The sequence below is a fragment of the Barbus barbus genome (genome assembly GCF_936440315.1).
Source record: "Barbus barbus genome assembly, chromosome: 5".
Lineage (NCBI taxonomy): Eukaryota > Metazoa > Chordata > Actinopteri > Cypriniformes > Cyprinidae > Barbus > Barbus barbus.
In genome coordinates, this window is record NC_136733.1 from 10,403,693 (window position 1) to 10,547,871 (window position 144,179).

A 144,179-nucleotide genomic window follows, 5' to 3' on the forward strand; every position below is an offset into this window, starting at 1 on the left:
ATGTCTTGAATTTAATGCGAGCAGCTATTGGTAGCCAGTGCAAATTGATGAACAGAGGTGTGGCGTGCGTTCTTTTCAGCTCATTAAAGATTAATCTTGCAGCAGCATTTTGGATTAATTGTAGAGGTTTGATGGAATTGGCTGGAAGACCTGCCAAGAGAGCATTGCAATAGTCAAGGCTGGACAGAACAAGAGCCTGAACAAGGAGTTGTGGTGCATGTTCCGAGAGATAGGGCCTGATCTTCTTAATATGTTACCATGGACCACAAAACCAGTCATAAGTGTCAATTTTTTTCCAAATTTAGATTTATACATCACCTGAAAGCTCAATATATAAGCTTTCCATTGATGTATGGTTTGTTATGATAGGACAATATATGGCCGAGATACAACTATTTGAAAATCTGGAATCTGAGGGTGCAAAAAATTTAAAATATTGAGAAAATTGCCTTTAAAGATGTCCAAATTAAGTTCTTAGCAATGCATATTACTAATCAAAAATTAAGTTTTGATATATTTACAGTAGGCAATGTACAAAATATCTTCATGGAACATGATCTTTACTTATTGTCCTAATGATTTTTGGAATAAAATAAAAATCTATTGCTACAAATATACCCCAGCGACTTAAGACTGGTTTCGTGGTCCAGGGTCACATATTGTATACTGCAAATCTGCAGGACCAGGCAGTTTTAGCAATGTTGTCTGAGAATTTCAGATTATCATCAATCACAACTCCAAGGTTTCTGGCTGTTTTTGAAGGAGTTATGGTTGATGAGCCTAACTGGAAGGTGAAATTGGGATGAAGTGATGGGTTAGCTGAAACTACAAGCAGTTCTGTCTTAGCTAGATTGAGTTGAAGGTGATGGTCCTTCATCCAGCAATAAATTCTGTTAGACATGCTGAGATGCTAACAGCTATAGTCGGATCATCAGGATGGAATGAGAGGTAGAGTTGAGTGCCATCAGCATAGCAGTGATATGAAAAGCCATGTTTCTGAATGACAGAACCTAGTGATGCCATATAGACAGAAAAGAGAAGTGGTCCAAGAACTGAGCCCTGAGGCACCCCAGTAAGCTAGATGTTGCGACTTGAATACCTCACCTCTCCAAGTTACCTTGAAGGACCTATCTGAGAGGTAAGACTCAAACCACTGGAGTGCGGTTCCTGAGATGCCCTTTCTCAATAGGGAGGATCTGGTGGTTGACCGTATCATAAGCAGCAGACACATCCAGCAAGATAAGAAATAAATACTTGGAAGCTGCTCTTGCAAGTCTTTGGGCTTCAACAACTGAGAGCAAGGCAGTTTCGGTCGAATGTCCACTTCTGAAGCCAGATTGGTTACTGTCCAGGAGATTGCTCTGTGTGAGAAAGTCAGAGACTTGGTTGAACACAACTCATTCAAGTGTTTTTGCAATGAAAGGTAGAAGGGATACCGGTCTAGAGTTCCCTAAAAGAGTTGGGTTAAGAGTGGGTTTTTTAAGAAGTGGTTATACAAGCCTGTTTAAATGCTGAGGGAAAAAAATCCAGTGTGAAGGGATGTGTTAACGATTTGAGTGAGTGTAGGTACAACTGCAGGAGAAATGGCTTGAAGGAGATGAGATGGAATAGGATCAAGCGGACACGTAGTAGGATGACTGGAAAGGATGAGTTTAGAGACTTCTGCCTCAGAGAGTGGAGAGAAGGATATGAACGAGTGTATGTTTGCTGATAAGATGTGTTTGATAGATTGTGGTGTGGAAAATTATGCAGTGAGGTTTGTAATTTTATTAATGAAGAATGTGGCAAAGTCGTCAGCTGTTAGAGTTGATGAAGGAGGGGGAGGAGGAGAACAAAGGAGGGAGGAAAATCTTTTAAAGAGCATGAGAGAGTTAGGCGAATCGTTAATTTTGTCATGATAGTATGTCCTTTTAGCAGTGGAGACATTAGCAGAGAAGTCAGAGAGGAGTGATCGATATAAATTAAGGTCAGTAGGATTTTGTGATTTGCGCCATACTCTTTCTGCAGCCCTGAGTTTAGAACGATACGTCGAAAAGTGACATGTGGAGGCGTATGTGATGTGTCAGGAATCATGTTGAGGTTAAGAGTGAGGAGGAAGTGATCTGAGGTGTGCAGTTGAGTAACCAGCACATAATCAGTGGAGCAGTGTCGTGTGTAAATAAGGTCCAGTTGGTTGCCTGATTTGTGAGTAGCCGTAGTTAACACTCTTTTGAGATCAAAAGAGGCAAGTAGAGTGTGGAAGTCTGCAGCCTGAGGTTTATCTAGGTGGATGTTGAAGTCTTCAAGTATAACTAAGGGAGTACCATCCTCAGGAAAGGTTGAGAGCAACAAATCGAATTCTTCCACAAAGATACCTAGTGGTCCTGGAGGATGATAAACAACTACAAAATGGATTTTTAGAGGGTAGGTAATAGTAACCAAATGTGATTCAAAGGAGCTGTTGATAATCAAAGATGGTAAAGGAGTAAATTTCCAATTATTAGGGATGAGCAGACCAGTACCTCCACCTCTTTCCAGTCAAACGGGGGGTGTGGGAAAAGGAGAAATTATTGGAGAGTGCTGCAGGTGTAGTATTGTCCTCTGGTTTGATCCAGGTCTCTGTCAGGGCCATGAGGTTTAGCCTTTAATGACTAGTAATGGAAGTAATGAAATCAGCTTTGGTGACAGCAAACTGACAATTCCAAAGACCAATAGAAAATAAAGTAATGTATTAGCAGACATAGGCAAAGTGCGCAGATTGTTAGGTTTGCGCTGTCTACAGTGTGTGATGTGTGGTTTGCAAGTGGTAGTGATAGTATTGATCTGAAAACACATAGTAAGAATTGGTTATAAAAACTAAAACAGAAGTGAAACATGTACCGTATTGACCTGAATATAAGACGACCCCTACTTTTTCCTTTTTCCTCCTTTTGAAAACCAAATCTTGTTTTGTTTTTTTCTCTGTAAAGCACATTTTTTCTTACTTATTTTCATATTGCATATTTTTCCTATTTTAATTTTCTTTTTGAAAGTATGGTAAATACTGGTAAAATGTGCCATCAATGACATTTAAAAATATACACTCTTTGATATACCATAAAAATAACAGGTAGTCCATCTTAATTATATAACATTAAGGCCGTCCATCTCATAGTAGCCTACCAAAATGTCATTAACAGTAGAAGTGAAAACTTATTGTAGTCTTCAAATCTGGGTACTGTCTTATGTTTTAAAATCACTTACAGAGGAAGTTTGTTCCCATCAGGCTAACATGACAGTCACGACTCATGCCGCTGTAAGCATTTTCTTTTTATTTTGTTTTCACTCGCGATCTTTACAATGCACGTTACATTATATATTTCATGGCATACTCGTTTTAATGCGTTTTTGGCGTCACCTCTTGTGGGTGTATTATTGACATGTCAAAGTCTAGACCCTGAATATAAGATGGCTGTGTTTTTCCAGATGTATTTCCGAGAAAAAAACATTGTCTTATATTCGGGTCAATACGGTATTATGAAAGAGGATAAATAAAAAGCGATACTTATATCCCTTGCCGGTGTCCCTGCGCGGTGGAGTCGATGGTCTTTACACTCTTCGGTCTTCACACGACGGCTACCACGACTGCTGCCGCGGTATAATAACCTTTTTCTATATCCGTCTAACAAATCACTATTTGAATTCAGCTGGACACACTTTCCTGTTTATCACAACAAATGGCCAAGCAAGCACAGACACTGACAAGATACGCTATACAGTACGAGACCAAACGCAATTTCAATGATGTGATGTAAATCCATAAAATTCTGTTTTAGACATGCCATGTGGTATCTGTTTTGAGGGTTAGCATCTTGAGCCAAAGCACAAAATGGTGGAAAATGTAAACTCTGTTATTGTCAACTCTGTTAGTGGTTTAAAAAGTTTAATTACAACAGAGTTGACAATGAGTACAGAGTCAAATGTTCCCAATCACATTTAAGTATTTTGCATTATTATTATGTTTATTTTGGATTCTAAGTCATTTTACTGTAAATTATACATTTGTTTTATATCATTACAGGCTAAAGAAACTGAATCACAGGTAAATTAAAGTCTCAGCAGCAGAAAGGCCAGGGCAACAGAGGGCACAGGGACATGCTGACCCTGTAAGGAAGGTAGAAAATAGACAGAGATAGATGGCACAAAAGGAAAAAAAACACCAACTGCTCAAAATACTAGCCATTTTTGTTTAAAGTATACTATACAGTTTAAAAATACTAATGTAAACATATGTCTTCAAAGTAAATCTAAAATTCTTGCAAACTGCTATTCTTTGAATCAAGAGCTCTGTCTTTTATTATGTCTATAAAAAACTTGCATTGTGCACATTTAAATACTAAATAAAGACATATGGGCAGAAATTGCCAGTAACTGATTTGCATGCCCAGGGTGAGGGAGCAGCTATGTCGTTTTATTTTCCAGATCTTCAGACACATGAAGTTAATTTTCAATTTAATTCACATGTATTTTATAAAATTAAATAGTTGTTAAATTTAAAATGGTTTCAGTTTCAGAATCTGGCAGAAAATGTTTCTGTTTTTGGTCTACAGGGGGTCAACACTGTTTTCTGATGTCAACTCTGTTACCATCAATGTCAACTCTGTTTGTTTAAAGTTTTGCTTTAAAAATGATGTTTAAATACGTTTTCTTTAAAAAATTATGTTTAAAAAATGTGTTTATTGTTAACAAATTGATCAGAAGCTAATTAGCCTAACTACTACTACTACTACATGAAATTTCAAAGAATTTCATTAATTTTTAAAGCTATGTTTAGAGAAAATGCACACCATGTTGGCAACTTTTCAGTGTGTTGATATTTTTACTCTAAAACAAAAGTCTATATATGTTTTAGGTTTAAAGTTGAATTTGTAACATTTGGACCAATCAGACACAAATATTTGTTATATTTAACAAATAATCTCTTATGACCCCTCACCTAACCAAAAGGCCAACTATGAGGATCTGTGGACCCTTCCCCCCGAAATGCATCTAACACCTAAGAAGGCAGAACAGGTCTCTGGTTCCATGGCAGCCCATCTGATAACACTGGTTTTATTGCTCAAAGGAATGCGGGAACTCACTTCTTTGCCTCTTAGGTAAGACACATTACACCATAAAAATGGACTCTTCTCTACTTAATTTATAGAAAACCCTTCTTTGAATGAACACACATATCTTTAGGTCATTGTGTATATTATTACTGTTCTTGTATGTGTTTTTGTGTATTGTACACTGTTTTCTGCATGCTTATGATAGATCACTAGTTAATATCACTTTAGCTGCATCATGTTTAGTCTCTATCAATTCGTCTTCGGATGATCTAATTGAGAGTGAATATTACATGTCGATACCTATGCAACATATTAGTGTTTATTATTATAGACACTAATATAGACACTAATTGATAGTTATTATTAATGTACAAACTTTAGAAGTTTGTGCATTAACCCAGGCGAATTACCTATGCAAATTACCATGTTCAGAGACAAAGGGTCATAAAACTTTCCCTCCAAAAATCCAGGACTCCATTGGGTATTTGACACCCCAGAGGTGGGACCTCTTGAGCAGATAAAGCTCCCACTTCAGAGATGCCCGGCAGTCTGCGGTTTTGTTAGATCCTAAGAGGATGTGAGCTAGAACTTTTTCTGACCCTCTAAGTTTTTGTGCCAGCCCTTTGCGGCCTTGTCTTTCCATTCAACCAAGCTCCTTGGACCTCAGCATGATCTCTTTCTTAGCTCTTTTCCATTCAAAACTTGGCAGAACATTTCTACCTGAGAACATTTTTGGAATTCATCACTCTTCAACCCGGAAGAACGTGATCGGGAGTCCAAAACTTTGAAACCATTAAGACTTTCATCGGAGACTGCATTCCGGACACTCGACCCGACCAAAGGCAGTGCAAGTATAACATTTAACTAAACGAAACAGAGGTTTAGTATAAGTTATAGACCCCGTTATAAACGGTGCTGATGGTTTTACTCAGGTGGTTAAATGACTTTCTCCATAACTGCTGTGACGAGTCGGCTGCCTCCCCCCTTATTATCATCACCACCCCCTCCCCCATTCGCCGCCCTTCACCAGGCTCCCGACAGGAGTGGGTGTGTGAGAGAGGAGGGGCGCTGAAACAGCTAGGGCTGGCGGCGTGTGATGAGGCGCACCTGATGTGAATAGAGCCTCATCACCGCCACCGTTTAAATGCCGAGCACGCCTGTCCTCGGGAGACCGGTCTCTTCCCCGTGCATGCACGCTGGTGTCCTCGTGGGTCCAGGAAGGGCACATCGAGTAGGAGGACTGCCGCACCCGTTAGACGGCTGACGGGCCAGGATGCCGGGCCGTCGAGTCCCCCAGAAGCTCCGGGGGCCTAGGAGTAGGATGAAGCCGCTGGAGGAAGCCACCGCCACTCGCTCCCGGACCCGAGAGGGGAGCGCGTGCGGCCACCGGACTCCGCCCATTCCCTGGACCCTTCCCTCCTGAACACTGCCCTCCTTCACAAGCCCCACAGCACGACGAGGACACCAGATCCCCCTGTTTATTTTGGGAAACTTTTTCCCCTTGGACACTATTTTTGTTGATTTATTGTTTAATAAAAACCTCTCCGAGGCCTGACGCCACGCCCACTGTGTCTGTCATTTGCTCCTCCCGCCACACTGCATTCTCTGGTTTTCCTGATGGCTTCATCCATCAACTATCATTTAGGCTTTCCCATGTATGAGTGATTGTATGTATGTTTGTTTGTTTGTTAGACTAGTTTGCGTTATTGTTTAGTTAATAAAAGTTGTGTGCACAAATTACATGAGTTTCTGGGTTTGCCTTGCAAATTAATGTCCCTTTACGATTTTGACCCTCGCTAATATGCTCTAATGCATTAATAGGAAAGTATTTTCTGTGGCCAAGGAAATACCTTTTCTTAGAGTTGATACGAACTTACACTGAATGTTCGCTGGACGGACAGATCAGTTGATGGCAATTTAATTCTGCGACAGTTATTACTGTCAGCCGATATAAATAATTGTAAATTAATCATAATTAATCGTAATTATTTATATACAATTCCCTTTTGAGCTTATAAATTGTTACAAATTAATGGATTAAGAGACAGATGTTCTAGGGAGGACAGGATTTGAAGTTGTGTTACATTTGTTAACTGTATATGTTTGACTCAATTTGTCTACAACAGAGTTAACAGATTTGTCTGTTAGTGCATTGATTTTCAGTGTAAATATTTAAAATCTTACAAGTTTAAGATCAGCAAATATAGAAAATATTAAATTTAAAGTGTTTTATGAAAATAAAAAGTTTAACAAAAAAACATATGTATATATAGAAAATATCATATCACCATTTTTCTTTTTCTTTTTTTATATCACGATTCACGATTTTATCACGATTCTTTGTCATAATGGTTTTTCTATTTTCCAAATTGTTTGAGCATTACAGCCAAACTAATTCCCCTATTATAAAGCCTTTTAAGGTAATAAAATATAAAAAAGGATGGTGGATATTTGGGCCAAAGTGGGTGAAAATAAAAATCTTTGTCATTATTTTTTCTTTATTATTAAAAAATGAGAGCAAAGATATACATTACAAATACCCAAAATATATAAATAAAATAAACAGTGTTTTATTTTCAGGCTTGCTACAATAGGTGTATTTAGCAGGAGCATTCAAGAAATTGAATAAGCAAATATAAAAATAAAACACTATTTAGGTTGATTCCTATTAAAGCAACTGTATTAAAGTTTTTCAGTCAAGAGTAGTGAGTGATTTTTCTCTTTGTGTTTTGGTGTTTTATTAACATTAAAGGAATAATTCACCCAAAAATAAAAAAAGTGTTATTTTTATACAACCATTATTTACTCACTCAAAAGTTTCATTCTTCTGCTGAACATACACGCTATTTTGAAGAATGTGGAAAACCAAACAGTTGCTGGTCCACAGTGACTTATCAAAGTCAATGTGGACCAGCAACTGTTTGGTAACCCAGATTCTCCAAATTATCTTTTTTTGTGTTCAGCTCAAGACAGAAATGAATACAGGTTTGGGACAACATGTGAGTAAATAATGACAGAAATAAAATTTTAGGGTGAACTATCCCTTTAATTACAGTCGGCAGCATGTTTAGTACTGTCCCTTTAAGACCTGCACCCATCAAATATACAGGCACGCATCCGTTTCTCTTAGCTGTTTACTTTCATTTTAGACATAATCAACTGAGTCTATACATAAACCTTGTTTTGACAGTATTAGCACAAAAGATAACTTAGTTCAGTTATCAGGCACTGTTTCACGGGCTTTTTCGTGTGCGCGCTTTGGGTCTATGTGCTCAGAAAAAAGCGCACGTCTGACCACCGCGTGAATGAAACGTTGTGAATGAAAGGCTTTAAAGCAGATGCAAATAATGTACTTTTTTGATTGTGAATAAGTACAGTGTCGCGTGAAAGTAACTCTACCGCTGAGTTAAAACTGATGTATGTCGCATTGTACAGTACATTGATGTGGCGGGCAGCGCCTGAACATCTGCGGATACTATCGTAACCTCGGTTCCCTGAGAGACGGGAACGAGACATGGCGTAAACGCCTTGGGGACTCCCTTCCTTCCTAACCTACCTGAAATCATATTGCACAACGCCAGTGAAGTTGCAACTCTCACTGGCTAATGCCTGCCAAGACAGCTAATAGGGGCGGGGCCCCGCCGCTATATAATGCGCTGTTTTGGTGGCATAAACTCAGAATCTTCCAACTGAACGAACAGCACAGCAGACCTGAGCAGCGAACACGGCGGCCTACGCCATGTATCGTTCCCGTCTCTCAGCGAATCGAGGTTATGATAGTAACCAGAGACGATCCCTCTCGAGAGCGCTCTCTCGACATAGCGTAAATGCCTTGGGGACTGTATAGAACAACGCCGTGGAAGCAGCGAAGTAAAAAGGCTCAGCCTCGGCAGAGCTCACATAAACAGTTCTTAGCAAAACACTAAAAATAATCCCCAACCAATCATATACGCCCCTGCAACATGTCTCGAGAGGATTGGATATAGGTTCCCGCTTAGGGATCCAATCAGGTTACTCAGAATCCATGTCCGATGGCAAGCCTCTTAATGAGAGAGCGATATAGCGCCGCCGCCTTACAAAGGCTAAAGCATTATAGTTAAAACAAAAGCATACATACAAGCATGTAATGTAACAGTTTAACCAACATGTGAACGGCAATGCCGGGCACAATACTTATAACAATATACACACTTAGAGAGCGGCCACATCCGGGGTGCCACAGTCTTAACATGATGATGGCTCCACCCCTGATCCTCTATACAACCTAGTCGAAACCACCATCACAGTCAAACGGTTAGTGGTTGCAGGTAGAACCATGGGTCGTACTCACCGACAAGACCTGTGAGGCTAATGACCACACGTCCAAATTGTAAAATCTGGCGAAGGTATTCTGCGAAGTCCATCCAGCCTCCATACAAATATCTTTGATCAAATTGCGCTTAGTCCACGCCCACGAGGAGGCAACCGCCCTCGTCGAATGGGCTCTGACACCAATAGGACATTCCATTCCCTGGCTCGAATATGCCAAAGCAATAGCTTCAACCACCCAATGTGATAGCCGTTATTTGGAGACAGGCTGCCCCTTAGTGCTGCCTCCAAAGCATACAAATAGCTGCTCGGATTGCCGAAACTGAGCCGTGCGGTCAATGGAAACTCACAAAGCCCGCACCGGGCACAACATCTGATTAGGAGCGGCATCCGATGAAGCCGCCGACTCTGGAGTGAAAGCAGAAAGCGCCACCACTTGCGCTCTGAACGGGGTCGAGAGCGATTTAGGCACGTAGCCCAATCTCTGCTTGAGTGTGACATTACAATCACGCAGTCCAAACTGCATGCAGTCCGCATTCACCAAGAGTGCTTGCAAATCCCCCACGTGCTTGACCGAAGCAAGGGCGAGCAGCAGCGCGGTTTTAAGCCACAGCTCCCTCAAGCCGACAGTCTGAAGTGGCTCGAAGGGTGGGAAGGCTAGCGCCTCCAGCACCAGAGTCAAATCCCAGGATGGAACTGTAGGAGGGCGAGAGGGTCTCAGTCTTCTCGCACCTCTGGCATCTGATAAAAATCTGATAACTAGATTGTGTTTTCCCACTGAGAGCCTGTCGATAGCGCTGTGAAATGCTGATATAGCTGCAACATAAACCTTAAGCGTGGAGGGCATACTGCCGTCGTCTATTCGTTGTTGCAAAAAATCCAGAATGTCAGACACGGGGCAGTTTTCCAGGTCTCGACAAATCGATTCACACCATCTCTCAAACACTGCCCATTTGCAGGCGTACAGGCGTCTTGTAGAAGGGGCTCGTGCCTCCGTAATCGTGCCCACCACGCGGCGAGACAACGAGCCCTGGTTTATCGGTTCCCGCACACCATCCACATGTGAAGTTTCAACCATTCGGGATTGGGGTGCCATACCGAGCCGTCCGCCTGAGACAGTAGATCCCGCCTCAGTGGGACTGGCCACGGGGGAGCCGTTAGTATTTCCAGCAGATCGGGAAACCAAGGTCTATTTGGCCAGTACAGAGCGATTAATAACACTGACGCTCTCTCCTCTCTGATTTTGTGCAGCACTTGTGACTAGAGCCCTGCACGGGCTTCAAATTTAGGCCCTAACCCGACCCTGGCCCGAGACGCTCCGGCCCTAGCCCGGCCCGTGTCCGACAGCTTACCAGAATTACCGGCCTGAGTCCGACCCGAGCCCGTCTTTTTTCCCCCTTCTCCCAAAACAGCTTATACTACTGTTTAGGCTATTAAAATGGTTCAATTTTGTATGTAATGACAAAATGATTATATTTCGTTTCGTTTTTTTATGAAGTTAATTTAGAGAAACGTTTGGAGCATTTTTGTTAGTTAAATGGTAATGAGTCCTAAGTTTTTGTTTTTTAAAGTAACGACCAAGTGGCCAGCGGCAGACTGTGAGCTGATCATAGCATGTTTGATCAATTTAGTCTTCTCAAATCATCAGGACTTGCCTAAAATAAAATCTATTGATATTCTAAAACAGTTCAAGCTAATAACAATGTTTAAACATTAAACCTGCGCTATAATAATAATGTGCGCTAGCCATATCCAAGTTTGTGCTGAGAGTGAAAGCTAAAGCGCGCTCTGCAGGACATGTAGGCACCATAGCAAACACATTTTTTTTAGAGGAAACAACTTAAAATATCCTAGAACATTATTTTATTTATTTTTTTTGATAAAGGTAAGAGTAATACATCATTCGGAACTGTAAAGGCTCTACTTTTATTTGTGTGCACTCACAATACCAATTAAAGGTAGTTATTTTATAATACAAAGAAAACAAACATGATGCGCTTTCTGCCTTCTTGTCTTGAAAAGCAGCGCTTCACAAAAATGAACCGAAGCTGAGCGAATACATGCCTCACAGACATGATAAATATATCTATAGAAAGCTTTAAATGATCACTTAACGAAAAAAACCCGAAAACAAACTCTTTTATTATAATCTTAATCATAATCAATAAAGATGCATTTCTCTCTAAAGGCACGTCTAATGAGGAGACGTGAGTGAAGATCAGCAATTTCATCCTTGCAACACAGACTCAGAAAACAATAGTTTATTATTCAATAATTCAAATATCTCTTTATTATTTCCCGTGGACACATTCATGGTTGTGTTTGCTGGGGCTTTGCAGCAAGCTTTAGCCTATTGCGTGCATTTGAACGCAGAACTCTGCAGCTGTGCTGAAGACACTTGCGCATCTACTGCTGCTGCGGGACACGAAACACCATCGAGCTGCTCTCAGTCGCGGCAGCACGGTCTTCTGTTGTTTCCTGCAGCGCGACAATTTTTTTCATCATGGATGTCTAAAATGTAAAAATAAGAAGAGACCTAAAACAGACCCGAGGCCCGGCCCGTGTCTGAATTCTAACATGAAAATTGGCCCGAAGCCCGGCCCTATGGGCGTAAAAAAGTTGGGGCCCGTCGGGCCCGGGCCGAAATGCAGGGCTCTACTTGTGACAAAATCTTCAGCGGGGGGGAACGCATGCAGACAGGCATTCGGCCACGGCATTGTGAGTGCGTCCCCGCCTAGGGGAGAGCATGACAGAGAGAAGAACAGAGGGCAATGAGTGTTCTCCTCCGTCGCGAACAAATCCACCTCCGCTTTTCCGAACCGTTCCCATATCATCCTCACTGTCCTGAGGTTCAGTTTCCATTCTCCGTGAGGAATCCCGTCCCTTGATAGCATATCCGAGCTGCTGTTCAGTCAGCTCGGAACATGCGCTGCTTGAATGGAGAGCAGATGGTGATCGGCCCACAGCAAAAGGCATGCTGCCTGTTTGTAAAGGGCTCCCGAGTGTATGATACAATACCACCAACATGTTGTCCGTGCGAATCAACACGTGATGCCCCCAGACTTGCATAATGAAACTCAGAAGAGCTAAGAATACCACCCACAACTCGAGGCGATTTATGTGCCACGTTCTCTCCGACTCCGTCCAGTAGTTTGAGGCCAGTACGCCGTCGCAATGAGCTCCCCAGCCTGTCGTCGACGCGTCCATCGTGACCACTTTCCGCCGCGTGACCAAACCCATCTGGACGGCGTACTGGTACAGGTCAGGGTTCCGCCATGGTTTCAGCGTGTTCAAGCACCAGCGAGTGACCACAACGCGGGCACGGCCTGTTTTCCACGCCCTCCTCGGCACCTGTGCTTTCAGCCATATCTAGAGGGGACGCATATACAGCAGCCCGAGGTGACAAACCGTTGCGGCCGCCGCCATCCGCCCCAAGAGCCTCTGATATTCCTTCAGCGCCACAGGACGGTCCAATCTGAATGCATTCAGAGCAGACATTAAATCTCGTATGCGCTCCTGACTCAGACACGCTCTCAACGAGATCGAGTCCAACTGTACCCCCAGATACATGATTGACTGTCTGGGGCGTAACACGCTTTGTTTGTTCACACAGAGGCCTAGGCTCTCTAGGTGAAGTAATAGAGCATGTTTGTGGCTGTTGAGCACATCCTCCTGGGCCAACACCAGCCAATCTTCCAAATAATTTAATATCCGTATTCCGCTCACTCTCAGAGGGGAAAGCGCCACATCCACACATTTCGTAAAAGTACGTGGCACCAGTGCTAGCCCGAATGGCATCACCGTGAATTGCTACGCCGTGCCTTCGAACGCAAATCTCAGAAAGCGCCTGTGACAAGGGCCGATCTGGATATGAAAATACGCGTCCTTCAGGTCCACCGAGATAAAACAATCTACGGGGCCGAATCTGCGTTTCAGCGTTGTCATCTTGAAAGCGTGTTTGTATAATGCACGGTTGATGGGTCTCAGGTCTAGAATTGGACGGAGACCACCATCTTTCTTTGGAACGACAAAGTATCAGCTGTAAAACCCGCTCTCTCTCTTGCTCGGCGGGACCACTTCTATTGCGCGTTTCGCGAGGAGATTGATGATTTCTTGCCTCAGCACCGGCTCGTTGTGTGCTGTAACTGTCGACATGACCACGCCTTTGAACCAGGGTGGTCTGCGCCGAAACGGAAGTGAGTCCAGTCCGGCTCTATTAACATTTTCATGGCCGAGTGTGAAGCCGCTATTGCTGGAGGAGGAGAAAAAGGCTCTTTTTGTGAGGGTGTCACAGACTTTATAGCATTCTGAACATACACAACACAAACATTCTCATAGTCTAAAGGGACTTTGTGAGAACATCTCGGGCGTTTTGCGGTGGGCCCGCCGCTCTGTTTAGTTTAGTTTAGTTTAGTTTGCACAAGGGTAAATAGATACAATAAAAACACAATAAACAAACAAACAAAAAATATATAATACAATCTATATACTGTGCAGGGAGAGGCAGAACACCCAAAGGGCTCATTTAGAGCCTCCACCTAAACAATGAAAAACAAATAAACTCATCAAACTAAATGAAAAGCTAGATTACAATAACAAATATTTAGATACAAATGAATTCCAACATATGTCGAAAAAAAAGAGAAAAAAGAAATAATATACTCAAAATAAACCATCTATGGTACATAAAATACAAGATAAATTATTACAAAGCAGCATTGAAATGATCTTTTATTCTTCTTTTATAACATTTTAAAGAGGATTTTTTTTTTTGCTAGATGAGATAAATCATTCCATAATTTAACACCCCTAAATCTTATCAAGTATTGACCTCTACAAGTGAGAACTTTAGGAAAATGAACATTTGAAAGTTGATGAGTTAAATAACAATGAACCTGTGAATTTACTTTAAAATGCAATTTTAAATAATTTTAAATTGCTCTGGAATGTAACCCTCACTTGAATATATCTTGTACATAAAAACACATATTTTAAAAATATTAATATCATAAACGGTAAGAACCTGAAGTTTATTAAATAAAGAAGCAGATGAAGTATATTTGTTTGATCGGGTTGCAATCCTAACAAAATGCTTCTGAAAACAAAAAATTCTTCAAAGAGTAGTAGGAAAAGTACTCGCCCAAACAATATTACAATATGAAAGATACGGATAAATTAAACTATAATAAAGCATAAGAAGACACTCTGTAGTAACAAGATGTCTAACCCTCCTAATTATACCAGTAGATTTATGTATTTTTCTGCTCACGTAATCAGCTTGTTCTTTCCAACTCAAAGTCTCATCAACAAATACTCCCAAGAATTTGGTAGTTGACACTTGAGGCACCTCAATAGACTCCATAATAATTTTTGATAAATCCTTTTTATATTTTTTTACCACTAAAAAGTATAAAACTTGATTTTATTATATTTAACGATAATTTGTTTAAATTAAAACAATTTGCATAAGCAAGTAGACCATTATTTGCATTCTAAATCAATGAATTAAAATTTGAGTGAGAGAGAACTAAGGTTGTAGACCTTAGAGTAGACTTGCTTTGCTAGAATAGCAACCCTTATAACAAACAAACTGTCTTCTATTAAAAATATAATTCATCAACCATTTATATGTAAAATCATGAAAACCATATTTATACAATTTATCCAATAAAATGTAATGATTAACTGTATCAAAAGCTTTTGACAAGTCTAAAAAAATACTACAAGCAAATTCTTGATTTTCCAGTGCAAGGGTAACCTTGTCAATCAGGTGAAGCAAAGCCATATAAGTAGAGTGTTTTTTTCGGAATCCATATTGATGCTTATAAAGAATAGAATTTGAGTCTAAGTGAGAAATAATCCGTTTATATACTATTTTTTGAGAAACATGGCAAAATAGATATAGGTCTATAGTTGTTAAAACATTGCGGATCATCTGCTTTAAACAGAGGAATAATTTTAGCTATTTTTAAATCCTCTGGTACAATGCGTTTTCAAAGAAAGAGGAAAAAATGTTAAGTGTCTGCAATATTGAACATTTCATCTGTTTGACAAGAAATACAGAAATATTATCATGACCAGCTGAAGATAATTTTAATTCATCAATAATTTCACTTATTTCCTGAATTTCCGGTGGCTTAAAAATAGAGATAATAGGAAAGTTTCCTGATATATAATCCAGGGATACACCATTACCAATAGGGATATTATTAGCTAATTTATGACCAACATTAACAAAAAAACATAAAATTTTTGAGCTATGTCAAATGGATCAATTTTCGCCATCCACAAAGTCTGAAGGTAAATCCGAATTGGTCTTTTTTCTTTGCAGCAACTGATTTATTACTTTCCATGTGGATTTAATATAATTTGAACATTTCTTAAATTTTTCACCAAAGTATTGCTTTTTTGCTGATCTAATAGAATGGTTATATTTATTTCTATAAGATTTATAAACACCATAGGTGAGAGGAGTGGGATTTAAAATATATTTTCTATAGAGTTTGTTCTTTGTCGTCAACATTTTCTGTAAACTAACAGTAAACCAAGACTTATTAAGGTCCTGTCTGAATTTTGTCGCAGAACTACTGACTGGAAAACATTTATTAAAACTAATGGAACCAATAACAGTCATGAATTGTTGATATGCTCAGCATCATATTCCTTATACAGATCATCCCAAGAGGTACTATAAATCAAACCCTTAAATTTTGAAATATTTAACTTACTCATAATTCTCTTTTACTGAATTTCTTTTGATAGTTTAACCCTGTTAACCCTAATTTCAGAATAGTGAAATATAGGAAAATGATCAGACAAGTCTGAACATAAAACACCAGATTTAATTCCTTGACTTTGGAATTTGTTAAAATGAATTTGTTAAAATGTTATCAATTAAATTTGTTGAATTTTCTTTAACTCTTGTAGGTTTATGAATAAGAGGAAAATAACTAGAATAAATAATATTTAGGAAATCTGCAGTAGGGGTATCAAATTTCTTTTTTAGGAGATTTGTTAAAATCACCCAACATATAACAATATTTATGCTCATTGTTTATCAAATCAAGTAAGTTGGCAAAAGTATCATTAAAATCTTAATATTGGATTCAGGTGCTCAGTAATGTTCCACATTAATTGTATCTGAATTTAAGGCAAGATCATCCCTAATTTTAAATGTATAATCTTCATGAATAAACAAAGATACTCCACCTCCCAACCAATCTTTCTAACATAATGAACATAGTTATATTTAGATAATTTTAATATTTCTCTAGAGTTTTCATTTAACCATGTTTCCGATCAGCCTGTGATGAGGATGGGCAGGTGTTCCTCGCTTGTTTCCAGGGCGACGCTGATGACACTTCGGGACGCTCGTCACAATATAAAGAAATATACAATAGATGTGATTAACTAATCAAAATACAATAAATAGCTAATAATAAATCTATTTAACCAAACTCTGAACACTTGCCTTCCTTTGTTTTGGTGGATTTTGGATAGGTGGAGGAACAATAAGTTTGTCGTATTTCAGATATGCAATGTCACCTCTTTCTCAGGCTTGCTTCATTGCTGGAAGCAATTCTCTCCTTCTTTGCCGGATGGTTTCAGGGAAGTCCTCATTAATAAAAATGCCAGAGCCCTTTAAGGCTCGATCCCCCCCAAAAAAAAGAATGCGCAGATAGTTTATTGCTGAGGAGATCACTCATTGATTAACTCATTGATCACCATATTATCTGTATGAAACTGTGTCAAACGCTATCAAGCAGTTCTAGCCATTATTATTGCACAAATCTTAACAACCGCAGACCTCACTAATGTGCTGTTCCAGCAAACATGTGATTGTGTCTGCCGAAGATTTTTTCTGTTATTCATATAAATTCGTTATTCGTTTTGAAGCCATTATCTGTGCCTTTCCGAATAAGGTATTCGGCTTCGGGCACATCCCCTACCAAAGAGTATAGAAGACCAAGAGGCGAAACTCTGATGCTTTTTGGGTAACAGCCGCTAGGTGGCGCTTCGGTAGCGTGGCTGCCATTTTGGGATGAAAATTCCAACTGTACATTACAGATATACAGAAATAGACAGAATAACAACGAAAGAGAAGTCAAAGTGGAATAAAAGAATGTTGGGCAATCCACTGCTATCAGTGTGACAGGAAAAAACCCTGACAGGTAATTACTCACAAAAGTGTATATTGTGTTTTGAAGTGGGACGTAGCGCTGTCTTATGCTAACTTTAACGTTAACTGTTTTTAGTCTAGTGGTAAACTTAAATCCTTTTAGGAACTGCAGGTCTTATAGCCATAGAAACCATAATAATGATTTATATGGATATGACACTATAGTTATAATGAGCATATGCAACTTCACACGTTTACAATTACTTACTATATTATTATTTACTATTACTCCAGTTGGTCTGAAATATATATATAGTTTACTGTCAAGATGGTATTCCTGTTATATATTTATTGTCCAACATTCCTAATTTTTCTGCCATTAATTTATTTCACATGTTGGTATTGATTCAGTGTTTATAATGTTAAAATATTTTCAGCCGAAACTGACAAACTGAAGTGGGAGCAAAAGGTTTTGTAAAAAAAGGGAAGACTTTCAAATAAAGTCTGTAAAATAAACTGTTAAAAGTATTTGATGATCACTATTCTAGTGATTGTACATTATTGTTGTCATCGTTCAGGCTGTATTTCAGCTTTAATGTACGATTTTTTAAACAAAGCAGCTGATATTTGCCATAGCGACAGCTAGAATCTAGTGGACTACTGAGTGGCTTTCACCCCAAAATGGCAGAAGCGCTGGGCTGCTGCTTGGCGCCGCTGTTGCAATGGAACGTTCTACAGAGCTTCGCCTCTTGGTCTTCTATACTCTTTGAGGACACATCGTGAATTGGGACGGTCTTCGCCGCGCCGCCATGACGCAATCGGTCTACAAATGAGGCCTTTGTAGGATGCGGTCTTTCAATTGGAACAGCCTTCGTCACGTCGCCGTGAAGCAATTGGCCTTCAAATGGGTCCTTCGAAGGCTATGTAGCCTATGAATTGGGACGCAGCTGTAGTTTTCAAATAAGTCTGAAGGACCTGATTAGTTGGATCAGGTGTGTTTAATTAGGGTTGAAGCTAAACTCTGCAGGGCTCCAGCCCTCTAGGAATTGAGTTTGACATCCCTGGTGTAGAGTCAAGGGCACACACAAATAGAGCAAATTCGGAATAAATAAAACACAGAGAAATTATTTAAACACAAAAACGAGGATTTGCAGCGTTTCTCAATTTGCATGTGTTGTGAGGATTTGCAGCGTTTCTCATTTGCAGCGCATGTGTTGTCAAAATGATGAAGATGTTTTCTTGATTTGCTGGTGTTTTGTCTATTTGCATGTGTTTTCTGAAGTTGCAGCGTGTTGAGCTCTCACGGCCACTGTAGTTTAGTGGGTACAGAATCTAATAAACATGTTGTTGGTTTAGATGCAGGGATAAGACTATTTAGCTCTTCCTTCCTTTAGTTGTCAAACACTGCAATTTTTCTTTGGGGATGATATCTGAAGCTGAATTATGAGACGCTGCAGATACTACATTTATTATTGTACCTACTTCTGATGTTATCTATTTTACCAGTGAATAAATTAATTGCTGCTCATTACTACTAAACTGTGAGGGAATATTTAGTTTTGGTGAAGTCTGATTATTTGTTAATCTAGCCACTGTGCTAAATAAAAACCTTGGATTATTTTGGTTAATTTTAGGGCTGGTCCGAATACCATTTTTTGAGCTTCGAATCTTCGGTAGTAATCAACACCGAATATTCGAAGCTTCAGAGGGAGGGGTTGAACATATTCTTCTCTCTAATAAAGGCAGGAATCTCTGTGTGTCCGTTTGCATTTTTATTATGTCGAGAACCGTTCATCCAATCGACTTCACGTGTGGCGGGTGTGTTGCTGCGGACCCAAGGGAGTGGAGTGTTGCATTTTGGTGCAATATGAACACGCGACATGTTCAGAATTTATACATTTTTAATAAACTACAGAACGCGAGCCGGAACCGGCGCGCCTCACGCGGACAAGGCTTATATGATCCGAGAACGGACACTGCACTAGTAGTGATACAAAACACACAGGTCTGTTAAGAGCAATACTTTTAATAAGGTAGCCTAACATTTTTCTAACAAACAAATCACTCCCAAATCAGAAATTAGCAGCACAGTACTGACACTATAAAGGGTAGGCTATTTAAATATATATATGAAAAATAAATGAACGAAGTTCAACGAACTGTAATAAATAAAGAACATGGTAGCATACTTTCAATAACAGCATCACACATTATAATTAACGAACAGTTTAAATAAAATTGAATGAATTCCCTTATATAGAATAAAACAAACTGTAATAGAGTGGGGGAACTATGACGTCACTTTGTAGGCGGATAGGCTGTTAGCATGAAAATGGTTCCTCGACAAAAAGTCAATAGAGAATGTGAATCTATGTCAGGCCGTGTTGAATTCCGCCATGTTTTAGGTCACGCTAAGGAGCGCACAGTGTAAACACACGCAAATCACCACAGAAAAAAGCAGACCGTTTACTATTAATATTTTTTGAAAAACATCTTACATACTCTTAGAATAAAACGGACTAATATCTAAATCTCTTTAAATATATATATATTTTTTAAATTGCTCTGTGGTTTGTCTGAGAGGCTGCAAATGTTCATTATTCAGTGTCCTTCGCTACCGTGGTACTGATATAGGCTAACCGCTAAAACACTGGTTAGAGTAGCAAAAAAAACTAATTTTTTTTAAAGGGGAGAATACATAGCTAGATCTTAAACAGTGGATCATTTAGCATTGTTATATATCACAATTTCCCACTAAATCTGCTCAGTGTAAAGAATTAAGCCATTATAGAGGTAACAGAACTTACTGTAAGTTGCTTTGAAACGATATGTATTGTGGACGCTATGCAAATAAATAATGAACCAAGTTGAAGATTCCTTACTATTAGAGATGCCGAACAATGATGCAAGCGATCAAATAAATGAATGAATGAAACTTCCTTACAAACAAGTGGCCGGGGATCAAAGAGCTGCCACAGATAATATTTCCATATATTATTTTCTTTTATTTGTAGTGTGAGGGCTTACAGTTTAATGCAAATCAATGTATATATTAAATCTACAGAGATCAATTATTAAGCCATATTTGAGTTGTTACCGAGTTTCAGTTTAACTTTCATCCGAGTTCCATAGTGAATGTAGACATATTATAGGCTATTATTTTATGTTTATGTGATTCAAATTAAGATCGCGTTGGAATGATTTAAGCTTACTGTATCAACATAGCGTTAATCAAAAGCAGAGGTATTTCATGCAGACATCGATAAGGGCTATGGCATCTATTAATGTCTGCAGGAAATACCTCTGCTTTGTCAGCTTTCTAAGGCTGAAAAAAGCAAGTTTTTCACACCAGCCGTGCAAAGGGCTATGGCAAATGATGTAAAGTGAGCCTTAACCACTCCAACGCGATCTTACGTAGAATAATAGAAACATTAAATAATATCAACGTCTATATTCACTATATTATCCAGTCTCCGCGGCAGCTCCCGTGACCTAAATTCACAGAATGCATTGCCGCTGTGACAACACATTCCAGACTTTATAGGATTTTTCCATAGGGTTTTGGATTATCGTAAAAAAATAAGCTCTGTGTTCAATAATAGTTCATGAAACTTACACGTTTTGTCCATCAAGAAAATCTTCACAAAACAATTTTGACGAATTTTGAAGCCTAAATAAAAGCGCCAGAACTGAAAAGCTAAACTTAGGCTATAAACAAACTACAGCACCATGGTCGCTCACCTTCAACATCACCAACAACTTTCTCAAACTTATTTTTAACATGTTCAGTGAAACGTATTTACTCTGTATATGAATTTTAATCCACGCTATATGAACCTTTTTTATATAAACTGGAATAAATACAAAACTAGAGCCAAACTAAAACTGAAATGAGACAGTAATAAATAGTATAGTGAATAAATTAAATAATCTTAACTAAAGGACACTTAAAACCACATTTCTGTACATTTCGAAATAAGGTGCATTAAAAGTCAATAAATCCTTGATTAATATGAATATTTTAATTAAAAACATATCCCCGCGTATTTAATTTTTAAATAACAGCAGAGTACGCAAGATTTTGGATATGGTAAGATTAAACTTGTTTTAGAGAACAAAGTACCACATTTCAGCTCTCATTTTGTTAGGGTGGGTATACACAAAATGTTATTTTATCCTTGCTTCTAGGAAATCCTCAATATGCTTTCTAACAGCTTCATGTGGCCATAAACATTTAATTTTAATGTGGCTTTAAGCACTATATATGCATCATTAAAGTTTCACTTTCACCAAGTAAAGCCGGTAAATGTGGTATTTACATGTAATAATCGTGATATGAGTTTACCTTATGATACCAACCCAGAGTCTCCGCATCACTAAGCGATAAAACTTCCATCATATCTTCCATCCGAAGACTTGTATAGGATTTCGGGGCAAAGCAAAAAAAAAAAAACATTGTCGAACAACAATATAAAATGTGGGAAACTATTCGCTGTTTATTCTAAAATGATTTGTATTACAAATTATACTACAATTGGAAAATACTATAAATTGATAAACTGTTCGGTGTGATGACGTTTAATGTGTCCAACAGCGCCTGTAGTCCCATTTAACAACTGTCTTTTTTAAGAAACATTACAGCTTAAAAAAAATCATGAGTGTGGTGTAACTGGTGTGTTTTATGTCGTAGAATAAAACATGAAAGTATCTTGAGCTTGTGTGAACCACAGACCTTATTTAAGGGATTTAACCAAAATCCCGTTCAAAAAGCCCATTGACTCTGGGACGATGGATCCAGAAGTGCTAAAATGCTAAATCGCTTCTGGGTTTTCGCCTACAAAGTGACATCATAGTTCCACCACTCATAGGCTAAATAGAACAAGGTAACATTAGGCTGGCTAGACAGCTCACATTTCTAAATTAATGGCGATGAACTCCACTATGGCATCGGTTATCGCTCTCTTTTCTCCGTTATTCGCAAGTTTTTTCCAAGCAAATTAAGTGCACGTTTTTATCATGTGTAAAATTACTGATTAACATGGCGGATAAAAGCAGCTAGTTTTTTTACACCAACAATATAGGCTACTATAATAGGCATACTACTTACAGAACTTGATGTGCTGTTGTGTTAACTTAGGCCAGTTTCAAATCGCATATTTGGCACACTGCCTTTGTCTTGTCCTCACTCAATTTAAAGTGCTCCTACACAGCTGAGGTCTTCAGCATTTTTGTCTTCTCTTCCAGACGAACTGAATCATGACACTCATGACTTTCACTCATGGGCGATTCATATTCAAGCACGAGTTTCGCGGGGGTTGCCAGGTGATCGAGAGAAGAAAAAAAAGAATATTCGAATCTCAAAATTTAAAATCGAATGCTAACCCACCGAACGAATATTCGAATAATCTAACATTCTGGTCCAGCCCTAATGAGATTGCAGAGATGCTAAGGCTGGCAGCTTTTAGAGCCTATCTATAGCTCGGCATACTGTTTATTCATGCAATTCTAAAAACCTACAACACAAACAACAGTCTTCAATAATCCACAGAAAAGGGTAACACAGGGCAGGCAGGAACACACACACGTAGCACAACTCATAGACGTTTAACACCGGACCAAGGAATCAAAGAACAGACAACACTTTAAATCAGGGGTAAGGCACGTCGGTCCTGGAGTGCCGATGTCCTGCAGAGTTTAGCTGCAGAGTTTAGCTCCAACCCTGAAAAAAACCTCACCTGCCTGTAGCACTAGTAATTCTGAAGACCTTGATTAGCTTGTTCAGGGGTGTTTGATTAGGGTTGGAGCTAAACTCTACAGGACAGCGGCACTCCAGGACCGACATTGCCTACCCCTGCTTTAAATACTAAACTAAACGAGGGAAATAGACGAGACACACCTGAATCAAATTAACACAATCAAACAAGGGAGAAACTGAGGCTACGTCCACATGAAGACGGGTTTCTCCGTATCCGATCTTTTTTTTGCCTCAAATTCCGTAAACACGGAGTCGTCTCAGGAAATATCTGCATCCACACGGAATCACTGAAACCGACTGAAAACGATGTAGTACACATGCCAGACCAATATGTGGCGCTGTAATTCTGCCACAGAGATACACAAAAAAACAGAGAAGAAGACTTGGACCATGTGCGTAAACCTTGCTCGCTGAATATAAACTAACACACAAAGCAGAAGATTTTGCTTTAATAAAACTAATGAGCTCAGTAGGTTCTGCAGCACGAACACAGGCACGTAGTCTGACATTGTTGTTGTTGTTGTTGTCGCTGTTATGTGACGTAGCGGTGTCTGATTAGGGGTGAGACGTGGGCTGATGACGTCATCGTTTCAGAAAATATACGGATTCGCCGTCCACACGAAAACATGAAACCGGCGTTTTCAAATTTATCCACCCTGGGACCCGGTTTCAAAAATGATCGGTTTCACTCTTCGAAAACGCCGTTTTCGTGTGTACGAAACGCCTATACGGTAAAAAATGTATGCGTATACAGAGAAACCCGTCTTCGTGTGGACGGGGCCTGAGTCACGGGGAGCACATGGGAAGAAAAACAACAAAACAGAAACACCAGTCTGACAAGAAGTTTTCCTACATTTGCACCCAAGATTACGCTTTTGTAATAATAAATACATATGAAATCCTTCAAACAGAGTACAAAGATGTTAAGCTCTTTATTTTGTTAAACTGTTTTTTCCTCTTAATCCAAATATATCTATATACATTCATTTTATAAGGAATAAATTATTTATGAAAGTAGAAATATAGCATATACTTATTTCTTTTGCATAGTAATATAATCACATTAACATAATAGCATAAACGTTTTATCATCAAATATATATCTGGCACACAATTTTATTTTATATCTAATATTTGTTGTTGTTGTTGTTATTGATAATAATAATTCTCAAAAAGTAATGTACAGACAGTTGTAAGGTCTGTGTTGGGTCTGTGTCATGTTCTTGTTTTCATGTCTTTTATTTTGTAACTTGGTTCATGCTGTTTGTGTCATACTTCCCTTGCCCTCTTGTATTAATGCTATTGGTTCTCTTTTTCATTGTGTCATGTTCTGGGGCATGTTCAAGCTCACACCGGTGCCCAATGTTTTGCTACAGTTTCTGGGTTGAACGACATGTTTCCTGGAACGGTGTGCAACGGGGTTTGAGATACATTTTCTCTTGTTTGGTGGGTGTGTCAAAAAAGTCAGCCCAATCAGCAGCAACGTATAAACCACAAAGTATTAGAGACAACTCGTACAATGGGTCCAAGTGAAGTCGTGTACAAATGTGTCTGCTGCAGCTCAGTATATGCAACAATTGAAGATATTAGAAGACATGTTTGTCGTAAGAGTTTTACAGTAACATCATATCAACATGATGATGATGAATTTGTAAGTAGATGTAATTAACATCAAAATAAATTCACAAGAGCAAGTATATTGTTTGCACGTGTTTATTTACATTAAAGGCAACATAACTGAAATAATAAGAGCACAAGTATAGATCTAACTTCTTTAAGTCTGTCTAAATATCATGCAGTAATTGCAATGTCTTCTGGTCCATTTCCTTTCCTTAGGAAGGTGTGCTAGACACTGATTAATGTAACATAAAAATACTATACATATTTATATATTTTGCTATTGTATTGAGGAGTGACACTGTCATAAATTTTCTATGCTCCTCTGATTATATAATGGTAAATATTACAATATCATAGCACAACAACAGTGATCAGCAATAATGATAAGCCTAACACTCACAATAAAAATAATAATGTCATATAGATCATAACACTGTCTCGGAGGTAAGAAGTGGATTATCATTGACCTGAAATGTTTGTCTTTTCATCCTGAAATGCGAGGCAAATGTTGGATCACAATAATTAGTTACCACAGTTTCCACAAATCCCTTCACTCGACTGGAATGTTCTCTTTTATTCTGGACGGCAAGGGCAGTGACTGTAACATTGAGCATTTTGCAGTATTAAACGTATTTATACTGATTTCATCAGGCTCCGAAAATTCTTCAAAAAGAACACAAAGAATGGCCTTCTCAGCTGCCATAGTTGTAATACTTGCATCATCAGAATAGGGTGTTCAACGCATCACCATTTCTGTGTAATAAGCACTTTGCACCGTTTGTTTCGGGGCTGAAAGCAGCCCAGATTAGTACTCTTAATCATGTGTCCTGTCTCTCATTGGTTGGTTCTTGTCATGTGACCTGTATTGTTTGCTATAAGTAGCCAGCATGTTGCCATTGTCTCTTGTCGTGTATTGATGTTGTAACCCGCTGTCGGTGAGTCTAGTCTGTTCATGCCAAGCCTGTTCTAATTCAAGTCTGTTCAAGTCAAGTCGTCTGTTTGGAATATGTTTGGATTTTGGATTTTACGTTTGTAAATAAACTGCACATGGGTTCATTACTAAACTCGCCGTTCAGTGGACTCCGTTCGTTACAGAATACACGACCACAAAATGAACCCAGGAGTTGCCCTCCTTGGACTACGGCAGGGGAATCGCATTGAGCATTATGTGGAGGATTTCTGTTCTTTGTGCCACTTAGTGGACTTCAATGACGTGGCCCTCAAAGACATTTTCTGTTTTGGCCACACAAAAGAAATATTTGTTAATGCCACGTCACACGCCTCACTGGACTCTGGCTAAATATACTAAGCTTGTTCGAGATGAACTATACTAGCCTGCCATCGGCTGGCGAGAGTAGCCGCTTGCAGACGGGGCGGAATTAAAAGTGGAGACGTCAAGTCAGACACTTTCTGCTCCCGGTAGTGACGCTCTCACGGTGTTTCCATACTCTTATCACAGATCAAGTGAATTAAATGCAATATTTGTCAAATACAAAATGTTTTTATGAGTAACGGAAACACTTTTTTTATATATTGCTTAATTCAGCACCATCTGTTCATGAATAAAGTTAAACAAACATATACTATTTAAATATCAATAAAGTGGGGATATATATGCTTTTATCAGTGCTATTGATAAAAATGACTCAAGATAACAGTGTGACTACACTAAAAAAGCTTTACTGTTATAAAAACACAGATTTGTGAGCATTATTGGAATTAGAATAAACACCTCGGGCTTGTCATCACAGAATCTAACCAATGAGTATAAAGTGTGTCGTCATCAAGGCTTTCTCAGACAATTTTGAGCAACTGCAGCGCCCGACCTCGGCAGCTGGTCTCGTTTTGCTCTCGCGGTACTTTGATGGCACATGCGATCGTAAGGCGGCTGCAGCACCGTTCAGAGTCGGACAAATGTTCTAACCAGAATGTATTGCTTTTGTCAGGCAGCAGCCGATCTTTGCGGCGCCACATGAAGTCGAACAAGCCTACTGACTTTGCGCTTCGGTTAAGTGGTTCCTCGTTTACTGTGGGGATTGCGGATGAGGAACCCTGCACTCCTACAGTACCCACCACACCAGAGCATTTTCACGTCCCGACCGTCATGTCAGGAGTTGTTCACGTCATGCCTGTTACTCCAGAACCAGCTCACATCATGTCTACTACGCCAGAGCCTGCTAACGTCATGTCTGCCATGCCAAGGCCTGCTAACGTCATGTCTGCTACAACAGAGCCTGCTAACGTCATGCCTGCTACTCCAGGACCTGCTCACATCATGCCAGTTAAGTCAAAGTTTACTCATGTCATGTCATGTCTACCAAATCACAGCCTGATCACATCATGTCTGCCAATCCAGAGTCTGCTAACGTCATGTGTGCTACCTCACAGCCTGCTCACGTCATGCCTGCCAAGCAAGAGTCTGCTCACGTCATGCCTGCCAATTCAAGTCTGTTCATGTCAAGTCTGTTCATGCCATGTCAAGTCTGTTCATGTCAAGTTAAGTTAAGTCAAGTCAAGTCAAGTCTCGTATTATGTTTGTATTTTGGATCACGTTTGTAAATAAATTGCACTTGGGTTCTTAAACTCACCTTTAGTGGACTCCTCATTACAGAATACACGACCACGGAGGCCGTTCATGAACTCACTGTCGGCTTTGTCATGGCCATGGAGGCTGTTCATGAACTGACAGACTGTCCTGTCATGGCCAAGGAGGCCATTCAAGAACTCTCTGCTTGCTTTTTGAGGGGGGGGGTATGTAAGGTCTGTGTTGGGTCTGTGTCATGTTCTTGTTTTCATGTCTTTTATTTTGTAACTTGGTTCATGCTGTTTGTGTCATGCTTCCCTTGTCCTCATGTATTCATAGTATTGGTTCTCTTGTTCATCGTGTCATGTTCTGATTAGTAATCTTAGTCATGTCTCCTGTCTCTCATTGGTTGGTTCTTGTCATGTGACCTGTATTGTTTGCTATAAGTAGCCATCATATTGCCATTTTCTCTTGTCGTGTATTCATGTTGTAACCCGCTGTCGGTGAGTCTAGTCTGTTCATGCTATGCCAAGTCTGTTCAAGTCAAGTCGTCTGTTTTGAGTTTCTTCTCAACAGGTAAACTAAATTGTTATTGAAAGAAGCCTACTTTTACCTTTTGAGACATGGCTTCAATTTTATAGACCTATAAGGGTTGTGTTTGTGATGCATAAAAGGGGAATTTGCAAATGTTGTTTGAAAATATGAGCTTTTCTGTCATGGAAACTAGCATGTATCAACCTTATTAAACCATTTTATAATGGATGGATGGATGATTCAGCAGCAGGCGCCATATTCTGACAAGATGTGGGAATTCATTCAGCACAGCCTTAACATTGGTATTCTCTACCCATTGAGGTTACATTTGTTGTAGACTTCAGTGTTTCATATTCATTAAGTAGACTGTGGCAGCCCGCCACAGTTTAATAATAAACCGAAAATATATCTAAACTTCTCATTCAAACATCAAGGTCTTTAAAGTTGTTTTGGGCCATTGCTTTGGCAAAGTATCTGTCAAATGAATTAAAACCGAAAACACAATATGGCTTAAGCCTTGTTTATACTTCCTGTCTCTGCATCACAAGCCTCTTCTGACTGCGTGCGCACCTCCACAAACAGACGAGGCATTTATACTTGTTGCATTTGCCATTGTACTAATTTGAGTACCATCCCAGAAAGCCCGACCCAGTTTTCTAGTCTCTCTAGAAATATGTTATGATCGACAGTGTCAAACGCAGCACTACGATCTAGTAGTACCAGCACTGATATTTAGCCAGAATCAGAATTATAGCAAATATAATTTATTATCTTAATGAGCGCTGTCTCTGTGCTGTGATGCGCTCGGAAACCAGATTGAAAATTGTCCAGATATCCATTTGAGTTTACGTAGTTGTTCAGCTGATTTAAACTACCTTTTCAATAATCTTACTTATGAAAGGAAGATTTGATATTGGTCTATAGTTGCTCAATATGGTGTTATCAAGATTGCGCTTTTTCAGAAGGGGCTTAACAACTGCAGTTTTCAGGGAGTTTGGAAAAGTCCCAGAAAGAAGTGAGGCGTTCACCACTTCTAAAAGATCAGCTTCTAAACAGTTAAGCACACTGTAATGATTTCTAATGAACACACTTGTCTTGACAGAGCAACAGAATCACTTTATTCTCGCTGAAAGTGGTCAACACACCCCCAGAACCCAACATGTGCCATTAACCCCGCAATCATGTTTTCTTAAAGGAATACACCCATTACAAAATTTTCAACATCATTAAACAAAACAAAACAACTTATTTCCAAATTTTTTCACTGCTTACTCCAACCACATGGAATAACATTGTTTCTAATCTCTATTAAACATATATGACTAGCATATTTTCCTTATTTCTCCTCTTTTTTTTTTCTTTACAAATCTAATCTGTCCACTGGTTTGCTTATTCTGCCAGATCATCAACAGTCCTGTTTGTGTCTTTGGGGGCTGAGGCAAAGTCGTCCCACTGTTCGATGTAGACTCAGGCTGCTGTTCATAGGATTGTTCCTTTTTGACCAGAGTTTGAGTTCCTCCAGCTGAGGCAGGGATGATCTGCAAGTGACGACGGTTGCGCCACAGAGTTGCCCCTTGATGTGTCTCAATAGCGAAAGATCGAGGAGTTGTACCCTTGCCTGTGACCACAGCAGCTGTTCCCCAGGTCTTTTGATGGTCTAACTTAGTGAGCACGGCATCACCAGACCTCAGCAATGGTAAGGGTCTAGCTCCGTGGTGAGTGGTGACGATTAAAGTAGAACGCTTGCTTTTGCTTTTCCATGGAATCTTTTCTCCTTACATCTTTTAGATGTGGCCACTGAGGCTGAAGATTTGTCTCAAGCATTGGAAGTGTCGTTTTAATTTTTCTGCCCATTAGTAGTTCAGCCGGGCTTACACCTGTAGGGATACAAGGTGTTGCCCTGTAGCTCATCAGAGCCAGAAGAGGATCTTTCTGTTGCAAAATTTTCTTTGCAATCTGCACCCCTTTCTCTGCATGTCCATTTCCTTGAGCGTGGTGTGGACTAGATGTGATGTGCAGAAAGTCAAATTCTTTTGCAAATTCTTGGAACTCCGCACTCACAAACTGCCAACCATTGTCTGAAACTATTTCGTCGGGCAACCAAATCTGGCAAATAGTGCTTTCAGTTTTAACACTACTTCTGAGGTGGTGGTTGCTGGCATGTGAAGAATCTCAAGAAATCGAGAGAAATAGTCTGACACAAGATAAGTGTGCTTGTTATTCTCACACAGATCAATAGCTAGCCTTTTCCAAGGGCTGTCTGGAAGGGGTGTTGAGATGAGAGGCTCCTTTTGCTGTGTCTGTTTCATCTCTAGGCATATCCGACAGAACTGAACCTTTTGTTTGATTTCAGATGAAATGTCCGGCCACCACACAGATGTACTGGCCCACTCCCTACACTTTGTCAGACCTTGATGCCCATCATGTATTCTGTTTAGAATATCAGCTCTCAACACTTCTGGAATCAACATACAGCTTCCTCTTGTCAGTATTCCGTTGTGCTCAGACAACTCATTCTTGAAAGGGAAAAACTGTCGAACCGCCACTGGAATGTTCTACATAATTCGGCCATCCTGACTGGATATACTTCAGTACAATTTGCAAGTTGTTTTCAGCCATTGTAGCAGCCCTAATGGCTTCAAGTTTTGGAGGGCTTGCAGGCCTTCAGTTACAGCAGCAATGTAAGGTCATACAAAAGGTCATACAGTGGTTTGCCTTCTGTCGACAGATTTGGAATTTACTTGCCCAGGTAATTAAACATTCCAAGTACAGGTTTTAGCTCACGGACCACTCTGACCTTCTCAGGATCGGGTCTCACACCTGATTTGTCAATCAAGTGACCAAAAAAGTGAAGTTGTTGTTGTCTCAGCAGACACTTTTCACGGTTTAACTTTAACCCAGCAGACTCAATTCTCTCCAATACCTTGGTAAGCCGTTGGTCATGCTGTTCCATGGTGTCATCATACATCAGTGTAAACGTAATACAAGTAATATTAATATGTAAGTTAAAGAAATAGTTTAATTTAGCGCAAAGGGAATCATTTACAATTTTATAAGGATTTGAACAGAATCAGTGTTACGGCGATTCACTGAACCAGCCGTATAACAAACTCTGCACTGGATATTAAAATCCAAAATATAGTGAAAACACTATTAAACAGCATTGTAACTAGATCGGCAGATTAAGACATTAACTTGTGAGCAGAAAACACAAGATACTTCTCTTTCAATATAAATCAGATTTTATTTATATAAACCTACGACATAAACTAATCTAACACATGAACACAAGCATTCACACGTTGCAGAAAGAGAGAAAGTGAGGAAAGGATGAGTTTAAGATAATGAAAATGTGAAATCCCAAGTTTACAGCAATATGTTCAATTGCATAGACCTGAACAACCATCAATCACTTATTTAACCCTCGCTTTGAGTTTCTCAATGAGGCTAAAATTTATATTAACTGCACCTGATTCAGTTAGAATCTGGAGGTACTTGCTTGCTTTGCCTGTGTTACGGGCTTTCCTTTGTGTCGTCCTTGCAGACAGCGGGGTTCCCCGAAGTATCTGATTGGTTGAGAGTTCAGTAGTCTTTGAAGTGAGGTCTTGGGCGTTGGCTGAGGATGCGGAGTTGGTCTGGTCGAAGTTTGAAGCGAGTGCAGTTGGAGCTGGACTTTGTAGCCAACTTACATTAGAACACGAAACTCCAAGGAAAGAAAATAAACTAAAGTAAAAGAATAAAAATAAAAGGATGTAACGAGACTAGGTTGTTTTTCTTTCCATCGTGGTAGTATAACAAGACTATGATACATTTGACAAAGAATTGATTGGAAGAAACATTTAAAGCATGAATTTTCAAACTCATACATATCAAACATGCATTTGAATCCTTCAGCTATTCAATAATGATTAAAAAGACATACATGTTATTTGATTAAAACATGATATGTGGGTTACATAAAAATGTCCTTTTAGGATGATTTTATGGGCATATGAACAAGAAAGTCTTTGTATAGTTCTATGGTGAATGAAGGCATGTTCTGTAGAGAAAGGAATTCAAGTCTGTTTTGTCTTGAATGGGGGAAGACCCGCCCAAGAGTAGCTCGTGATTTCCTATCACAGGTTTAAATGTGACGGCCATCTATTTGAACATCAGTCTTGATTCCTTGCCCCAAACCTGACAGTCTCTTTCCTGAATTGGAAATATCAATAAGTGTTCTTTTGTCTCAATGTTGCAAACTGTTTTGTGAAAGAGGCTTGCTGGTTAGATTGCTTGCTTCAAACTAGATTTATGACGTCCTGTTTCCTTAAGGCCTCTCTGCATTCCAGCTCCTCAGGTTTCAATGTCCTGATGCATCTTAAAATTGTCTGATTCAGTCTCTGATATCCTACACCAGTATATCATCCATATACACGGATACTCCTTCAAGCCCCAGAAGAGTTTCTGCCATCTTTCGCAGAAATATTACTGCGGCACTTGAAATGCCAAAAGGAAGACGTTTAAAGGAGTACCTTCCGAATGGTGTTATGAATGTGGTCAATTTGCTGCTTTCTGGGTGTAATGGTGTCTGCCAAAAACCCGAGGCAGCATCCAAAGATGAGAAGACTGTTGCACCACTTAGCTTTGCAATGATCTCCTCTGCGGATGGCAGAACATATCTTTCCCTTTTTACAGCTTCATTCAATTTTTTCAAATCCACACAGATTCGTACCTTTCCATTCGGTTTTGGTACTGGCACCATGGGTGCGCACAAGTCTGTAGGGTCTGTCACTGGCTCTATGACCCCGTTTCCTTCCATGTGCCGCAACTTCTCTTTAACTTTTTGTATGAGAGGCAATGGAACTCTGTGTGCTGTGTGTACCACATATGGCTGAGCATTTTCCTTAAGCTGGATTTTTACAGGTTCTGTTTTAAGGGTTCCATGCTCTCCAAATGCATTGTGAACTTCCTCAATATGTTTCACAAGTCCCATTGAGGATGCAGTGGATCGACTTAGCAAATTGTTCACATTTTGACATACACAGGGAATGTGTACACACTTCCTTTTATATGTGGTACTGACTTGAAATTTCCCCACGCACTCTAGTTGACCTCCCAGGACTGCACAGTGTAACATTTGTCTGCTCCAGCATTCTCCTGGGATTAAGTGTGCTGAACGTTTCTTCACACATGATGTTTGCATCTGCGCCAGTGTGAATTTTAAATTTAACTGGTGTTTTTCCAATGGAAATTTGCACAGACCACTGCTCATCATTTCTTTGTGAATTTGTAACAGCACCCAGGAAATATTGTGTTTGTGCAACAGTCTCTGTCACTTCTCTGACTGATTTGCTGTGACACATTCTTTCCCAGTGACCCACTTTTTTTTACATTTATTGCATGTTGATTTTATTGCTGGGCATTTTTCCTGTTGTCTGTTTGATTTTTACCACATCTTTCACATTTTGGTTCTCCTTGCTTTTTGTCGTTTTTACATTTAGGTTTCCATTTCTGTTTTCCTCTGTCTGCTGCTCTTCCTTGAGCTATCTCTACTGCAGCGCACGCCTCCCCCTGCTGGTGAACGTGAAGCGCTACCTCTACACACGACAGTTCTTTATCAAGTATGCTCACTACTATCCGATCCCGGATGTGTTCATCTCTGTGTTCACCAAAGTCACAGTGTTCCGATAAATCGTAGAGAGTTCTAATAAAGGTTTCAGCCTTTTCACCAGGGCACTGTACTCTTTGATAGAAGCAGGCTCGCTAGTGAATCACGTTTCGTTTAGGGAAGAAGTACTCATATTTTCTTAACACAACGTCGAATTTATTCTTGTCACCCTCCTATTAAAGGTGAATGATTTAAATGTGTTCGGCTTCATTTCCCATGGCATAGATCAATGAACTGACCTGGACTTCCCCATCTTCCTTATCCAATTTGGTAGCACTCCAAAAGCGCTGAAAACGTTGTTTCCAGTCAGCCCATTCATTTGGACGATCAAATGGAAAACACTCTGGGGGGTTGAATTCTGCCATCCTTCCGAGGCTGTGTGCTCGTCAAGCATTTCTGACACCATGTAATGATTTCTAATGAACACACTTGTCTTGACAGAGCAACAGAATCACTTTATTCTCGCTGAAAGTGGTGAACACACTCCCAGAACCCAACATGTGCCATTAACCCCGTAACCACTACGTAATCACGTTTTCTTAAAGGAATACACCCATTACACACACTTTTGAAAAAAGATGTGGGAAGTGTGTCAAGATTTAAAGTGCTGTACTATTTCTTCCAAAATTTTGCTATCAATTGCCTCAAAAACAGACATAGTTACTTATTTTTGAAATTGCGGTCGAATCTGTGTGACCTCTGCATAACTGGAAGATGTGCCAATCACCTTTCTGATATTATTGATCTTCTCAGAAAAGGAAGCAAACTCGTTGCATTTGCTGTCGGAAAGCATTTCAGTAGCAAAAAGAGTGTGAGTGTTGTTTAAGTTACTGTTTATAAGGTTTGAGAAGAAGGTCTGTCTAGCAGTGGCTAGTTCCACATTGAAAGCATGAAGGCTGTTTTTATAGATGCTATAGTGAATTTCTAGTTTCGTCTTCTGCCACATCTGCTCAGCTTTTCTACATTGACTTTTCATAGTCTGAACTGTATGGAGCTTATAGTATGACAAAACTATTTGAATTTGAATTGTGTAAATTTGAATTATTGACAGGTGTCATTTAACAAAACTGAATATAATGTGGCATTTAACATTAGTTCTGAATTTGAATTTTTTTCAACTTGAATAATTAACATTTGAAATTAAACAACTGAATTTTTTTATGGCAGTTTTTTTTTAATAGACATGTATTTTCAAACAGTGGATTTTTTTGTTCTGAATTCTTTGAATGCAAATATCCAGCTTCAAGTTTTCAAGATGAAGAAATTCGGAATATCAAATTCAATATTTAAAATTCAAAGCTCAGAAATTCAGATCATAAAGAAAGTAGGTCAGAGGTCATCCACAGGGAAGAGTAGATGATCTCTGAAAAGTCGAACGAAGCATTTACTGCGACCGGGAGGGGATATGTTCGGTTCACTTTGGCTAGTTTTGTCCTGGCCACAACATATTAACTCGTGGGAGTGTGATAATATGTTGGGGCCACCATATATATATATATATATATATATATATATATATATATATATATATATACACACACTCACCTAAAGGATTATTAGGAACACCATACTAATACTGTGTTTGACCCCCTTTCGCCTTCAGAACTGCCTTAATTCTACGTGGCATTGATTCAACAAGGTGCTGAAAGCATTCTTTAGAAATGTTGGCCCATATTGATAGGATAGCATCTTGCAGTTGATGGAGATTTGTGGGATGCACATCCAGGGCACGAAGCTCCCGTTCCACCACATCCCAAAGATGCTCTATTGGGTTGAGATCTGGTGACTGTGGGGGCCATTTTAGTACAGTGAACTCATTGTCATGTTCAAGAAACCAATTTGAAATGATTCGAGCTTTGTGACATGGTGCATTATCCTGCTGGAAGTAGCCATCAGAGGATGGGTACATGGTGGTCATAAAGGGATGGACATGGTCAGAAACAATGCTCAGGTAGGCCGTGGCATTTAAACGATGCCCATTTGGCACTAAGGGGCCTAAAGTGTGCCAAGAAAACATCCCCCACACCATTACACCACCACCGCCAGCCTGCACAGTGGTAACAAGGCATGATGGATCCATGTTCTCATTCTGTTTACGCCAAATTCTGACTCTACCATCTGAATGTCTCAACAGAAATCGAGACTCATCAGACCAGGCAACATTTTTCCAGTCTTCAACCGTCCAATTTTGGTGAGCTTGTGCGAATTGTAGCCTCTTTTTCCTATTTGTAGTGGAGATGAGTGGTACCCGGTGGGGTCTTCTGCTGTTGTAGCCCATCCGCCTCAAGGTTGTGCGTGTTGTGGCTTCACAAATGCTTTGCTGCATACCTCGGTTGTAACGAGTGGTTATTTCAGTCAAAGTTGCTCTTCTATCAGCTTGAATCAGTCGGCCCATTCTCCTCTGACCTCTAGCATCAACAAGGCATTTTCGCCCACAGGACTGCCGCATACTGGATGTTTTTCCCTTTTTCACACCATTCTTTGTAAACCCTAGAAATGGTTGTGCGTGAAAATCCCAGTAACTGAGCAGATTGTGAAATACTCAGACCGGCCAGTCTGGCACCAACAACCATGCCACGCTCAAAATTGCTTCAATCACCTTTCTTTCCCATTCTGACATTCAGTTTGGAGTTCAGGAGATTGTCTTGACCAGGACCACACCCCTAAATGCATTGAAGCAACTGCCATGTGATTGGTTGATTAGATAATTGCATTAATGAGAGATTGAACAGGTGTTCCTAATAATCCTTTAGGTGAGTGTATATATATATATATATAGGTTTTCCAAATTGCAGTCTTGAAATATATGTATAAATAAGGTAATTATTAAATCTTAAGCATCACAGTTTTTTACAATCATTAGGACCAGACCCAGAATTCGCACCTGATATGTTTGATGAATGTTCATGCATAAGTTCATGCAGAAGCTCAGAATTTCTATAAAAAAAACAAAAGTCAGATTACATATATAAAGTGTTCAGATTACATTTTAATTTTTTTTTTTAGCTCATAATAATCTCCACCACGGTAAAACAAGTACTTTCATACTGCATCAAAAGTTAATTCACAAAATTGAACCTGCTCTTGTGCAGCAGACAGATTAGGCCACCATTAAAGAACAAAACATGATGCACTTACATTGTACAGCTTTCTCTTACGTATCTATAGTGTTTTTCTGTGTCAGAGCTTCCCACACGGCAGTGTTACCACAAGATGAATATTATTATTAAATTCAGCAGTGGAAACTAACAAAATAGAATTTAACTTATTAAAATTTTATTAGCTAACATTATCGTGCACTGGATACAGCTCATCGTTTGTTTATATAAAAAAAAAAAAATTCTAAAGAGACCGTGCCTAACAGTTAGGCCTAACGTTACTCGTCAACACTCAATATATCCGTATGCAATCATCTTAAACCTCCTAATAGAAACTATCTAAATACTCTTCGCGGCATTTAAAACATCAAACAACGCGACTGAATATTAATAAATTAAATAACTTACTTTTTGCAGCTGAAGTATTCCTCTTGAGGACTGTTCCCGCCAAAATCTCCTCAGGATTAACCTCCAGATCTTTCTCTCAGGTGCTGATCTCCTTCATTCTAGCAGCGGCCCGCCGGAGACTAAACTAACCCAGACCAGAGATAGAGACACACAACTACACCGAGTGTGGACCTTCCGCATGTACAACAGCTTTCAGCCGAGATCGGCCCAGATAGAAAGAGCCGTCTGTCAGCCAGAAGTGTTTTGTAGAGTCGGCGCGGCTCTGGCCCATTTTCTTCTCACCTTTGCCGAGACTGAGCCGACAGCTGCGTTTCAGCCAGAATCGGCCCGATTGTGCTTGCTATCTGCGCGACGATTCCAGGATTACATCGACAAAATCTCGTGGCCAGACATATTATCACACTCCCACGAGTTAATATGTTGTGGCCAGGACAAAACTAGCCTAAGTGAACCGAACCTATCCCCTCCTGGTCGCAGTAAATGCTTCGTTCGACTTTTCGGAGATCATCTACTCTTCCCTGTGGATGACCTCTAACCTACTTTCTTTACTATCTGAATTTATGCGCTTTGAATTTTAAATATTGAATTTAATGTTCCAAATGTCTTCTTCATCTTGAAAATTTTAAGCTGTATTTTTTAAAACTGGATATTTGCATTCAAAGAATTCAGAACAAAAAATGCGCTGTTTGAAAATACATGTTTATTAAAAAAACTGCCATAAAAAAATTCAGTTGTTTAATTTCAAATGTTCATTATTCAAGTTTAAAAAAAATTCAAATTCAGAACTATGTTAAATGCCACATTATATTCAGTTTCGTTAAATGACACCTGCCAATAATTCAAATTTACACAATTCAAATTCAAATAGTTTTGTCATATTATAAGCTCCATAGAACTGCTGTTGATTTTTATCCATGGTGATTTTTGTCTGCCATTCTTCTTGCAGACTTTCACGGGAGCAATATCATCAATAACATTCTTAACTTTTGAGTAAAAGTTAAGTAAGCCTTGTCCAAATACCCACACTTGCCGTCTTTGCACTTGACCACTTGACTACTTGTATGACGTATTTCCTGTATTTGGCCCAAGTGTTCAAGTGAGGATGAAGACCACAAGTGTGTGTCTAACTTTTCATTACCTAATGGGACACACTAATAGTGTTGTAAAAATGCAAGTGTTTACATAGCTTTATTTTAATTTTAAATACTTTGCATTTTAAAATCAACTTCTAAATGTAATTAATTTTATACCTATTAAATTGTGTTTTATTAATGTCTATACCTACCCCCAACCCTAAACCTACCCCTTACAGGAATGAAAAAATAGTAGCTGTTGTACAGTTAGACAAAAGCGATTACTTAATTGTTTACCTGGGTCTTTAGTCTATGATTAGCGCACCACCTCTTATCTGACAAGTGTTCGGGTTTGAGTCGTTCGTTCATCACGTGACAGCCCCATACGCTTAACCAATGCAGCGTGAGCCGGAAAGAGAATTGTTTAGTTCGTCTATATTGAGTCTCGGGTTTGAGTCGTTCGTTCATCACGTGACAGCCCCATACGCTTAACCAATGCAGCGTGAGCCGGAAAGAGAATTGTTTAGTTCGTCTATATTGAGTCTCGGGTTTGAGTCGTTCGTTCATCACGTGACAGCCCCATACGCTTAACCAATGCAGCCTGAGCCGGAAAGAGAATTGATTAGTTCTTCGATTGAGTCTCGGGTTTGAGTCGTTCGTTCATCACGTGACAGCCCCATACGCTTAACCAATGCAGCCTGAGCCGGAAAGAGAATTGATTAGTTCTTCGATTGAGTCTCGGGTTTGAGTCGTTCGTTCATCACGTGACAGCCCCATACGCTTAACCAATGCAGCCTGAGCCGGAAAGAGAATTGATTAGTTCTTCGATTGAGTCTCGGGTTTGAGTCGTTCGTTCTTTTGTCACGTGACCACTTGCCGGATCAGTACATATCAAATAGGCTACCATAAAGTAAAACTGTATTTTTTGTATGTTGGATCATATTTAAGAATTATCATACAATTATCAAAATATGTGTAATAAGCATTTTCCTAGAAATAAAAATGGTCTGTTCATTTTTTTGAATGCAACCATGCTTTAAAGCATGTTCTAAAATATAGCCACAGTGTTATTTTAAAGCTTATTTATTTATTTTTTTATTTAAAAAAGGCCTAGCTTGTTGTGCTTATATTTATATATATATATATATATATATATATATATATATATATATATATATATATATATATATATATATATATATATACATATACATTTTTTTTTTTTCATTGTTTAAATTCATTTGGGATTAGTTATTCTCTTAGCTAGAAAGCTTTTTTTGGCACAAAAGTGTTATTTATTTTAAAGCTTATTTATTTTATTTATTATTAAAAAAAGCCTAGCTTGTTGTGCAGTATTTTGTTTGAGTTTTTTAAGGCTCTGTGGCTTTAGTATATTTTAATTTTCTTGTATTTTTTATTTAAATAGTTTAAATTCATTTTGGAATAGTTATCTTCTTTGCTATAGCTTTTTCTGGCACAAAAATAAACAATAAAAAACAATTCAGGAGTGTGTACAGAGTGTTAATGTCTAAAGTGTCATATGTTACAAAAGTATAGTAACACTATAGTCCAATCTAAAGGGTTAACTCAAAAGACATAAATACAACAAGGTATTGTATTTTATGAAGATTAGACTAAAAAAAATAAAATAAAAACAAAGCATAACAAGTCAAGTCAGCTTTATTGTCAATTCTTCCACATATACAGTACATACAGAGAACTGAAATTGCGTTACTCTCAGACCCTTGGTGCATACAGTTAACATTTAAGACACTGACAGTAGACGTTCAAATACAGATAAATACAGTTTAAACATATGTACATACAACTATACAGATATACAAATGAGGACGTTTGTAGAAAAATAAAAAAGAGATAAAGTGGCATAAGGCACATGGCAGAATAGATAGAGTGCAAACCAGTTAAATAAAACAAAACTGTGCAGATATATGTGTCACTCCCCGAGACGACTCGTTCTTCCCGAGTCACATTAAAGATTCGTTCAAAATGAACGAATCGTTCAAGAACGACCCATCACTAGTCTTTTTCATTCGGGTTGCCATGCATTAAGCATCGATTCGTAAATCTGTTCCAGAATTTTCTAGAAACTGATTTTGCGTAATAATTCCAACTTTTATGAGCTGTTAATATGAATGAATGCATAATAACTTTAAATAAGTAGATGTGCGGCTACTAATAGCTTTTAAATTGTTATTTCATTTCATTTATGCATCTTGACATACCACGATTACGTTTATATATACAACTTTATTTTTATGGTGTTAAACACAATACCTGGCAACCCTTCTGTGGGCTACATTGATAATAGGCGAGAGGCGGGGCGACGCTAGCGTCTTGGTAGATTCTGGAACCTCATGCCCACGCTATGGAGAAAGTAAGTAACTCTTAAATGTATATTTTTTCGTTTCATATTATGAAGACGACGTGGCTTTTTTAAATTATTGTGAAAATAAACGGTGTTAAAAGTGTTCTATGTTTGCTCGTTTTAAAGACGTATTCAGTGTAGCTCATTATAAACCACATCAATGATAGTAAGGGCTAGTAAGCTAACAACGCGTTAGCAGCTCAATTTGACACGCTGTGCTGTAACCTGCGATCTGTGCAAACAGTTGTACTGCAAGGATTATCTTAAAGAGGGTGATCATGTTGTAGTACAGATTTTGATCCGCGTGAATAATGGATGTTTGTTCATCTGGTCGATCTCCTGCAGCAGTTAGCAAATTGCTAGCATACACTCGCGTCAGATCTAGAGACTTCTGTGTGAAGGACGCAACGTCATTTCATTCAGTTACTTGTGAGATTCACCTGATGGGGTTTCCCATATTTTATATTATTATATGTCACGCCGATCAGAAAGTCCCGAAGGGATATGTATAACATGGTTCTTTACAATCCGGATCATTTGGGTAACTTTTCATAGAATTTTACTATAACACTAATTCAAACTAAATCGCACTTAAGGATAACGTTAGTGCAAAAAATCCTCTTTGTCCTGTCTTTTTTTTTTGTTCTATTGTGGTTACGCAGTTCGTTTGGGTGGCTATAGTTTAATTACTTAACAATAATTTTGATTGTTTGAGTTGTGAATTGGCAGGGAGAAGGGACTGAATGTGAAGGTTGTGTCAGTGGGGCATCAGCTATCTGTGACGTTTAGTTCAAGTCTCGATAAAAGATGCTGTTCTGCTGTTGAACCTAATGTGTCCGGCTCCTAGCGCTGGGCGATAGGAGCAAAAATCCATATCTCTGCATTTTTTGGCTGATTCGCGGTATACGGTATATCTCGGTCTTTGGATCAAACAAATAAAGTAAATGTAAGCATGTAGGCATATATTATGTGCAAAAAAAGGGTTAAAATCACATTACAATACCATTGCAATCTAAAAACAAATAATCCCTTTAAAGCAACTTTAATTTACTGAACAAAAAAATAAAATAATTAAAGCACAGACTAATAGAGTAAAAAGGCTATTTTGATTACCCCATTACACTTTACATTTAGTGCTATCATACACCTACACTTGTAGGTTTAAAATTCTACGTGTCACATTTATAACTACAAATATTTCAGCAAAATGCTATATCGCTTATAAAAAACTATATCGATATATTGTACAAACTCGATATACCGCCCACCCCTACCGTCTCCCACAATTCACTGTTTCAAGGAACTTCAACTTAACACCACGCCATGCCAACATAAATGGGTCAAAGACAAAAAAGGTGTTTTCAAGCGACAAACAAATACATACGTAATACAGCTTTAAATTTAGCTTAATTCGATTACAATGTGTTTTGTTTATTTTTTCTGAGCAAAAAATGACGACTGAATTATTAAAAGTCTCTATGTATAGCCTAGATCACAATGCAGCCCCAAAATACCAATTAATTTTTGTTTTCAATATTTATACACTTCCACTATTTTAAACCACTAGGATTTATCCATTTGTCAGCAAGAAGTTTTAAGGAAGTGAGAATCATTATTTTGAGTACAGGTCCGAATAAGTGTGTTGTTTTGAGTCCCCTATGCTGAGTGGCAATCCTTCAATAACACACACACACACACACAAACAAATAATAAGAAAATTAAAAATGCTGTAAGCACTAATTGTACCATTTGTCAGTGCTAAACATCCCTCATTTATCCAAAATAAGATGGTAAAAGTATCTATACAGTGATACTGTAGTTCAGTGCTATGGTTAACATTGTGGAATATTAATTATTCACAATATATACTTATTTTTCTCCTGTAATTACTAGCTAGTTTGTAATTAAATCTGTGCTTTGGTTGGTTGCAGCATTTGTTCATTAGGTAGAATGTAGCTAGTAGGTCCTAAGCTCTCCATAAAATAATGCGCAATCTCTGCTCAGGATGGTCATTGCTTTATTGAAACAAATTGTTTACTCTCAGTATATATAGTGCCACAGTCAGCTTCTTGGAGTAAAAATTCCATTAATGTTCTCCGAAGAGAAAATAATTTAACAATAGCTTACAGACTTTTAAAGGTAGGCCAAGTTTGTAAATCGTTGTATGTTTTTGTTTCTAGCCATCCGTTAGCTTTATTTCAACTTAATTTTAAAATAAGTGTTTTTTTTTTTTGTTTTTTGTTTTTTTCCCCCCATGTGAAATACTCTGAAATACTGTCAGGTATGAAGTCTGTCAGATAAAATCAAAATTCAGTAGGATTAAAGTCTGTTAGTCTGTTATTTACTGTGGTTCCTGCAAGTTTTTATCTTGAGTTCCATTTCAGCTTAAAGTTTAAAGTAAAAAAATATTTAGTAGTGGATAACTTGTAACCTAGGGCCTATTTACACCAAGGATGATTATTATAATAATGAGTTATTACCGTCTGGTCGAAGGTGCAGGGTACTATTAATACAGACTGCCCGGGCACACAGATCTTTTATATCCTTCAGTATAGCTCTGTTAAATAAATTTGTGATATCTCAGTTGTCATTTTGCATCTATGGCAGTGATTCTGTTGTTGTGAAAGGGATGTTGTTTGATGCTGGTTGTATTTATTTGTAATGTTGTAACCTGTTGATGTTTGTTTGTATTTATTAATTATTGTTGTTGATCACTGAAGAGTTGCCACAGATACAAAAAGAATTTCCGAAATGACAAACTAAACTAACTATAATAACAATAGTTTTAAAAATTATTCTAAATTTGAAAGAATTGCAGAGTCCGCATTATGATTATAACAGCACCAATTAATGATTTAGTTGGAATCAAATTCAGAACAATTTGATGAATAGGCTATTATAAACATAGACAGCCAATCAAAATCCATCCTTCTTTAAAGAGCTAGAGGTCTTAAAGCCACAGATGACAAAACTGCAGTGTGCTTATAATAAACAGATAATTATCTTGCGTTGGTGTGGACACTTATGTGATTATCGTTAGTTATCTTTTATATTAATCATTCTTGGTGTCAACAGGCATTTAGTGGACCTTATGTCAAAAGTTGTAACTTACACCCAGCTGGTACAACCACCTCTAGCCTCCTCCAAATGCTGTTTTCATTGACATTGTTGTTCTCTTCCTCACATGTAGTAAAATGGGAAAATTTGTTAAATGTAATGTTTAGCCTACTTTTTTTTTTAATCCATCTTTCTCCTTAGGCATCGCAACTGAAAGATCAAGGCAACAAGGCGCTGAGCGCAGGAAATGTTGATGAGGCGGTTAGGTGCTACACTGAGGCCCTGACATTAGACCCTTCCAATCACGTCCTCTTCAGCAACCGGTCTGCCGCCTATGCCAAGAAGGGCGATTATGACAATGCCCTGAAAGATGCCTGCCAAACCATTAAGATTAAGCCAGACTGGGGCAAGGTGAGTTGTTATTGCTGTTAGTGGTACTTGGGGATGGGAGATCCTCCCAAAATGTCATGATCGTCATGATCTTATCTCACAATTGACCTATTGGTAAGCCCCTCCCCTCGAACGCAGACTAGCCAATGCCAGTCGAGTATCAGTTGCACGGGGAGCGGAACTCGGACATCTTTAGGTTTCAGCACCATAGAGAAACATTGGAAGATCCGAAGCTTGCATCTGTTTTATGGGGTTTATGCTTCAAAAATGGAAAAACGATGTGCCTGGGGTACTTGTAACACTGATTCCAGGTATCGAGAGGATGGGCAATATAATTTATTTTATTACATTTCCTGAACCCAAACAAAACAGAGCAAAATGTCCAGAGCAAGTATTCAACCCCAATACAAATGAAGACAAAAATATTCATTTTCTTGTTGTCATACACTCATTAAGTTACAATTTTCATCTGCTCAAGCTCAAACGTTAATGTTATCTTGTGCTTTAGCAAGGTATCTCTGGCTAAAACTAGCTAATGTTAAAGTTAGTGAGTCCATGCTAACGTACAAACCTAATGACGCTTTTCCACTGCGTGGTACGGCTCGGCTCAGTTCAAAACGGCTCAGTTCGGCTCGGGTTGCGTTTCCACTGCAATTTAGTACTGCTTTAGAGTGGGCGGGATTATTCATGTGTTGTTATAGTTGCGCCGCCACTACTGCCGTGACTCCTGAAAAACTTTTTAATTCCGCGTCGCTCCATTAAGCTCTTGCTGGATCTGTTCCTCGGCTATCACGAGAGGATCATCTGTACATCCTCAACAGACAACGAAACAGCCATTTATGGTTGTTAAAGGCGCGCCCATTCAAAACAGTTGTGTTTGGTCCTTCACTGGCTGTGCTGATTTAAATCTAGCGGGTCTGTTGTGTCTCGTGCCGCAAGTTCAATGACGTAGGCAGTGACGATTCTCCGGCCAATCAGTGATCAGCAGAGTTTACACATCACGTTTTGGTAACTGTTCGGCTCGCTTGGAACCTCGGTCGAGGTGGTACTAAAAAAAAGTACCAGGTACTGTACCCAGTGGAAAACCCCCCAAAAGTGTGCCGTACTGAACTGTACCGTGCCGTATTATGCAGTGGAAAAGCGTCATAAATAGCAGACTGTTCTCGCGTCATGTACATTGTAGATCAAAAGCACATAAAGGTTTACATTTCAGTGCCTCTCCATATTAAAGTGGTTAAACGTACATTAATTTAATCGTACCCTGCGATACATGAACAGTGTCGATCCTGCATGTTGTCATCCGCGATCGTGATGACCGACCGTAATGAGACTTCTCTCGCTTGCATTGTGATCTGTAAACCCTCGCTTCGAGTTACCCACTGTATTTATTTTAAAATATTTTATAAATCGTGCCATGGAATATTTAATTCCCTTTTGGTGGCCTTCTGTGTCCCAAATTGTGCAAAAACATCGTGGTACAAGGTTTTCACACTGCAGCTGTCATAGTAAGACAGTGAGCAACTCTGTTTGTTTGTCCAAAGGAGCGACATTAACTAAGGGGCAGGGCTTAACGATTCTCAATGTGAATCGCGATCTTCCCAATTTTGAGATGTACTATTGAGAATATCCAGACTGGAACAAGTCTATGCCTTATCTATTTGAACAGTTTAAAACACAGTATTGCATTAAACAACCGTGTCCTTTGCAGTTAATGTGCTTTTAATAACTTTTTAAGTTAAAGCATTTTCCACAGTAGACTGCAGTTTGCAACAGTCACATTAACTGATTGGACTGATTTGGACATTAAGTTTAGAAGAGGGGAAAGCACGCTAATTTGATGGAATAGAATGGCATGCGAAACAAACTAAAGTTTGATTCGTAGCACTACTACTGCTAGCTCACGTTGAGTTGTTTTTTAAATGCATCACGCATGAAAGACACACGATAGAGACGTAATCCGTAATTTGACCAGCCACAGTCATTTAATAGGAAGTCATTGCTGTAGTTATTGTGAGGACATACAAGATTGTAAATCATAGATGTCTTCAAGATCGATCACAATATAAAATTGTCAGATCGCCCAACCCTAATGTCACTCTTTTCCTGATCTCCTTCTTTTGCCATTTCTACTTTAGTGCTCGTTTTCTTCTAGAGTTGTAATCTTCGATTTTTATCTTTTTAAGGGCTACTCAAGAAAAGCAGCTGCTTTGGAGTTTCTTGGGCGACTAGAGGATGCCAAAGCGACCTATCAGGAGGGGATACGCCAAGAGCCGTCCAATCAGCAACTCAAGGAAGGACTTCAGAACATTGAAGCACGCTTGGCACGTAAGGAATGTTTCCTCCTATTAGACATGATTTTGGAAGAATTTCCACAAAGCAAAACATTTGATACGAAACCAACATATCTGTTCATATCAAGAGTAGAGTGTAATGTTTGTATACAGCTTATCTTACAAAATGGATTTTGGATTTGTCTTGTTCGAGGCAAAATATTCACTCAGTGTGAAACCTTAGAGCACATATCAGTTTGAAATGAATGTACTTTAAGCCTCTTTGGGTGAAAAATATCTAGCTTTCCCTGGTTTCTTGTACCTAATGCTGGGTGGTATACCGGTTCATACCAATACCGAATGTTTTTTGTTATGATGTGGATTTTTAATATACCGAAATACCGGTGTATAAACAACGTTTGGAACGCGGTGCAGTCCGACAGGGTTCCTTCTCACTGTGCTGAGGGCACAGCTGTATTACTAAGCGGGACGGTGAAGTTGGACAAACCACTACAATACGAGTAAATCACTCGTATATGTGACTAAAGCCGGGCTCACACTGTGCGATTTTTAACAGTCTTTTGCGATTGCTGCTTGTCACATTGTACGAACATGATCCCCATGTCAGACTGTAGGATCTCAGTTGTCTTAATGTCAGACTGTACGACAGTCAAGACGCGATAAAAACGGATGTACTCAAGAAGACTTGTCCGGAGTTTTACGTCATCAATACGTGACCCGCGTTCTCTCTGGTAGCTAGCAAACAACAGCAACGTGTAGCGTTAATTTTATTAATTACATGCCTTGATGTTTAAAAAAACAAAACAAAAAGACGACGTGTGTGGAGCAAGTCATGGCTGGGCAAAAGAGGACTTTATGGACTTCCAGTTATACAGAGCGAACTTGAGGTAATTTTGTCATTCGAGTTTAAACATCCTACCCCTTAATAAATAAACTTTAAGTAAACTTTACTTTGTACATATATTGTTTTTACAAATAATGAATGGTTTGAAGTTGTCGCGCTAATTGCGTCATCAAGTTCATTGCTCCTATTGGTTCTTGGTTTGACGGTCGTCGTAGGAGATGTCACACTGCAGGAAAGTGTCTGAAATCTTCTGACACTGCCAGAATTTAATCGGAGGAAAAAATAGATCGCAACGGCCATTAATCGGCTGTCGGTGAACATGTCAAACCAGCGATCTAGACAACCGATTTTAGCCTAGGATTATAGGAATCTTTTAGGATTTTAGGATTTTCAAAATTTGTCTCAGACGAACAAATCGTGGCCAAAATCGCACAGTGTGAGCCGGGCTTAAATCTTCACTTTGGGCGAATAAATGAGGTCTAATATTAGTCAATGGCTAATAAATTCTAAGATTCTACTCACCAGTGTGTGAGTTGGATGCTGAGTATAAGTTTATCACAGATATATTTTCACTCGCCGAACACACTGACACTCTCCGTCAAGTGATCTGTGCTATTTTTCAGTTCATCTCAATGGATGCGCAGGGCTCCTGTATTTGACCTACTGTAAACTCTAGTGTAACAGCGCACACCTCACTGTCACTTTGTCTTACACGCATGTAAACTATATTCTTTGTAGTATTTTCCTGTCAAAATAACAGATCTTTAGGAATTCTTCAGCTTTTAAGAACTGCCGCGTTGTCTGGTAGTGGGCGGAACCAATGCTCAATCTGCAATCTCAATGGCTGGCGCTGACCTATTATCGTCCCTGTTTTGATTTCAGCAAATCAATTCGAACGAACACAGACAATGTGTTTAATATTCATGAAGCCAGCAGGTCATTAATGCCTAGTGCATTTTATATTGTTGTTAGTTGTAGAATTCATAGTAGCATTATCTTATCAGTAGGTTTAGTTTTCCTTTGTTTTTGTTTTTTTTTGTTTTTTTTTTTAAGAGTCACTAAATGACAAACAATATCTTAAGCACCACCACCAGTCCTAAGATCAGTTCAAATGACAATTTTTTTTGAAGTCAATCTATTGCAGTATTTCGTCTCAATCAGTAGAAAATGTGGTTAGTGCATGGAAAAAAAACAACAAAGTCATTCCGTGAAACCGGCATGATTTTGAAAAATACAGTGATATAAATTTTTGGTCATACCGCCCAGCTCTACTTGTACCTTTTTCTTAAAATTGAAGGAACATGGTGAGAAACTGAAAGATTTGGTGTGATAACTGATGATTTCATGTTCATTTCAGAGAGAAAGATGATGAACCCATTTTCCATTCCCAACTTGTATGAAAAGCTGGAGGGTGACCCTCGAACCAGAGCTCTCCTCTCTGACCCCAGCTACAGGGATCTGCTGGAGCAGCTCAGGAACAAGCCCTCAGAGCTTGGCACGTAAGTGTTCTGTATGCCTTCTGCCTTTCGGATTCTATTTGTGTCTGTCTTTGCATAATGTACAGTCGGCTGGTCATAATCGCATAATACTACGGCACTACGCAAAGGTCTCTTGTATAGTGGTTTGCTGATATTAGGTATTTCTTCGTGGTGTCAACCAATAACTATCTGACGTTTTTTGACAGCGCAGATAATGCAGTTCCCAAGCGCAGATGCACAGAAGCTTCTATTTCTTCATAAGTTTACAGTCTTTGTTAAATCCATCTTTAAAAAAAAAAATTTTGTAATTTATATTTATATAAATTAATATGTACGGACTTTTCAGAATGAGCCCAATACAGATACTTATTACTTTTGGTACTTGCCGAGTACCAAACTGAGTACCAATACCTGCATTTTCATGCCACTTTTTCACAAGTTTTAAAAATAAAGAGTAGAGAAACCAAAAGAATCTGAATAAAATTAGTTTGATTAGTTCATTTAGCAAATAAATATTTCCTTCAGTTATTTTCGCACTTATGCCCACTAAAATGTATTGTTTAAGCTTTTGTTACTTTCACCGTTCATTTTATTGCTCTGTCGTATTTCATCTTTAATTTTAAAAGCACATCAGAGCTGTTCCATTGCAAAAGCTCAGCACTGTAATCACAAGACATTTTCTTTTAACAATGCAGGAAGGTTATACATAATAACAGCGATGAACATATTTTCTGAAATAGAAGTCATGTTTTTTTATCATCTGAAATGTGATGTGACTTATTCCAAAGCAACTCATATAATGCAATTAACATCAAGCAAGCAAAGCATACGCAATGCGCATACACCTTTGTATTGGTGCAGAATGAGAGACTCGTATAGCCTAGCGTATTTCACATAGGCTGATAGTCTCACTTTCGCTTTAAATAAAGTTGTGTATGCTTGCTGTTTAAAATAAATGTGTATAGTGAATGCCCCTATTTTTTTTGGTTTTATATTTACAATTTAGGTTTAATCCAAATGATGCATGTGCGCAGTGATTCATCAGAAATGCACATGCTCTATCTCTCGCACGCTCTCCCCACCTGTCTCCTTACCGTCAAGTAACTTAAGTAATTTGTGCATTGTTTTACTTGCTTTTGACACATCCGATCAAACTATAAACCTTCCAGTGACGTCTGTGAGAAAGGGATGTTTGCTCGCACATATGTGCTGCCGCTAGGGCTGTAACGTCCCAGTCGATTAGTCGATTAATTGGTCGATACGGTCTGGTTCGACCAAAAATCTGATTGGTCGATTTTTTGCCGCGCTCATTTCATCAGTTTGGCCGCGCTCATTTCATCAGGTGGAAAGCACTAATTACTAATGGGGGTGTTTTCAGAGCACCCCTGTTTCACAGGTAACAGTCTGTTTTCAGAACACCCCCATTGTTTTCACTTTTTTTGGATTAGCCCAACCCACTGGAGAAGAGAGACAGATAAGTAGGCTTTAGAAGGTTTGATGCTGAATATTATTTATTTAATAATAAGCTAGTGTAAAAACAAGAAGCTGTCTCCTTCCAAAGAACCAGTGTTAATTTCGTTAACGAAGAGGACGACGAAAAATATTCGTTAACGAACCTTTTTTCTGTGACTAAGACGAGAAGTTGACGAGATAAAATTAATATCTGATGATAAAAACTATGACGAAATGTATGCGCGTCTTCGTTAACGAGACGAGACGGGACTAAAATGTTATTTGAGGACTACCGGACATTCAAAATACATCCTATAGGCTAAGTTGACTGTCTTGTCTTTTAAAATGTGCGTCCCTGTCACTGGATCGCAATCAGATGAGGGGCGTTTGTATATCTAGTCAGAGTATGGCAGCCGCAGTGGGCGGATACGCTACCAAAACGCAAACTAGCGATCTGAAACAATGGCCTCAGCAACTGAATGGTTATAGGGATAGGGTGACCAGACATCCCGTTTTTCCCAGGAGTCACAATTCGTTGTTGATTAACTTAAAGTTAGTGAAGGCGCGATAGGCAGAATCACTCTGATAGAAGTGCTCCACTTTCTCAGTTCTCACAATATTGCGCAATTGCGCTGTGCCCACTGTTTGTGTTAGTTTTGAGCCTAAGATGCTTTATTTTTCAGTTATGCACTTTATTTGGTTTCTGCTCTTGTTTGTTTAATAAATATTCTTTTTTTTATTAAAGTGGACGCGCCTTTTGTGTTTATTAAGAGTAAAAGCTTTGTCTATTCGTGTCTCAGCCGCGAAGCTGAGCTCTTATCTTCAGCCTCGCTCTGTGCGAGCTGCGCAGAGCGGCTGAAATGATAGTGTCTGACAGTTATACTTATAACATATGACAAAAATAATTTTCTAAATTATGTTGCACATTCCTCAAAAGTTCTTGTGATATCACTAGTTGACAACATAGTACTGTTTTCAGAAATCACAGGCTATGATATTGCGCAGGTGCACGTGATGCACCGCTGTCAGAGACGACAGACTCGTGTGTCAGACTCATTTCAGTGCAAAATAATTAGGTCAAAAACGATTTAATATACTGCAAATAGCCTATTAGTTTTTTTATGTTTATTTATAATTAATTTAGGCAGACAACAAGGCTACCAAGTACTGAGCACAGTGCATATCTAATTAATGTAACGTACGTTTTTTTTCTCTCCACAACGTCATTTTTAGTCGATTTTTAGTCGAACGTTTCAGGACTTCAGTCGACCAAGATTTTCTTTGGTTGATTACAGCCCTAGCTGCCGCACGCTCAAACCACTCAGCATGCTTTGCTTTTCAGCTCAAGCACATCAGCTATACAGGCATGAATATTGAATGTTTAACCCTCTGGGGTCTGAGGTAATTTTGGGGCCCTTGAGATGTGTTGACATGCCCTGATATTTGTGCTTATTTCAGCTACTTATAATATAATATTGACCAACATGTATTTTTTTTTGTATTCAGCACAAACTATGCTACAATAATGTGACCAAGGTGGATGTACATGTTTGCATTTGTTAGAAAAAAAATATTATGCGTGGTTAGAAAGTTTTGGGGAAAAAAATGTAGCTGAAATAAGGCATAAAAGCCACACTAAATCGTCCTGAATAAGACTTTTGTGTAATCAGTCTTCTAGGCTAGAAAATTTACTTCACAATTATGTGAAAATCATTCAGCTTACTCATTCACAGAAAACAATATATTGATTTAAATTTTTAAAGACATGTTTTGTGATAGAAAGCGTATATGCGAGGGAGTGATAATAGCCTTGAATATTAAGCGGTTCTCACCTGAGAGACAAAGGGCCCTCCCCTAAAGCTGCTAATGGCCCATCAGTGTGACTGTGACTGAGGAAGGTAAGACAGAGAGTGTGAGGAGACTGAAAAAATGGGGTTTTTAAATTATTTGTATTTTATTTACAACACAGTATAATCAAAGCATACATAATGAAGGTCAAAGACACATTATTGTGCACACTGATCTAACCACAGAGATGTGAACAGACTTTGACTCGTTCCTGCAACAGATTCTGTTCAACAACATTTACTTATTTCCATGGATTCAAGAAGAAAAAAACATAATCAGTAGTCAAGGATCTTGTTTTACCATAGAATATCAGTGTAGTTGACCATCTGATGTTGGTACAGCACTCTCAGAGGAAAACATCTTGAAGAAAGTCATCAGGATTCATCTGTGGTTCAGGTACCTGATTCAATAAAATACAAACAACCAAAAACATTTGTGAGCATAGACTCATGCATGCTTTGTACTATCCTACACAAAAAAAAACATTTTATCTGAGAAACTAATTATTATTGTTTAGTACGTTATTAAAATCTATTTTTGAACAGAGAAGACTATTAATAATAAACATGTTGTAAACATACTTAGACTCGTAGCATTCATCATGTTACAATGTACTCTCATATTACTTTTATTGTTTTATATAGAGCATGAAAACAACAGTTTGGGGAACGGGGAACCCCCCCCCCCAAAAAAACAACTATGATTGTGTAGTCATATAGTCTAGTATGCATGATTTTATAGAAGCTGTTATGATTCTGCAGCCATAGACTCATGTATGCTGTGAACCACAAAAGGATGTAATTTGTACTATAAAAAATTTTATATCTGAGAAACTATTATTGTTTAGCACGTAATTTAAATCTATTTTTGAACAGAGAAGACTATTAATAATAAACATGTTGTAAACATACTTAGACTCGTAGCATTCATCATGTTATAATATACTCATATTATTGTTTTATAAAGAGCATGAAAACAACATCGTGCCGTAAGAAATTGAAATACAATGAATTGTCCATCATATTCAAACACTGTAGTCTGGAATTACAGTTTGGGAGAAAAACAACTATGATTGTGTAACTTAGTCATATAGTCTAGTATGTATGATTTTATAGAAGCTGTTATGATTCTGCAGCCATAGACTCACGTATGCTGTGAACTACAAAAGGATGTACTTTGTACCATTTAAAAAAAAGGATATTTTATATCTGAGAAACTAATTGTTATTGTTTAGCACGATATTAAATCTATTTGTGAACATTAAACATTCTTAGATGCGTAGCATTCATCATGTTGTCGTTTGGGGAAAACCCAACTAGTTCAGGTTTGTCACAACACGCTAACTAATGCAAAAAGAAGCATTTACTTACTTATCAGATCGATCGATGTATTCTGGAAGAACTCTTGGCTCTTATTCTGAGGTAAATCCAGCCTTTACTCAGCGCGTCTTCTTCCAGAAACTATCAGCAGCAGAGATGAACGGAGTTTCGTGACTGTTTGTTGTTGGGCGTCTCAAAGCGCGCGCGCGTCACGTGGTTATTTACATGTGAACACGAGGGGGCGGGATCTCATTAGAAATAATGAGTTAGACTGGACAGACTGAACATCGTGTCGGTTTCATACGGATTACTTTATCACAGAACATTTGTTTTCGGCAACACTTACTTCAGTTGAAAGCAGACACTCCAGGCTTTCTATAGATATAACTCATGTTTCTGTGTTGAGTATTTGCTGAGTTACACTTCATTTTAGTGACGCGTTACTATAAATATATCGCGGAGAAGACAGAGAGCGCATCCTGTTTGTTTTCTTTTTTCCCCAAAACCACAAAGTTTTGTTGTAATCGTGAGTGTACTCAAAAAAAAAAGTAGACACTTAACAGTTTCGATTGATGTATAACACTTATTTGTGTGACCAAAATCAACAGAGCATTTTTAGTGTCTTTTGCACTTATCTTAAAAAAACCGAGTTCGTATCGCGGGCGATACAGCCGACCCCAAAGGGTTAAGATTATATTAATTACATACTTGTGCATCATAGATATCCTGAATCTCTAATAACTCCATTCTACTTTGTGTTGTAAGTGTTTTATTTATCTGGACGCAGCACTGTTCACACTGTGGTATCGGCTTTTGGTGTCAGGGCATTTTAATGAGTACAAGTACATTCACATTTATAGGGTTGGGTATCGATTACGATTCTGCTTATCGGTTCCAATTCTTTTCAATTCCCAGTTTCGATTCCAATGTGATTTTAAATAATATCAAATATGTATCCTGTCTCTTTTTTGCAAACCATTTTTTTTTGGAGCTGAATACCATGAACAAAAATCAACAGGCTACATAAAACCTTGACTCTTTTAAGAGCTGTTTGTGTGCAAAATGGAACTGCATGATTCTGGATAGTTGTTTTTTTTTTTTTTTTTTTTTTCAATGGAAGTTGTGGTTCTCATGATTCTGAAGAAAAAAATAATAGACAACTAAACAAAATCACATGTAACTTATGAATGACTCGCTGAAAAAATAAAATAAAAATCTACATCTGTTAACCACTACTCTTGTTACACTAAACTTATAATGACAGTCTGACTGTACAGGGTCCTGCTTGCACTCTGCTATATCAATTGACAATGGACCTAAATATTGAATTTAATTTTGTGAAATTATGTAAGAGATCCCTGAGTGACAAGTCACTGCAGTTATGTAGCAGAGATGTTGCTTGGGATGCAGTCAGTTATAGAGTTTGATATATCACAGTTTTCCCACAAATATTAAGCAGCACAACTGTTCAACATTTGATGAGATGCACGCAAAACCCCACCCTCTCTCGCGTGAACTGTCAGAAGAGAGAGCGAGAACACCAGGCTGTTGAGCGCTAGTGAAACTCGTACACTTATTTCTTTGATTTTGTAAAATGTCCCGAGACTGAAAAAAATGCTTTTCAAGAGAAAACCCAAAACTTCAGGTTGACTTTGCACCGGGACGTTCTCTGCAGACTTATTTAAATATTGCATGGGAAAGAAGGATCCGATTGGTTATCCAGATAGAGAAGTCAGCTGATGTTGCCAAGTGTAAACGTGCCATGTTTTGATTGACTGATGATCGCATGTTAATGCCAAGTGTAAACGCAGCCAAGATGATGTTAAAAATCATAGTTTATGTTGCCTGGTTGAAACGGGGTTTCCATGGATCCTTAAGTCTTAAAGTCTTACATTTAATTGCATCAAATTTAAGGCCATAAAAAGTCTTAAATTGTACAAGAAAGTCTTAATTATGATTTCAAGAGGTCTTCAACATTGGGGCGGAAAAGACCAGAATTGTGATATAGCTTAATGTGACAGTTAAACTTCAAAAAGCTATGATTTCATTAAATAAACAGGAGCACTGCATGTTTCAAAGCCCGGTGCTGTACTGCTTTGTGTACTGACATTACTGGGTTATGTTTCTGCCATTCTGAAAGCGCCACCTGCTGGCAGAGAATGAATGTGTATTAATAAGCCTGTTGTTTTTGTTCAGACAAAGTCACTTTCAAGAAAAGTCTGTTCACTCCGTGGCCATGTTTGCAACGCCTCTGGGCAGCTCATCCAAAACCAAGTCCTATCTAATTGAAATGGGGAATCCTAAAATCTCAAAACCTGCCCTATGAAATTACGTTTCAAATCAGCAACAAAATCTGAAATTAACTGTCCTATGAATGTTGTTTATAATGCTCAAATAGCATTTAAAAAGCTTATTTTTCAGGCTAGACCAGCCAATGCGCATGTGCAGTTTAGGGCTGCGCGGTATAAAAAAATCCGATAACTAGATCCAATAAAGTATGCTTCCTGGTAAATCAATCAATCAGTCTGATTTATCTGAGATTTGTCTTCTTTCCGAGTGCAAGTGATTGCAGCTTTAAACTGCACTGACTCTCAGCATGTTGTGCTCATTACGTCATCATTTGCAAACATGTCTTCGCCGGTCTGGAAGTTTTTCTCGGTGGCAGAGGAGGACAATGCCATTGCTATTTCCAACGCATGTTCAGCAAGGATTCTGAAAGGAGGAAAAAAGACATCAAGTAGTGTTGTGACAGTGGGGAAATTTTCCCACTGGTTAATCGACGTGTGTCAACACCTTACCGGTATCAACTCGGTGGATGGGGGGTGGACGTCGTTTGAGTCTTCTCTCTTTTCCTCACTTTACTTCGGTTTTAAATAGCTTGTAAGCTCTGTGCGCGTTTTATTTTCACTTTCAAATTGGTGGCAATTCGGCGTCAAGTAGTTGTTTGTTTTTAGTTCGTTTGAATTTTCTCACTTTCCTTTGCTTAAATAGCTTGTAAAAGTACCGTGTACTTTAATTTCACATTTAAATTAACGGCAATTTGGCATCAATTGCTTGAATTAAATTCAAGCAACAACAAAATACAACAGAACATATAGCTAACTTTTATTAACAAAACAAATAAAAATACACCATGATATATGCCTAATATAAAATAACATAACTTACAAATTTTAAATATGCATGGTAGGCCTATACAAAACTGAAAATCGGTAAAGACTGAGGAACAAATAATTATAAAACGTAGAACGTTTATTAGTGAGATGGAAAGTTTTGAGGCACGGACTGCATACACCTTGATGTAAAATAATGGGAAAATATCAGTTTAAATAAAATAAAAATCAGCAAATACTGTGGAACCAAATAGGCTAAATGAGAAACGAATGTTTAATAAATAAATAGACCTTCCAATATCACCTTGTTTATTTCGTAGAAAAACGTTTGGAGCATTTTTTTGTTCATTAAATAAGTTTTTTCTTTCTTAAAGTAACAACCAAGCGGCAGACCGGCAGGCTGATCATAGCTTATGTTTGATCAATTTAGCCTTCTCAAATCATCACGACTTGCCTAAAATAAAATCTATAGATATACTAAAACAGCTGAAGCGCATAACAATGTTTAAACGTTAATCCTAGATAAATGTGTGCTGCATCAGTAGTTTGTGCCGAGAGTGGAAGCTAAAGCGCAGGACATGGAGGCACCAGCACAATCAATTGCAATTTTTTTTCAATGGAAACAACTTGCGCCGTAATTTTTGCTCCTAAACATAAGAGTAATAAATACATCATTCTGAACTGTAAAAGGTCTACTTTTATTTGTGTGCACTCGCAATATCAACAAAACATAGTGCTTTTATCTTGAACAGGAGCGCTTCACAAAAATGAACCGAAATACATGCCTCACAGACATAAATATATCTAAAGAAAGCTTTAAATTGCTACTTAACGAAAACAAAAACTATTTAATACAATTCGTGAAGATTCCCTTTTCTCTAAAGGCACGTCTAACGAGATGGCGGCGAATTCTTACCATTTCCGCAACGCATTCATGGTAACTAATTTTGCTGGGGCTTTTGCTTTATTGCGTGTATTTGAAGGCAGAACTCTTCAGCTGTGCTGACGGCTCGCTGCTGCTGCGGGACACTAAACACCGTCGAGTCGCTCTTGACAGTCGCGGCAGCACGGACTCATGTTGTTTCCACCAGCGCGGCAATTTTTTTTTTCATCAATAATTAATGGATGTCTAAAATATAAAGATAAGGAGAAGCCTAAAACAGGCCGCGTCTGAACTATGACGTTAATATTGGCCCGAAGCCCGGCCCTAGGGACATAAAGTACGAGCCCAATTTTTAAATTAAATTTAAAAAAATAATAATAATAATTGGGGGCTAAAAGTGTGTTGTAATGCAAGCATTACTGAACGTGTACAGAGTAAAATATTACTGAAAATTGATTTAGTAATGCCTTACACTACTGCGTTACAGCAAAAAATAATACCTTACTGTAATGCATTACTTTTGTAACTCCTTACTCCCAACACTGCTTAAAGATTATATAAATTTCTCATCCTCGTGCACTAAAAACGTTGAATAGATGCATTTTTTATGCATGAAATATTTGAATATAAATTTGTTAATGAGTTGTTAATTGCAGATAAACCATAGTTCTGTCATAATTCTGTTAAACCATTTCTGTTACAAAGTATTGTGGTGCCTTACACACAAAATAAAAAACATTTGAAGTGTCAGGACTGATGTTTGCTATAGTTAGGCCAGAGCTACTAAAATATTAGTTTAATCAGTGAATCTTAGATTTTGTATTCTCCTGGGTGCAATATTGCAATATATAGAACACACTGCAATATTAATGCAATATCCCACATGGTGTCCTTGTGTGCTGCACATTTTGGCAAATAAAGTAGTTTATCTGATGTTAAGAGGGTATATAGTGGGTTTATATAAATCTGTTCTCCAGTAAATATACAGTGGGTACGGAAAATATTCAGACCCCCTTAAATTTTTCACTCTGTTATATTGCAGCCATTTGCTAAAATCATTTAAGTTCTTTTTTTTTCCTCATTAATGTACACACAGCACCCCATATTGACAGAAAAACACAGAATTATTGACATTTTTGCAGATTTATTAAAGAAAAACTGAAATATCACATGGTCCTAAGTATTCAGACCCTTTGCTCAGTATTTAGTAGAAGCACCTTTTGATCTAATACAGCCATGAGTCTTTTTGGGAAAGATGCAACAAGTTTTTCACACCTGGATTTGGGGATCCTCTGCCATTCCTCCTTGCAGACCCTCTCCTGTTCTGTCAGGTTGGATGGTAAACGTTGGTGGACAGCCATTTTTTTGGTTTAAGTCAGGGCTCTGGCTGGGCCATTCAAGAACAGTCACGGAGTTGTTGTGAAGCCACTCCTTCGTTATTTTAGCTGTGTGCTTAGGGTCATTGTCTTGTTGGAAGGTAAACCTTCGGCCCAGTCCTGAGGTCCTGAGCACTCTGGAGTAGGGCTGGGTATCGAGTTCGATACTTTTTAGGCACCGACCGAATTGCCTCGATACCACAGAGTATCGAAAAACGTCTTGTCGTTCGGTACCAAATTTTGATACCTAAGGGGTTAATCTCATCACCGTCAGTGAGCCAATAAGCCTGCAGCACTAGGTGTGTTTGACTAGAAGCGGCGCTGATTGATCAGTGTTTGACATCCGCGAGAGCGTTTCGAAAGCGTACGGGGAGCAGTCTGCTCTCTATATCGCGCAGTTTGTTTACTACGCACAGACTGAAGTTCGCGTGACGCTCGCGGTGATTTCAGCGTCTGCCGCCTAACTAAATAAAATTTTACCGTTTGATTCGAGTAAAACTAGCGTCATATCATATACACACAGAACTGTAAAGGTATTCCATGCAACCCGTCAAAATAAAAGTTTGGTTTAACTTGGAAGACACTGCGGCAGAAATTTATATTGTTCAGCGGACTGTACATACTGCTATTACTAGGCTACTATTAAAATTATTAAAACCTTATTTTTTTTTTAGTAATGATCACACAACCGTTATTCAACTTTTTTTAATTTTAATAGTAAACCCCCTTTGTTTGCCAAAATAAATAAACTTTGATTTTCAATAGTTTAAAGAAATGTAATTAATGTTTTATGTCTTCATTTGAAAACCAGATACAGAACACAGAATTTCTGAGGAAAAATAAAACATTTAATTAGGCTATTTTAAGACTAAATTTAAATAAACTAAGTTGTTTTTATGCATTCAAATAATTAGACATACTACACCAGAATTTAATAACAATAAAACATGGTGAAAGAAAATAAAACACCCACTTATGAAAGTGGATGAAGATTTTAAATTTCTTGAAGTCTTTAACAACCTAGAAATGATGTTTTAAAATGAACACGCACTAATGTAAACTTAGCCTAACAGATGTGTAAACTGAAAACAATTTGAACTTTATTAAAATTATTTATTGTGTTGGATATATTTTGTTCCTTTTGTGCAGTGGCTCAGGAGATGAGGCTTTGAGTCTGTATAAATATCAACATTAAAAAATAGTTTTTTGAGATAATGTAATCTTATTAAAACTGATTTCATAAAACTGGTATCGAAAAAAAGTATCGTTCAGGAACCGGTATCGAAAATTTTTGAACGATACCCAGCCCTACTCTGGAGAAGGTTTTCGTCCAGGATATCCCTGTACTTGGCCACATTCATCTTTCCCTCGATTGCAAACAGTCGTCCTGTCCCTGCAGCTGAAAAACACCCCCACAGCATGATGCTGCCACCACCATGCTTCACTGTTGGGACTGTATTGGACAGGTGATGAGCAGTGCCTGGTTTTCTCCACACATACCGCTTAGAATTAAGGCCAAAAAGTTCTATCTTGGTCTCATCAGACCAGAGAATCTTCAGGTGTTTTTTAGCAAACTCCATGCGGGCTTTCATGTGTCTTGCACTGAGGAGAGCCTTCCGTCGGGCCACTCTGCCATAAAGCCCCGACTGGTAGAGGGCTGCAGTGATGGTTGACTTTCTACAACTTTCTCCCATCTCCCGACTGCATCTATGGAGCTCAGCCACAGTGATCTTTGGGTTCTTCTTTACCTCTCTCACCAAGGCTTTTCTCCCCCGATAGCTCAGTTTGGCCGGACGGCCAGCTCTAGGAAGGGTTCTGGTCATCCCAAACGTCATCCATTTAAGGATTATGGAGGCCACTGTGCTCTTAGGAACCTTAAGTGCAGCAGAATTTTTTTTGTAACCTTGGCCAGATCTGTGCCTTGCCACAATTCTGTCTCTGAGCTCTTCAGGCAGTTCCTTTGACCTCATGATTCTCATTTGCTCTGACATGCACTGTGAGCTGTAAGGTCTTATATAGACAGGTGTGTGGCTTTCCTAATCAAGTCCAGTCAGTATAATCAAACGCAACTGGACTCAAATGAAGGTGTAGAACCATCTCAAGGATGATCAGAAGAAATTGACAGCACCTGAGTTAAATATATGAGTGTCACAGCAAAGGGTCTGAATACTTAGGACCATGTGATATTTCAGTTTTTCTTTTTTAATAATAATGAACTTAAATGATTTTAGCAAATGGCTGCAATATAACAAAGAGTGAAAAATTTAAGGGGGTCTGAATACTTTCCGTACCCACTGTATATATTTTTTTGTCATAAATATTTTTGTACTGTAATTTCTTAGGGATGCATGATTAATCAAATGCGATTGCAATGTGCATCTTGTCAAAGCCGGTGTTATGATCAATAGTGAATATGAAATACGAGAGTTTGGAGGAAAAATGTTGTTAAATTTGGTATTTTCATGTGCTTTTAGATGGAGCAGCATTTACTACACAGAGCCGTAGTTCACCGACAAGCTAAGCAAACTGCTTTTTTATATATATATATATATATATATATATATATATATATATATATATATATATATATATATATATATATATATATATATATATATATATATATATATATATATATATATATATATAAAAGCAGTTTGCTTAGCTTGTCGGTGAACTACGGCTCTGTGTAGTAAATGCTGATCCATCTGAAAGCACATGAAAATACCACATTAAATAACATGTTTTTACTCAACTCTCTTCATAACGTCAGCCGAGTGTTTCAAATAAATCCTTCTGTGAGATGATGTAGCTTCTTACACCGAATAAGGCACGTGACAGATTTCATAGTATTCTAAGCAGTGATAAAAGGCTATGTCGATTAGCATTGCATTATTTTATACTTAATTATAATGAAAATGGTAATAAGAACTCAGATAACCCATATATTGTCGTAGTCGTGTGTTTATTTGTCACGTTGAATCAATGAAAGCACTTAAATCTTCTGTTTATTCAGCAACCACTATAGGGATTTCCTGGATTTCTTCTGCGGGGTATTTTTGGAGTTTCAGCATGAGAGCGCCATCTGGCCTTTGGAGATTTACTGAAGATTTATTACTGATCACAGAGCTGTGCTTCCCTGACAAGATGCGCATGACAATCGCAGATTTTGCCTAATTGCGTTTTAATTTCTATTAATTGTGCAGCCCTAAGTAATGTTTTTTTTTTTTTTTTTTTCTGTAGAAAACTGCAGGACCCTCGTGTGATGACCACTCTCTCAGTGCTGCTGGGCCTGGATCTAGCTGGCATGGATGAAGAGGAAGAACTGACTCCACCCCCACCCCCTAAACCCAAAGAGACAGCTCCACCTCCTCCCAAAGAGGAAGACCTGCCAGAGAACAAGAGAATGGTACTCTGTCGAAGCAAATTTGGTTTGGTGTAGCTCTTCTCTACACGTACTCTATTTTCCATACAAGTCACACCTGTGTGAGTCGCATTGGGTCAAAATTGCTTTGTTGCAACAAAATAAGTTGCGTGATACGTGTAATTACATTCTGAAATAAGGAAAATAAAATGTTCTCACACAAATATTATAGTGCCTTTAATCATAAACAACATTTGAGTTTATAAAGGCTAAACATATAAACAAATTTGTTTTAAATGAAACTGAAACCGGAGTTGGACTCCCATAACTCTTTCGGCACAAATCCAAGTGTTTAATTATGCAAGGTGTATCCTAATATTTGGTTGCTAAACTAGTATTTATTATGTAAACAAGACTTTGAACTTCTTTCGTGTCCCAGTATCCATGCAAAATGGCATCCTTCACAAGAGCTGATAAAATGTAAAAACTGTAACTTGAATGCAATGTAAGTCGCTTTGGATAAAAGCGTCTGCTAAATGCATAAATGTAAATGCTTAGAATAACACACTGGCGATACAGTGGCCATGTTCTCCAACACAGCCCTACATACAACAGACAATTTAAACTGAGCTGTTTGACTTTTGTGTTTAGTTGACTGCATTTTGGTTTTATGTTGAATATGCTGCAATGCCAAGTTAGCAATGGTGTCTGTCCTAATTTTAACCGTTCTTCCAGGCCTTGAAGGAGAAGGAACTGGGAAATGCAGCATATAAGAACAAAGATTTTGCTACTGCACTGAAGCACTATGAAGAAGCTCTAAAGCACGATCCCACCAACATGACCTATCTGTCAAACCAAGCAGGTAAGAATTAAGCACTATTCTGAGATGGCACATTTGGATGGGACTAAAATCACTGAGTTTTGCAAACACAGAGATACCCCACCTCTCCATGTAAAGCTAATCACTAATCCTGTTCGAATAGGGCTCTTTACATGGAGCTAAGTTTGGCCACCCTACTCACAACTACTGCTTCTGTCTCTTGTTTTTTTTTGTTGTTTTTTTTTTTTTTTTTTTTTTTCTTTTTCCTTGACAAGAACTGAGGTCATATGAGATGTTAGGTCATATGTCAGTAAAAATAAATGTTCCTGTCCTGTCAGCCATTATACTGTGCTCGTAGCGCATTCTTTTCAATTGCACATTCAAATACGGCGGCACATGCCTTTGCCATTTCATATTAAAGCGCGAATGAAATGATCATGCATGTCAGATCCGCATCACGTTCAGCAACGGCAGCTCTTAAAGTAGCGGCTAAATAACCTAATAGCCCAGCTGCTTTGTCTGTTAATCAAAGAACAAAAAAAAAAAAAAAAAAGAGGACATCAGTAACTTTGTAGCTTTAAGGATTCATCTGTATTTAATTTAGATGAAGTTATTTTTGCTAACTTCAGTTTCATTTATTCAGTTTCTGTATATTTCCTACTTGCTGAAGGGCACAGGTAAATGACATTTATTATAATGGGTTTATGTGAAGATTGTTTTTTTTTTTTTTTTTTTAGGTCTAATGTTAAAATTGATAGCTCTCAATTATACTGTATAGTTAGTATAGTCAACATTACATATAGCCAGTGGATCTATATGTAATGAGAAAAATTAGATTAGAAAAAAAAAAAACAATTTCCTAGAGACATCAGTGGTTGTTTACATGCACAACTTTTGTTTCAATTGGATTGAATTCATTCCGATTGATGAATCTGAATGTTGTGTTTACATGAACGTTAAATAAAGTGATTGGGTTGCTTTGCGTGTTTGTCACAAGCTTCAAATCAGAATTGTTTTTATTTTTACATGCACGCACTGCAGGCATATAGAGTTTCCTGCTGTTTGAGCATAAACATTCTCCTACATGGGTTCTTTATTTGTTTTAAATAGCAGAATATTTATCCATTTCTGGCCATAACTTGGTGAAAATGAGTGTATAAACTGCTGTGTTGTGCTGCTTATATTTATTACGCAGTAAAAATACCCCTCCCCACATCCAAAACCAGTCGTCTGCTGATAAGAATCAGAATGTTGTCCTGCTTCATTTCATAGTTGCAGAGTGAAAGGAGAGTTGTATAATGACAGGACAAGCATTTATACAACACTTTATTCAAAAGGAAGAACTGCTCGTTTTTATGCGTCATATGTCATTACGCTAATTCTAAGTCATGTAAATGTGGCCAGTGATTCTTGCCTTCAGTCATTAAAAAGATGCCATTAAACAAATGTAAAAAATATACTGTCTTTGCAATAATTTCACATTCAATCTTCAAATTAATGTAGAAACAACAATTTAAATTTATATTTAAAAACTTTAATGTTAGGTGGGATTAATTGATTAATTTTAGAAAATTGTGCAATCAATTTTATTTATTTTTTATCAATTGACACCACTTGTTTGGATGATTCACAGAATGCTATTTAGGGCTTTAAGTTCTCCGGCACCGTGCGGAGAAAAAAAAAAAAAAACTTTATCACTTTGGAGTCCATGAGTTCGCCAACCAATGGTATGAGAGGAGCACAGCTTTCACTCTCAACCAAACTAACATTACTAGCCAATCAGAATTATTATTTTTTTGCTCTTATAAACACGAGACGTCCATAATAGTACAGGTCCTTCTCAAAAAATTAGCATATTGTGATAAAGTTCATTATTTTCTGTAATGTACTGATAAACATTAGACTTTCATATATTTTAGATTCATTACACACAACTGAAGTAGCTCAAGCCTTTTATTGTTTTAATATTGATGATTTTGGCATACAGCTCATGAAAACCCCAAATTCCTATCTCAAAAAATTAGCATATTTCATCCGACCAATAAAAGAAAAGTGTTTTTAATACAAAAAAAGTCAACCTTCAAATAATTGTTCAGTTATGCACTCAATACTTGGTCGGGAATCCTTTTGCAGAAATGACTGCTTCAATGCGGCGTGGCATGGAGGCAATCAGCCTGTGGCACTGCTGAGGTGTTATGGAGGCCCAGGATGCTTCGATAGCGGCCTTAAGCTCATCCAGAGTGTTGGGTCTTGCGTCTCAACTTTCTCTTCACAATATCCCACAGATTCTCTATGGGGTTCAGGTCAGGGGAGTTGGCAGGCCAGTTGAGCACAGTAATACCATGGTCAGTAAACCATTTACCAGTGGTTTTGGCACTGTGAGCAGGTGCCAGTTCGTGCTGAAAAATGAAATCTTCGTCTCCATAAAGCTTTTCAGCAGATAGAAGCATGAAGTGCTCCCAAATCTCCTGATAGCTAGCTGCATTGACCCTGCCCTTGATAAAACACAGTGGACCAACACCAGCAGCTGACATGGCACCCCAGACCATCACTGACTGTGGGTACTTGACACTGGACTTCAGGCATTTTGGCATTTCCCTCTCCCCAGTCTTCCTCCAGACTCTGGCACCTTGATTTCCGAATGACATGCAAAATTTGCTTTCATCCGAAAAAAGTACTTTGGACCACTGAGCAACAGTCCAGTGCTGCTTCTCTGTAGCCCAGGTCAGGCGCTTCTTCCGCTGTTTCTGGTTCAAAAGTGGCTTGACCTGGGGAATGCGGCACCTGTAGCCCATTTCCTGCACACGCCTGTACACGGTGGCTCTGGATGTTTCTATTCCAGACTCAGTCCACTGCTTCCGCAGGTCCCCCAAGGTCTGGAATCGGTCCTTCTCCACAATCTTCCTCAGGGTCCGGTCACCTCTTCTCAGAGTAATCATATCATCTCCGTAAGAACTATATGATTGCCAGAACAAATTTAGCGGGATTTTTATTTTTTTTTATATATAAAGTCCTGATCTCTTAATGGTTACCGGTAATTTAGCAGTAAAGACTGTATGTGTGAAAGGCACTAAACCCTTCCTCTGTATATGCTGGGAATTTAAATTCTCAGCGTTCATCTGGGAAAACGGTGTCCATTATCTCACTAGATTTGAAACGTAAATCATTTATAAACCTTTGCCAGCACAGGAGAATACATCAACCTATTTCTAAATATACCATTTATTGTACATCGCGATTTCAGAATAAAAGTTTGAGTTTGCATGTGGCCAAATATTAAAATAATGGATTTAAACGTTTAATCACGCTGTAAAGTGAAACATTACCAGGCCGTTGGTGCCCTCTGCAGGTATTTGTTATAATCATGGGTGTCGGAACCATTGTATGTGGGTGGGACAGGACCCACCCACTTTTGAAGACCAATGATATTGGACCCACCCACTTTTACCATCTCTAATTCAGCGAATGTCTGTGCATTTTTCAGAGAGCTGTCGGTCAAATCCATTCCACATGACGAATGCCGTAATAAATTAAACTCCATTTAGCTACAGCCTTGAGTTCCACACTGCTGCTTCCTCAAACTATTCCACTTGGCTCATTCAGGGTCCATATAACTCCATTCTGTGTTTTCAGTAGTTACTCGCGCCTGCTGCACTCCCGCGACACAGCAAAGTAAACAAAGCATCTTAGCGTATCTGCTGATCATACACCTAACCCTACCCGATACTTTTAAACTTTTCGATTATTTCTTTCACTTTTATTTTTATTGAAAACAAATGCCTTTCTGATATAATGTGAGATGTGAAAAGGGAGAAGAACGATTTCGGCAAAAGGCGGACGCAAACTCTGGTCGCTCGCATCAAAAACACTATGCGCTTTACCACCTGCACCACTGGAATTGTGCTTAAAGCGCCGTCTTTTTTAGTGTTGTGCCGTTAGTGGAGAGGTAATGTAAATAATCCCTGCCAACAAGGCAGTTTATTCCGTTAATTAAAAGGCACCAGACTACAGAAAATGGCATATACTCCAGTAATATTTTTTTCTGGGGGAGGACCCACCCACATTTATGCCCTTCCCACTTAGCTTTTGTTCAAGTGTGAAGATAAAATGTTTGGTGAGTTTTAATTTAAAGTCATATGTAGGATAAAACCACCTTAACTACTCTCACAAATCCACACATTCTACAAGTGAATACTTCTAATTAAGTTTGTCTGTTTTCTTTCTTAGCTGTGCATTTTGAAAAGGGGGAGTTTGATAAGTGCAGAGAGCTTTGTGAGAAAGCCATTGAGCTGGGCAGAGAGAACCGGGAGGATTACAGACAGATTGCCAAGTAAGTTTTCTGTACCAGAACAAATCTGAAAAGTGAGTGTTAATGTATTTATGGTACCTCTAAACTGATTTATTTGTCTCTGTTTGGTTGCAGGGCATACGCCAGGATTGGTAATTCCTATTTTAAGCAGGAGAAGTACAAAGAGGCAGTCCAGTTTTTTAATAAGAGTCTGACAGAGCATCGCACACCTGAAGTCGTCAAGAAATGCCAGCAGGTCATTGAGATTTTTGGTGAAAGATTCACACCAATATGCCCTATTATATCTCTCTTTTCTGTTAGACTGTGGTGTCCTGGTCATATTTCACCAGAAAATGAAAGTGATGAATTAAGAATTTTATTTTGCTTTTAAATTTTTTTATTTATTTACTTTTAAATACTGTCCCATTATACAATTAAAAAACCCTAATTTTAGCATTATGTAGTGTGAAATGAGACTTAAACTCAGAAGTAAAATATCTATACTCAACTGTTTTTTCAAAACAGGCAGAAAAGGCTTTAAAGGAACGGGAGAAGGAGGCCTACATCAATCCAGATTTGGCACTGGAAGAAAAAAACAAGGGCAATGATGCCTTCCAGAAGGGTGTGTATATGAACCAAATCATCAATGCTGTAACATTCCGATTTAATAAGATTTATTTTGAAATAATTTAGACTGCGATTTTCATTTGTTCTGTTTCTGTATGATATGTAGGTGACTATCCTTTGGCCATGAAACATTACTCAGAGGCCATCAAGAGAAACCCTTATGATGCAAAACTCTTCAGCAACAGAGCTGCCTGCTACACCAAACTACTGGAATTCCAGCTGGCCCTCAAGGTACAATCATGCATACAAACACACACACAGAGATTGTTTGAAGCTCTTGTAGTGGGCCAGATCATGTTCATGTTGTGAGTTTTTGTCACGTTATTTAAGATGAGTATGAGAGTATCGGATGACTCCATTCTTTTTCCTCAGGGCACCGGCTATGGAATTTCAGGTAACACTCTACATTAGGGAACACATTCACTATTTACTAAGTTTTCTCTCGATAAACTCCTAATTTGCTGCTTATTGATAGTAAGATAGTTGTTTGGAGTAATTATGCTTAGGTATTGGGTAGGGGTGCTCCAATTGATCAGATACCGATCATTATTGGCCGATAATCGCTTTGGGATGTTTGATCGATGGTCGCTAAAAAGGCAGATCTCAAAAAAACGATCTCTAGCTGATGACGCGTAAGAGGTTTGGCACGACATGCAGCGGGACTGTCTCAGTCTCTGTCTGGTGCGGGTGAAATAATTAAAATGCTGAAGGTGAGGTACAATTCATATTTATTCATTAAATAACATAGTAATTTGAAATTTTCTGTGAGACATTTAATAAACGGCCTGTGTGAATCACCGCGTGCTTTCCGTCTCAATGCGCAAACGGCTTCAAATCACATCACGTCTGCATTATAAGCGTGCTGCGCGCTGCATAGTTGACACAGGAATTGTCACTTGCACAATAGAAGCAGTGTTGCATCATTACTAAAGTTTATAAATTGCTTTTCTTGTTAATTCTTGCCAGTAATTAACCATTCTTTCCTCTCCTAGAGACCGGTTGCTCATGCGCGCACAATGCCAGGTTCACATTACTCTGTTTGTAGTGCGTATGGTGCGTATATTTCTGCACTCATGTTAACTGATCAGAGTGTTCTGCACGCGGTTGCAGTCCGGCAGTGCGTTCAAGAGTGGTGCGACTGCAACAGTGTAGCAATCGTTTCCGCACTGAGTCTATCTTTGCTGTACTGCACGCATTGAATTATGAACATGGATTGACACATGTAGTAATTGCACTATAAATGCATATAATTAAAGTCTACTGTGTTTCAGAGTAATGGCTAGGTTTAAAGGAAAAAAGCACTTAGATAAACAAGGCAATAGCCTAATAGATGGCACTCATGGAGGTATGGAAAGCAAAGTTCTTTATAAACCGCAGGATTGCATATAATAAAGATTGAAATGCAAAAGAAAATTCAGTAGAGCTGACTGCCAGTCATAAGTTAATTTAGAATGTCTGTGATGACACAAAAGTAGTTTAAATGTTTTGCCACTTGCTTGAGCAACTTGATATATAAATCTAGAAGTAGCCTAAAAGTAAAAAGCATTGAATAATGCATTTCTTATATTTATTGCATTTAAGCACATCTATAAAGATTGTATTACTGTAAAAGAAAAAAATTATCCCAATGAAAAGCTTTTTCAGTAACAATGTTTGGATTAGAAATCAAAATAATGGATAAATGTTGTTTGTGGTAAACCGATGGATCAGTAGTGGACTCCTGTGTGAAATCAGCCTTGTGCTGTGTGTAAGGTCTTCTGCAACAATTGCACAACTGTAAAAACAAAAATGCACTGGATGAGCAAACATTTAGGTGAGAGAAATTTATATTTTTGAAAAATGTAAAAAAAAATAAGCCCCCTCCACTCCTCAAATAAGAAAAGAAATCCTCTCTTATAAGAGTCCCCTACGTGGGGATTTCCCCCCATTTTCAAAAATGAAATTCAGGCACTGAAAAAAATGTCTAAAAATACTGATTGGTGTATCACTATAAATAATATTACATGATAAAAAGATGGCTTTAAAAAGATCGGTATCGGTGATCAGATCGGCAGATACTGCTTTGTGATCGGCAATCAATGATCGGCCTCAAAAATCCTGATCGGAGCACCCCTAGTATTGGGTTGGATTAAGGGAGCTAGAAAGTCATTCAGAATAAGGCAAAAATATGTGCTTTATAAGTACTAATAAACAGCCAATATGCATGCTAATAAGCAGCTAATTAATGGTGAATAGTGTTCTCTAATCTAAAGAGTTACCTCATTTTTCCTGTACTGTAAATCTAGGTGGATTGACAAATAAAAATATGCAAATTGGAGAGCGTTTCAGCGACAAGTCTAAAGGATTTGTGATACATTGGTGACCTGTAGAGCTACTTGTTTTATTAACACAAAGACACAGGTGGTAGACAATTAAATAACACAACTATGTAATGAATACTATGAATGGATAAATGAAGTGCATAAGACTGCCCCCTATCATTGCTTTCAGAAAAGAAAATGCTCTTAATAGTCTTAAACTTGAGCATGTTGAATTTGTTCCAGAGACCGTGTTGTTATTGCTTTAGCTGTGATTCAAAGGGGAGGAATTTATAGATGCAACTTCTCAGAGCGTCATCACATTAACACCTGAGACATTTTACAGCATTAACCATTAACAGCACAATAACAGGGAAAAAACAGATTCTACATTGTCAATAATCGACTAGTTATCTGACTAGTTTACCATCCTGTCCTGTCACGGTTAACCATCACCTCTTGGTCTGTTTATCAGGACTGTGAGGAGTGCATCAAACTGGACCCAAACTTCAGTAAGTGCTATACATTTTGTTTTCTCAGCTTTCATGTGAGAGCAAGAAATGTGTGTGTGTGTGTGTGTGTATATATATATATTTATTTATTTATTTATTTATTTATTTTCGTGGTGTCAAAATTAGCGCGTTAACGCAGGCAATTAATCTTTTCAGATTAACGCATTAAAAATATTTAACGCAGGGGGCGGGGCTAGGGTTGGCCACCCCATTCACAACTGCTGCCTCCGTCACTTTTTTTTTTTTTTTTTTTTTTCTTGAAAATGATTGCGTTTATTTCGATGCAGAACATATTTATGACCACATCAAACAGGAGACGTTTCAGACGCGCGCTCTAACGTCGCCTCCGAGTCAAGCGAGCACGTAAAAGATACTGTGCTCGTATTACGCGCTCTTCAAATACATGCACAAAGGTGCGGGTGTGCGCTGTAGCCTGTATCATTTCATATCAAACAGCGAAAGAAACTACGTGCATGCAATGTCGTAGTTATGATGTCAGTTAAGGTTAAACTTCATAAAGGCGATTTAAAGCCGCCTTAAAACTGTGTGCTTGCATGCAGTGTTATATATGCGTCGCATTTAAGAACATGTCTCTGAAATGGGTTTAAAAACTGTCCTGAGGCACCCCAGCACTGTCTCCCTCATCTAAAACACCCAATTCAACTCGTCCGCTCAGAGACTTTAAGACCTGAAGTGGGTCGGAAAAGGTAAAGCGATTTGTGAGAAAATAAGATGCATGTCAAATCCGTGTCACGTTCAGCAGCAGCAGCAGCAGCTTTTAAAGCAATAGCAGGCAAATAATAACCAGCTGCTGTGATGTTTAATAATCCAAGAGTAAAAGAAAAAAGGAAATCAATAACTTCTATAGCTTTAAGGGGTTCATCTATATTTAATTTAGTGTTTGATAACTATTATTAATTGTCTGTATATTTCTACTGAAGGGCACAGGTAGGTAAATATGTAATTTATTATAATGGGTTCATGTGAAGATTGTTTTAAGTTCACTTAAATTAGAAGTTAAGTCTAATAAATGTTAAAATTGATAGCTCTCAATTATACTGTAATGGTTAAATATTCAGAGGAAAAAACTATTTACAGAGACATCAGTAGTATTGATATCCGTGATGCTGGCCTTCAATCATACAAAAGATGCCATTAAAGAAATATTAAAAATATACTGTATGTTGTTTGTACATTGTACATTTTGAAGATTGAATGTGAAATTATTGCAATATAAAAGTATATTTAAAAACTTTGTTAGTAAAGTAAAGTCGTGACGTATTGTCAAGTATGGTGACCCATACTCGAAATTGGTGCTCTGCGTTTAACCCATCCAAGTGCACACACACAGCAGTGAGTAGTGAACAAATGCACACACACACACCGTGAACACACACCCGGAGCAGTGGGCAGCCATGCTGCAGCGCCCGGGGAGCAATTGGGGGTTCGGTGCCTTGCTCAAGGGCACCTCAGTCGTGGTATTGAGGGTGGAGAGAGTGCTGTACATTCACTCCCCCCACCTACAATCCCTGCCGGCCGGGGACTCGAACCCGCAACCTTTCGATTACGAGTACGACTCTCTAACCATTAGGCCACGACTTCCCCCAAGGTGGGATTAATCGTGATTAATTTTAGAAAAATGTGCCTTTTTTTTTTTATCAATTGACAGCACTTTTGTATGTATATGTTTTATTTTGCAAACACCTTACATTATACACTCACTTTTAGTTAAGGGTTACACACGCAAGGGAGCAGCACTGGAGGCTATGAAGGAGTTCTCTAAAGCAATGGATGTGTACCAGAAAGCTCTCGAGCTTGACTCCAACTCAAAGGTATACATGACCTGCTCCATTATCTCTGAGTTTTCGAGGAGGATTGTGCTGGTGGTGATGGCCTGACATATTAACATTATATTTCTCTATTCCTCTGTCACTACAGGAGGCCACAGAGGGTCTGCAACGTTGTATGGTGAGCCAAGCAATGCGTAACGACAGCCCAGAGGATGTGAAACGGAGGGCCATGGCTGACCCAGAGGTGCAGCAGATCATGAGTGATCCTGCCATGCGCATGATCTTAGAGCAGATGCAGAAAGACCCACAGGCCCTCAGCGAGTAAGAAACCATTAGAGTATTATTTTCAGCATTTTGCAGTGGTTTACAATCTGGCTTCCCCAGTGCGCTGGGTGTTTCCATTTATCTACCACTCTTGATTCAACTAATATTGTCTCTGCATGAACTGAGCTGGGGGTGTAGATTAGTGAGATGCAAAGCTACCGTCACTGTAGACTTTAAGCACTGCAATTGATATGACATCACACTCTGAAGTGTGTTTTTAAGAAACATTAAAAAAAAAAATTTAACCCAAAAATGTTAAACACAATTTAACCTGTAATATATATTCTTCACCTTACTGTAAATCTGCAGTCCTGAATTTGAAAAATGTGGTGTAAAATGTAGTGTTGTCAAAAATATCGATATTTCGATAAATATCGATACTGAAATATCTGAACGGTACAATATTAATTTCCCGAAGTATCGATACACCGATACTGGCCGAGCTGTCACTTTCACTTCTCTCCAAAGGCGCGTGGACAAGCACCACACGTGACCGCACTCATCTCCTTCGCTCTGGTTAAATAGCAAAAGTGAAGTGAATAGAAAGATGACTGCTCTGGTTGTTAAAGAACACAGCAGGAGCGCTATCTGTAGGGATCTATGATCTCCGCGATGCAGAGAACGCACGGAATCCAGTCATAAAAACGGAATTTACAGTTTCTGTGTGAATGTGCTGCTCGCGGTGATTTCAGCGTCTGCCGTCTCAATGAGGACATAAATACATCAACAATATCTCCAGAACTGATCTGAAAGGCACTTTACGAGCATTTTACCATTTAATTTGAGTAAAACTGGCGTCATATCATACACACAGAGAACTTTAGAAGTATTCACGGCAACCCGTCAAAATAAAAGTTCGGTTTAACTTAGCCTATTAAAGACCGTGTGCCAGAAATAGGCTATATAACTATTATTTAGTAGAATGTACATAATACTACTACTTACTACTACTGTTATTTTTTTTTTAAAGAAATAATCACAAAATATTTTAATTTTAATAGTAAATCCCCTTCATTTGCCAAAAATGTAAATGTTTAATTTTCATTAATTCAAATATAAATGAATTAAAATTGTTTTATGCCTTCATCTGATATCCAGTAAAATTTAAATACACAACACAGAATTTCTGAGGGGGAAAACACATTTCATAAGGCTACTGTAAGAATAAATACAAATTGTTTGTATGCATTCAAATAATAGACATGCTAAAACACAGAATTTGGTAACAATAAAACATAAGGTGAGAAAAAAATAAAACATTTCATACGGCCCTAAACGTGTCATTTTTGTTACACTTTTAATAAATTAAATGTTAAATTGTATAATTTTCATGATTTTAATGAATTAGACATGCTTTTAGATTAATAGCATTTAATTTGACCATTAAAAAAAAAAGAGTCCAGAAAAATTCAAACGGAAAAAAACGGAATCCAGAAAAATTAAAATGGAAAAAAATTGAATGTAGAAAAATTTTTAACGGAATTTGGGGAAAAATAAAACGGATTTCATAGGGCCCTATATCTGGAAATATTTTGGTTATGAAGCAAATGAGAATATCAACAAATAGAACTTTGGATTTTAATTAGTACATGTATTAGTAAACGTTAGTTTCAATTAACATTTAACTAAGATTAATAAATAAATCAACAAATGCAGTACCTCAAGACATTTTTTTGTTCATGTAAAATATACCGCATGTTCTCGACTTGTTACATTTATCTTTAAATTGAAAAAATTACCCCCTTAATATTGTGGCAGTTTTTTTTCTCCGTGGTATCGAAAATGGTATCGAGTATCGATATTTTTCAAGGTATCGTATCGAAGTTAGAAATTCCAGTATCGTGACAACACTAGTAAAATGTGAGGTGGGAGATAATTTTTTTTTGTTGTTTTTTTTTTATTATTATTTATTGACATTCACAGAATTTAAGCAGATTTTACCTCCAAATTCCCATTATTGTAATGTGTTCTGAGCCCCCGTGCCGTCCTGTAAGCATTTTAAAAATTGTGTTTTCTTGAAGGCCTGTATGAACGTAAACATTCAGTTGCATGTGAAAAGGTTAGATTAAAAGTAACAAAATTAATAGAAATTAAAAGATGGCAAAACTAAAGAGAAAACAAATTGTTGTGAACCCCGTTTGTTACGGATTTGAAATGGTGAAAAAAAAATAAAATTATATATAAAATTATGAATATATACAATATTATTATTATTATATATTTTTTCTTTCTTTAAGAAAAGTTTTTATAAATGTGTCCAGACATGTTCTTGAATTTGTGATCTTCATATAATGTAAATATTTAGGATTTTTCAGTGTCTCATTTGTCTTTTTTTTTTTTTTTTTTTTCCTCTGTCCATCTAGTCATCTAAAGAACCCTGTCATCGCTCAGAAAATTCAGAAACTGATAGATATTGGGCTAATAGCAATTCGGTGATCAAAGGAACCAGAAGAAAACCCAGGACATTATTCATCTACAGAACAGCAACAAGAAGACTACGAAGGATGGTGGCATTGCAAACAAATTATTTACCAAATTTAAGACACCTTAACCCAGGGATAGGCAACTTCAGTCCTGGAGGGCGGGTGTCCTGCAGAGTTTAGCTCCAACCCTAATCAGTCACACCTGGCTATAACTTTCTAGTGATCTTGAAGACATTGATTAGCTTCTTCAGGTGTGTTTGATTAGGGTTGGAGCTAAACTCTGCAGGACACCGGCCCTCCAGGACCGAAGTTGCCTATCCCTGCCCTAACCCTTCTCCTCCCACTCATCCCAATAATCTTTATTTTATGTTTTTGAAGCCTTAATTGGACTAAAAATGTGGCCATTTGGTATTGCCTCAGCACTACATTCGCTATTATCAGTTGTCATGGTTTTCAAACGTTTTATTGTTCATACATTAGTGTATTAAAGAGTGGGGTTTGAACCTTCATATTAAAAGCAATTACCTTTTTTTGTATTTATTTTTTTTACAGCTCAGTGTTTGTCAGATTAAATGCATATTCATTCTGAATCTCTTCTCTTATGGTTTTTGTATGTGGGGGTATTGTTTCTTCCATGCTTTGGAGGAGAAGGTGAGGGAAGTGTTGTGACATCAGCTCGCCATCAGTGGTCAAGTTTCACATCGTAGGCCTGTTAGAAATCTGTCTGTCTCTGAATGTGAATGCATCGCTATTATTGTACTATATAATGCACTTCTATTCATGGGGAAGAGCTTCATAGCTCAGAAGGCCTCCCACCTGTTTGGCTTTGGTTCATAGTTTGCGATCGATTAACTGACTGATTTCAGCTTCACCATATAGAAATGCAACATCAGTTTAATAAAGTTCTGGATCCATGAAGTTGTGTGACGTGTGTAACTCAACATGCATTCATTATGTATGGGATGGTACATTACAATAATGCTTACTATTTCTATACTACCAGTTTAATAGTATTTTTGTATAATGTAAGTTTTGTTTACTATTTAAACCTGATGTAGAGAATGCTAGGATGACCTACAATGTGCAGGATACAACCCCAACTCAGTGTTTGGAATACTGTATCCCACAATGCAATGGGTTCAGCTTGACCATCAATTTTCAGTGTAAATCGACTGAAGAAGCAAAATCGTGCTACGGTCTACTATTCACATATATATATATACACAGGTCCTTTTCAAAAAATTAGCATATTGTGATAGTTCATTATTTTCTGTAATGTACTGATAAACATTAGACTTTCATATATTTTAGATTCATTACAACACAACTGAAGTAGTTCAAGCCTTTTATTGTTTTAATATTGATGATTTTGGCATACAGCTCAAGAAAACCCCAAATTCCTATCTCAAAAAATTAGCATATTTCATCCGACCAATAAAAGAAAAGTGTTTTTAATACAAAAAAAGTCAACCTTCAAATAATTATGTTCAGTTATGCACTCAATACTTGGTCGGGAATCCTTTTGCAGAAATGACTGCTTCAATGCGGCGTGGCATGGAGGCAATCAGCCTGTGGCACTGCTGAGGTGTTATGGAGGCCCAGGATGCTTCGATAGCGGCCTTAAGCTCATCCAGAGTGTTGGGTCTTGCGTCTCTCAACTTTCTCTTCACAATATCCCACAGATTCTCTATGGGGTTCAGGTCAGGAGAGTTGGCAGGCCAATTGAGCACAGTAATACCATGGCCAGTAAACCATTTACCAGTGGTTTTGGCACTGTGAGCAGGTGCCAGGTCGTGCTGAAAAATGAAATCATCTCCATAAAGCTTTTCAGCAGATGGAAGCATGAAGTGCTCCAAAATCTCCTGATAGCTAGCTGCATTGACCCTGCCCTTGATAAAACACAGTGGACCAACACCAGCAGCTGACATGGCACCCCAGACCATCACTGACTGTGGGTACTTGACACTGGACTTCAGGCATTTTGGCATTTCCCTCTCCCCAGTCTTCCTCCAGACTCTGGCACCTTGATTTCCGAATGACATGCAAAATTTGCTTTCATCCGAAAAAAGTACTTTGGACCACTGAGCAACAGTCCAGTGCTGCTGCTCTGTTCAAAAGTGGCTTGACCTGGGGAATGCGGCACCTGTAGCCCATTTCCTGCACACGCCTGTACACGGTGGCTCTGGATGTTTCTACTCCAGACTCAGTCCACTGCTTCCGCAGGTCCCCCAAGGTCTGGAATCGGTCCTTCTCCACAATCTTCCTCAGGGTCCGGTCACCTCTTCTCGTTGTGCTGCGTTTTCTGCCACACTTTTTGCTTCCCACAGACTTCCCACTGAGGTGCCTTGATACAGCACTCTGGGAACAGCCTATTCATTCAGAAATTTCTTTCTGTGTCTTACCCTCTTGCTTGAGGGTGTCAATGATGGCCTTCTGGACAGCAGTCAGGTCGGCAGTCTTACCCATGATTGCGGTTTTGAGTAATGAACCAGGCTGGGAGTTTTTAAAAGCCTCAGGAATCTTTTGCAGGTGTTTAGAGTTAATTAGTTGATTCAGATGATTAGGTTAATAGCTCGTTTAGAGAACCTTTTCATGATATGCTAATTTTTTGAGATAGGAATTTTGGGTTTTCATGAGCTGTATGCCAAAATCATCAATATTAAAACAATAAAAGGCTTGAACTACTTCAGTTGTGTTGTAATGAATCTAAAATATATGAAAGTCTAATGTTTATCAGTACATTACAGAAAATAATGAACTTTATCACAATATGTTAATTTTTTGAAAAGGACCTGTGTATATATATAGTATACACATTATGCGGTTTCAAACAGTGTGCATGAAAACTATGAAAAGTCATGATCAGCTGAGCGTAGAAATTACGATTCACCATGGCAACCGCTCCCACCAAAAAGACGTCAGCGCGCCTACTTCCGTCAATGCTTAACTTTACTGCCGATCACTTAACTTTTATAATATCAGAGGTGAAAACTGGAAATTATTGAACTGATATTCATTTTAATAGTATTCCATGGCCACAAAAAGGAAAAAGACAGAAAAAAAGAAACAAGAACGTGGCAGCGGCTAAAAATGAAGTATAAAAACACAATTCAATCAAGGTAAAGCTTTAAACATGAAAGGTTCATGGGTGTGGGCTAAATTATTTTACAAACATTTGACATTAAATGTCTATTTCTATGCTTTTTCCACATAGTCTAAAACACTCTTTTCACATAATTAAATATTCTCTTAATTAGAGTATAAAATTAACTACTGATTTGTCGACAGCAAGAAGGCAGAGGCTCCCAAAAATGGGGGAGAACCTGCACCAGCACCACTGACAGATAAAGAGGAGATGCTCAAGTATTGGAAGATTTCTAAAATCCAAAAGTAAAAAAAAAAAAGAACTTTTGCTTTGGTATTAGGAAATAAAGATGACCAAAAAAATGTGAATAATTTGTTTGTTTAACAGCTGTGGTGGTGGTTACGGCTTGTACGGACAATTTTACTTGTTTTAGGTAAAATGCACTTAAAAGGAAAATCCCCCAGGAAACAAGACTAAATATAGACAAATATATATGAACATATATAATGCATATTAAGATTTTTTATATATTTGTACTTGAAATAAGACAAAAATACTCAGTAAGAAAATCTATTTTGCAGCGTGAATGAATGAATAAGGTATTTAAACTTCACTAACACTATAAAAAAGGGGAGGAGACCGAAAGAAACTCTGGGTTTACCGAAGAAAACCTTCTCCCAACCAGGTTAGGTTCAAAGTTACCACGGTAACTGACTCTGAGTATAAGTTACCTCTCTTTTAGAAACGGGCTTGACTTACCCTGCTTTCTTGGGTTTGACAAACCTCCCATTTTCAAACGGAAAACCCAGAGTTTCCCTCATTTCAGGGTTAACATACTCAGAGTTTTCACTTAACCTCCTTTCTGAAACGGGCCCCAGGTGAGACACAGGGCCTGTGTCCATTATAAAATATCCAGATAGAAATTTGTCAGTGGGAAAGTGCCCAAGCAACATTGCTCAAAAAAAGTTGCCCTGTGTTTCATCAGCCTTAGTTACTCCTGATGTAATTGCATTAAATGCTATAGACTATAAAACGATTATATACAAAATATTATATAATACATTATATAAAACCAAAATATAGCATCTAATGTTAATTTGATTTATTATTATTTATTTATTTTCTCGTATCCACCTCCTTTTGGTCAACTCAAGAATAAGTATTAACTTAAAACTTACTTAACACTGGTAATAGTACAATGCAGAAAGTCAAGGATTGTTTTGTTGTTAGCCTGTAGCAAACACTTGATCATCCACTGACGTGTTAGATCTATGAAAGTATTGCTAATATTTTAGTAATGGAGTGGTACCATCCTGGTTTACCAGCTGGGTCGACTTGGACCAGATATAGAAACCAGCAAAACTGATAGAAGCAACAAATTGTGGCTACTGGTTTACTTAAAGGCATAGTTCAGTGCACCTAAAAATTACAATTCTCTCATTTACTTTTAAGATGTTCCAAACCTACATGAGTAGTATTTTTTTCCTGCTTAAAGTCCTTTGAAATGGCTAACACCAACTACTTACATTCTTTTGTGTTTATCAGAAGAAATAAACTTATACAGGTGTGGAACAACTTGAGGGTAAAAAAAATTATAATTTTCATTTTTGAGTGAACTATCCCTTTAAGGATGCAGCTTCTGACTGTACAATACATTTCATGCTCATTGCATTTTAAATTGCAGTTTAAACAATTCAATATTTTGATAAACAATAACAAAATTTTATTAAAGACAGATGGGAAAACATTCATCCTTCATACTGTCATCTAACAAAAAATAAATAAAAAAATGTATGGATGGTATGGATTATAAATTTATGGCACACCTCCAGGAATCACCGGGTGTAAAAATCACCTTAATTATTTGTCCATCCGCTCTGATATAATGTCTTGTATCTGTACACTGCTGCCTCGGAACACATTCATCTACTCAGAGTAGCAGATCCAAAGCACAAGCAAAACAATATTTCTTTTCACAAGACGCACAAAGTTGTACATTTTTAGCCACTGGAGGGCCAACAGTTACATATTGTAGCTTTAAAGTTTTTTTTTTTTTTCATCCTAAACTGAAACAACAATAGTAATTGATTTTTATCACCTTTTAAATAAATAAATAAATAAACTCAGTTCTGCAAAATCTATCCAGCAGGGAGCACTATATAGTTACCTGTATAATAGTTGATGTATAAGTGCAGTAATCTTAAGATAAGTCAAATTTATTAAACTGTATTGTGGGAGCAGAAGTCTTCTAGATGTATTCTATTAAAATAAATAAATGCATGCATACATAAAGTAAAAACAAAAACAAAGTAGCGTATGTGGCTTTGTTTCATTTTAAAAGTGCATCACTATCACAGGAAGAGGAAGAGAAAGCTGTTTATGGGTAGCTGAACCCTTAAGAAATCAGTCTGAAAAAGAGAAGAGGCATTCACTCACATAGACGGGGTGAAACCTCAGCAGAAAAAGACAGAAAAAAAGAGGGAGGAAGTGACAGCACATATCTCATAAGTTCTTGAGAGAGACAGATAGAAAGTGCTAGAGACCAAGGGCGTAGTCTGTACATCGCTTAACATTTTTGGAACCACAACCATATGAGGTAAGAAACAGAAAAAAATGAAACACAACAGAAAGGAAGGGTGGGATGTTTTATCTGACGGCTTTTGTAAGGTTTAGAAGAGAAGGTGCACATTCGCGGGCCTTCAGGCCTACAGTGTACCGTAGAGACACTATCTTTGTTTTTGTCATAATGATTTCTTAAGTTTATTTATTTATTATTTTAATCAAAGTGTACAATATTCTTGGTGCACCCTGCTACATGTGAATTAACAAAGATTAGATTTTGGTACCACTTTAGTATAGGGACCAACTCGTACTATTAACTAGTTGCTTATTAGCTTGCATATCACTAGCATATTATCTATTTATTAGTACTTATAAAGCACATACTCTGCTGGCAGGACCATATTCTACATCCCTAATGCTACCCAATACCTAAACTCAACAACTACATTACTAAACAGGATTTAGGATAAATAAGGATAAATAAACCTAAAATACATAACCTGTGTGGGTATATTTAAAGGAAAGCAAAGGCCACCGATCACATTAAATTTACACAATTTAAGTTTGTCTTTTTCTGAATGCTTAATGTTTTTGATAATTAATTTTGTATAATGTAAAGTTGACTTTTTATTTAACATAATGTACATATTATTTTACACAGATAATAAATTAATCAAGCAAATTTTAGAGAACAAAAGTGCTGGTAAAGTTTAGGCCTTCCTTATGCAAAGTACTTTTATACAAAGTCAAATTTAAAGTAGATTAGACACACTCTCTCTCTCTCTCTCTCTCTCTCTCTCTCTCTCTCTCTCTCTCTCGCTCTCTCTCTCTGTAATCTCTGTAATGTAATGCATTTTATATATGTCATGTTATTTGTATTTGTCAGCCACCCATCTGAAATTGTGCGGATTAAAGCTAGTTAAAGCAGGATAAACTGATTAAATGCAAAACTACAAAAAAAGGGAAATAGCTGATATTTGTGGAAGCATTCAACTGGTCAAGGTTATATGCGATTTAGAAAGTACAGTAATTGGTAATAATAATTTGTATTACTTCTTACAAGTCATGTTATTTCCATGTTATTTGTCAGCCACCTATCTGTAAATGCTGATTAAAGCTAGTTAGAAAGCAGCAGGTTAAACAGCTTAAATGCAAAACTATATAAAAGGGAAATAGCTGAGATTGTAGAAGCATGACGTCTCATAGCATCTCTATTCAGATTAGAATGGCAGTGTGGGACCTGTCCATCTCTGTAGAGGAACTGGGACCGGAGGCCCCACCTCTTAAAATCAGTGTCACCTCGGACCTACATATTGGTGGAGTCATCCTCAAAGTTGTGGAAAAGTCACGTGAGTTGATATCTGATGATTTTCATTTTAAGTGACATTCATAGTTTTGCAGTGGATTTAAGGGCATTAGGATTGCTGATTTCAGACATGTCCATAACTCTCTAACACAGACTCTAAGTCTCAGGTCTTTCAAAGCAATTCCCAGATCTATTTTGGTAACAGTTTTCTACATAATTATTAGTTGTTTATATATATATATGTGTGTGTGTGTATGTATATATATATATATATATATATATATATATATATATATATATATATATATATATATATATATATATATATATAGTTCAGATGCAAAAGCCGTTTGAAATTTTCTTCTAAAATGAGCATTTTTATCAGGCTCCTATGTGTAGGTTCAGTAATTTCACTTTAATGGCAATGAATAGGTTCTTTTCATTGCCATTTAAGTGAAATAACTGAACATAATCATATGGAGCCCGATAAAAATGGCACTTAGAGGCTTTTGCATCTGAACTCTTCATATATATATATATATATATATATATATATATATATATATATATATATATATACTGTATATATAGAGGAATAGTTTCCCCACATTTTACAAAGTTAACACCAACTGGACTAGCCACAAAAAAGGACATAAAATGTGTCATTATTAAAGCAGTAGCTCATCCATCATTCACTCACCCATCATATTGTTCCAAACCTGTATAAATTTTTGTCTTCTGTGGAATACCAACGAACGAACGAGCGAACGAACAAACAAACAAACACAAACAAATAAATAAGCCAAAGAGATTCTATAATGTTGTGTGGACCCTGCTGACTTAAAATGTATGGACAAAAACAGTTATTCTTTAAAGTATTTGAAGAAACATAGTCATACGAGTTTGAAACAACATGAGAATGAGTGAATATTATTATTATTATTATTTTAATTTATATTTTTAAATGTTCCCCTATGCCTTTCCTCACCCCAATAATTTTGCACATATTTAAACATCACATGTGGTGCCACATTTGACATTACTAAATGCAATTCTCTCATTCTTCAAAACATCTTTGTGTTTCACGGAAGAAATAAAGTCATATTGGACTGGAACTAGGTAAGAGAAACTGACCATTTTTTTCCTCCTCTTTAGAAATAAAAAAGGATTGGTCCGATCATGCTCTGTGGTGGGAACAGAAGCAGCAGTGGTTACTGAAACAGTCCTGGACGTTGGATAAATGTGGAATTCATGCGGATGCCCGACTTTGCCTCACAGCCCAACACAAGCCCCTGCGGTTGCTAATTCCCAGTGGCATTGTCCTCCGAATGAGAGTCTGCTTCTCCAGCCCCGTGTTCCGCACCATCATGGGCATATGCAAACTCCTGAGTGAGTGATGAATTCAAATCATCTATAGTTCCTCTAGCTTTTAACTTTCAGATCATCTTTAAAGAAACAATCTGTTGCTGAAAATATGCATACATTTATGTTAATGACCAGTAAGTTCAGGACGGATCTGTGTATGCCAGAATGAAAGCTCTAGCTATAGCTTTTCCAAACCACATGTGGTTTGATTTGACTAATGCACGACTACTTTTGTTTTCTCTTCTTTAGACATTCGCCGCCCAGAAGAACTATCCCTTCTATGGCCAGTAGAAGATAAGAAGAAAAAGAAAGATAAAGGTGTTGGGGAAGAGGTGTATGACATCACATGTGCACCACTTCCGTCAAGTGAGCAATACATAAAAAGAAAATATAAATTCCAAGCCAGTACACATAAATATAAGACCCAATTCAAAGTATGCTTACTAACTAAATAAACAAATAATATGTATTTACTTATTTACACACACACCCACAAGTAAAGGTCAGGTAAAGCTGCTCTGATGTTCATTTGTGCAATTGCAGGCACAATCCCAAAGCTTGCCAACGGCATGCCTGCTTTCTTTGCTGAAACGCCTGAAACTGAGGCTGTGTACAAAATGTTGGCGGTCAGTCAGCCTGCTCCAGCACCAGAGACCATTGCGAAGCTGTATCGGACAACTACCATAATGGAGAAAGCACATATTAACAGCAGGTAGGGTAATACACTAGGTAACATACAGTTTTCAGGATGACTAAATTCAATGAAATACTGCTTATTGTGTATGCAAAAAAAGGTATTGTATTGTGCATTCAGAAAATAATCACCGCCTCACTGCTTGTCATTCATGCTGAAAAGCTTAATTTTGCACGTCATGACCCAAATACAATGCATTGTGAGTATGATGAAAAAAAAATATTTGAGAATATGCTGTAATGGTAATTTTTCTGGAATCTCTGTTCAGGTGGTTGGATTCGTCCCGTTCTCTTCTACAACAGGGAGTCAAAGAAAATGATAAACTCGTACTGCGTTTCAAATACTATACTTTTCATGACATCATACCACAGGTAGGTACATCATCTTTTGTACTTTGTACCTTTTGTATTTATGTGTTTACTTGTATATATTTTTATTTATTTTATTTAAATTTGTTATTTACATTTTATTTAAATGTTTGTCCTTTCCTATTTTCCCCCCATAAAATTATGAAAAAACGCGTGAATCTATCTGCCAGGCTGACGTGGTGCGCCTGACGCAGTTGTATGAACAGGCAAGGTGGGCCATTCTGCTGGAGGAAATTGAATGCACTGAGGAGGAGATGATGGTCTTCGCTGCCTTACAGGTATAGGTGATAGAGAACAGATATCATCTCACCATACAAATTAAAAATGATCTATCATTGTGATCACTGAGAGTGTTCAAACATAATTGGAGCTATAGTAAAAAGTTTTTTTGTTTTGTTGTTGTTTTTATGTTTTTATGATCTCTGTGTGTGTGATTACATCAGTACCACATTGGGAAAGTATCTCTGACAGAGGAGTTTGTGGCATCTTGTCCAGCTATGGAAGATCTGGATTCGGCTCTACAGTGTCTGGAGGTGAAAATGGAAGGAGAGAGCAGTGCAGATGACATGCTGGTCAGTTTCATGACATATACACAGCTCTTCAAAAGACAAGTTTAACAAAGCCTGTAGAGTCAGTCATGCATTTACATATTCACATGATCAAAACAGTAGGACAAGTCTACACTAATCACATGCAAACACATTTTTTTATTCCTTGCTTTTGCTGGATTGTTCAAGTGCACACCTTAAAATTTTCTACTGGCTTCTTTTACAGACTAGCTAAAATAAAATATTTATTTTAGTATTAAATAGATATCAGTATTTACTGAATAATAGGTTTAATTCTGGGTAGCTCAGTTGGTTTTCTCTCCTATAGCAGTCCATAAAGCAAGTCTTGCTACCCTAAAGGTCTCTGCACACTGAGTCCGAAATTTTCGCATGCGTTTTTTCGTATTCGTAATCCAAAAAACACGCACTGAAACCTTGCACACATAGTCCAATGCGTATTAATTAATCCGTTGCGGAGAAAAAAATAGCAAAACAGTAGTGTACTAAATGGAGTCTTCGAGCATTGCGGATGATTTTGTTGTCCTCTCGCTTCTTAAAAAAAAGGAAAAGAAAGGATATATTGGTCCATCAAATCCTGAGATATAGAGAGAACGGAGAGTTCCCCTTCCTTAAGGAGCAGCGTGATTATCACGGGTGATTCCAAGGTTACCTTAGGATGTCAGTGGCTCAGTTTCATGCTTTGCAAGCGATACTAGACCTACATATTAAAAAGAAGACCACCAATTTCTGTGAACTCAGTGTGCAAAGATCCATACTGTATACAGTGCTGCGAGACGAAGTGGATGAACTTGACAATCACCATTCTGGATTTTGGCATTCGCTTGTACGGTGGCTCTGATCTGTCAAAACACCTCTCAAAATGCTTGCTACTGATTCGAAAAACGAGAAAAAAAAAAAAAAAAAAAAAAAAAAAAAATCGAACCCGATCCGATTTTCTTTTTATGACGGACGAAAATTTCAGAGGCAGTGTGTAAACGTTATTGACATAACGTTGAAGTTGTATTTATTTTTTAACGTGCGGAATGGCCTAAAGTCTTGGGAAAGTCTTTACTACAAAGATTTCCTCTATTATTGCCCAGGAAATGCGAGTATACAGTATAACACCCCTTTAACACATTCTGTTGACTATAAGTAACATTGCACCTACATTTCTACTAACTCTCATTAGAGTGTTAGTAGTGTATTAGTAGACTGGTAGGGTTAGGGTTAGAATAAGTTGACGTACTTGCAAAGTTACTTACAGTCAGTAGAGTGTCTGCTGGGAGACCATCACAATAAAGAGTTAGCAGATATGAAGCAGACAGACAGTCTACTAACACTCTACTGAGAGTTTGTTGACATGTAGTTGCAACATTACTTAGTGTCAACAGAATGTTCAAAAGGGACCATCAAAATAAAGTGTTACCCACACTTCATGTAACACACAGTGACACTAAAGCAGGGGTGCCCAACCCTGTTCCTGGCGATCGACTGTCCAGCAAAGTTCAGCTCCAACTCTAATCAAACACACCTGAAGCAACTAATTAAGGTCTTCAGGGTCGCTTGAAAATTAAAGGCAAGTGTGTTTGATTAGAGTTGGAGCTAAACTTTGCAGGACAGTTGATCACCAGGAACAGGGTTGGGCACCCCTGCACTATAGCAAGGCATGTTCCCTTGGTAAGTTGTCACAGTGTGTTATTGTGTGTTAAACTAAACTAACTATATTAGTATTTGCTGGGTAATTATGTGGGAAATGTAAAAAAAAAAAACGTGATAGTTCTATGCAGTTCTGCGGGTCCCCACAACCAGAGATGAGAACCAATGCTCTAGTACAGGATTCCTCAAATCTTTCCCTGGAGGGACAATCTGCTGCAGAGTTTAGCTCCAACCCTGATCAAACTCACCTACCTGTGATTTTCTAATGATCTTAAAGACTCTGATTAGCATGCTTAGGTGTGTTTGATTAGGGTTAGAGCTAAACTCTGCAGGAGTGGGCCAGATTTGAGCATGCCTGCTCTAGTACAGGGATAGGCAATGTCGGTCCTGGAGTGCTGATGTCCTGTAGAGTTTAGTTCCAACCTTGAAAAAAAACCCTCACCTGCCTGTAGCCTTAGTGATCCTGAAGACTTTGATTAGCTTGTTCAGGTATGTTTGATTAGGGTTGGAGCAAAACTCTACAGGACATCAGCACTCCAGGACCTTGGAGGAGTGATCCACCATGGTGAAGACCACAGTATTGCCAATGGATGGAAGGAGCTCCATAACAGGCCATACACTGTGGTATCAGGAGGGGGAACATCATCTGGAGCAGCAAAAGTGCCGTATTTGCAGAGAAACTGTCAACAGAAGTTGGCAAAGCCCAGGCCAGGCAAATGGCCAACCATAGTTAAAGCCCTTATACCACTGCAGGGTCAATCAGTACCCTTTCCCTCAAGATAAAGGACTTCAAGAACAGGACTGTTTGGAAATGGAATTATTACTTTTCTGCCTTAATATAAATCTGGTTCTCCTGCAGCCTTTGGATCATGCATCTGATGTTCTGGATGTGCACCTGGGGAAAAAGATACAAGGTATCGAAGGTACACAAATCATACCAGCCACTGGACAGACACAGACAAATATGTCCATGAAATTACCCTCAGCTCCTGAGTCGATGAGCAAAGAGCATTGACGAGTGCTGTTGTGGAATATCAATGAGACTGGCAAGAGGGTACAAGGACTGGTAAATAAAACAGAAGTTCTGCTTACCAGAACTCACCTGGTTATTCACTTGCAATAGCTTTTTCTAGACAGAAAGACACAGACCATTGGAAGGATGCCACTGGTTCTCTTATATAGTAAGACGCGACCTCCACTACTCAGGAGCAGAAGTGAGATTAGAAGAATCAAACCATGATGGAAGAACCCTGGATTCTGAAGTGCAAAACAATGAGATTATCCAGGTGGATGGCAAGGCTGATTAGATCATCACAAGCCTCCTGATCTCAATGTCTTGATGTCCCTATAGAAACTTAGCAAAGCATACCGAAAATGATTGAAGGGAATGGAAAAAGCATGCCCCTATTCCACAAAATTAAGCAGTCTAGCCTTTTTAGTCAGTCCATATACAAATGAAGTCATTTTACACATCTCACTCAGCATTGCTTTCACATGCTGAGTTGTGGTTTGCATTTTTGTGCAATCAGGGAATTATCCTGCCTTCACGTGCTATCGGAATCTAGTTTCCTATTCGGAAATTGAACGCCTCTCAAGTTGTATTTACTACTGGGAAACTCAGAGATAAACTTGATACCAGAGTTTCCGAGTTTGGCGGGCCATAAACTTTAAACATGGTGGAGGGGAGAACCATTGCTGCTGTCAATGATATTAGGGACCAAGCACCGAAGGTGCGTAGGCACCTATTGTATCTGTTGGCGTTATTCTTCTTCTTCTTCTGTTTCTTCTGCTTTTGAGTCTATGGCAGCCCATAGAACTGCTCAGAAAGTTGTGAAATTTGGTACACAGATAGAGGACAGTCTCGACATTAACCATAGCAAATTTTGGGCGTCGGCCATTTTGAATTTTGTAGTCAAATGTTATATTTTACGAATGCATTGATGTATCATTACGAAACTTGGTATGGTTCATAAGCACGATGCCCTGAAGGAGCCTGAGAAGTTTCGAGCCAGCCCAGTGGTAAAATCCAATATTCACATGCTTATAACTTTGGGCGTGGTCGACTTATTTTCACGGGAGTCACCTTTTTAGACTCTTGAATCCTTGCCAAGTCCAGTGATACCAAACTTGCCAGGTTTTGCCTTATCGTTTGTGCAACGTTGCATTTTAGCACTTAAAAAACATTTGCCAATATCTTAGAGACCGTTACTCCGACTGACATGAAACCACCGTAGGAAATTCGGAAACATAGTGTGCCAGTACTATGTACACTCCCAATTGTCAAAATTTCGATAGTTAGTGGCACATAAATGCAAACAAAGTCAGCCATCAGCCATCTTTTTCTCTTCTCATACATAAAAATGTCTATAACTCCAAAAAAAAAAGAAAAATTTTCATCAAATTTGACACACATATGTATGGGTACACTCAAAGGACACATAAATTAGGTGGGATTGTGCCTCTTGGTGGTGCTATAATTGAACAAACCATGAAATAGCCATTGACTACAATAGAGTATTATGATATAAAATGTTATTTGTTTCTGTATGCATTGGTGTACCATTACAAAACTTTGTATGTACCATCGAGACCATGACCTGAAAGTACTCAAAACGTTTTGAGACAATGCCACCTTGTGGTTAAAAATCATAATGCATTTTCAAATAAATGCTAATAGCTTTCTGTGAATTTTGCCTATTGTAATGAGACTGGTATCAATAGATTTCTTGGGTCATGCTGAGAACAGTGATATCAATGTTGCATCATTCAGCCAAACTTCCTGTCTGCCATTTTGATTTCTGTTGAAAACCTACTTTTTCAAACTCCTCCTCAATCATTTGTCCGATTTTCACCAAAATTGAGTCTTCAGACTGTGCTGACAAAAATTTATGGATTTCGTGTCGATGCCGTACAGCGCCACTACAAATTTTTTGCATGGTGCCAAAATGTTTTCGTACAGCGCCACTACAAATTTTATGCATGGTGCCAAAATGACTCTGCGGCTATATCTCTGCAAAGCTTTGACATAATGACAACAAACTTGGTGTGTGCCATTGTCAACTCACACAGAACACACCAAAATTATTTGATTGCAGCACCACCTGTTAGTCAAAACCGATAAGCCATTTAATCATATTACTAGAGGTTGTATTTATGATTTTTCAGCCATTTCAATTGAAATCATCCAAAAATTGCTTTTAGTACTTGTTGCATTTGATCTGATGCTCCATGCTATGCTTAGCTCCTCATTTTGCCGCTGGAGTGCTTGGCCCTGTAATTGCTGCTTGCAGCTATATTTCTTATTAGTTTTTTCCACAACAGCATCACTTTGTTCTGTCACTAAAGTATTATGAACAATCATTTTGTTTCAACAAGCATATTGTATGTTTTATAAACAGTGAAACATATATTTGACCAAACTTCCAGAATCGTCAGCAAGGAGACCATCTAGCACTGTGAATATTTACATGATTGTCAACCGATAGGATGCTGCATTTTATTCTTTCTGACAACAAAGCGCTTGAATGGGACAAGCTCATAATCACGATTTCATAAGTGAAGTGAAGTGAAGTGAAGTGACATACTGCCAAGTATGGTGACCCATACTCGGAATTCGTGCTCTGCATTTAACCCATCCAACGTGCACACACACAGCAGTGAACACACACACACCGTGAACACACACCCGGAGCAGTGGGCAGCCATTTATGCTGCGGCGCCCGGGGAGCAGTTGGGGGTTCGGTGCCTTGCTCAAGGGCACCTCAGTCGTGGTATTGGGGGTGGAGAGAGCGCTGGACATTCACTCCCCCCACCTACAATTCCTGCCGGCCGGAGACTCGAACCCGCAACCTTTGGATTATGAGTCTGACTCTCTAACCATTAGGCCACGACTTCCCCTATTTCATAAGTGGGAAATAGGAAATTTCCGATAGCACCTGAAAGCAGCATTAATCCATGCAGCACTACCGAATCACACAATCTAGTGTACATACAGTGTCAAACTAATCTAAAAGTGCAGTTTTTGATTTCTTATATTCATGTGAATTTATTGCTCAAACCTCAGCTCTTTGGAAGCACAAGGTCAGAGTTTGTTGCTTCTTAAATTGAGATTGAGAGCTACAAGCACTGCTCTTGCCTTCTCTTCCTCCCCAAATTTTTTTGTCATGAAGGATTTGTACTCCTTTTGATGAATGGTTTGCAGTTGTAATTTCAGATATGTGTGATTTTTGCTTTGAAAATTACAAATCTTATGCCTGAACATGACAGTTCCCAGCAGCTTCCCATTCACAACCCATCAATTGAGGAGAGAGATCGCACATACCACCTTGGACCTCACCATGATGTATGTCTGTGGCTAGAGAAATAACACCACTTCACATTAAATCACGAAGAGCTGACCAGCAGGCTCACAACAATAAACAGCTGTTTATCCAAGGCTTGTGGGAAGGACAAACAGTGGTGGCAGCTGGGATCCCAAAATTCTGCTTAATCTAGATTCAGCAAAGCTGGCCCAAGAGCTTGGTTGACCCGAGAAACCAGAGCATCAGAAATCTCCTCCTCAGTCATGATGACCCAGCATAACTCTGTGGAATTCCATCACTACATACTAAAAGGCTTTCTCCTTGCTAAAAAGTATGAACTATCAACCAGATGGCAGAAGCCATATCACCCTGCAGCCCAAGACTGGTTGCCCACTGAAGCTAAGCAGGGTTGAGCCTGGTCAGTACCTGGATGGGAGACCTCCTGGGAAAACTAGGTTGCTGTTGGAAGAGGTGTTAGTGAGGCCAGCAGGGGGTGCTCACCCTGCAGTCTGTGTGGGTCCTAACGCCCCAGTGTAGTGAGGGGGACACTATACTGTAAAAAGCACCGTCCTTCGGATGAGACGTTAAACCGAGGTCCTGACTCTCTGTGGTCGTTAAAAATCCCAGGATGTCCTTCGAAAAAGAGTAGGGGTGTAACCCCGGCATCCTGGCCAAATCCCTGGCCGCTGACCATCATGGCCTCCTAATCATCCCCATACACTAATTGGCTTCATCACTCTGTCTCCTCTCCACCAGTAAGCTGGTGTGTGGTGGGCGTTCTGGCGCAATATGGCTGCCGTCGCATCATCCAGGTGGATGCTGCACATTGGTGGTGCTTGAGGAGATTCCCCCCCTTCTATGTAAAGCGCTTTGAGTACTCAGAAAAGCGCTATATAAATGTAACTAATTATTATTATTATTATTATTAGATTGTCTACAAAAGGTTTTTTCAGCTAAGTTTTGATCATGTTGATAATTGTAACAATAATTTAGAGGCCTTAGAAGTATCATCATTTTGCGTATCAAATATGATACCGTAGCATTTATAGAGCTTCATATACTACTGTAGGTGTTTCAAAACAGCCCAAAATCACTGTTTTGGTGAGCTGTGAACAGTTTGCATATCTAACATCTCAAGTGTCCACATAGGAAACAATGACAGCACCAGAACTACATGACTACTTGAAAATATTCAGGTAAGACACAAATCCCAGCTCCCCTCCCACATAAATACGTCAGTGTTCACATTATTAAATCTTTGGCAAAACTAAATTACTCTTAATTCTTACTAAAGTTAATTAGTAATTTTTAGTAATGACAGCAATTGATAAATACCACAATAATCCAATCTGTAAAGCTGCTTTGAAACAATGTGTATTGTGAAAAGTGTTAATTTTTAATTAAAAATTATCAGAACACTAGAATTTCCACTGTATTTTGCTGTAGTGTATCAGTAGGAAATGTCAGTTCACATTTACAAACATTCATTTTGCCATTAATTGTAGTAATCCAGTGAGATTTTTGTTTGCACAAGGAGTCTGACAACAGCCAGTGTTCCGTACAGAGATCTGATCTCATCATCATCCAGTCTGTCTGGGATGACATGAAGAAACATCACAAACTGAGACAGACTAAATCCAGAAGAACTGTGGCAGTTAATTGATAAAGAACCTTTATTTATTTATTTTTTTGACAGCATCCATTTTACAGCATTTTTACACAAGTGCCTAAAACTTTTAACAGTACTGTAGCTTTGTAGGTAGGTTTCTTGAAGCATCTTGGAGATGTTGCCATAGTTCTCCTGGATTTAGTCTGTCTCAGGGTAACACATTATTTTAAGGTGTCCTTGTTACACGTTACATGCACTTACTATTATAATAACACTTAATTATACATAATTACATGCAAGTAACCCTAACCATATAGTAAGTACATGTAGTTAATTAATATTACTCAGTACTTAAATGTATAATTACACTGTAACAAGGACACCTTAAAATAAATTGTAACCTGTCTCAGTTTGTTCTGTTTCTTCAGACTGGATGATGATGAGATCAGATCTTTGCGTGAAGTACTGGCTATTGTCAGACTCCTTGTGCAAACAAAACTCTCACTGGATTATTGCAATTAATGGCAAAATGAATGTTTGGAAATGTAAACTGATATTTCCTACTGACACTCTATAACAAAATATCGAAATAACTGACAGCTGGTGAAAATACTAGTGTTCTCATAATTTTGGCCACCACTGTAAACCCTGATTTTTATGACTAATATGCTTGTGGTTTCACCTTTTTTTCAGACCGAAGAGGCTGACACTGAAAGGATATAAACAATACTGGTTTACTTTTAAGGACACGACCATCTCCTACTATAAGAGTAAAGAGGAGAGTTCTAAAGAGCCAATTCAGCAAATGAACCTTAAAGGTGATCATATACTCATGGATGTTAAAATGTATATATACACATCACAGAGGTGCACAACAGCTTTTTCATCAACACAGGTTGCGAGGTGGCCCCTGATGTGAGTGTTGCTGGGCAGAAGTTTTGTATCAGGTTGCTGATACCCGGGCCAGAGGGCATGAATGAGATGTACTTGCGCTGTGAGCATGTAAGTCTATGATTATATGTGTAGAACAGCTTAACTGACATCAGTATATGCAGTGGCCAATTTAGACCTATTGAGTCAATAACATGGCAGTAACACATCACATAAAAGCATTCAGACATTATAATCTAAGGGGCGTTTACACGACTCCATTTTAAACTAAAAAAAAAAAAATGCATTTATCTGTTCATTTACATGACAATGGCATTTTGGGGGCATGAAACTGCTATTTTTTATTTAATTTTTATTTTTTTTATACTTATTTTTTATTAACCAATTTCTTATTTCAAACCTTGCACATACAAAGATACAGTGTCTTGATTTGTACATAAAAAAAAAAAATTGTAGCACATCTACATTTTACAGCATGATCAGAAAAATAAAGAGAAGAGAAAGGTGAAAAAAAAAATATTATATTAATAATAATAAAAATACACCACTATAATGAAACCCACAAAACCAATGAACACAGAACGTCAGCCTTGAATGGGATCACAATCTTCAAGAACGACAAGAGTTAACCAGCCAAATCACCAGCTATTCCAACTAAAAAAAAAAATTCTAAATAGCATAATAAATGCTATGGAAGCAAATATAAGAAATCTGATTGGCTGATGGCACCACAGAAAATGTCCTTAGCACCCTTGTAGGACTAGGTCTGTACAGTGAGTAATAGGTTCACCAAAAATGGACAGCAGTACATTGTTTAGACTAAATACTTCCAAATGCACTCACGTGGTATGGATTTAAGCCCAGTACATTAAAGGCTTTTTATCTTACTATGTGAGTGAAGTATTTCGTCTATATAATTTGATTGTTTACCTCCACCACATCCAATGAGCACCAGTGGCTTTATAAAGACACCCTGCTTCTGTTTTTTGTAGCAGTACATTGTGTCTATGTTACATAAAACTACAGAAAACTCTGACTCTCTGTCTTATTTTAGGAACAGCAGTATAGCCGATGGATGGCAGCATGTCGTTTGGCTTCGAAGGGCAAGACTTTAGCTGACAGCTCATTCTCTAGTGAGGTGCAGAGTATCCAGTCATTCTTGGCCATGCAGAAAACCACACCTAGTAATAACACAGCTCAGACAGATGAAAGTATCAATACACACAGCCTTGTCTCTCCACGCTACCAGAAGAAGTACAAACCCAAGCAGGTACCACACTTAGAATACATGTTTGAACTGGTTAATTACTGCATTATTCATAACACTAACTATTAGTTACTTTGCAACTACATACAAACTAGCAGTCATTGGAGTATTAGTGGACTGTCCACTTAATATCTGCTAACACTTTATTTTAATAGTCCCCTGACAGACATTCTACCATCTATCAGTAGCTTTTTAGGTACATGTCAATTTATTCTACTAACCCTAACCCTAAACACTTTAGATTAGGGAACAGATATTCACAATTAACTAAGAGTTTATTGGGTAGGGTTAAGGGATCTAGAATTTGGTCATGCAGAATAAAGCATTAATATGTGCCTAATAAGTACTAATAAACAGCCAGTATGCTAGTAATATGCATAATAAGCTGCTACTTAATAGTAAGATTTGGACCTTAAAATAAAGTGTTACCAGTCTACTAATACCTACTCTAATTATAGTTAGTAGACATGCAGTTGCAAAGTTACTTATAATTAGTAAAATGTCTAAAGTGGACTATCGAAATAAAGTGTAACCATAACATAACATGCAATCTTCAGTGCTTTTTGTTTCTCTTGAACTTAAGTTTGGTGTCTTTTTCCCTCTAATTGTTCAGCTCACACCGAGGATCCTGGAGGCCTATCAGAATGTAGCTCAACTCTCATTAACAGATGCCATTCAGAAGTTCCTTCAGATCTGGCAGGCTCTGCCTGACTTTGGCCTCTCTTACATTGTAGTCAGGTGAGTTTAGTAAAATTTCTCTGTAGGCAGAGCCCTGTAGGGGTGTCATGCACCTATTTTTAAAGCTTTATCTGTTGATGCCAAAGCTTATTATATTATATTATAAGTATACATTTATATTAATTTAAAATAAAACCTTAATAATAATTAGCAAACTAAAATAGCGTGTGTAAAGGATAAAGGGTAAAATAATTATATAAATTCTAATAAATAATTCTAATAAATAATCATCACTAAAAGACAGATTTTTATCTTTTAAAATGTTTTACTATGTAGTGACTTTTAATTAGGAGCAAAGGAAACTGGGGGAGTGGCTTTATTGCGTCACATATGTGTCACTTTGCTCGAAGCTGATTGGTCAAATGTCGGTTTGAGATCTCTTAACCAGAATATATCCTGCTCAGGAGCAGTTTAGCTGCGGAGTGTAAGTTACTATGGCAACGAACACTACTAAAATCCAAACTACTTTCATTATGCCTAAAACCCATAGCTGGTCTGAACTAAATTGAAACTTACCTAGCTATCCAGCCAAACCGGCTTCATAGCAGGCCTTCTGGCACTTCTTCTTCTTCAACACTCTGAGTCTTGGTAGTGTAGTGATGTAATTTTATGCATGAGGTTCAGATCCTGACATTATATACATTATATACATATAATATGACATTTTTTTTATTAATTTTTTAAATAATGAAGCAAGAAAAATTGCAACAGAACTTGACTGCTAGTTATCATCATGCATTTCCATATACGGAAAATAGTGGAATTGACTGAAGTTAATCAAATTTTCACTATAAATTAATGCAATGTCTTCAGATCAAATTATATACTTTCAAATTACAGGCCGAATAACATACATCTTTAATGTATTTAGTGTTACTATTCCAGAATATTATAAATATTTAAATACTGCAAAGATTCAGTCTTCCACATATTTTGTAGTTTATAGGAATAAATTAATTTAAAACATAAAAACTAGATACTGTAAAGTTAAACTGTTCTAACAGATTCCTCAGTGGGTACTGAGTTCATCTGATCTGTAAAAGTAATTTTCATAAAAGCCTGACATTTAAACAAACATTTATTACATATCTCATTAAATGCTAAAACTGATTATTTTCTTTTGATTTTGGATGTATCCCCCCGCAACCACCCGCACACAATATTCCTTGGTTCTGCTCAAATTGCATAGACTCAAATGTTTTTTTTTTTCTTGAAAGTTGCATTCAAAATCCGTTTTGCTGAAGAACCATGGGTAGGGTGGCCCTTATTTTTGGACTTTTGAAATCTTTTGCTCTCACCCACCCAGTGAACTCTCGAGAAATTGAAACAAACTAAATTTTGCTGAGATTGGGCAACGTTTGGGGTGTGCTCAACAAAGTTGAAATTCTGTCTTAATGACCATAACAGCATGTACTTAATAATTATACAAACCTTTAGCAAACTGTGAATTAGGTTAAAAACGAGAACACAGAACAGTGTTTTTAGTCTTACAATGTTAAACTACATTGGCGGCGATAGCCTTGTGGGCAGTGCACTGACATGTAGTGCTGTTGCACTTCAGACATCCCGAGTTCAAGTCCCAGCTCGCAGACCTTTCCCGATCCTGCCCCCTCTCTGTCCCACTTCATTTCATGTCCACTTACTGTCCTATTAAAATAAAGCAATAAAATGCCAAAAATAAAATCTTTAAAAAAAAGTTAAATTACAATGCTGCTGATATATTGTGATCTGCTCTGGATTGTGATGTCAATCCAACGTGCTTTAGCAGCAGAAACTGGAAACAGATTTCGGTGCTCTCTGACAATCGGCATAATGAACTGCATTTGTTCTTCAGTCTTCAGTCCTTTGTACTCTTGGATACACCTCTTTCTTGCATTTGCATTGTTACAGGATCTTCATTTAGGAAGATTAATAAAGAGGTTGCTAGTGTTCTGCCATTGTTGTGACATGTTGCCATGTATAGTAACCCATGCTCAGACTTTCTGCTCTGCATTCAACCCATTCAAGTGCACACATACAGCAGTGAATAGTGAACACTGCTCACACACAATGTGAACATACACCTGGAGTAGTGGGCAGCCAGTTGCTCCAGCACCAAATGGGGCAAATGGGGATTATATGCCTTGATCCTCAGTCATAGTTATTGAAGGTGAAAGAGAGTGCTGTACATTCACTTCCCCCACCTTACGAAGGAAAGTAATTTGACATTATTCAAAGCAAAGACAAAACGTTATGCTAGTTCTACCATTCCTTTTGGTATTAGATTGCAAGTACATGCCAATTTATTCTACAAACCCTAACCCTAAATTAATAGTCTACCGGTAACACTTAAGATTAGGGAACACGTATATTGCCGTGCAAAGGCAAAAGACCGTAACTTCGATTTTGGTCGAAAATTAGTTATTGATATTTTTGGGACATTCAAGACATCCTTTATCATGTGCATAAGTATCGAGTCAATTTTCCGAGAAAACAATGGGTCGTCTTAACTGTAACTTCAAAAAGCCCCGGAGAAACCAAGGCAGAACACCGTATAAACACCAGTTACCGCTCTTTCACTTTGTTTGGAACACTCAAAATGAGTTAGGACATTCTGCCTTTGTTTAGCCGCGCATCAATATGAAGTGGTGCCGGCTTGGAGTTTTAAGGTGTTCTCCCTTTGTTTTACTGACCATTAAAGACTGCCGCATTTTAATTATGGTGTAACTTGTAGCCTATACTTTCATACATCTAATCTGTCACTGAAGCACTTTATTAGACAAACGAATTAGATAGATCGTGATCTACCAAACAGCTCCATATAACAAATCACCGTAACGATTAGATACCTTGGCAGCAAATCATGAATAACCTTTAAAGATTTTTTTTATATAATATTTTCCTTTTAATAATGCAGATCATTCACTGTTGCTTCTAGTTGGACGCATGTGAACTAGAATGCCGTAGCATGTAGCATAAAATCGGTACTAACAGTTCACAATTAAATCCATATCCTACCTTGACGAACGTCGCCGGAGATGTTTAATCCACAAGCATTCTGAGCATTATTCCTGGTTGCTGGCGTTCACATCAATCCACAAGTCATTCTTTTTGGTTAGGATATTTAATTCAAGTCAATATAAAAGTAATTACGCAATGTCTAGCATTCTTTAACGTTACTGAGCATACCAAATAAATTGGTTGCAAAATGGTATCCATTCACATGTTTAACTTTTAGTCCGCTTGTTATGGTCAAAAAAACAATTAATACAGTCACATTCTATATGCAATATCATATGAGATAGCCCATGATCTCTAGAATTTATACAGGTGTACTGTAACTATTTTGTAAATGGTGATCAGCAACCAAATATTGATAATGTGGAAGTTACTGCCTTTTGCCTTGGTGTGACTTCTCACGTTTTGCAGACAATGCAAAAGCAGAGTACAGTAACTTCAAAATAGGGTAAAAATTTGAGTTTTTTTTTTTATGTATATAATTTACATTACTAAAACATCTAATTGCCAAATTTCCATTGTCCTACCTATAATTAATTTGGCTGGACAAATAAAAAAAAAACTTTAAAGTCGTTTTTCTCAATTTCACACTCTAGCGAGTTAAGGTCTTTTGCTTTTGTAGGGCAGTATACACAAGTTTCCCCTCAACAAACTCCTAATTTGGACCTTAAAATAAAGTGTTACCAGTCTACCAATACCTGCTCTAACTAGAGTTAGTAGACGTGCAGTTATAAAGTTACTTATATTTAGAAGAAGGTCTAAAGTGGACTATCGAAATAAAGTGTAACTATTATGGAACATGTAATCTTCATTGCTTTTTGTTCCTCTTGAACTTAGGTTTGGTGTTTCTTTCCGTCTAATTGTTCAGCTTCATTATTATTCAAAGCAAGGACAAAACGTTGTGCTAGCTCTACCATTCCATGAATGCTTAGGGTCCTTTTTACAGTTGCAATTGTATGTTTCAGAACTTTTTATTTTTATTGTATGTGCATGTGTGAATGGATGTATATTTTGTTTATGTATGGACAGACATATATGTGCCTATGTATATCTTTTAGTTTTTTGGAGTAGTATTATTGAATATGTTTTGAAAATTTAGTTTTTATATTTCTCAGGTATTTTTTTTATTATTTTTTTTCTTGCAATTTAATCTTTCAATGTACTTTCTGTTATAATTCAATCTCAGTATTGCTAAGCAGAAAAGTAAATAATCTTCACACTTCACCTACAATTCCTGCCGGTGCTGAGAGCCCATGACCTTCAAAATTTAATCAGTGAACAAAAACTAATATCATCGAGTTCTTGAAGTACCTGCTGATAAAAAGATATTTGGATGTTATTTTGCATACATTACATATTTCTAGTGGAGAAACATATGAGGGGGTGAGAGGTTAACATTTCCAATAAAATAAAAAAAATCACCCAATAAGGGCCACACTAATCATGGGCGTAACGCTAGGGTGCAAAGTAACCAAAATAACCCGACATCCAGCAACTAATGAGACATTGACGAGAATGGACTGAAACAGAAGGTTATATAGACAAGGGGAGAAACAAGGAACTATATGAGACACTGACAATAACATGAGTATCCATGACAAGAAATGAACAGCGGGACAAACCAAGGCAACAAAGGAAACAAATAAAAAAAAATTACACCTCAAATGATGCACTATACACTATGCACTTATACACTTATGCAGTGTGTCTGTGTACTTTTTATACTTATATACTCACCTGTATATTGCATAAATTTTTAAAGGTTATTTTGTCATGCATCTTCAAGTGTGATAGCCTCCTTGCGACAGTTGAGTGTATGAAGTGTCCAACATTCCATACTTAAGTACTTTATCCTGGTATTTAAAGTGCATTTTTTCTTTTGGAATTTTCAGTGTGAACTGAAAATTCAGTATGATATAATTGAACCAAAATAATATCACATTATAAGTGACATCATAAAAAAAAAAAACATTATTTTTGTCCAAATAAGGTTTAAGGGTTGCCGTAAGGATGAGGTGCTTGGCATTGCCAATAATCGTTTGATCCGCATTGACCTAAGTGTTGGAGATGTTGTGAAAACCTGGAGATACAACACCATGAGGCAATGGAATGTTAACTGGGATATTAAACAGGTAATCCGACTTTATATTTATTTTTATATATTTCTATACCAATAAGATTTGCCAGTTTTTCCAAGCACTCACATTAATATAAATATAACGGTGTAAAATAATAAATTCCTGCCATATCTGTACCAGGTTGCCATTGAGTTTGATGGCAATGTGAACATCGCCTTCAGCTGTGTGACAGCAGATTGTAAGATTGTCCACGAGTACATCGGTGGCTACATCTTCATGTCCACTCGAAGTCGGGAGCAGAGTGACACCCTGAATGAAGAGCTGTTTCACAAACTGACAGGTGGCCATGAAGCTCTATGAGGAAAAAAAAAGTCTGTGTACCTATGGACTGAAGATAATAAGATCTGACAAAAAAAAATAAAATAAAATAAATACACATACATATATGGCCATTCATAAATATTTCTCTTAAAAAAAACACTATTGTGTCTTAACACGTTTGTGAGACCTGAGGTGTTTAATTTTGTGATGTTTCTCTGTCTTTGTTTTAGTTGGCTTTGAGCATTCTTATTGTAGGTTATTTTCAGTTTTACTGTTAACACCATATCTTGTAGTTATTAAATTTCACTGTAAAACCTTGTCAGCCTTTTGTTTTCATTCTTATGCATCTGATTGTTATTCTTGGCTCTTTATTGTTCTTAAATTCAGAGTTCAAGCATTTGGGTTGCTGTATTAATATATGTATGAAAGTCCACTGTGTTAAATTCAACGTTACAATGTTTGACTTGTAGCTCAAGTGTTAAAAAGGGTACATTGTGGTGACATCATTTGGAGCAGGAAACCACAGTGCAAGTTTCACAAGCATTGCGTATATCAAGAGTATGTAAAGGAGCATCCTGTGCACTAAAATGAATTCTGTATTCTGCTCTTTTGCTCTTAAATTGCAATTATAAATAGCAAAAACTCCATATACGTGCATCTAATGTCTCCTGTTAATAACATCATACCGTTATGTACACAGTATACAGTGGCAAGAAAAATTTGTGAACCCCTTGGAATTAACTAGCTTTCTTCAGTAATTTGCCATAAAATGTGATCTGATTCTCATCTAAGGCACAACAATAGACAAACACAGTGTGCTTAAGCTGATAACACACAAATTCTAATTTCTTGTGTCTTTATGGAACACACCCATGAAGCATTCACAGTGCTGGACGAAAATGTAAGTGAACCCTTGTTAATAGCTGATCAAATCTCCTTTGGCAGCAATGACTTAACGCAAACACTTAGTTATTAGGTGTGTTCGATTTGAAGCAGCGCTGCAGAACGATCAGTGTGACAAAGTACCGCGAGAGCAATTTGCTCTCTGTAGCTCTCACTGTAATTTGATGTCACACAGGCTGCGTCCGAAATCGCATACTACTTGTGTAGGTACTACATTTGAATTCAAACGTACTTCTCGACCATTAAAAAAGTACGTTCTATATAGCATGAATGAGGGTAGTATGAATGGAATTCGGAGGTACTACATCCGCCATGTTCATGAAGTCATCTCATCGATTTACAACGTTTAAACTTTAATAAGTCAGCCGTTTACTTTGATTATTTTAAACAAGTGCAATTTAACCACAATGAACAACGTTTTTTCCCTGAGGTACTTGCAATTGAAAACACCCGCGCCGCCGCTTTCCGCCATTTTTCGAATATGACGCCTCCTCTCCCGTGGCCTTATGGGATAGTAAAGTGTCCATCGTATGCCTACTACAGAATTCGGGCGGAAGTAGTAGGTCATCCGGGTAATTCTCGCCTACTGTTTTTCGAATACTATGAATTCGGACATACTACTCACCTCGCATACTGTTTTTCGCATACTATATAGTAGGGAAGTATGCGATTTCGGACGCAGCCGTACTGATTCTTCTTCCTTGAGGTTTAGGTTGGCATCCAACTTCTATGGTGCATTACCGCCACCTACTGTACTGGAGTGCGAACCAGAGCTAGACAGCGATAAACTATATGTAGAAGGGAGACTTTCCATCTCTCTTCTCCCCCCTCCCCTTATAATAACTTCCCAAATGCTATTCTATGTCCTTTTTACTACACCCGTGTCCTTCAGAAAGCTAAATAAATGTGTACTAACATAATTTGAAATTTTTCCCAGAAGTTCCTTAAGTGAATTCTCTTGTACCCTCTTGTAAGATTGTATTCATCTTTATCCTTTCTCTCTCATACTTTTGGCATTCAAGTAACACATTCAACGGATTCAATACTGTCACAAATTCACACCTTCCTGATATATGCTTACCTAAGATATGCAAGCACTTATTTAACCCACGATATCCAATCCTTAAACTAGTGAAAATTATTTATTCCCTTCGATACCTTCCAGTGATCTTCCCTGTCCCAACCCTCTGTTGTATACTGTATAAATATATTCCATTTTCCTCTCTATCCCAGTTACTCTGCCACTTTTTCATAATTTCCACCCAGATTTTTGTTTTAGCTTCTGCTTTACTTATTGAGATTGATATATCAACATCTTCTCTTTTACTGGCTTGTTTTGCCAAACCACCTACCATTTCATTTCCTTTAACCCCTATATGTGCTGGCACCCATGTAAATTTTACATTCACCCCCAACTAAGAAATCCTTGTGTAACATTCTAGTACTTCTAGTACATTCTAGTACTACTTGCCTTGATTGTGACTTAAATGATTGCAAACTCTTTAGGACTGCACTAGAGTCTGAACAAATTACAACTGTATCTGGTCTTGTTTCTTCTATCCACTGTAGAGCCAACCATTACTACTCTAGTGGGGTGGGACCTGCCATGTCCTTGTAGGTTTGCCCAGTAGTTAGCTGCCAACTGCTCCCTCCTTAAATGTAAAGGCATTTCACCCATCTCTACTTGCAACTCCACTGCAGGTGACGTCCGAAAAGCCCCACTACATATTCTAAGTGCTTGGGTTTGTATTACTTCCAATTTAGTCAGTTTAGTTCTTGTTGCATCTCTATATGCTATACAACCATAATCTATAACAGACTTAATTAGTGCAACATATATCTCCCTCAATGATTGCCTGCTCGCCCCCCAATCCACTCTTGTCAGACATCTCATCACATTTAATACTTTTTTACACTTTACTATAACTTTCTCTATAAGACCCTGTGTTAACAACCTGGAGCTGAACACGCTCAAAACTGTGGAGATGATCGTGGACTTCAGGAGAAACCCCCCTGCACTCCCCCAACTCACCATCATGAACAGCAGTGTAACAACAGTGGAGTCATTCAGATTCCTGGGCACCACTATCTCTCAGGACCTGAAGTGGGACAATCACATTGACTCTATTGTGAAAAAGGCCCAGCAGAGGTTGTACTTCCTTCGCCAGCTGAGGAAGTTCTGCTGAAACGGTTCTACTCCGCCATCATTGAATCCGTCCTCTGCACTTCAATAACTGTCTGATTCAGCTCAGCTACTAAATCTGACCTCAGAAGAGAAGACTACAGAGGGTAGTCCAGACTGCTGAGCGAATCATTGGTACAACCCTCCCCACTCTCCAAGAACTGTACTTATCCAGAGTGAGCAAAAGGGCTGGAAAAAATCCCTCTGGACCCCTCACATCCAGCACACTCCTTCTTTGAACTGTTACCGTCTGGTCGACGCTACAGAGCTCTGAGTGTGTGGTGGGCGTTCTGGTGCAATATGGCTGCTGTTGCATCTTCCAGGTGGATGCTGCACGTTGGTGGTGGTCCAGAGCCCGGAGAAGCATGCAGGGAGCTCAGAAGGCTAGTCCTCAAGGAGGTGGGCATGTAGGTTTTGCCCTCTGGGCCTCCCAGTGGAGCGGGTTCGGTGATGGAGGCGATGCAGATCTGTTCATTCAGGGCCCACCGGATTGGGCTCACAAGGACGGCTGGAGTGAGTAAGGGAATCCGCCTTGACACTCTTATCTCCGGGTCAATATGTGATGGAAAACTGGAACTGGGTGAAGAAGAGGGCCTAGAATTAGCAGCCTACATTACACTGAGCCATGTCTCATGGCAGCTTTCAATAAAGCAACTCCTCACAAATTACATCTAAGAGCTAATAGTATTTGACACTAATATGGAATACACATATATCCAATAAGAACTACTGTTAAATACTCACTGTGAAATTCGTAGTGGTTCCTTTTCTACACCAAATGGTGCCTCGTGAGCTCAGACCTATGGTGGGTTACACTAATGGGAACAAAAAAATAGTTATAGCAGAAACGTATTCCTTGTTTCTCATACATTTAATATATTCATCATAAGGTGAGATAAAAATAACTTAAATACTAACTTTAGGTAACTGAGAGGTGTGCGATATTGACAAAAGTCTTTTCTGGGATTTTATCGATAATGATAATTAGACAATATTTTGCCGAGTGTGTTATTGTGCTGGTATATTAAGGGCTACTGTGGACAGCGGTCTTCATATTCTGTGTGGTCAGTTCACAGCAGTGATAGAAATTAATCTTTTCCAATAAGTTTAAATAAATTTTTACCTTTTATGGGTATTTTCAAGTTTGTAAAACCATTTTTGTCTAAAAGTGTGTGTATTTTTTACACACTGTTTAATGCTGAACATGAATGCATTTAACCTGCAGTTACACATGCAATGTTTTGATATTTTAAACATAAAACGTTGAATATTGATATTTACAATTATTTTAAAAATGAAAAGATACTTTAAATGTGCAAGTAAAACCGCCAGTAGGTGGCAGCAAGTCATTGTTAATAAGTGGGTCATTGCGATTGAACCGAATCATTTAAACGGTAAGGAACGAAACACCATCATGTTGCTCAGAGACGCAAAACAGTGCTGTGACTGTGTTTGGAATGATTTTTGTTGGCGAAATAGAGCAAAAACAGGCAATACTGTGCAAGTACCTTTAATATTAACTTCTTGTTTATTGAACTGTTGTATAAAATCAATATCATATTTTTAATCATGCTGCTTTTTGGAGGGAAAATGTCACTCTTTTCTTGATACTGATTATGAAATGACATAAATGACATTTTCTGCCCCCATATCATATGTGATCATACTAAATTAATTTTAAAGACTGAATAATGCAGTGAAAAAATGCACTGTAAATGCGAACGCGCATAGTCTAATCTTCATCACGTAACATTAATGTATTCGTGCACTCTGTAAGTTAGGCGTGTTTTGTTTGGCTTTTGCGCGAAAAATTATAATGTCAAATCCCACATTACTAAAACATCAATTACAATATCATCACAGACGATATATACTGCACACCCCTACTGAAAGATCAGTAGGCTACGAGCTAAACTAGGTTATAAAACGCCAACATGATACCAGTAAGGGCGTGAATCCGCTATTCTTCTGCAAAATACAATGTAGTTGTAACGGGGTGAACAAGACGTGAGACGTGCGGATCCAAGTGCAAGCTTTTATTTATAAACATAGTCAATAAATAGGCAGGGTCAAGCAACGGCAAACAGGTATGGTACGGGCAAGACACAGAGTAATTCTAGGGCTAGCGAGAGTCGGCGAACAATATCCAACAGGGCAAGGCAGAGAGATAATCCAGGTATACGAGCAGTAGTCCAAGAGAGGTGCAAACAGAGTCCAAACGGCAAGGCAAAGGGGTAAATCCAGGAAACACGGGCAAGAATCAAAACACTAGAAAAACACACAAGGCAAGACTATGACAACAAAGTGGGTTCCGTATCGCAGCTAAAACTAGGAGAGTTATAAATGCAAAAGGCTCGGTAAGGCAGCTAACACTAGGGGAGTGATAAACGCAATACAATACTCGGCAGAGAGGAAGAGGAAGTCCATGGTTATTGTAGGGTGTGTGATCAGTGCAATCAGCTGTGTGTAGTCAGTGCAATGGATGATGGGAATTGTAGTCTGAGGTGGCGTGCAACAGTTAGTGTGGTGCAAGAGTCCATGTGGTGAGCGAGTGACCTCTGGTGGTGAGTTAACGGAAGTTCATAGACCAGATTCATGACAGTAGTACGTGAAACAAGATTTAATAAATACAAAACTCAGTATACTCACCATAACTTTAATGATAGAAAATCCGTCTGTAAATGATGTTCTGTTGCCCTTCATCAGCTCTGCTCTCTCACTCTCCTGTGCACAGGAATTTGAATTCACTACAGCAACGGTTTCTCTCAGGCGCATGCGTACTCGCGTTTTTTTGCCACAAACCTTGTTCGGCCAACTCAAATTTTTCACTTCTGCTTGATAGATTGGCTGAGCACAATTTAATATGTTCGGTGAATGTATATTTTTAATTTTAACTTCAGCTAAAATTACTACAATGCATTTTTTTGTTTGGGGACAATTATTGGGAAGCAATTTGTTGAGCCAATATTTATTTGTCAAATTTATTTACTGGTTTGAACAAAATTTATTTGTTCAAACCAGTAATAAAAATATAAAGATTTATTTTTGTTTAAGATGTCTTTGTTGTTCCAAATATAATTCCTCCTTGGTGAAAAATTATGTTTGTAGGCCAGCGTCCATGCCATAAGAGCTTGTTTATGACATTTTGCAAGCTAAACCAATATTTTTTCAATTGAATAATTGCACTTCAAAAAAAATGTCAAGGTCACCCAATTGCTTAAATAAATATTTGGGAAAGGAGTTCCAAATACTGTCTTTATTTTTTAAGTATTGAATGAGCCAATTTATTTAAAGTATCATAATTCAACACCTCTAAACCACCATAATCTTTGGAGTTGCATAAAATTTATTTTCTCAGGTAATGAGGCTTATTTTTCCAGATAAAATCAATAAGCATTTTATCCAATTGTTTTGTAACTTTAGGAGGAATATCCAATGATAAGGACATATATACTGATCTGGAAATACCTTCAGCTTTTGACAGAAGTACCTGCCCCTGAATTGACAAATCCCTTTGCAACCACATATTAAATCTCTTACTAGTTGTATAATAATTGGACTGAAATTTAAATCATTATGCAAATATTCATCTTTACATATAACAACTCCCAGATATGTTACTTGGTTTTTAATTAGAATATTATGGAAATGAGTCAAAGAACATTTTTTGAGAGGAAACAGAACTGATTTATTCATATTCATTCTTAGACCTGATACTTCTGAAAATTATTTTATGCAGTTCACTACTTTAATGATTTCATGCAGATCTTTCAAAAATAAAGGAGTGTCATCGGCAAACTGAACTTAACTTAAATGTTCTCCCTAATGCAGCAATTCCTTGAAAATCATCTTTTTTGATGTGAAGGGCCATTATATGCGTTGCTAACAAAAACAAAAAAGGGGAGATCGGACACCCTTGCCTTATTCCCCTGCCTATATTAAATCTGCCAGAGGTCCCCCTTGCTAATTTTACAGAACTGGTACACCTTTTGATAGCATTTTGAAAATAACTGCCAAAGCCAAAAAATCAACAAACAAAATAAAACTATCCTCTAAAATATATTTGTTGTATTCTACCATATCTAGTATCAATCTAATATTATTACTAATGTGACTTTCTTGAATAAATACTTTTAAATCCTTGTTAAAGTCTTTTGGCAAAAGTTACGGCAAATAATTTGGCATTATTATTTAATAGACTAATGGGTCTCCAACTCTCTAAATAAAGAATATTTTTGTTTGGCTTTGGGATTAATGTAATAACACCTTGTCTTAAAGAGGCGGGTAATTCCCCTCTTTCAATGGATTCTATGAACACTGCTAACAAAAAAGGAGCTAACATGTCTCGAAAGATTTTATAAAACTCACTAATAAGCCCATCATTACCTGGAGAACGATTATCTTTAAGGTTACCAATACATTCTATAACTTCCTCCAATTTTAAATCATCATCACAAAACATCTTGAAATCATCATCAATAATTTTGGCTTTATTTTTAACACTATTTAGAAAGTTATTCAAATCAGAAGATAATAGTTTAGAAGTGTATGAATCTTTATAAAACTGAGCAACAAACTCTGAAATCTTTTTTTTGTCATCCTCTATAACTGTATTATTATTTGACAATTTATTTAAAGAAGTCAATTCACCATTCCGTTTTTCCAAATTAAAAAAATACTTTAAAATACTGTTTTTTTTTCTCCCTGTTCCAACCATTTATATCTTGATCTGATAAATGCACCCTCTGCTTTTTCTTCGTAAATGTTATCCAGTTGCTCTTGTAACGAGGATAAATCTATTAATTCCTACATATTCAAATCACCTTTACTGGACAATCACATTATTTCTTTAATAACCTTATGTTATTTTTATATTTTAATTGAAGCTATGGATTTCCCCATTGAAATAGCTAACTTCCCAATTTCATATTTCATTATCTCCCAATGTTGTCCATAAACATTCATTATTTTAGCCTGAGACCATAGCTAGGAGTACTTCAACTCCTACTTCACACGTTAAAATTTCCTGACCCCGCCTCTGCTTCAATTTCATTGGTTGAATCTATGAACCAATCATTTTCCTTTCTGCCCTCAGAACATTTTTAAATAAAACTCCCATCTGATTCTCGAACGTCTGTGATTTTGAGTGAGTGTATTTGACTTTGAGTTATTTTATACATTTAAAAAAAGACTGTATACAGCCAAACAGCTCAAGTAGGAAAATACTTGAGAAATACTGGAAAATACTGCACTAGCAAAGCTACTGCTCATTGAACAAGGCTTAATGCCTTAGAGGAGTAGTAGCCATAACCATAAACTCTACTCTTTTGCCGATTGCACTGCACAATGGAAACTTCAACATATCAGAAACTCTTTCAAATGTCAAACATAACTGAACATTAAACATTAATAGATGTTTCCCTTCACTCAAAAACACATAAAATAGCATTTAATTTATATCCAGCCATATGCAAAGCATTCTGGGAACTAATAATAACCTCTAAAATAAAACTGCTAAATTGAGCTAATACTCTTAAAATAAATAGGTAGCCTTCTTTCCTTATTTTTTATTTTTTTTTAGTTTATCATTTCCTCAATTCAAGCCTCAAAACTAAAAAAATGAGGAAAACACATCTCTTGGTTTTATTAGTAAAAAGCCCTCAATATTTTCTATACAACACAACCACAATTTCTTTACTGAAATATACACACTATTTTTAATTTTCACCTTAATTTTTTAATGAAAATTACAAGACCCATGATTCATTTTTTTACAGTGCAAAATCAGATTCATTTTAAAATCAATTGTAAATCCACATTTTAAATCTCTGCGAGTACTGTGAATTGGGTGGAACATACGCCAACCAACTTTCCAAATTTGTAAGTAATTGTTGTTGTTGTTTAGTCATTGAATGGGTTCTATAAAACCTGTATGCATATATATAGATAGATAGATAGATAGATAGATAGATAGATAGATAGATAGATAGATAGATAGATAGATAGATAGATAGATAGATAGATACTTCTCCAGATTATCGAAGACCTCCAGGATCACCACTCACCTGTCTCACTCCTTGTTGCTCAGCTTTTGTCAATAAATACCTGTCAATTCATCCATCTCTCTGTCCGAGTCCTACTTCTGTAACACATACTGTGTATATGTATGTACAGTATCCCCTCACATTTTTTGTAAATATTTTATTATATCTTTTCATGTGACAACACTTTGCCACAATGTAAATTAGTGAGTGTACAGCTTGTATAACAGTGTAAATTTGCTGTCCCCTCAAAATAACTCAACACACAGCCATTAATGTCTAATGTCATGGTTCCAGTAATCCATGTCCTTAGTTTGCTTGTCTTCAGCAAACTGTTTGCGGGCTTTGTTGTGCATCATCTTTAGAAGAGTCTTCCTTCTAGGACGACAGCCATGCAGACCAATTTGATGCAGTGTGCGGCGTATAGTCTGAGCACTGACAGGCTGACCCCCCCCCACCCCTTCAACCTCTGCAGCAATGCTGGCAGCACTCATACGTCTATTTCCCAAACACAACCTCTGGATATGATGCTGAGCACGTGCACTCAACTTATTTGGTCGACCATGGCGAGGCCTGTTCTGAGTGGAACCTGTCCTGTTAAACCGCTGTATGGTCTTGGCCACCGTGCTGCAGCTCAGTTTCAGGGTCTTGGCAATCTTCTTATAGCCTACGCCATCTTTATGTAGAGCAACAATTCTTTTTTTTTCAGATCCACAGAGAGTTCTTTGCCATGAGGTGCCATGTTGAACTTCCAGTGACCAGTATGAGAGAGTGAGAGCGATAACACCAAATTTAACACACCTGCTCCCCATTCACACCTGATACCTTGTAACACTAACGAGTCACAAGTCACCTGGGAGAGAAAATGGCTAATTGGGCCCAATTTGGACATTTTCACTTAGGGGTGTACTCACTTTTGTGGCCAGCGGTTTAGACATTAATGGCTGTGTGTTGTTATATTGTAGCAAAGTGTCATTTCTTCAGTGTTGTCACATGAAAAGATATAATAATATATTTACAAAAAGGTGAGGGGTGTACTCACTTCTGTGAGTTACTGTATGTGTGTGTGTGTGTGTGTGTGTGTGTGTGTGTTTGTGTGTGTGTGTGTGTAAACTATAGAAGGTTTACATCTTTGTCTCCCTTTTCATCCATGATGAGCTTGCATCCCTATAATATATTTTAAATATTTTATAATTCAAACTGTTTCTTTAGGTTTGGCTTCTAACAAATTATTTTATCGGGTTTAGTTAATGACGTATAAGAGAAAGCAAGATCAATTTAACAAGGTCTTCGGTTTCAAGAATCTGAGTACATGTGAGAGGGTAAAAAAAGGACTTTAATAATGTAATGCTCCTCTCCACCATTGATTAGCTAGTTAGGAGTGTTTGTGTAAGGGGAAAGAGGGATTATGGTCTAATGAAGCCGTTTTCTCTGGTGTATGGCTATCCGTGTCTTTGGGCCCTATCAGGCTCTGGCCTCAGGCATGGCTGCAGGCATTGTGCTGAGAACCGTGAGTTGGGTTCGAGTAATTAAGGGCTTATATAGCCTGGCACAAAAAACAAACCTTTGCTTTACATGAATTCACACCATGCATTGTTACCATATCATCACGCTTTGGCCTCCAGACAGCACACTTGGTATTAAACAGGTTGGTTTGTTCTCAGTGTGACAGTGTGTGTGTGCACACAAGCCCGCTATGCTTGTTTGCCTCACTAACTGTACAAAAACTGAGAAGTTGTTATTTTGCCGGAGGCACATCATGATTTATTTACAATTGCGAGGCCCTGGAAGTCCAGTTAAAATTAAGTGCTTTTCGTCCCTTTATTTTACCAGCAGCTGTTTTTCTCACTAGCTCTCCTGGTTTCTACTCTCTCAGGTTTATTAAGTCAAATTTTTTTTTTTTGTCTTTGTCTTTTCTTAACCTCTCCTTACCTCACTGTCCTTGAATAATTTTTAATGACTAGTGCTCTATTACGTATAACGTAAGTCTTTAGGGGCGCACTAGATGCAAGTTTTGACATATCCCCTAATGAATCTGCTTACTAAGGGATTCAAATGAACAGTTTTGAAGAGGAAATAAACTTTAGTGAAGCAGCTTTCCAAATTCTATCCTTACAGTGTTGGTGGTTAAGAATGGATTATATACAAAACGGTTGATATTTAATTAATTGATGTTGATAATCCAGTATCATTCACTAAAGTTTAGTATATACATTTCAAACTAAGCCTAGGTTGATTTCCATCTGTTAATATGCAGGACTACAAGGCAGATGAGGATCCAGTTATTTTTAATTCAGTCAAGACTGGCCGAGGACCGCTGGGCCCAAGTTGGAAGGTAGGGACCCCTTTTCTCACCCTACAAACCCATATGACTTTTTTCTTCCACAGAACACAAAATGAAAAAAATTAGAGGATTTTCCCCCCATGCACTAACAATGAATAGAGACCAGAGCTTTTAAAGGTAAAAAAAAAAGAGGCAAAAGCTTAATATAAATCACTACTCCATTTGATTATACTCTGTATTGAAATGTATGATAATATTCCCTTCTTGTGGGCTCTTTACCATTGTAACTGGATATGAGTTGAATTCAATAACCAGATCAGTCTGTAAATTAATCATTCAAGATAAATTTTGTGAATTCATTGAATGTATCAGTTTAAATATATGGGCTGGATGTCCATGCAGGTCGTATGTGGCATTAAAATGTTCCTTTTTTTAGTTGAACTCTTTCTTTAATTTGTGTGTTTTTCTTCTTGGCCCTGTGAATTTAAATGGCATTGCAATCTCAAACAATATCTAAATAATAATTTAGTGTCCAGTGCCATTTCTATAGAGATCTATGAGTAAAAACTAGAGTGTTAATGTATTTTACTGGACGTGACAGTTGAGAACTAATGAAGATAAATCACTCTGCTTTGATAGACCGTAAAAGACAATACAGTGATTGGCACAAACTGAGACATGCGAGTCCACAGGAATATGAATAAGAGATGTCTTCAGAAGTAGGGCTGTAGTACTCGAGTCCGGACTCGAGACATTTTTATATGGTCTCGGACTTGTTGGTGTTTGCACTCGGACTTGTCTCGGACTTGTTTATTGGACTCGCCAAATGTTCTCGTTGGTCTCGAGACTCTCGACCGAGTCCAGCATTATGCTTTTTTTCTCCTTCAAAACAAAACCACATTCGCATGTCACGCCTAAAAACGCGTGGAAAAAGCTAGGCGCGCGGCTTTCTCCTAATTTCCAAAGCACTTTGTAGCCTGCGCTCTATGCTCGCGCTCCTGTGGCGTCTGCTGTTGCTAAGCAACCATGACCTGTGCTCTCCATGAAGACGCGGCGGTTTCAGCAAAGGATAAATGGATTTCCAGCACTAAAAATCCCTTGCAGTAGCTCTGCAACTAAATTTATTTAAAAAATGGCTATCTTTGTACAGCTATGATCAGCTGTCTCTCCATCTTGGCTTAGCTTTCAATTTTGTTACTGGAAAGGATGAAGCTGATTGGCTGGTTCTTGTCACATGACCCACGGTGCACTTGCTGGTTCTGAAAAGTTTAGATGTTTCTAATTTAATTTTATTCTGTTATCTGTTAGATTGTGTTTTATTAACGTCTACACCTACCCCAGCCCTAAACTTACTCTTTACAATAATGAAATAATAATTATGTGCACATGCCCAGTAGCGCCAAACGTATCCCTTATAGCCTTGACTCATCTGAACGCCTTTGATCGGCCATTGCATTAATAAACTCAATGGAATCGTATGTTGTAAGGCTCACCGCTGTTAAAAAAAAAAAAAAAAATGTTGGCCCTAATATGCACAGTTAATTATTCATTTATTTATCACAAGTAATCATCATTGCAAAAAAATAAAAATAAAATCCACTGTTATCACACATCGCAGAATTTCCTCATTTCGTGCAGGACTAATATTACAAAGGCAAAATCAATGCAAATCAGTGAATATGTCTATGTTTGTAACAGGGCTGACGAGACGTGAGACGTGCGGATCCATATGCAGAGCTTTATTATAAAACATGGTCATCAAACAAGCAGGGTCAGATAGTGGCAAACTAGTATGGTGGAGGCAAGACAAAGCAATCCGTGGAACAAGCGTGGGTCGACGATCAGCGAACAGTATCCAAAGGGCAAGGCAGAGAGATAATCCAAAAGCGAGAGCAATAGTCCAAACGGGGAGCGAACAGAGTCCAAATGGCAGAGGCTAAGGGTAAATCCAGTAAACACAGGCAAGGTCAGACACGGCAGGAAAACAAGGCAGGACTAGGACTCTGTAAAGTAGCTATCGCTAGGTGAGTGATAAGTGCTAACAATACTCGGCCGAGAACAAGAGCAAATCCCAGGCTTAAATAGTGAGTGAGTGATTGTGAAATGATAATCAGGTGTGGGCGAGATAATGGTGAACAGCTGTGCATGTCGTCAGTGCAATGGATTGTGGGAAATGGAGTCCAATGTGCTGTGAGTGTAAAAGTCACTGTGGTGAACGGGTGACCTCTAGTGGTGGTTGACGGGAGAGCATGGACCAGATTCGTGACAATGTTATACGCAATTATTATTATAAAGCAGTATAATATATATATAATTAATATATAATATATATATAATATTGTATAACAATACTGTTACACTATAATAAAAAGACTGAAAATGTGTAGTTGCACTTCAGCTTGTGTGAAATTGCTATACACATAAAAAAATCCAGAGTGAAATTAACTCTCCTGGGAGTACATGTGAGACCACACTCAAGAGTGTGAAATAAGAGTGTTAAATTAACACTGAAGCAGAGTTAAAGTTAATGAGGTAAGAGATTCATTGAGTGGTGATTGACCATTATTTAAGATACCTGATGTTAATGAGCAGAATCACCAAAGACAAAAATCACAATTTCTGTGTCACCATTATAGTGGTCAGCGTTTACTTTAGTTGGGCTCTTGACCCTTATATTTTTAAAGTTGAATCTCAACAACGGTGACAAACAGCATAAACGGATTAACTCTAAACATTAGAAAACAAGCTACTAAAAGTCACATAAACAAAAAAAAAAATAGTATCCCTGATAGCACACGTACATCTCCGAGACGTCTATTTGATGTCTGCATTTACATCTGCAAGACGTATTATTTAGGGTGTTTGCTCATCTGCAATACGTCTATAGGACGTTTCCTTTTAGATGTCTTTAAGATGTTTATGATTTAGAATGTATGTAAAACTGACATCTGAAAGACGTCTGCCAGACGTTTGTAGACAGCAGATGCTTTCCAGATCAAGATATCTTTAACAGACATCTTACAGATGTACGTGTGCTATCGGGGAATTGTAAGAAGAAAGGAAATTAATAAGAAAATTCAGCAAATAAATTATTCACACCGCAATGCATCATGGGAGCCATGGATGAAATTGATTGGTGGCACCCAGAATGCACTTCAACATGCTTTTTTGATTGGCACCGTTGTTGAGATTCACAGGTTGATTCTTGATGTTTGTGTGTCGAAATAATAGACTCTTTTCAAAGATTTTCGAACAAACAAATCCCTCGGCTTGTATTGAAAATACCGGTAATCTTATGCTAATGAATCATAAGACTGTTATAATATATATATATATATATATACACACACACACATATATACATGTATATATATATATACTTTCTCTCTTTTCTTGTTTGTCTGTCTGTTATAATTCTGTTATAACAGCAAAGCAAAATCTAACTTAAAAAAAGGGTCAAGAGCCCAACTAAAGTAAACGCTGACCACTATAATGGTGACACAGAAATTGTGATTTTCGTCTTTGGTGATTCTGCTCATTAACATCAGGTGTCAATCACCACTCAATGAATCTCTTAATTACCTCATTAATTTTAATGTTAATTTCTTACTCTTATTTGAACACTTTCACACTCTTGAGTGTGTTCTCACATGTACTCTGGCGGCGGCGGGTAGTTCCCTCTACGCTCCCTTTCCTGGACCCACGAGGACACCAGCGTGCATGCACGGGGAAGAGACCGGTCTCCCGAGGAGAGGCGCGTTCGGCATTTAACGGCGGCGGTGATGAGGCTCTATTCACGTCAGGTGCGCCTCATCACACGCCGCCAGCCCTGGCTGTTTCAGCGCCCCTCCTCTCTCACACACCCACTCCTGTCGGGAGCCTGGTGAAGGGCGGCGAATATGGGACGGGGTGGTGATGATGGACAGGGGGGAGGCAGCCGACTCGTCACAATATATATATATATATATATATATATATATATATATATATATATATAGGTCCGGACCTCTTTACTGCATTAATGTTCCAGTTTAATTTAATGTGTGTATTGCCTTTATAGCTTTATTAATTTGTGTTTGAACCCTCACAGAAAGAACTGGTTAATAACCCTGACTGCCCACGAATGTGTGCTTACAAGCTGGTGACGGACAAGTTTAAGCGGTGGGGCCTTCAGAACAGGGTAGAATCTTATTTCACAAGGTAACAGCTCTATAATTCATCATATATTATAAGTGGTTTTAATTTAACACTGCATTATTATTGTATATTAGGAATAAAACTGTCCCAAATTCTTTTTTTTTTTTAGATTTTTGATTATGTAAATAAATAAATAAATACAATTTTAGCCTTGACATTACTACCCAAAATATTATATTCTATGCAATTACAGTAAGTGTAATTTCATTATGTAAATGTGTCTGCATTTGGTTTTAATTCAATGGATTTGTTGGGATTTATGTATTTTGTGATGTGGTTATTTACTCAGCAAGAGAAGAAAATCTTCACCAACTTTAATGTTTGTGAACTGTCGACGAGTGGGTGGAACTCAACATGGAGGATATCAGAGGGATGGAAGAGGAGACACAAAAAGAGCTGGAGGAGGTATATCTGCACACACACACTGTTATATGTCAGTGGTTTGCTGTTTCTCCTGTGACCTAGTTTTCCCCATTCTGTTTAATTAGTCATTTAGTTCACCTGTTGTCTTAATTATATCATTAGTTTACTTTGTTTGACTCATGCTTTATAAGTCCTCAGATCTCCCTTAGTCTTTGTCCGTTCTTTTCCATATTATGCTGTTATACTTGCCTGTTTCCTGGAGTTACTAATTAAAATATATTTTATTTATCTCCTTCGTCTTCATGTGATTGCTTCATCAACCTGTGACAGAAGGCTTTTTTGCTGCGTTTTTTTTGTTTCTTTTTTTTCCCCCACTCCCTGTCACCATGGACAATCGTCCGCTGGAGGACCACACACAGGACTTTTTACACCTCGCGTGTCTGAGCCATTACCCCGATCGCTCGCTCTGTGTATTGTAACGTAATAAAAACGTAATATTAATATGTAATTTAAAGAAATAGTTTATTTTAGCTCAAAGGGAATCATATATGATTTTATAGGGAATTTGAACAGACTCACTGTTACGGTGATTCACTGAACGAGCCGTATAACAGACTCTGCACTGGATATTAAAATCCAAAATATAGTGAAAACACTATTTAATAGCACAGTAACAAGATCGGCAGATTAAGACATTAACTTGTGAGCACAAAACAAAAGATACTTCTCTTTTCAATATAAATAAGATTTTATTTATATAAACCTAAGACATAAACTAATCTAACACATGAACACAAGCATTCACACATTCACACGTTGCAGAAAGATAGAAAGTGAGGAAAGGATGAGTTTAAGAGAATGAAAATGTGAAATCCCAAGTTTCCAGCAATATGTTCAATTGCATAGACCTGAACAACCATCAATCACTTATTTAACCCTCGCTTTGAGTTTCTCAATGAGGCTAAAATTTATATTAACTGCACCGATTCAGTTAGAACCTGGAGGTACTTACTTGCTTTGCTAAGGGAATCCCTTTTGTCATCGTCCTTGCAGGAAAGGGGGTTCCCCGAAGTGGCTGATTGGTTGAGAGTTCAGTAGTTGTTGAAGTGACGTCTTGGGATGCCAATGGAGTTGTGGCTGGTAGAAGTTTCGAGGCAGTCACAGACTCGAGTTGAACTCGGAGACGAGGCGGGGCGGCAAAACTTAGCTGAGTACACAAAACTCACAACGGAAAAGAAAAGAAATGAAAGTAAAAGAATAAAAGGATGTAACGAGACTAGGTGTTTTTTTCTCATTGTGATAGCAGCTGGCACGTGGGCCAGAGCACGCTCAAAGAGCAGCGTCAAAACTTGGTGGCAAAAGAGAAGCAAAAAGGAGAAGAAGAGAGCTAAGAGGACGAAAAGAGAGTTTGATGGTGTCCTGAGTTCTTAAACTCGGCTTTCAGACCGTCCCATCTGGATGTCTTGACCAATTAGATACTGTCCTTGCTTGGGGTGTTGCTCTGTTCCTCCACCCAATCAATAAATCAACAAATGTTTTCTGTTCAGTCAGAGGTCCGCACTTTACAGCTCTTGCAAAGTATACTTTTGAACATGATTTCTATAATAAGACTATGATTACATTTGACAAAGAATCGATTGGATGAAACATTTAAAGCATGATTTTTCAAACTCATACATACCAAACACGCATATGAATCCTTCAGCTATTCAATAATGATTAAAAAGACATACATAATATTTGATTAAAACATGATAGTCTAATATGTGGGTTACAAACATAATATGGGGTTCTGCATAGAAATGTCCTTTTAGGATGATTTTATGTGCATATAAAAAAGAAAGTCTTTGTGTAGTTCTATGGAGAACGAAGGCATGTTCTTTAGACAAAGGAATTTCGGTTTGGTCTGTCTTCTATGTGAGGGAGAAGTCAGTCTAAGGAAGCTCGTGACTTCCAGAGTGGAACCCATGTGATAGCCATCTCTTTGACCATCAGTCTTGAAAGTGAAAGTGAAGTGACATATGGCCAAGTATGGTGACCCATACTCAGAATTCGTGCTCTGCATTTAACCCATCCAAAGTGTACACACACAGCAGTGAACACACACACACCGTGAACACACACCCAGAGCAGTGGGCAGCCATTTATGCTGCGGCGCCCGGGGAGCAGTTGAGGGTTCGGTGCCTTGCTCAAGGGCACCTCAGTCGTGGTATTGAGGGTGGAGAGAGATTACTTGATTACTTACCCCAAATTTGACTGTCTACTTCCTGAATTAGAATTATCAATAAGTGTTCTTTTGTCTCAAGGTTGTAAGCTGTTCTGTGAAAGAGGCTTGCTGGTTAGTTTGCTTGCTTCAGACTAGTTGGAGATAGGAATCTGATTTACAGCGTTGTCCTGTTTTCTTGGAGCCTCTCTGTGGAATTTCAGCTTCCCATGTTTCGATGTTCTGATTGAATCTTAACTTCGTCTGACGATTCGGTCTCTGATATCCTACAGTATTCTACCACGCCAGCCTGAGTGAGCGATCGAAGCCACGCGTTCCAGTGGACGGTCCCAGGGACAATTCACCGCATTTGTGGAGTGGGTGCTGGAGAAGAATGGACTATACTTCTCCATCTGCCCCGCTGATGAGGACATCTCCATCTCCACTCCCAAACCAGTGACCAGCCAGCCGTCAACCTGCTGCACGGAGATATCGCCTGAGCCCACTCCAGACGGAGAGCCTAAGCCTGCCGTGACACGTAAGCCAGAGCTGAAACCCGCGACTGAGCCAATCGTCACCCCAGAACCTGTGCCTCAGGAGTGTTCTGATCAAGTGCGTGAGCCGACAACATCGTCTGTTCCTGAGGGAGTTTTAGTGGAGATCGAGGGCTTGGAGGGAAGCCCCACCTACACTCCCGCTGCTGAGGGTGAGCTACAACTGGCCACTGGAAAATATATTGAGGAACTTATGGACATCTTTGAAGTGGATTTGATAGACTGGTTTGGGCAGGTATTACGTAGTGCTCCTAAATCTCCTGTGTCTCCGCTGGTTCCGCCCAGCTCAAGTCCTCCTGTGTTCACTCCCTCTCCCGCTTCCTCTTAAACCAGTCAGTTCCTCAGCTCACCCTCAGTCTGCCCTCCTTCCCTTCAGCTCCACCTTCATCCTCCGTCACTCCGGCTCCGCCTAGGCCCTCCGGATCCTCAATGCCACCCTGGCTCTCCATCTGTTCGGCTCCATCCTGGGCTCCCGTTCCATCGGCTCCATCTCCATCAGTCGTCCCCAGGGTGTCATCAAGGCCTTCTCCACCCTGGCTCCTCCCTCCCTCGACTCCACCCTGGGGCCTCATCCTGGCTTGTCTCTGGATCTTCATCTGGCTCCTCCTGCTCCTGGCTCCCCCTTGGCTCCTCCCACCCTCCACTCCCCCATGGACTTATTTTTTGGACTCTTTTTGTTTCAGTCCCCCTCCTGCTGCACATAGTCCTCCAGAGCCCCCACCCTCCCTCTTCAGTTGGAATTTTACGGCGCAGGGATGCGCCTTTTCAGGAAGGGGCGAACAGTTATATGTTGGTGGTTTTTTGTTTATCCTGTGACCTAGTTTTCCCCATTTTGTTTAATTAGTCATTCAGTTCACCTGTTGTCTTAATTATCGCATTAGTTTCCTTTGTTTGGTTCATGCTTTGTAAGTCCTCAGTTCTCCCTTAGTCTTCGTCCATTCTCGTCCATTCACTTGCCTGTTTCCTGGATTTACTAATTAAAATATCTTTTATTATATCTCCTTCGTCTTCGAGTGATTGTGCCTCATCAGCCTGTGACACACACATTTACACAATACCCATCGTGTTGAATCAGTACCCAACTCAGGGAGAAAAGCACAGGTTGCTATTTTAAAAGATTTTAAAAGATTTTTCCCAGAGTTTCAATACAATACAATACATCTGCCAAAATGAGCTATTTAATGTTATAAAATATAATAATTTCAAATTATAAAAAATAATACGTATGTGACCCGTGCTGGCAAAATGAGTCGGAATGGGCGCATGCTAATTTTGAGCTACAGGCAAAAAAAAAAAATAAATGGTTCATTAAGCTCTCATCTAGCGACCCCACTGCTCCAGATAGTAATTAAACATCTATAATAGGGGTGGGCGATATGGAAAAAATATATCACGTTTTTTTTTAGAAATATCACGATTCACGATTTTATCACAATTCTTTGTCATGTTGGTTTTACTATTTTGGTTTTACAAGTTGTCTGAGCATTACAGCCAAACTAGAAAAACAAAGCCTTTCAAGGTAACAAAAAAAAAAAAAGACATGGCAGATATTTAGGCCAAAGTGGGCGAAGATAAAAATCGTTGTCATTATTTTATCTTTCACATTAAAAAATAAGAACAAAGATACACATTACAAATACACATAATATACAAATAATACAAACAGTGCTTTATTTTCAGGTACAATAGGTGTATTTAGCAGGAGCATTCAATGAAATTGAATGAACAAATATAAAAATAAAACACTACATAGACTGATTCCTAAAGCAACTGTATTAAAGTTTTTCAGTCAAGAATAGTGAGTGATTTTTCTCTTTGCGTTTTGTTGTTTTGTTAACGTTAAAGGAATAGTTCCCCCAAAAATAAATATTGTGTTGTAGAATCTGGTCGGAACAAGAACACACACACACACACACACACACACACCTAATTTCAAGATGACACATTCCTGAACAGGAATCAAAGCTCCACTCCCAGCATGTGACTGGCTGGCCGATCTCCTGTCCTGAATCTTCTTATCTCAGGAGACCTCTAAAAACCAAGATATATTTGAGAAGAACATCTGGATATCTTTAAAGAACAGCACCGTCAATGTTCGCGATCGGTTTACTATAAATAAAGTCGAACAGGGCAAAGACCTTGTCATTTGGAGAGGCTCCAGCACAAACCCTCCCTTATTCTCTGACCATTAACGCAGTAATTCAATGATGTTATCTGCAGGGAAGACGGTTTTACAGCCAACGTCCGAACTAAGGAAAACACCAGATCTCCACGAAAGTGACCTTCCCGCGACCTCGCGTTTCTCCCCAAAAGAGGAACGCGCCTTTTTGCTCTCTAACAGACAAAGAGACGCAATGCTTTGCTCAAGTATTTTAAAATGGACAAATTATAGTAGTTTCTGCTATTGAAGCAATATACTCGTAAAAAATACATACAATATATTTACAACATATATTAAGGTTGTTTTCATGTCATTTATAAGCTTGCTGTGTTATTGGAACTTATGGTGTTGTTGTAATCTTTTGATGTATAATTTTCCTGATCAATATTTGTTCAGTTTCACATGTGTGGTGTGATTATTTAGAATTAAGGATTGTTTCATCTATGGCTCAAGCTTAAGCTCAGCTCGCTCGTTGTTCTCTTCTTGCTCGGTGCTCCCAGTCATATATATTTTTCTCGTTTGGCTCTCAGCGAAGGCGGTCGCATTTTCTTCCTCTCCCTACCCTTATCTCCCCTGCTTGCTCTCTCGTCTTGTCCTTGTTTAACACTTAAGAGACTCTCTCTGCACTATTCTACAAAACCGAAATTATGGATCTGATCAACTGGTCTCTTAACGCAATTGACACAATCTTCTCGACTAGAAGTTTGGGATCGGGAGAACCCAAGTGTCCTGCTGGGAATTTCGCAGCTGGCTACACGGTGGACGCATGGGAGAGGTGGCGGGTCGTGTGTCTGGCGATTCTTTCCGTGGAGGACATTGAAGACATCTACCTATTCGGAACCATGATAACTGGGTTTCTGCTGATTGGATTAGGCTTTGCCCTGGGTTATCGGAGAATTCAGGAGACGGGAACAGCTGTCCAAAACCTCACAAGGCTGCCCATCATGATTGAAGCAGTGGGCAGAGCGGTCGGCTCTGAGACAGAGACTATTAACCGCAATATGGATTCGATCACGGCTAAGCTCTCGGCTTTGGAAAGGAAAATTGATGGACAAGGAGATCAGAATGGGCAATGAGAATAGCTGTGAAATTAGAAGGCAGCTGTTCGCCCAAAGACCAAACAATCGTATCTCTTTTCGGCTTCCCAAAACAACAGACAGCTTGGCAAGGTTGCTCTGGAATCTAACTCCCCGGATGAATGCTGCAGGGAGACGCTCTTTCTTCCCTCCCCTCCTCAACAGACACCTTGTGATTGTCGAGCGTTTGGGCTCCGGCCAAGGTCGTTTCCATGGCAATTGCTATATCGCACCACAAATCTGCGGACTGAGACAACTTGCTTGGAATGCCAGCGCGGCGGATCTCTAGGCACACGAACTTACACATACACACACTCATACGCTCATACATACAGATATTCAATCCAATCCAATAACATCATGGTCGAGCAATGAACAGAGATCAAGACTCAAACTTCCAAAGAAACTTTAACATCTAAAGCCTCAGAAACTGAAACCAACTTCCTGGGAGCGTCATCAAGTCAGAACGAAGCCAACCAACCACTGAAGAGTATTCTCGTGACGACGACCTACCAAGCCGCCAATCCGCGCATGATCTTTCCTGAACCCGGAAGAAACTGAACTCAACTGAAAGCAAGGAAAGTAAGACAATATTTCCTAAATCTGCTGGAAACTGGTTGTATTCATCGCTAAGAGTAAAGATAGAAGAGTTCCATGCGTGTGATTTTCCCTCAGGTTGAAGGTAGAGCATTCTTGAAAACGAGCATTAGAACCTAGAACTCTCTTCAGATCAAAACAATTCATTGCCTGCAATTTGTGTGTGTGTGTGTGTTTAAGTCTTCTGTTTGTTTTGTGTAGCTTAGTATTGTGTTAGAGTAGTGAAATAAACTTTGATTCTATTAAGAAATCTCATGTCTGTTGCTATGTGATTTTTCAAGTCTGAAATGATTTGCCAAAGATCGTGTTACTTACGCTCATGAATTTTGATAAAGAACTATTTGGTTTGTTTTATCGTTGGTCGCGAATAAGATAAACAAAATTGTTAAGAGATAACGTGCTGATTTTAATGCTTGCTGGACAAGTCGTTAATGAGGTATCGTTAACAAGGTATAAGTTGGACGTTTTGATTAATATCGATTAATCATGTAAATATCGATATAGAATCTTAAGAATAGATTCCCAAAAAGCTAAATTAAAATAAGGGCTAATCCTTTACACTGTCATCTGTCTGTCAATTCTGTCATAATGTTTTATTTTTATACCATCATTTACTCAAAAGTTGTTTTAAACCTGAATGAGTTTCTTTCTTCTGCTGAACATAAATGCTATTTTGAAGAAGGTGGAAAACCAAACAGTTGCTGGTCCACAGTGGCTTCCAAAGTTTTTTTTTTTCCTACTATCAAAGTCAATGTGGACCAGAAACTGTTTGGTTACCCTCATTTTTCAAAATATCTTATTTTGGGTTCAGCACAAGAAATTAATAGAGGTTTGGGACAGCATGTGAGTGAGTGAATAATGACAAAAATTAAATTTTAGGGTGAGCTATCCCTTTAATGACAGTCGACAGCATGTTTAGTGTCCTGTCCCTTTAAGACCTGCACACATCTAATATACAGGCAAGTATCTGTTTCTCTCTTAACTATTTACTTTTTAGAGATAACCAACTGAGTCTGCATGTAAACCTTGTGTGTTTTGACAGTATTAGCGCAAAAGATAACTTAGTTGAGTAATCAGGCGCTGTTAGACAGCCTTTTTAGTGTGCGTGCTTCAGGGCCCGTATTCATAAAGATTGTAAGAATCCTCTCAGAGAGCTCCTATTTTAGCTTAAACATTTCTAACTAGAAGTGTTAGCTTAAGAGTGATTCTGGACCAATCTGAGAGCAACCCTGAGCGAGGAAAAGACAAAAACTTTTATCTTAGTGAGGAGGCGGGGCCGACCCCATTGCTAGGAATGACACAGTCTTTTGAAGACTGTGATTGGTTGGTTGTCAAGAAGGAAATAAAAGAGCGCTTTTAAGAGTAGGGTATATTATAAGCCTTCACTTTGAAATTACAGGCGTAATTTTTCCTCTCGCTCTTTCTCTCTTTCTCACACACACACACACACACACACACACACACACACACACACACACACACACACACACACACACACAAACACACACACACACATTATATATGTATATATATTCTTTATTTTTTATTTATCATGCTGTCATACTACCTTCTGTAGTCTTCTGAGGTCAGATTTTGGTAGCTGAGCTGAACCAGACAGTTAATGAAGTGCAGAGGACGGATTCAATGATGGCAGAGTAGAACTGTTTCAGCAGCTCCTGTGGCAGGTTGAATGTCCTCAGCTGGCGAAGGAAATACTATGGAGCGATTTTTGTGCCAATATTTATCAAACAAATCCAGTGTTTTGCAAATAAACACAATCTGCTTTGCAAAGAAAAACTCAACTTTCAAACAAACGCCAAGTGATTTTCAAATACAAAACTCTATTTGAGAGAAAATGCAGAGGTGTGGACAAATAGGCTATATGTATTGTGTGTTACAACTGTGAGACTCATTTGCCTTTTTATGAGGAAACTTGGCTTAATTTTCTCAGAAATGCTACAGGCTGATTTTCTCACATGAGTGCGGGCTGATTTTCTCACATGTACAATTGAGCTACTATCTTCTCCAAAACAGCAGATGGCGCTGTTGGTCAATTTACGCTATTCTCCCGAGACCTGAAACACCTCTTTACCTTTTCAGACCAATATGAGTGGGGCACATGTGAGTTTCTGTCTTACTAGAGCTATAATTAACCATTTAGATGTTTTCACAAAGTGACCCTACTACAGTGTCAGTGAAATTCACAACAAGTGCTGCAAAGTTGTTAACATGATTGATTAGTTCAAAAATCAGAGGTGACATGGCTAAACATTTAACTAGGCTGTCTTTCCCTATAAAAACTGATCCATTCTCCGTACCTCTTATCCTCTGTTGGATCGCAGGATATAGAATATACATATATATTGATACAATTGTTCAACATTCAAAACAATGCAGAGGTATAACAATGTATCGTGTCACAATATATTGTAATACTAAAATGCAAATGTATAGTGGATAGCGACAATATTGTGTACCAAAAATGAAAGCATTTTGAATTTTATTTCGCCTGGATGAGGGCGTGAAATATCATTATCAATGCAGTGATTCACACCTTGAAGACAAAGGCCCGCATAATGAGCTGCATAATGAGCCATTCAGTCAGGTGTGTGACTGAGGGGGAATTGCTACAAGAAAGAATATGAGGAAAAAATAAATTTATATATTTTTTGTTTGTAGTTTATTTAGAATATAATGATATCTATATATCTACACCCCCCCCCCACACCAAACATTGAAAGAGCAGTAATGTCTCAAGCAGCAGCACCGGCACACGATGAATGACTATATTATTTAAAAAAAAGATCATATTGTGATCATATCAGGTTGTCCAATGTGTGTGTTATCCAGCAAGAAAGTAAAATGATGTGGTTCCTCAACCAAGATACTGTGCAAGGGTTCTGTGATCAGTGTCATTAAAAATATCATGTGTGTGGGGAGAGGTAAATACATATAGAGGGATAGAGTGTGTATAGGTAAGAGTGTTATGTATTATAAAAAAGGGTTATTAAAAATTTGCACATTCAGTTAGTTCATTTTATGTCATAAAAATCAGTGCACTGATTCTTACAACATAAATTGAATGTTGACTGAATGTGCAATTTTTTTTATAACACACACACACACACACAAAAAAAACACTCACTTACATATGATATTTTTAATGATATACAATGATCACAGTACCCTTGCACAGTAACTTGGTTGAGCAACCACATCATTTCACTATGAATTGCTGGATAACTCTGTTTGTGACAAATTATCTTTGTATTATTCTATATTAATGGAAAGATCACATAATGATTGTCAATGTTTGTTTGTCGTGTTTTACAGCATTCAACGCATTTTTGATCCTAGCCTGATGCAGCGCAGTTCTGCCGGGATGAGTGGTTCCTGCTGCTGTGTCAACAGTAAAGAAAGGTATAGAAGAATGGTGGGAGCATTTATTTAGATACTGTAGTGATTGATTTTTGTGGTTTAAAATCATAAATGATCTTGTATGCAAAATGATGAGGAAAATGCTATTTAGTATGACAAATATTTAGTGGACCAACACACACGTATTCTGTATTTTTAACAGGAGTGCCAAGAGGACATAAAGTGGAAGTTTGTAAGCAGTGTTGTGCTGGATACAGAATCACCGTGAGTTATTCTGTGGTGAGGTGAAAGGGCCTGCCTTACTCCAGATGGACAGTAAAAATCAACAAATGCCATCAAAGACTACCTGGGGTCGAATCGGATGATGCAAGAGATGTGTTTTTATTCATCTCTCATGACCTGAAGTGGGACAATCACATTGACATTGACTGATTCTGTGATATTGTGAAAAAGGCGCACCAGAGGTTGTACTTCCTTCGCTAGCCGAGGAAGTTCAACCTGCCACAGGAGCTGCTGAAACACTTCTACTCTACAATCGTTGAATCGGTCCTCTAAACTTCATTAACTGTCTGGTTCGGCTCAGCTACCAAATCTGACCTCAGAAGACTACAGAGGGTAGTCTGGACTGCTGAGCGAATCATTAGTACAATCCTCCCCACTCTCCAAAGAACTGTACTTATCCAGAGTGAGCAAAAGGGCTGGTAAAATCACTCTGGACCCCTCACATCCAGCACACTCCTTCTTTGAACAGTTGCCGGCCATCTGGTCGACGATACAGAGCACTGAGCACCAGAACGACCAGACACAGAAACGGTTTCTTCCCTCAGGCAATCTACCTCACAAACAGTTAAATGTTCTCCCCACTGTTCAATAAAACATGTGCAATACCCAACTATCCATACTTATATTTATTATATATATGTTTTTGATTTAATATATCATACATCTATCCACATTCCCTTGCATATTTTGTATATAGAACATCTGTACAATACAATATTCTGATTGTTTGACTATCCGGAGGAGCTGGACACATTCATATCAAATTGTCTTGCTGAACAAGGCTTTAAAGTCCATGCCATGTTTCTGTGAATAATCTAACAAGGTTTATGTATGTATGTGTACTGCATTTCAAGAACTGTTTATCTGATCATTCAACTGTTCATTTATGATAGTTGGAACTTATCTCTTATAAAACACATTTTTTGTAAAATAATAAATAAAAAAATACCTAAGCAAGCAAGGGATGTGTTTATTCATCTTTAAATATGTGGAGGACCTGGACACACTTCATATGAAGTTTTGTTGATGAACAAGGCCTGAATGTCAATGCCATGTTACGTGTTATAATCTATCAAAGCAAGCAATCTCTATTTAGCATATGTATGTGCAGCCTACTGCATATGGAGAATTGTCAATCCTATCAAATGTTAACAACTGATGATAAGTGGAACGACACATCTTTAGAAAATTAAATGACAATTATAAATTTTAACAATGTGTTGTGACTTTTATAATAACAAAATCTAATTGTTCCCTTTAAATTTGATAAATCAAAAAGGTGTCTTAGGTAGTTTAAAATCGAATAAATAAGAATTTATCTCATCACCTATATGAATAAGGTAAGGTGTAGAGTTTTTTTATTACAATTAGTCTAATTTAATCAACTAATGCAAGTGTTTTACAGGCTGTTGTGAAGATGAAATCAGCTCTGTTCATTAGACATATTGAATATATTAGATTTAAGTTGTGCCATTTTAGCCTAGACATCCTTTCAAGAAATAAGAAAACGTGTATTAGTAAAACGAAAGGCAACATTATTTTATTTAGATCCCCGAAACGGCTGTAAATTGCTTCTACATAACGTTACTTCCTGGTTTCCACTGTACCGGGAATCACAAGAGGTGGTAAGTATAGGGGCGTGGTTTATGACGTAAAGTTTCGATGTGGGCGTGGCTTATGATGTCACACTTGGATGTGGGCGGGGTTGGATGTCCACCGCAGGATGCAGCGAGCCCTACTTGTGCTTTTGGGAAACGCAGCCTTAGTTTGATGGTGTAATCTAACTGCTTATTATTAATTATAACTAATTAATTATTTTTAAATGTTGCCACAAAAATATAAATAAATGAATGAATGAATGAATCATTGAAACCAGTAGACATGTTAACTTTGATAACACATCATTTTTACACTGCTGTACATTACCAATAAACAATTTTGGGTAACACTTTAGTTAAGGGTACACAAATTACCATGAATTCATGCATAAATTCATGCATGAATTATGCGTTACTTCATGCATTAATATCTCATGAATTATCAGGAACTAACAAGAATTCAAAGTATTTCTATCATGACTTCATGGATGAACAACACATTAAGACATTAACTAAGATGGGTACATCACCGTGATTTATGATTTATTACGCATGATCATGATGTTTTCTTTGTTCACAAAAAAAAAAAAAAAGGCATTTACTATCCACTGTGGATAAATCTATACTTTTGGTACATGAATCATCTTGAATTCATGCTGAAGGAGTGGATGCCGATCTATACCCTTCACAAAAATATTATTTCATTATTTCTTGTGTGTTTATTAATCAAGTCATTGATCAGTATTTAACCTCCTAGATTATTTGATGATTGACTTGGTTCCATACTGAAGTCTATTCTGTTCATAGGGTCACAGTGCCATGATTAGGTTAAGGTGACCTCCCATCTACATGAGCAACAGTGATTGGGACAACTGTGACATTTATGTGTTCTGCTGTTTTATGATATTGTTTGCAACTTGCTTACTGAGCAATTTAACTGGTATTTGCATAATCAATATTAAATAATCCTGCGTTATTCTGTATTTTTACACTCTAAAAAGAGCCAAGCATAGTGTGTGTGTGTGTGTGTAATGAACCATGCTGAATGCTGATAAGACTCTTACCAGAGCTAGGCCACCTTGAACAGAAGATATGTGTTGTCTGTGTATGTGTGTGTCGGCATCTTTTCCTGAGTAAGTGGAGAAGTTTGTCATTGGATGCTTTTTGATCGCATCTCTGACTCCTGGTCTTCATTCAACACCTGGTCCTCGGGTTTTAACTGTAAATTCCCTTACAATGCATAGAAACATAGCATAATTTTGTGCATGTAAAACTACTTACCTCATGCATGCATACAGGCTAGAACAGTATGTCAATTAATGTGAGAACTAATGTTTTTCATTAATTATGAGTTTTCAAGCACGTTCATGTCATCCTCATATAGCCTGCAGTAAATGGACAGACCCCAACATTGGCCAATCACAGCACATAGCTTGTAAATTCTGTTGGCATCCAAATACAGTACTCATCATTAACTAAGCATTAGCTTCTCATGACTTCATCATGTGTGTGGCCCCTCAACTAAAGTGGTGACCAGACCCCAACATTGGCCAATCACAGCACCTAACTTGTAAAATCTGTTGGCATCCAAATACAGTACACAACTTCAGAAAATCTTAAAGAAATCTTAAAGAAAAAAGATGATGGATCCTTACTGGATATTTACAATAACTTTGTAATTTGTATATGTTCTGTATGCCATGTGTTTGTGCCATTTATTTGTTTATTTTATTTTAGGTCAGCATTAAATATTTCACGAGGAGTCCACATTAGTATCTTGTTACATTAAAAGGTGGCTCCTTACCTTTTAAAAAAGACCAAGCTGTTAGTGAAACCTTTTTTCATCTTTTTTTTTTTTTTTAATTTTGTAAATCCTTTAACAGCTTTATGGTTTTGTTAAGTGCTTTCAGATAAAGGCACTAAAAGTTAACGGTATATATACTGAATTCCTTCTCAGCTCTTCCCAGGCACACTGTAAAAAACTTGCAAATTGTTAACTCAGTTTAAAATTATAAGTTAGGTGGACAACTTTTTGAGCACAGTGTTGAGTTTACTTATAAAAAAGATTTAACTGCATGTTTACTACTATTTGTCTAATGAAAATAAACAATTAAAACGTAAGATTTTGATTTCTTCATTCGAGCGTTCACTTCCTGTCATTGCGCATGCGCAGTCTGTTTCCGCCGGGGTTTCCCCTCATCAACTGCATTTTAGAAGAGGCTGGATGTTCTCTGCTTCAGGTAAGTTTTCTTATCGAAAATAACTTAAATAAATTACACAAATGCTTAACGTAAAACGTTATGTTTTAGAAATACTATTCTAAGGAATGTAATGATATTTTCCAACGAGCTCAGACAGCTATTTAGCGATCTTCATTTGAAGGCCATACGCCGAACACAGTCATACGCCTAATGCGAATTACAAATGCTAAATTGAGAATTATTTTTATATCTATATAAATCTTTGCTTGATTTGTGTTAGAGGAAGACCAAACAGAATCCTCTGCCAGCTGGTCAGTTCCATTTCACCGCGCTTTGATTTCTGCAAATCAGTTTTGCTAACATTAATGCAAAAAACATGATTATTGTTCATCCAGCTACGCCACAAAACAGAGCACTAAGTTACTTGGGGAAAAAAGTAATCTTCCTGAGTGAATAACGTTACACAAGCAACAAGGAAAGTCGCTACTATTGTAGGTTAGTAGTGTTAAATAGAGGGGGAAAACAGCATTTTACATTTAAGTTAGTTATTCTTAACCTTGTTAACCGTGTGGTTGTTTCTGATCTTAGGCGTACAACATAACGTGCTTTACATAACATCCAGTCTAAAACCCCCAAAAATATATAATGTTGAATTATCAGCAAATGTCTAGTATTTCCGGAGCTTAGTTAAAAAAAAAAAAAAAAAAAAAAAACAATTATATATATACGTATATAAGCATAGTGTCACGGTCGGTGGTTGTAGTAATAGGCGCCCACACAAGAGGATAACAAAAAATGTATATTTAATAGCATCAACGCACTCTAAACCATTTACAACATTAAGATCCGACAAACACAGAGGGAGAACTGAGGACTTATAAAGGGAGTGGAACAAACGAGGAAACAAGATAATTGATTACACACGTGATGAAAATGAACGATGATTAACTAATGACAGGAAACTAGAACAGGAACTACCAAATAAGGTCAAAACAGAACTGAAAGGAAACTAAACCGAAACTGACATGTTACATATCGCCCCCCTCCCGGAAGGTGCGTCCCGCACCGTAACATACACATCACGGGCGGGGGGGCGGGCGCTCTGGAGGCTGGAGCAGGGCCCGGACAGGGAGGAGACCAGGGAAGCCTCCAGGGCGGATCAGGGGCCTTGGGAGGCCATGCAGGATAGGAGACTCGGGAGGCCATGGCGGATCTGGAGCCTTGGGAGGCCATGGCGGGACTGGAGATTCGGGAGGCCATGGCGGATCTGGAGCCTTGGGAGGCCATGGCGGGACTGGAGATTCGGGAGGCCATGGCAGGACTGGAGATTCAGGAGGCCATGGCAGATCTGGAGCCTTGGGAGGCCATGGCAGGACTGGAGAGTCGGGAGGCCATGGCGGATCTGGAGCCTTGGGAGGCCATGGCGGATCTGGAGCCTTGGGAGGCCATGGCGGATCTGGAGACTCAGGAGTCCATGGTGGATCAGAGTCCTTGGGCGGCCTTGGCGGATCGGGGTCCTTTGTGGCCTTGGCCTTTGGCCTGGCCACACAGACTGGGACTATATGGCCCCCCCCCAAAATTTCTTTGGGAAAGTTCCCCTCTGGGGGCCACATTGGAGGAGCGGGCTCTTGGGGGCGCTCGGGAGGAGCGGGCACTAGAGGGCGCTCTGGAGGAGCGGGCACTAGAGGGCGCTCTGGAGGAGCGGGCACTAGAGGGCGCTCTGGAGGAGCGGGCACTAGAGGGCGCACGGGAGGCGCGGAGCTGGACGGAACCAGCGGAGACGAAGGAGAGCTGGACGGGACCAGCGTAGATGCAGGAGGGCGCTCTTGCAGCGCGGACTCCTGAGGGCGCTCTTGCAGCGCAGACACTTGAGGGCGCACGGGAGGCGCGAAGCTGGATAGAACCAGCGGAGACGAAGGAGCGCTGGACGGGACCAGCGTAGATGCAGGAGGGCGCTCTTGCAGAGCGGACTCCTGAGGGCGCTCTTGCAGCGCAGACACTTGAGGGCGCACGGGAGGCGCGAAGCTGGATAGAACCAGCGGAGACGAAGGAGCGCTGGACGGGACCCGCGGAGACGCAGGAGGACGCTCTTGCAGCGCGGATTCAAAGGGGCGCTCTTGTAGCGCGGACATTAGAGGGACCAGCGGGAACTCAGGCGGGCTGGACGGGACCAGCGGGAACTCAGGCGGGCTGGACGGGACCAGCGGGAACTCAGGCGGGCTGGACGGGACCAGCGGGAACTCAGGCGGGCTGGACGGGACCAGCGGGAACTCAGGCGGGCTGGACGGGACCAGCGGGAACTCAGGCGGGCTGGACGGGACCAGCGGGAACTCAGGCGGGCTGGACGGGACCAGCGGGAACTCAGGCGGGCACTTGCGAGGTGCAGGAATTGGTGGGCTCAGACGAGGAGCAGGCACAGGAAGGCACTGGCGAGGAGCTGGCACTGGAGGGCGCTTGCGAGGAGCAGGTACTGGATGGCACTGGCGAGGAGCAGGCACTGGATGGCACTGGCGAGGGGCAGGCACTGGAGGGCACTGGCGAGGAGCAGGCACTGGAGGGAATGACATGCCCTCAAACTCAACTAAAATCCCCACCGGCACCTGTTTTTCCCCCCTCGGTGGTTCGGGGGAACCGTTATTGGCGGCGGAATCCCTTTTCTCCGCGGACGGCACAACGTTCATCGCCCCTCGCGGCGGAATCCTCCTCGCCGCGGGCGGAACATTCATCGCCGTGTACGGCGGGATCCTCTTCGTTGCCGACGGCGCAACGTTCATCGCCCCTTGCGGCGGAATCCTCCTCGCCGCGGGCGGAACATTCCTCGCCGTCTCAGGCGGAGCGAATTTCATTGAGGCGGTGGGTAAGGGTGTGCGGCGAATGGCGACCCGTTCTCCCCAAAACGGGTGGCCTGGGCAAGCCGCGACAGGCAGCCCAACATCCCACGCAGAACGGGCAGGGGCGAGCCGCGAACGGCGGCGAGAACCCCCGCAAACGACGGGAACCAGCTCCAGCATTCCGAGCGTTGATCTCGTCTTCTGTAAGCGGTCGGATCTTCTGTCACGGTCGGTGGTTGTAGTAATAGGCGCCCACACAAGAGGATAACAAAAAATGTATATTTAATAGCATCAACGCACTCTAAACCATTTACAACATTAAGATCCGACAAACACAGAGGGAGAACTGAGGACTTATAAAGGGAGTGGAACAAACGAGGAAACAAGATAATTGATTACACACGTGATGAAAATGAACGATGATTAACTAATGACAGGAAACTAGAACAGGAACTACCAAATAAGGTCAAAACAGAACTGAAAGGAAACTAAACCGAAACTGACATGTTACACATAGCTCTTCTTAGCACCATTTAGTTAAATGTAATTTGGCATTATTATTTTGCATTGAATGTGATTCATCTAATATTCTCCTTTTTTTGTATGTAATATTTATGTTGCGTTTTAAACAATTAATGTCAATTTAGTTGGAATGTAACACTGCACATGTCAAACTGTTTTTATTTTTATTTTCATAGGTTTGGAATGCAGTGTAAGCTTTGCAAATTTTCCCGCAGTAGCAGAGAGGTCCTCTAGAAACACTACAGGCTTCGACACTATCAACGGCGATCCTGGCAGCATCCTTGCTTGTATACTGACTGCGTCTGCACTTTTAAAACTGTAGGTGCGTTAAAAACACATTTGACAAGATCGCACAAACACACTGCTGAAGTTACTGACCACTTTAATTTTTAAATTTAAATTTTTTATTCAAGAAATCTTGAATAAAGGTATTTTACACTGCTGTTGTGTTGAAAAGACAGACAGTGATATTTATTCTAAAAAATCTTATTTTGTTTCTTCTGCATTAGAAAGTAACACAGATTTGGAATGATGTGACTTGGCAAGGCTTAGAAAATTATGAAAGTTTTCATTTCTGAACCACCCCCTTTAAGTCATTTTACATGTTACCACATATTAAGCTTTCCCATATACTTAATGTACTTGATTTATTTTTAATCAGAATTTTGTTTTACAGAATATGCGGCTCCGTGTTGTGTTGGCCCCTGATAATATTAGGAGGCTGGATATTTGGGAAAATCTCACTTCAGTTGAACACTTGAAAACAATTCTTCAAGAAAGGCTTGAAATCAAGGATGATTTTCTGATTCAGTTTGAGGATCCTGGGTTTGGAAATGAACTCTGTAACTTGATCAATATAACAGAGCTTCCACCAGAAAGAGCAGTGCTGAAGATACTCCAGAAAGTACCTGAAGAATCAGAACCAGAGACCTCCATTTCTTCTTTAGACACTGCCAGTATGTCCTCCCCATCTGATAGCTCATTCAAAGCTTAACCAAACAAGAGTTGGAGTCTGTGTCTGCTGCACTGATTGGAAAGTATCTGTCTGAAGGACGCAGGCTCAGGAACAGGTTATCACAGTTGGACTATGAGCATCAAATATAAGGTTGGGAACTACCATCAGAAACTATGAACGGCAGGTTGCTCTGAAGTCGCTGTGAACCAAAAAAGAGTGAACAATGGCTCTAGATGTTTGAAGAAAGCAAAGATATGCGAGATGAACTTTCTCCCAGACAACCCAGTAGGGCAGACAGATTGTTCCTTACAGAAGGAAAAAGATGCACTACAGGAGGACAGGAAGAAGAAACATTTCAACATGGCAATTGTTGACTGACATTCTCTCTGAGAAGGAAGGAGATAGTAGATGAAGAACCTCTTGTGGCTGATGTCCTGAAACAATGGCCAGCATTCTTTTTGGAAGATCAGGTGAGTTTATGTATTTGAGATTATTTATTTATTTAAAGATTAATTAACTTGTGTAGTCTTAATTCTTACTGTTCACTGTGTGTGTGTGTGTGTGTGTGTTTTAAGGTCTGTACCGAATTTTACAGAATTACATGATCCAACCTGAAGAGTGCTTTTTTGTCTTCTTTGGATGAATATGCATCAAAGATGATCATGTTTTACCGATCACGTGGTGGAGCCTATGGAGATGAAATGAAGACCCTCCTAGACCAACTTGATCAAGTAATTATTTAGCAACTTAAGTAATTACTTAGTGTCAAATCATGTAAACATATTGTAAAATTTGTAACCTGTGAATGAGCATAATAGTGGCCCGTTAAAGGTAAGCCCTAAGCTTTTGGTTGAATATAACATGCATATAACTTTTTCTGTGTCTTTCAGGCTTCTGATATGCTTGCTCAAAGGAAAGCTACAGCTCTCAAAGGTCTACCTTTGTTTATGAGGGAAAAGTCTGGAAACATCCTGAAGTCTTGCCTGGTAAGTGTGTGTTATCAGTTTGTTATCAGCATATGCTTTTGTCTAGTGTCCGAAACTAATCTGCTAACTGTTCTATAAGCCAAACGGCAGGGGAAAGAGTAGAATGGAGGAGACAAAGTGTTGGCAAAAATGTATTTATTGAATAATCCTAGTTGCATCCTTCTGTGTGATGTGTCTGACAGCACAAATTAAAGTGTTATATCCAAGCAAACACAATGGAAAATTACGGCATGTGTGATTTTTGGGTGACCTATCTCAAACAATATAAAAAGCTCTTTGTGGTCCAGCAGAATTCAATCAATTTAAAAATGGTTCCCTTTCAGTCGCTCGACGACGTAATTGGGATCACTTCAGAGAGCCCTATCAACTTCGAGTATCTACAGAACAAGCCAATGAACGTTGGCGTGCGTGAATGCGTCACGCGCCCCCGCCCCGCCGCGCGGGTATAAACAGGAAGCGGGCGCACGCACACATTGTCTTTCGCTTCGGAGCCGAGCTTTCACTTCCGAACTCTACAGTAAGACTGCCTTGAGAACAAGAAGAGGACTCTCCTTGTGTTGGTGTGACGGCGCGATCAGCGGTGGCCGCGAGCATTGCAGCTCACAACTGCTGTTTTCACAGCACTATTGTGCTGTGTGTGTGTCGGTCCGGTGGGCGTTTCCCCGTGTGTTCATTCACACCGCGGCTACCCCTGGGTGCCTCAGCACTAGAGAGTTATTTTCTATTTTTTGTTTTCACTAAAAGAGCAACACAAGCGTGACCCTGCGTCTTTTTCAAGATGTCATTCCGCTTGTGCGTTTCTGGATGCCATCGTTCCCTGGCGCCAGCAGATGGCCACAGTAGTTGCCTCTCGTGTTTGGGCCTTCAACACGCTGAGGCAGCTTTTGTGGATAGTTCGTGTTCCCATTGCGGGAATATGACTATCTCAGCGCTTAGATCGAGACTCGCTTACCTCAAGGGAGGTGCAGTCCCCTCGCCTATGCCCCGATCTAGTGTTTATTCTGCCCCGCAGTATAGACCTACTTCGGTGCATGACCAGGGTGATCTGAGGATTACCGTGAGGGCTTCCCCGTCGAGTCAACCTCCCCTCGATCCCCTCATACCTCACAAGCGCTGCTGCCAGTGGAGTCCCTTAGCGAACGTCTTGGTCCTTCTCCGGAATGACCAGCCGTTTCCTTTGGGGCTCCTCCTGACGACCAGATGTCGATCGCAGCATCGCAGGGGGAGCTTCAGTCCTCTGGAGATGACGACTCGGCTGCGTTACCCCCTTCGGGGCGTGTGGCGTCCGAGACTGATCCAGAATGGGCGGCTATGCTTTCCCGGGCCGCCGAGAAGGTTGGGCTTGTGTGGAACCCTCCACCACGTCCCGAACCTTCTCGGTTGGACGATTGTTTCTCGGGGCGGGCCGTGCTGGTTCTCAGTGCGCCGCCCCGGTACCTTTCTTTCCGGAAGTGCATAAGGAGCTTTCTAGGACGTGGAAGGCACCGTATAGTGCCCGAAGCCGTCCTAGTGGCTCCTCCTCCCTCGCCACCCTCGACGGCGGGGCAGCTGAGGGGTATGTGGATATTCCCCCAGTGGAGCGGGCCGTCGCAATGCAACTGTGTCCGGCGTCCGCTTCCTCTTGGCGGGGTAATCCACGCCTCCCGTCCAGGGCCTGTAGGTTCTCGTCCGGTCTTACAAGGCGAGGGCTTACAAGGCCTGTGGACAGGCTGGTTCCGCCCTCCATGCCATGGCGCTCTTGCAGGTCCACCAGGCCCAGGCGCTCATGGACATGAACGAGGGTGGTTCTGACCCAGAGCTCCTTCGGGAGCTCCGTGTGGCAACCGACCTCGCCCTCCGGGCTACGAAGGAAACCGCACGTTCAGTCGGTCAGGCGATGTCCACCTTGGTGGTCCAGGAGCACCACCTTTGGCTCAACCTGGCGGATATGAGGGACGCCGATAAATATCGGTTCCTGGATGCCCCTCTTTCCCAGGTTGGGTTGTTCGGCGACGCGGTCGAGAGCTTTGCCCAGCAGTTCTCGGCCGCACAGAAGCAGACGGAGGCCATCCGGCACATCCTGCCCCGGCGGACCGCTGCTGCTCCCACCCGTCCGCCGGCCGCAGATCCTCCGTCTACTCGTCGCCGAGGTCGGCCTTCTGCGGCGTCCTCCGCTCCCGCTAAGCCCCAGCAGCAGCAACCATCCAGGCCTCAGCACGGAGCAAGCCGTAGAAAGCCGACCCCGCCCGTCCAGGCCGCTGCCAAACCAGGAGGCAAGCGACGGTGCAAACGACCCTGAGACGGGCGGCCCAGGGGTGGATCAAGTTGCTCTTCAGGAGATGGCGAAGGCGCCACTCCTTCCCCCGGTGGAGGGCCGGGTGGAGAATCTTCTGTTTCCTTTCTTTTTGGTACTTTGGTTCTTTTCAGGGCAGAGATCGCAGTCATACTGGCGAAGGACGCGATCGAGCCGGTCCCTCCAGCCGATATGAAGACCGGCTTCTACAGCCCGTACTTCATTGTACCCAAGAAAGGTGGTGGGTTACGGCCAATCTTGGACCTGCGTGTCCTGAACCGGTCCCTTCATAGGCTACAGTTCAAGATGCTTACGCAGAAACGCATTTTCAAATGCATCCGTCCCCAAGATTGGTTTGCAGCGATCGACCTGAAGGACGCGTACTTTCATGTCTCGATTCTCCCTCGACACAGACCGTTTCTGCGCTTTGCGTTCGAGGGACGGGCATATCAGTACAAGGTCTTACCCTTCGGGCTGGCCCTGTCGCCCCGCGTCTTCACAAAAGTCGCGGAGGCGGCCATTGCTCCCATGTGCGAGCGGGGTGTTCACATTCTCAACTACCTCGACGACTGGCTTATTCTAGCCCAGTCGAGAGAGCAGTTGTGCGAACACAGGGACATGGTGCTCAGCCACCTCAGCCACCTAGGGCTTCGGGTCAACTGGGAAAAGAGCAAACTCACCCCCGGGCAGAGGATCTCTTTTCTCGGTATGGAGTTGGACTCGGTCAACATGACAGGGCGCCTCACCGAGGCCCATGTCCAGTCAGTGTTGAGCTGCGTGAGCACGCTCAGACGCAGAACAGCGGCACCACTGAAACTCTTTCAGAGGCTCCTGGGGCATATGGCATCTGTAGCCACGGTTACGCCGCTCGGATTGCTTCATATGAGGCCGCTCCAACACTGGCTCCACGATCGAGTCCCGAGATGGGCGTGGCAGAGCGGCTCGTGCCGGGTTCAAGTGACTGTCGCCAAACTCTCAGCTTGTGGTCGGACCCTTCGTTCCTGCGGGTAGGTGTTCCCCTAGAACAAGTGTCCAGGCACTCTGTGGTCTCCACGGATGCCTCTGCCACCGGCTGGGGGGCCACGTTCGATGGGCATGCAGCTTCAGGTCTGTGGACGGGACCTCAACTGCATTGGCACATCAACTGCCTCGAGTTGTTAGCAGTACTTTCTTGCGTTGAGCCGCTTCAAACCGCTGCTACTAGGCAAGCACGTACTAGTCCGTTCGGACAGCACTGCGACCGTTGCGTACATCAACCACCAAGGTGGTCTACGCTCCCGCCGCATGTCACAACTCGCCCGCCATCTCCTCCTCTGGAGTCAGAAGCATCTGAGGTCGCTTCGTGCCGTTTTTATTCCGGGCCTGCTCAACCGTGCAGCCGACGAGCTCTCACGGCAGCAGGTGCTACCGGGAGAATGGCGACTCCATCCCCAGGTGGTCCAGCTGATGTTCAGGCGCTTCGGGACTGCACAGGTAGATCTGTTTGCCACCCCGGACACGTCTCATTGCCAGTTGTTCTATTCTCTGACCGAGGGGACCCTCGGCACGGATGCTCTGTACACAGCTGGCCCCGGGGCCTACGCAAGTATGCGTTCCCCCCAGTGAGCCTTCTTGCACAGGCCTTGTGCAAAGTCAGGGAGGACGAGGAGCAGGTCTTGCTAGTTGCGCCGTATTGGCCCAACCGGACCTGGTTCCTGGAACTAGTGCTCCTCGCGACAGCCCCTCCCTGGCCCATTCCTCTGAGAGAAGACCTGCTCTCTCAGAGACGGGGCACCCTGTGGCACCCGCGCCCAGACCTCTGGAAACTCCATGTCTGGTCCCTGGACGGGACGCGGAGGTTCTAGGTGACCTACCCCCTGCGGTAGTTGACACCATCACTTCCGCTAGAGCCCCCTCTACGAGGCGCCTCTATGCGTTGAAGTGGAACCTGTTCGTTAACTGGTGCTCCTCTCACGAGGAGAACCCCCGATCTTGCTCCATCAGAGCCGTGCTTTCCTTCCTGCAAGATGGGCTGGAGCGAAGGCTGTCTCCCTCCACCCTTAAAGTGCATGTTGCCGCCTTTGCCGCACATCACGATGTGGTTGATGGTAAGTCTCTTGGGAAGCACGACCTGATCGTCAGGTTCCTGAGGGGAGCGAGGAGACTGAATCCTCCTCGCCCACTCTCTATACCCTCTTGGGATTTGTCTCTGGTCCTTTCGGCACTTCAGAGACCACCCTTTGAGCCTCTGCAGTCAGCTGAGTTAAAAATTATGTCCTTTAAGACAGTACTCCCGGTTGCATTGGCCTCTATCAAGAGGGTAGGGGACCTGCATGCATTTTCGGTCGATGAATCGTGCCTAGAACTCGGCCCGGGTAACTCTCACGTCATCCTGAGACCCCGGCCCGGATACGTGCCCAAGGTTCCTACCACTCCCTTCCGGGACCAGGTAGTGAACCTGCAAGCGCTGCCTTCGGAGGAGGCAGACCCAGCCCTGGCTTTTCTCTGTCCCATTCGCGCTCTGCGTCTGTACGTGGACAGAACGCAAAGCCTCAGGACCTCAGATCAGCTCTTCGTCTGTTACGGAGGCCAGCAGAAAGGGAAGGCTGTCTCCAAGCAGAGGATGGCCCACTGGATAGTGGATGCCATCGCCTTGGCTTACGAAGTCCAAGGCGTGCCCTGCCCGCCTGGGTTGAAAGCCCACTCCACTAGGGGTGTCGCTTCTTCCTGGGCGCTGGCACACGGCGCCTCGCTGACAGACATCTGTAGAGCTGCGGGCTGGGCGACACCTAACACGTTCGCTAGGTTTATAGCTTACGTGTTGAGCCGGTTTCTTCCTGTGTACTCGCTTCTTCTAGCCGGTAACATCGAAGCTCCCGCCTTAGTGTCGGCTTGCTGCGCCACTCCCTTCCTAGGAACGGATACGTGAGCTTTTTACTCCAGTCGAGTTCCCCACTTGGCGAACCCTGTGAGTTCCTCCGCACCCCTTCGGCAGTCGGACGTTGCGGAGCGTCCGACGCCAGGCCTAGTGCTCGTATGCTTGTGTAACTTGTGCTAGGCTGGGTTCCATATGTGCGTTCCCTGCGGCGATCCCATATGTGTATTCTTCCACGACCAGCTCCCTGCGGTGAGCCCGTGTCTTCCCTTGGCAGAGTCTGCTCTGCCGTCTCCCCTTCGGGTGGAACCACCCCAGTGACATTCCATATGTTGCACTGCCCCCTCGGCCAGTCCATATGTGTATTCTCCACATGTTACCTCCCTTTGGGCAGGATGTGGCTCCGCAGCGTCCTTTCCCCTGGGAAGGTACGCTTTCCCAGTGTTATTAAGAGTTCACTGTGTGGGTGTAATGGAACAGCAGTTGAACTCCCTCTACGCAGGTCTTCCGCCCCAGCAGTTGGGGGGCTGAGAGTCTTGCGTAGGGCGCTGGAAGTGGCAGCAACCGTGGCGTTTTCCATGGGATCCCAATTACGTCGTCACGTCGACGTTACGTCGAACGTGAGCGACTGAAAGGGAACGTCTCGGTTACTAATGTAACCCTCGTTCCCTGAAGGAGGGAACGGGAGACGTAACGTCCCGTCGCCACTGTTGCTGACCATCGCTGCATGGCCGTCACAAATCTCGGCTCCTCAGCGAAAAACAATGTGTGCGTGCGCCCGCTTCCTGTTTATACCCGCGAGGCGGGGCGGGGGCGCGTGACGCGTTCACGCACGCCAACGTTCATTGGCTTGTTCTGTAGATACTCGAAGTTGATAGGGCTCTCTGAAGTGATCCCAATTACGTCGTCACGTCGACGTTACGTCTCCCGTTCCCTCCTTCAGGGAACGAGGGTTACATTAGTAACCGAGACGTTTTTGATTCTGTCTTTATGCTGCTTTTTACTGCAGGACACAGACCCAGAAGACACTTGCACAAAAGAGATGAAGATGGGGGTCTTCATCTTCAAGTCGTGGCCTAATGGTTAGAGAGTTGGACTCGTAATCCAAAGGTTGCGGGTTCGAGTCTCGGGCCGGCAGGGATTGTAGGTGGGGGGAGTGAATGTCCAGCGCTCTCTCCACCCTCAATACCATGACTGAGGTGCCCTTGAGCAAGGCACCGAACCCCCAACTGCTCCCCGGGCGCTGCAGCATAAATGGCTGCCCACTGCTCCGAGTGTGTGTTCACGGTGTGTGTGTGTTCACTGCTGTGTGTGTGTGTTCACTGCTGTGTGTGTGCACGTTGGATGGGTTAAATGCAGAGCACGAATTCTGAGTATGGGTCACCATACTTGGCAGTATGTCACTTCACTTTCACTTTCACTTTCTTGTCGTTGAAGATGACATTGCCACCATCCATTCAAACCCAAATGTAAGGTGCCTGTCTGTAGTTCTAGAGGAGCAAGTTGTGCTGGATAATGTGCAAGACTTCCCTACAGCTGTTGCTCTCCTATTTGGCTTGATTTATGCCCTCAACATTAGCTATCCTAAAGAACTAAAATACACCTTTGAAACAATTAAGACAGTGTTTATTGGCCTTGACCCCCAGTGCTCTGCAAGAGTCCATTCCTTCAAAAACAAATAGTTAATGTTTAAGTAGCTGCAGCTCATATGGCTAATCAAAGGTGCAAGTACTGATTTGTTCCTGTTTGTTCAGTAGCTGTATAACAGTACAACATATGTGTCACGAATCCGGTCCATGCTCTCCCTGTCAACCACCACTAGAGGTCACCCGTTCACCACAGTGACTTTTACACTCACAGCACATTGGACTCCATTTCCCACAATCCACTGCACAGATCACAGCTGTCACCATTCACACATCACACACACCTGATCACCATTTTCCAATGACCACCACACACCATATAAGCCTGGGACTTGCTCTTGCTCAGGGCCGAGTATTGTTAGCGTATATCACTCCCCAAGCGATAGCAACTCTACAGAGCCATTATCCTAGTCCTAGTCTTGCCTTGTTTTCCTGCCGTGTCTGACCCTGCCCGTGTTTCCTGGATTTACCCTTCGCCTTGCCGTTTGGACTCTGTTTGCTCCCCGTTTGGATTATTGCTTTCGACTCTGGATTATCTCTCTGCCTTGCCCCTTTGGATACTGTTCGCTGATCGTTGACCCACGCTTGCTCCACGGATTGCTCTGTCTTGCCTCTGCCATACCTGTTTGCCGATCTCTGACCCTGCCTGTTTTCTGACCATGTTTTTTAATAAAGCTTTGCACATGGATCTGCACGTCTCACGTCTTGTCAGCCCCGTTACAGAATACTCGGACACACAAGGATCCAGCAGCTTTTCCAGAGGACATTGGCCAGGTATGGACACTGCACGACTGTTGTTAACCCTCGAGCAGGGTTTGAGACCGCTCGAGGAATACATACAGGAGTACTTAGACCTCGCCTATTTTTCTGATCTGCCAGACTATGCACTAATAGACTTTTTTTGTGAGGGCATTAATCAGCCGCTCAAGTCTCAGTTAATCCGCGAGGGTCCCCGTTCATCTCTCAGTAAATTTATGGACTATGCTTTGCTGTGTGTGGGCTCTCCGTTCACTGTGGGTGTCGCGGAGGAACACGGCACCGCACTCACTCACAAAATGGCGGCAGCAACAGCACCCCTTCACGTCATGCCTGCCAAGCCAGAGTCTGCTCACGTCGTCGCTGTCAAGCCAGAGTCTGCTCACGTCGTCGCTGTCAAGCCAGAGTCACACCACGTCTCCGCTGTCAAGCCAGAGTCACACCACGTCACAGTGCTCCAGCCAGAGTCTGTCACACCCAAGGATTCAAGGTCGGTCCTTCGAGTTCTGTTATC

General features: G+C 39.4%; 2 protein-coding genes across 4 annotated transcripts; both read left to right on the forward strand.

The window, feature by feature from the left end:
* Positions 1-24,603: 24,603 nt before the first annotated feature.
* On the forward strand, positions 24,604-75,953 carry LOC306869605 (stress-induced-phosphoprotein 1-like). Of its 3 annotated transcripts, XR_013784182.1 has the most exons (15): positions 40,465-40,550; positions 43,800-44,009; positions 46,172-46,313; positions 48,481-48,622; positions 61,836-62,001; positions 62,692-62,818; positions 67,004-67,106; positions 67,200-67,320; positions 67,590-67,686; positions 67,798-67,922; positions 70,464-70,500; positions 72,229-72,332; positions 72,439-72,611; positions 74,978-75,121; positions 75,348-75,952. XR_013784182.1 is itself a non-coding variant. In XM_079416403.1 (14 exons), the coding sequence occupies exons 1-14, from the start codon at positions 24,614-24,616 to the stop codon at positions 75,048-75,050; spliced, it is 1,704 nt and encodes a 567-aa protein (XP_079272529.1). In that variant the 5' UTR covers positions 24,604-24,613; the 3' UTR covers positions 75,051-75,953. The 3 variants fall into 3 exon arrangements, 2 of the variants coding, with proteins under 2 accessions (XP_079272529.1, XP_079272530.1); XM_079416403.1 differs by lacking the exon at positions 40,465-40,550 and adding an exon at positions 24,604-24,697 and having other exon boundaries at positions 74,978-75,953; XM_079416404.1 differs by having other exon boundaries at positions 40,195-40,550; positions 74,978-75,953.
* Positions 75,954-80,484: 4,531 nt separating this feature from the next.
* On the forward strand, positions 80,485-101,140 carry LOC306870111 (fermitin family homolog 3-like). Its single transcript, XM_079417184.1, has 15 exons — positions 80,485-80,718; positions 81,904-82,033; positions 83,146-83,379; positions 83,605-83,721; positions 83,899-84,067; positions 84,318-84,420; positions 84,588-84,695; positions 84,861-84,989; positions 92,072-92,118; positions 93,225-93,349; positions 93,427-93,533; positions 94,477-94,692; positions 95,303-95,427; positions 100,415-100,556; positions 100,683-101,140. Exons 2-15 carry the CDS (start codon positions 81,910-81,912, stop codon positions 100,860-100,862), a joined length of 1,926 nt encoding a protein of 641 aa, XP_079273310.1. The 5' UTR covers positions 80,485-80,718; positions 81,904-81,909; the 3' UTR covers positions 100,863-101,140.
* Positions 101,141-144,179: the final 43,039 nt, after the last annotated feature.

Bases quoted from the DNA above. Each gene is read 5' to 3' on its own strand.
- LOC306870111 (XM_079417184.1), top strand. From the start codon at position 81,910: ATGGCAGTGTGGGACCTGTCCATCTCTGTAGAGGAACTGGGACCGGAG. The intron at 93,350-93,426 runs GTGATCATATAC...TCATCAACACAG, and splicing joins TCAGCAAATGAACCTTAAAG to GTTGCGAGGTGGCCCCTGAT. The intron at 94,693-95,302 runs GTACCACACTTA...CTAATTGTTCAG, and splicing joins AGAAGTACAAACCCAAGCAG to CTCACACCGAGGATCCTGGA.
- LOC306869605 (XM_079416403.1), top strand. From the start codon at position 24,614: ATGTTTTGCTACAGTTTCTGGGTTGAACGACATGTTTCCTGGAACGGT. The intron at 62,002-62,691 runs GTACTCTGTCGA...CCGTTCTTCCAG, and splicing joins TGCCAGAGAACAAGAGAATG to GCCTTGAAGGAGAAGGAACT. The intron at 67,687-67,797 runs GTGTGTATATGA...TATGATATGTAG, and splicing joins CAATGATGCCTTCCAGAAGG to GTGACTATCCTTTGGCCATG.